The sequence below is a fragment of the Mastacembelus armatus genome, chromosome 23 (genome assembly GCF_900324485.2).
Source record: "Mastacembelus armatus chromosome 23, fMasArm1.2, whole genome shotgun sequence".
Classification (NCBI taxonomy): Eukaryota; Metazoa; Chordata; class Actinopteri; order Synbranchiformes; family Mastacembelidae; genus Mastacembelus; species Mastacembelus armatus.
Window position 1 is genome coordinate 15141191 of NC_046655.1, and position 140735 is coordinate 15281925.

Sequence of the window (140735 nt, forward strand, 5' to 3'; positions counted from 1 at the left end):
TTCGGGAGCGTCTTATTTTCTGACATTTCCAAGCGAATTTATGGACGTTTCTGCTCGATCGACCTAAGAGAGAGACAAACACTGGAAAGTGTAAGTCGCACCGAATCTAAAAATGTGTGTATTATGTGTGTGTTTTCAGATTTGACTGAGTTATGACTCGAAAACAAGTGTAGGCAGATCAGCGGATCTGACCCGGGTAAGGAGCCGGACGTGTTTAACGTCGGGTCTACCTGTGAGACCAATAGTATAAATACTTTCTAAATTTCTAAGTATGAAAACCAGTTTCGTCGCAGTATAACTGCATGTTATTAAGTTAAAGTATTACTCTGCTCAGGTACATATAGTTTCATATTCACCTTTAGAAAACAAAGCTGATTCTGTTGTTTAAAAATGGGTCTAAAGGGTCATGGGAGGGTTAGTGTCTGTTTCACAGGTACAGACATTATCAGGTGAAAACATTAAACTGTTTGTTTATGTTCTGTAAATCCTCAACACATAAACTTGATCTCTTCTCTTTGCAGAAAATCTGGATTTATTACGATGTGAATCTTTTCCTACAAAACTCAAAGTTCAGTGTCTCCTAAATCTGTGTCTGACGCTTTGTTACTTTGCCTGTTAGCCTGAGGTTTGTTTCCAAAATATCTATTATGTTGTTTTCACGTGAGCCCAGAGAAACTTTCCCTTGAATGTCAAACTCTGCACATACATCATTCTGACCTGGAAATACAAGAAAAACATGTTATTTTTAAGTGAGAGGATTTGAAGCATCCTCAGTACATTTACTGTGCTCCAGGCAAAGGCACTAATCAGGTGCTTCATGTGATATTTCATGTCAGGAAAGGCCCAGAGGACGAGACTTTCAAGTGAAGAAAACGTGAAAGGCTTCGGTTTTAGTAAACGCCACAGCAGAGACTTCAAGTCCTGCGTTTTATTCAGAGTCTGCAGATCATTCACAGCCGCCGAAATGTGGAAATCCTTCAGCTTTTAGTTTCATTTGTTCTCAGCGACATATTTCTCTGCAGCCATTCGTCTGTTGGCTCATGTTTCTCACCTTCCTGGGTAAAGCTGCTGTTTAACTCTGTTCAAGGAAGCTGAGTGCCAGAGAAAACCCAGCTCCATTCACAGACAACGTGGAACTTCACAGAAAGACTCCAGTGTGGAGCTTCCTGATGTTACCTATTGATGCCAGGTGCTTTTCAGCCTTTCATCACCTGTGTGTGGTGTTACAAAACACTTTTCATCTCTGAAATGTGAAGCGGACGTGTTGGATGCGACCTGGGAATCAGACTCTTTGACCAGAACAAGTAAACCACCTGTTAAATGGGTCGAACAGCGAGTCACTTTCTGAAAACTGCTGCAAGAAAACAAACCTGCACAGTCACTGTTTCCCGCCGAAGTGTGCAACCTACTTTTATCTGACCGCACATCAAATGCTAAAACCTGTTTGCCAACCTCAGCCTGCTAATACCGGCAGCCAAATCGAATCAGTCATCAAAAATATTCAGCTTCAGCTTTGTTCAGGTGATTAGTTGCATAATCAGCAAATCTGTGAAGGATTTTGAAAAGCTCGATGATTTGATGGATAAAATGTCAGAAAACAGAAGAATTCAGCTTTTTTCCCTAAACATGTTTTAACATAGAAAAATACTTTGCTATGAAAAATATTTTGTCTTAGTTTTTCCATTAAAAAAAAAAAGAATAAACCTCAAGAAAATGCCCAAATCATCTACATTCATTCAGATGCAAATGAGCCCGGGAAGAATTTTTGTTCATTGATTATTGATTAATTTTTCAGTTCATCTAAACTTCATGGTGTTTCTCTTGTCCAGTCAATAGTTAAAAATTATAATATATATTATAATATTATAATATATTATCAACATTATTAAAAAAGGAAAAGCAGCAAATGTTTGATATTTTGAAAATAAAAAATAAAAATATTTCAAATTAATTTTCAATAATCAACTAAATGTCTCAGCTGTGCAGAACTTGTTTTATCATCTGATCAATAAATCACTTTAAAAGTATAAAAACATCTGGTTGTTCTGGGACACACCAATATCAATATATCAATATCAACTAATAATTATTTTCATAATCAGTTAATGTGTCAATGATTTTTCAATTAGCTGATTGGAAACTTGGTCTATAAAAATTTTCAGATGTTTTTTTTTTTTAGAAGAAAGTATAAGAAAAGCAGATTAATTATTCATTGATCAATTCTCTGTTGAGCAGCTAATCGATCAGTGAACAGATGGTTTCCCCTGTTTTCTTTATTTTATATTTATACATTTTAAAAACTTGAATTTTCTGCAGAATCAGTGAGACAAACTGGGTTATTGATTAATCTGCTGCTGTCATTCAGCTGTTTGCTCAATAAAAACATTTCAAATTGTAAAATTCACACCTTTGCTGAGCTGAACATCATGTGTTGTTTGATTCAAAGTCCAAATAGCCAAAATATTTAGTTTATAATGAGATTCAGCAAAGAAAAGCAGGAAGTTGTGTCATTTCAGACGATTTGGCTCATTATGTTTGAAAAATAAGTGAAGTTATTGATCAGTTTGCTGATCCATTGATGATGTCTCTGTCTTTAAACCAGCCTCCTCCCTGTGATGGGCTCAGTCGTGGTGAAACACCTGCCCCCAAGTCTCATCATGGATCGATGCTCACAACATTAAACCACACGACCTTCCCTAGAACAATAACACACACCAGAACCTGGACCCAGCTCCCGGTCTCTCTTGTCACTATCTACTGTTATTTTCGTCTCCTGCTGCTGTCGCCACTGAACGCTGGAACCATTCCCAGCATGCACTGCAGCAACGACAGACATCTGACAGAAATCAGCCTTGTGCACCTGTGAAGTCGGGCAGGCAGTGGGAGTGTTTGCTGAGCTGCACTGTCAGTACGGCGGCTTGACCTGGTTACTGTTCTGACTTCCAGGAAGTACAGCAAACGCACCCTTAAAGGCTCCTTCTTCTTCTATGGTGCCAGGTCCTGACGTCTTCGCTCCATCTCCAATCTGGGTCGGAGCAGGTGAAAGCTGCTGAAGTGGAAAACAAAGCTGCAGACTCACTGTTTCCTTCCAAACCACAACCTACTTTTATCTCACCTCAAGATCTGAACACCAAAACCAGGCTGCACCCAAATAGACCCATTATCAAAGAGAGGAAGTGACATTATCGCTGCGGCGGTGGGATGTGATGACTCTGCAGAGAGGAGGTGAAGGAGGTGAAGGAGCAGAAGGAGGTAAAAGGGGGTGAAGGAGGTGAAGAAAAAGCAAGGAAATTAAGTAGGAAGGAAACAGAAGGAGAAGAAAGTCAATGCCCAATGGAGGAGAAGGAAGGAGAAAGCTGGAGGGAGGGCAGAGGAGGAGAGAAGAAACAAGGAGAAAGAGAGGATGGAGGTGAAGAAGGAACTCACTGGAGGGTTATAAGAAAGAAGGAGAGAAGGAGAAAAGAAAGGAGGCATCAAAAGAGGAGGAGGGTGTAGGAAACATGAGGAAAAGATTAACAAAGATTGGGAAGGAGGTGACGGGAAATGACAGGAGACAGAAAGAAAGGAGGAAGATCTGAAGACTGTAAACAGTGACGGCCATTCTCAGCTACTGGAGCTGGTTTTTGGAAACAGACGGGCCTCCCATTGTTGGTGAGGAAGAGCCATGTGAGCCAGGTCAGCGGTGTGGCTCCCTGCTGGGTTTTTAATAGTGTCTGGACAACAATGGAGGTCTACGGCTCAGACCCATAAGCTGAACCAGGTTCTGGATTCACACTGCTGCTTCAGCTCTGGACAGATTCCCTGACATTATCCTGGAGTCTGAGCTGGAGTTACCCACAGCACCGAACTGGTTTCAGTGACTGGAATCCTCAGTCCAGTTAGGTTCTGTTCATTAGACAGACTGAGCAGTTTTTCCTTCTCACAATGAAGAAATTAGGTCAAAAGGAGACGACGGGAAGAGAAAAAATATGAGATGAAAAGTCAAAAGAAAAGGACGAGCAATGAGAAAATTATTGAAAGGGAAGGAGGAAAGAGTCTCCTTGGAAATTTGCAGCAGTGAGTCAGTGAAGTTTGGAAATTTCTTAAACAGGAGACGAGGAAAAGAACAGAAAAGCAAAGAATAGAGGGGGAGTGGTGACGGGGGAGATGAGGAGGAGGAGGAGGAGGAGGAGGAGGTATAAAGGCAGCTCAGACGAGTGAAGCTGCAGCAGTTGAAGATGTGTCTCCTCCTCGTCAGGACCTCTGTCCTCACTCTGCTGCTCAGCCTCACCTCCGTCCTCGTTACCATGGTGACGACTGAGCCGGGACTCACATGCCAGCAGGAAATCCACACCGAGTTGATCCGGGACCTGTGGAGCCGGACCAGAGTGCTGATCAATAAATTGCCGGTAAGATCATGAACTGCTGATCAATAACTTTGATTATCTGCAAGAATATCATTGATTTTTTTTTAGACTGATGAACAGCTATAGATCAGTAATCAATCCTGTCTATCAATATGTCACTTCACTTCACTATCAGTTTCATGTCATGATTTTTAGTCAGTAATCAATAAATTAGTTTAACTGTCACGGTAAGGTAAATATCACATATCGATTAGTTTGTAATCAATAAATAAATTACAAACTTTAATCACAAATGTTATTTTGTCAATGTGCTATTAAAGATCAATGAGAACACACTTCTTAGACTGCTAACTAATATATGAGTTCATTATTGATTAATGATCAATATCTTTCTGCCAAACTGTCACATTGATTATCAGTAAATAACAATCATACTTTGATTGATTACTCTGCTGACCTTCTGTTTTTAATCAGTATTTTAGTTTGCCATCATGTCATAATTGTAAGAACTGATTACCATTCCAATCAATGCATCATGCAGCTGTTGACAACCTTTAGCCAATATCACTTATTGATTAGTTACTAAATTAATGTCAGCTAAATTATCAATAAAACAAATTAAAATCTATCAATAACTTTACATGCTTATCAACTGAGTATGTCAAAGGCATTTGCACATAAGTCAGTCTGTAGATCAACTGATCAGCAATAGTCAAATACAGAGAATCAGTTCTTTCAAAATAAAAGTCCTTTTGGTTGAGGGTTTACAGTATTTTATCTAATTGTCACAGATTTAGAAAGGATGCGGTTTCACATCAGCTTATAAAAATCCTATTGATGAGTAATACGACCGTGTGTCGTTTCTCAGTTCACAGGAAGTGAAAGTGTGAAAGGCTGCAGTTTTTAAACCAGATCAAAGCTCCCGATCAGATCAAAGACTTTGTGAGTGAGAAAGCACGAAGTCTTTTTTATTTTGCAGCCGACGGAAACTCAACGTGTGACTTCCACCAATTTTACTATCAATGTTAAATATCGATGATACAGAAAGTGAGTTTCTCAAATGTACCGTTTCATTTATGTGTGAAGTGCCTTCAGTGAACAGGTAGCCCCGGACTTGTTTGCCCAGATTTTCCTGTTTTGGACAGAAAATCCTAATCCAGTATCCACTTACAAGCCACACCAGTTACATCTCACTGTCTTTAGCAGGAGCTGGTCAGTTGGAGATAGAAATGGAGAATTTTTGTTTTACTTTTGCCTTTAAAAAAAGAGTGCATCTTAAAGTGATGATGATGATGATGATGATGATGATGATGATGATGATGATGATGAGTTTGATGTTTTCACCTGCAGAAAGAAGAAAACTTCTCCAGGCGAATGAGACTGTTGCCCAAGTTCTGCACAAAATGTCCTGAGGTCAGTAAATGTGTCGGACTCTAATCCTAATCCTCTAATCTCGGTTCGGCCCCGGACACCATCCTATGTTGTGTAATAAAACGCCCAGTGTTGACATCTCCGGTGAAAATGTGTAATTTTTTGAGTGGAGTCTGGTGCCGCAGAGCATATGGGGAAGTAAATCTTTTGCTGAGGTTTGCTGATGGTGTCCGGTTGGTGTACCTCAACCACAACCACACATATAAACTATCTCCAGTGTATAACTTTGCTAAACACAACTCAAAGGCCTTCACACACCTTCCTTTGTTTCTGCAGTTGCTTTCCACAGACCAACCAAGCAATGATTTACAACCATGCCGTAGCTGACGGAGCTGCCCAGTCGAGCGTGATGTTTGAGTTTTAGTATTTAAACTGTTGGTTTCCTCGACTGGACTCTGGCGTTTCATCTTTTCCTGAGCGTGTGTTTGATGCTTGCAGGAGAAACAGTATAATGCCAGTTTATTGGTTGAGATATCAGGATGTAGCTGTTTCTCTAACTGCTGCCAATATTTGGTAACATCTATCATGTCAGTCCATCATTTGGTAATAAAATCTCCTGGATGGATGATGTTCCCCTCAGGATGAACTCTAATGTCCTCATCGTTTTCATGTGTTCAGAACTTTGTGACCAAATATTAATAACAAATGTCAGCATGCTAACATGCTAAGCTAAGAGGGTAAACAAGGTAAACAATGTACCTGCTCAGAGTCAACATCAACTTGTGACTGACGCTGCCCCGTGCACTCACTCACCGTGAACACGCTTCTCTCCTCAGCGTGTGATTGGCTGGCTGGAGATACGGGAAGTGATTGACGTCTACCAGAGGAGTGTGTTCAGCAGAGGGGTCGTTAAGAAGCTCCTCCCCCTCCATTACGACGACCTGCTGCACCGACTGCAACACACCCTGCAGCACTGCGTGAGTACGCACCTGTCACCACGTTACAACACACTGCAGCACTGCTGTACTGCTCAGATACACACATGCAGTACTTGTACACTCTGACTAATCTGTGTTTGTTGTGTTCAGGTCTCTTCCTCTAAACCTTCAAAATGGTTCAAAATCATCAAGAAACTGGAGAGAAAAATTAAAAAGGTAAACACACACAGTTCTCTACTACAACTATGACCACTAATAGTACTAATAGGCACTACTACTACTATTGCTTCTACTAATACTGTCTACTGCTGCTACTGCTGTTGCAAGTGATACCATGACTGCTACTGCAAAAGCTACATCCACTTTAGTATAATACTTTTACTGCTTTAACTACCACTGTTACTTCTATTGCTATTGCAGTTACTGTTTACTACTCCTGCTAGTGGCTGCTGCTATTACATTTACAACTGAAGCTACTACTGCTTGTACTGCTACTGCACCAGCTCCCAGTACTGCATACTGTAAATGTATTAGAGTACTATATATGCCAATTAAACAACAATACAACTTCCAATATTTTACCATGTGCTTCTTATGGCATGCTGTATCCAACACAAAATATATTTATCACTTATAGGTAATGATTTACTTATTGTTAATATATAATGCATGTGTTGTCAGTACTGTTAATATAATAACAGTAATGGTACTTGTGTTTCTGCAGAGGAATCGAGATGAAGGAGCACTGAAGGCCGTCGGAGAGTTCACCTTTGTCCTCAGATGGATCGATGAGCTGGCACAGCACAAAATCCTGTAGCTCATCATCATCATCATCATCATCATCAGTATTGAGGTCAGCAGCATCATTAGAGTTTATTGTTTTCAGTTCCTATTTATTTTTTTGTTAGTCATTACACTGAGAAATAAACGGCAGCTCAAAGACTCTGGACTCACTGACTGAGCTCTGACTTGTTGACTGTATTTTAGCAGCAGGACACATGAGACGTTTCAGGAGCTAAAATCCTCTTTAAAATCTATTGAAACTGCTTTTTTTATTTTGGAGAAAAGTTTGTATTTTATATTAAAATTGGTACAAACAATGATCCTTAATCATGGGCAGCATCATTCTCATCCACAGCTTATTTTTTTAAATATTGATTAGTGTTTTGCATTTTAATCAGTGCAGCTGTATTTGCCTTATTTATTGTATTTCAGTATTCAGTTTCCAGAAATGTTAATATATTGAACAATATGAAGGCTGATATTTTTGTATAAAATAATGTTGCTGTATTTATTTCTTTGTGTCTGATTCTGATCGAAATAAACTATAGTTGCATCTTTATTACTGCGAGCTGCTGTTTCACAGGTAAACTCTGAGTGTTGACTCCCTCTGCTGGTCAAAGTATGACAACACACCAGTATGTGCAGGCATGTGCTTTATTTCTGAGGAGGGAAAGAAGTAAATGATAAACTATAATAAATGAAAAGGGGGTAAATAGAATGAGAAGAAAGAAAAATAAAAAACAAGAATATGTTTTTTAAAAGCACAGTATTTTAGTGGTTAGCACTGTTGCCTCACAGCAAGAAGGTTCCTGGTTTGAAACCCATCAGTGGCCTTTCTGTGTGGAGTCTGCATGTTCTCCCTGTGCTTGTGTGGGTTTTCTCCAGGTACTCTGGTTTCCTCCCACAGTCCAAAAACATGTATGTCAGGTTGATTGGTGACTCTAAATTGCCCATAGGAGTGAGTGTGAGTGTGTGAGGTTGTTTGTCTCTATGTGGCCCTGTGATGGACTGGGGACCTGTCCAGGGTGGACCCCTGCCTTTCACCCAGAGAGAGCTGGGATAGGCTCCAGCAGATCCCTGGGACCCTAAATAGGAATAGGCTGGTATAGATGATGGATGGATGGATGGATGGATGGATGGATGGATGGATGGATGGATGGATGGATGGATGGATGTTTTTAAAAAGAAGCCAAGAAAAAAAAAAAGGAACAAAGAAAACAAAATAAGACGTGAAGGAAGTTTTCTTTTTAATCAGGATTTGGAATTCGGGCAGCCTGAGTTAATGGAAAAATGAAAGGAATGGTTCACTCGAAAACAAAACTGAGTCATGATCCTCTCCCTTACCTGTCAGTGGAAACTCCAGAAGAAGTCTTCAGGACAACCGCCAAAACCGATGGTGAGTTCTCCGCCTCCATGCCTCTACCCACACGCGCTGACACAACACTAAACTAAAATGCATCATCATCATCATCATCATCATCATCATCATCATCATCCTTATCGTCTTCATTGTCTTCACATCTGAACATTACACCTGTTTAGGGTGAAAAACTTGTCCAAACCCAAAGAATACACTACATTAAACATTCAGCCACTTTCTGCCTCTTTTACCACCTGCTTTCTGCAGCACTTTTCTGCATCAGCTCAGTTTCAGAGGTTCCAGCAGCAGCAGGAAGCAGCTGTTTTCAGAATAAAAAACTAAAAAAGCTGCAGTCGACACACTGCAAGACACCAGCTGCACTACCTGCTCAGACAGACACAGTTAGAGTCCAGCTGGTCAACAAGGAGCATTTAGCAGCTAAAGAGCCGGAGGTGATGGAGACCAAACCCAGAGCTAAATCTGAGGGAACACTGGCGTTATGTACCAGGACCACAGACTAGCTTACCACCTTCTGAGACGCATCAGTTTCTGAGACCTAATTTTACCTATTTTATATAACGGTCAATTAAAATTCACCAATTTAACACTTTCTTTTCCCCATGCACTGGTTGACCTCTCTGTTTCAGAGGTTAGGGGTCAGCGAAGCAGATGTTGGTGGGAAATTCAACCCTGCACCACACAGAAGAGGATGTGGTGTGTTTTGTGTGTGTGTGTTTATGTGTGTTTATGTGTGTTTATGTTGACGGTTGGCTCACAGGAAAAAAAAAAACAGCTTAGTTCAGACTTCTAGGAAACAACACACAGATGAGATTGGGGTTAAATGTAAAAAATGACCAGTTAATTCCAGTTAGTTAACATTTACCTAGAAAGCCAACTGACAATGTGTGTGTCAGAAAAAAATGGAAAAAATGATTCCTTTGGTATAAAAAAACTAAACTGATCATTTTAATTTCTCATCATGGATTAATTTAATAGATTTTTGGAGCGTTTTATGGATCTTTGCATGAAATAAGCAGTTAATCAATCAAATCTAAATATCTTTCATCTTTTTACCTCAGGATGGTAAACATCGCATGTTTCTGAATGGTACTGCAGTATGCACAATTACAATGAGACATGTTTCAAATGATTACAATGTGTTTTAAATTAATAGATATTATAGTTAAAAGTGCAACATGAAAACTAAGTCAAATCAAATATGAAATCAAAAATGAAAACTGCTCTTTAGCTTTTCTTGTTTCATTGCCTAATGTTATATTCTACACTGATGACACACAATTTTATATTTCTGTTAAGCTGGATGATCCCAGATTAAGTTTTCCCTGAACAAAGATATTTGGATTCAAAAGTAATTATAAATTTGCATTTTATTTTATTATCGCTTGTGTCTGCACTAGTCTTTTGCTTAAAGTTGAAATTTGAGGCCGACTTGATTTAAAGCTGATTTCTTGGTAGAGACGATGTGTCACACAGTTCAGGGAGCTTTGACACCAGAAAGAGGAATTGAATCGCGCATCTCGATTAATTTCGTAGTATTGTTCCTGTTGTTTCCATGGTCACTCAATAACTTTGGCGAGCTGGATGGGTTTAGGTAGCAGCATATTAGAATTCACATTTACATTTTTTATGTAAATATGCCTGAACCGTGCATTGTGCCACTGTTTTATATACTGTAGACGCATATAAATATTAATACTGCATCTTATTTAGATGAAAGGTCAAAATTCATTTATTGGGGAATCCCTAGAAATGATTTTTCTACTCACAGTAATGGCATTTCTACCCGCAGTGATGATTCAGGTTTCGTTGTACGCCTTGTGGTGGCATTTCCACCTGCAGCAATGGTGAGTCTGTCTGCAACAATGGCTCCTCTTCCTGTTGCAATGACATTTCTACTTTCAGCAGTACCACTTTTACCTCCAGCGATGATATTTCCACCTGTAACATGACATTTCTACCCACAATGATCACAATTCTTCCTGCCGCAGTGATACATTAATCTGCAGAATTGCTTTGCTACATGGCCGAAAGTATATGGACTTAAATTAAACCCATATGTGATAGTGCAACACATTTCCCATATTCTGACGCAATAGCATTAATGAGTCCAGCTGTGATATTAAGTAATACGGTTTGGCCCGCAGTCAGAGTGTTGAGGTTCCAGGTCTGTGCAGCACAGTCAAGATCATTAACAGCCAATTGGGAACCAGTTCTTCATGGAGCTCACATAGACCTGAAATAATCTAATAACTTGGCCTTCCAGTTCCAATTCCAGTTTTGTTACTGCATCATTTGATTTACCTGTAGATGTCTGAAGTAGTGAATCTGTATAATAGTTAAAAGAAGAGAACAAAAATCAAAGTGCTGATTGATGGAAATGATCCTAATTTTGTCTGTAGGCCTTTAGTTTCTTGCGACCTCTTGGGGTGTCCTGAGCCCACGTAAGTTAATACTGGTCTGAAATATTATTCTGAGACACCAAACTCAGAAAAGCATTTCTCTGTTGTCTGTGAAAGTTTTTGTTTTATAAAAAATACAGCTTTTTAGCTTAAAAACTCCAATTCTACACTGAAATCCTGTTATTGTAGTTATGTGTCATTTCAAGTTTGGACCTATTCATCAGTAAAAGTGTACTGCTGTTATTCTACCCAGCCAGTGCTTATTACAGAACATCAAATATGAAACTGGTGATAAAAACAAAACTATATTCCACAATAAACTGTTAAAAGGTGGAATGAGAGACCCAATCAAACAGCGGCGTAAAAGTCACATCGACATTTGAGTCCCATGATGTGATTCATGCCAGTTTCAGTTTTCAGTACGAAGATTAGCCCTTAGCTTAGCACAAAGACTGCCAGCAGAAGGAAAGTGCTAGCTTACTGTATCCTCGCCAAAAGACTAGGCCCGTTACTTCAATGTGCTGTGTGTTGTTTAGTGAACTAGAGCAGAAACACCTTTAGGGGTCCCCAAACCTTCAGACTGAAAGTAAACAGTGGTGTCTCTGACCTTTCCACAGCATCCACAGGGTGGGCTGCGTCTTTCCCCCCGGCTGTGCTAGTTGTATAAAAATGACTGTTATTTAGGACCCACTTCTTAAAAAAATGGTGGGACATGTTATGGACCTGACGAAAGTTTTAGATGGTGTGAAAATACAACATAAATGACATAAATGTAAAAAAAAAAAGAAGCATATCATAAAGCGTGCAGTAAAAACGTTGATAACACCTTCATTGTTGTACATACAATACCATTGGCCTCCCACCCATTGCATGCTGGGATTGGCCCCTGCCTCCCCACCACTCTGGATGTCCCAGGATAAGTGATAGATAATTGACACTAACAAACTGATCACATGCATAATAACATTTGGCTGCTTTCACACTGAAAGTGCATGTTGCTGTTAAAACTCCTGGACTGAAGTTTTGCGTTTTTAAATTCCAAATTCTGGAAGTGCAGCTGCATCAGCATTTCCTCATCGGGACCAAATACAAGTAAGACGTAGTTGTGTGCAGGCGTAGTTGGGCTGGCGTACCAAAATAAAATAATAATTGGTTTCATTTGTTGATGTGTTACTTTTCTACTTGTCTTGTTTATTAATTATTTGCGCAATAAAATGTATTAAAACTTTTTCAAATTTCAAAACGCGGACATTCAGTTTAAAACACACCGATTCTAGAAGCTGTGACTGAAGCATTTCTGCTTGATGGTAAATTCACTAATAATTTCAGCTGTAGAAAATGTAATAAACAATAAAGTTAAAATATAAGATGATGATTTCATCAGATCTTAGACCTCTTTAAAAATATGACACTTTTAGACGTCTGCACATGCAAACCGTTAGAGGCACGTAAGCTTGCATAGAAAATGCACACACACACACACACACACAAAAGACCTGTAAGGTTTCATAAAGCTTACATGAGGTTTTATGCACTCTTTGAACCACTCACACACACACAGACAGCACTGCTGTTACTGGAAAAACTGGTTAACCTTGTCTTGGTTCAGTGTGCACTGCTGCACACACAGATTTCTACGTAAATTTTGTTGAAGTGGTCTTCCTCCAGTCAAACCACTCTGACCAGGGAATCTCATCACCCTGTGCATGTGCAGTGTGTTCAGTGGATGGAAATGAATGGAAACGTAACCAGGGAGTCTCCTGTGTGTGCAGGTTTAGCAGCAGCTGAATGAGTTTTAGAGGAAAACTGTTGTTGATGCTGCTGTTTCTTGGTGCTTTGCTGAAAGCCCACAGACCACAAAAATGCACAGCCGCACATACACACAGACACACAATGAGACAAACTGGGATACAGACAGCAATATATATAGGCCCACAGGTCAACAGAGAGCATCAGTGACTAGACACCGCTTTGTCACAGAGTTAGCTTTCTCAGCCTTTCATTGAGAAGACTCCTCGTTATTCAACTTGCAGTAGTTAGGATTGAAGTTACTAGTCCAATATGACTTCGTGCTATGGTTCAGTGTGCCTGCTGGTTTTACTGGGAGTTGTGCTGGCGTTTGGAAGTCCTGTCCAGCTTGATACCCTGACACGAACCCACACTTCCATCTCAGATCTGCTGGTGAGTTTATCTGTGGCGTCCCACAGGGCTCAGTTTTAGTTTCATTGACATACTTTTAATTGCAGATGTTGACTTTATTGTTTTTAACCGTTTGAATAATTGCAGGGTGATAATGATTTATGGGACATGACAAATTGACAAACTGCACTTATTCCTCAAAATGATAAATGAGGAATAAATAATTTCTACCACATTGTTCTGATTTCTTGTGGTCACGGAATAATCATTTTGTGATCTTAACAACTTCTTGTGTTCTGATAGTGATTTCCATACTTAAAACTATTGATAGTACATGATCTCTGTTGATGTGAGTACATAATATCATTAGGCATTTTAGCGTCCAGCTGCAGTGTACTTTATGTTTTTTCCACATTACAAAACTAGTTTGTACAAGTACTTTAAGTCTGTTTATAGAGCTCCTTCGTAGCGTCTAAAGCAACAACAAAAACAAATCACTGTACAAACAGTACTTAGTGTGAGAATTCATAAAAGCATAGCGTGTTGATGTGATGCTTTTTAAGAAGTGAACTCAGGTGATTTTTTGTGTCTTTTAGCAACTGAAGGAACCAGAGGTCGGCAGCAAGCCTCTCTTCAGTTCTGTCATTGAGAACATTCGCACCTCATGCCAGGTAAAGAAGGCACAGAAACCTGCTCTTTACAGTATTTGTATCTCTACTGTCATTCTCCTGTGCTGCTAATATCACCGCTAACCCATGAAAACCAAGTATTTAGTACAAAACTAATCAGGACCCAGAATTGAGTCTTGAGGAACTCCAAACTCACCAGTGTCAAGAAGCCCCTCAGTTGTCCATAATACAAAAATGTATATATGTGAATGTATTTATATTATAATGCAATATCAGTACAGTTGTATTTAATAATATAATAATATCCAGAAAATGAAATACCTGAGCATTTGAGATACATCACCATATGTATTTTATCTTTATTTTAAACCCTAAACCTTTAGGATCACTTTAACCCAGTGCACTGACTCCCTGACATCCCCTCTCTCCTCCACAGAGAAAGGAACAAATACAACTGATAAATGCCACACTGGACATCTACATGCACATCTTCTCCAGCATCCTAGAGCACCACCAGAACCACGGAAAGACCGGCTCCTCACTGCTGCTGGATCAGCTGACCCAACCGATGAGGTCTCAGGTGGAGTTGGACCTGATGAAGCTACAGCAGGAAATGGAGGAGGTGAGGAGACACCTGGGCCACCTGGACCACCAGAAGCACAACCAGAAGAATGCACTCAATGAGCTGAAGAAAGTAAAGGTAATGGACACCTGCCTTTCTACACAGCCCCACTGGCCTCAGGCTGACAGAGTAGTGGAAACCTCACCCACTCGAAAGTAAAACAAAGCTAGAGTAGTGAGAGGCCACAGAAACAAAAACCATTGTGCTCTCATCAGTCAAAAGTTCACAGACACTGAGTGATGCCTCATTTAAATTTAACTTCTGCTCCAAATAACAGATCCTGTCAAATCGTTCAAAATCTGTCAGGATTTATGAGTCAAGCAAACAACCCAACACAGAAGAAGAATAACAATAAGGTGATAAGTAGTACATAAGAAGATAAAATTAAAATTAGACAGTTAATGAAAAGTTATTTGCTAGAACTCGCAAGTTGTGGCTTTAACAACCTGCTTTATTTGAATGAATAATTTATTGTTGATATATTTGACTTTAGTACATTTTTGTTACAAGAATTTTATTCTTGGCAGTTTTCACTCATTAATAGTTTCATATGTTTGTGAACTTTGAGGAGCAAAGGCCTGAATCTCTGAAATGATCCCAATTTCAGTATTTTTATAGTTTAATTTAAAGACATTAAGTCTAGAAAAACGATAATTTACTATTGTTTACTCAGTTGATCAATTAATTTTATTAAGATTTACATTAGTTAAATCTTGGCTTTGAAACCCCTCCTTAAAAGGTTCCAATATTAAAAAGATTAAAGGACTGTCCCTTTGGTTTTAGACATCCGGATGTGTAGACTGAACAAGGAGTAAGGAATAATTTCACAAATAGAGGCTGAATTCTAAACGAAAGATAAACTATAACAAAGTCACCGTTTCCTCGTCTCTCTCCAGGTGGACGACCCCCTGGATCAGAGGAAGGCGCTGGCTGAGTTCAGAGAAGTTTACCGGGCAGCCTGCGTGGTTGCATCCCGTGACTGTGGCTTCACCCACTAGTCCTGCCCTAACTAGGTGCTGGGAATTGGTTACCATGACAACTAAAACCTCTCTTATTGGAATAATCTAATTTAGCCACTTCGTTTGTTTGTTTCTCTTCAGATTTTTTCTTTTTATTCATAACTGAGTTAAGCGACGTGTGGTTTCCATGACGACATCTTCCATGTTCACTTGTTACAGTTACGCATATTTATTTAAGGGGTTAACTTAGGTCATTTCTCAATGCAATACTCCACTTAACTGAGTTATATTTATTTTTAATTTAAAACATTTTATTTATGATTAATTTATCGTAATTTATTTTTTGTTGACAGTTTAAAATTGTTTCTTGGTTGAATAAAAGCAGAAATCAGCACCAACTGCAAAGCTCATTTTCTCCTTGTTTTCCTTTTCCCACAAACTGAGGAAAATAACAGAAACGGGTTGAGGTTTTCTCAATAGTTTCACACCAAATCAACGTGTTTCACACTGACTAAAAATTTGTGGTTCCAACTGTAACCAAAAAAAACTGCATGATGCTGTTGATGGTGATAGTGAACATCTATGGTGATCTACAGAAAGAAGTGCACAAACTGAAGTGAGACTTTGTCCTTCGACTGTTTGAATCGCAGATAAACCACAATATTAAACCTATATGGTTTGTTATAGGTCTATTATTCTGCAGCCTCCACTCTACTGGTTTCAGTCTTTGCTGTAGAGAGGCCATCAAATAGACTCAGTTATACACACATTACTAGAACAATAAGACAAAAAACCCTCAGACACACAAACCAACAGACAAACAAAAAGATGGAGACTCTAAATACATCAGTTTAGAAAGAAGTGACTCATAAGTTTTTGTTTTAAAATGAGTAGGATGATGTAACAGTGAAGGACACACTGCTCCAGCACTAAATACTGGCAGGTGTGTCCACATACTTTTGGCAATTTGGTGCAGCTTCCGGAGGAGCAGCGCCACAGCAATTCAATGCGGAATTACTGTTGTGTTATTCCTGTGGCGTCGCTGTGACATCATCGTGTTCCCCGCCTCCTGCACCAATCATAGGCAGGGATTTCCCCTCCACCTGATGACGTCATAAGCCCCTATAGGGAAACACTCAGGACGGATCAGTGGTTACGTAACTTTCATAACTTTAGTTCCTTTTCAGAGTTTTTGAGAATAAAAAAAAAAACATCCTTGATTTAACTTTTGCTTTAGACACACATGTCTGTGGTAAACATTTAAACACCCTAGATATTATATTATACCGGAGCTCTCAGAGGTTTCCCATGGCCTTCTTCAGGACGTTGTTAGTTGTAAAGTATATTTATTCCTTTAAACAGTTTGATTATCTGAAGAAGTACAGAAGTTGCATTAGTCTGTAGAAACACTATTAATTCACCACATATGGAACCAGATAAATTAGAAAAAAAAAACCCACTGACAACAGTAAATACACTGGGAAACAAATCATCTGTATATTAAATACTTTTTAGTATGTTTGTATCAGAGACAGTAAAAGCTGAGAAACAAACCAGAAAGTGTTTATTAGTGAAAATCAGAGATTCCTCAGTACTTTGCTGAGGTTTATTTAACTCGTCAAGGTGAAAGAACATTTCACAGTCGCTTTCCTCTTTTCTTGTACTGAGGTGAAGAGATTTAAATGGCAGTTCAGTTTTTGAGGAAGGGGTTTCCCCTCAGACCACGCCAGAGGATGGGACTTTACTCGCTCAGAGGTGAGAAAAGTGACGTCTGCTGCAGAAGAAAAGGTCCAGGTTTCTCCAAAGTTTAGAAAAACTGAATCATCCACCTGCCGGCTGAACGTGGACCCAGTGAGGTTGGGAAGATTCACTTTGCCTTCCTCCTTTGAGTCAGTGGTCTCCTGTGCTGCTCAGCTGGAGCTTCATGTCTGTCTCAAAATAAGGAAAATAAAACAAACACATTCATGTTTTCAGAAGAAAAAACTGATATGTGATTATTTTGTGTCATCACACTATAGTTATGGCTCAGTAGGGCCCTACTCACCTACTGGAACCTACTGAGACATTCAGTAGGTCATTGTCATCCCATAGACCTTCTTTGACGTCATGACGTAAGTTACGTCTTTACTAGGCGTTAAAACCACGTGGGCAGCTTCAGCCACTCAAAGTGCAAATTAAGATTTTAGATTAATAAACTTGTAAGGTTTCTTTAATAAAGACCCCAGGATAAAGCAGGGTCTCTTTGGGGCCTCTGATAGAGGGAACTACTTTGGTCCGTCGCCCACACTGCAGGGGGCGCGTTTGGCTGCAAACGCACCTGAAGAAGAACATCCAATCACGTTGGTTCAGGTGTGAACGGCGGGAATTTCAACCTGCTCACACCGGTTCTTACAGACTTTGTTTAGGGGTAAATGGTGACCGTGCTCTGCGCGGGTTCTGCTGCCCGGTTTTCCGCTGGTTTCTAGCCTCAGGTTCATGATGCCAGGACAGGACAGGACCCGGGTTTGCTTTCGGACGCCGACCACCATCAGCGGCCTTCTTACCGGACTCTGCCGACCACCATCAGCGGCCTTCTTACCGGACTCTGCCGACCACCATCAGCGGCCTTCTTACCGGACTCTGCCGACCACCATCAGCGGCCTTCTTACCGGACTCTACCGACCCTCGGAGCCGGGACGCAGGTAAGTCCGGGTGTTCAGGTTCGGTGTGTGTCTGAGTTTGCGTTAATGCCGCTGTGCATGTGGACACATGTCTGTGTTTTCTTCGGACTTTGGTTTATGTTTGTTTATATTTCCTTCATTTTAACAAACTGTCATATGTGGAGTGATCGATACTCCTCAGGTGCTCAGTGGAAATGACAACATGCTGCTTCATAGAGCGGCACGGTGTGGCAGTGGTTAGTTAGTGCTGCATCACCACGGCAAAAAGTTTCCAGGTCCGGGGCCTTTCTGTGTGGAGTCTGCATGTTGTCCCTGTGTCTGTGTGGGTTTTCTCCTCCCACAGTCCAAACACATGCAGGTCAGGATTAGGGTCTGAACCCAGGTGGACCCGGGGCCTTTCTGTGTGGAGTCTGCATGTTGTCCCTGTGTCTGTGTGGGTTTTCTCCTCCCACAGTCCAAACACATGCAGGTCAGGATTAGGGTCTGAACCCAGGTGGACCCGGGGCCTTTCTGTGTGGAGTCTGCATGTTGTCCCTGTGTCTGTGTGGGTTTTCTCCTCCCACAGTCCAAACACATGCAGGTCAGGATTAGGGTCTGAACCCAGGTGGACCCGGGGCCTTTCTGTGTGGAGTCTGCATGTTGTCCCTGTGTCTGTGTGGGTTTTCTCCTCCCACAGTCCAAACACATGCAGGTCAGGATTAGGGTCTGAACCCAGGTGGACCCGGGGCCTTTCTGTGTGGAGTCTGCATGTTGTCCCTGTGTCTGTGTGGGTTTTCTCCTCCCACAGTCCAAACACATGCAGGTCAGGATTAGGGTCTGAACCCAGGTGGACCCGGGGCCTTTCTGTGTGGAGTCTGCATGTTGTCCCTGTGTCTGTGTGGGTTTTCTCCTCCCACAGTCCAAACACATGCAGGTCAGGATTAGGGTCTGAACCCAGGTGGACCCGGGGCCTTTCTGTGTGGAGTCTGCATGTTGTCCCTGTGTCTGTGTGGGTTTTCTCCTCCCACAGTCCAAACACATGCAGGTCAGGATTAGGGTCTGAACCCAGGTGGACCCGGGGCCTTTCTGTGTGGAGTGTGGACCTTATGGATGGATGTTGCTTCACAAACTGTGTCTTTGGTGTTTCATAGTGTGAAATATTTAATCAGGTTGCTGTTTTTGTTGTTTGGTTCTTGAAGCTTGAAGTTCTTGGTTTTTGTGGACTCCTGGCTGACACTGAGCAGAGCAGAGGTCGACAGATATGGGTTTTTCTATGGCTGATGCCCACACTGATATTTAGAAATCACAGCAGCTGATATATTTCTGTTTTTTATTTTTACTTCACATTTGGGCCAATTTTCTTTTGCCAGGTTTTGGTTCCCTTCCCCACCTGTAGGCGTCAGCTGATTGGAGTCTGGATACAGCTCCAAAGACATTCTCCTTAGCATTTCATATCTAACTAACTAAATATAAGAGTTGAGGCCTTACCTTTTCCTCCCATGGAGTTTTTCTTTTCACTCTTCCAAAAGTCACTAAGCCTCCACTGGTCCACGTCCACTGAGTCTGGCAGGAAGTGACGTGACTGACACCAGAGCCACTACAGCAACAGCAGCACTGAGCTGCCTGTTAATCAGCTCCATGTGCCGACGCTGATGTTTGTTTAAAAAAACCCTCTAAAGCAGAAGAGCAGGTCCACATCCAGCTGCATCGCACAGCTGGATAACAAGTTACTGGAAATGTTTGCTTCCTTGACTGAAGTGAACATGTTCTGTTCCTGCAGTTCTTTACCTCAGGTGGACTGTTTTTTGACCTCAGGGCCTCCTGGGTTCACGTAGAAGAAAGTGAAACTGAGCGTCAGTGAAACTTCAGCAGAAATTCAGTGAAATATTTGATATTTGAAGAGAAACGACTGTAAATTCCTCAAAACAGAAGCAGACTACACCTATGAAACCTCTTCCTGTGTTTGTGTCTGAGTGCACAGGGGATACCCATGCACAGGGTGCTTATCTCTAACACCTGAGCCTCATCTCTACCTGTCTGCCTTCCTGTCTTTGTTTCCTGCTACGCTGAGCTCGACTTTGGATTCCCCCTGCTGTTGTTGTCTCAGCAGCTGTAAGGAGATGAGATGATAAAATACCTTATTGTTCTCACCAGGAAACCAAAGAAGCTGCTCTTGGCTTTAATTACTTTCCTTAGTGTTAGAGTCTGAGGACATAAGGCCTGTAGTGAAACCACTTTGGAGACACAGGTCTGAAGTCGGGCTTGTTCATGATAAACACTGAACTTCAGGGGACTGAAGAAGACCTGTGTGTAGTATCTGTTTGGTCTGTTGTCCACTTGTCCCAGACCAACATTGTGTGTCAGTTTCTGTCCATTGGTCCAGAGATGGAGGATCAGTTTCTGTCCAGTGGTCCAGAGATGGAGGATCAGTTTCTGTCCAGTGGTCCAGAGATGGAGGATCAGTTTCTGTCCATTGGTCCAGAGATGGAGGATCAGTTTCTGTCCATTGGTCCAGAGATGGAGGATCAGTTTCTGTCCATTGGTCCAGAGATGGAGGATCAGTTTCTGTCCATTGGTCCAGAGATGGAGGATCAGTTTCTGTCCATTGGTCCAGAGATGGAGGATCAGTTTCTGTGTCGCAGCCTTTTTGCAGGAACGTTTGTGTGTTTGCAAAGTGACACGTTTCCCAAAATGTCTTTATTTTGGTGAAATACATGGTCGAGGTTTCCAGACCCACATGCTCCACAGCACCTAGTGTTTTAGTGGATTGTCTAGTCTTTATTTCAGGGGTCTGTAACTCCAGTTTATTAAGTTAGAGAGCCCTGGTTTACTTGTGATACAGTTTATTCCTCCTGCATTTACAAGTTGCCGGTTTGGTTGTTTCACTTTGACATTTTTCCATTTCCCTGTAATGTTCCCTGTCGTATGTCTGTTAAACTTCACCGACTCATGATGAAGGTGGTTGTGAAACTATCTGAAGTAATTTAAAGCGTCTTAACAGCAGCACCAGCCCCATGTGAATATTATCGATGTGTTAAAAATGTTAAAGTTTCAAACCATCCAAAGGCCCAAACTGCTTTTTGTCAACTGTCTGACTGAAGTTTGTCCGTGTGTGATTCCCATGAAGCTCCTGAGCGTCACTGCAGCTTCCTCCCTTTTACAATAAAACCTTTTCTGTGAAGCGCAGACCCTCTTCTGCTTTCTCTTTCCTTTTTGTTTCCTTTAGTGCAGCAGGTTTTTCCCACCTGCCTCATGCTGCGCTCACACATTCAGTCTTTCAGCTGCCCAGGGATTCATGTGTGTTTCTTTCCAGACACTTGCCTCCGTCTCTCTGTGGTTACGTGGACGAATTTCCAATTTAAACCATCACTTTGAGTTTAGTGGGATGGTTATGGTTAAGATTGAGGGCTGGGAAATGCTTCTATATGAATGACTGTGCCGACGGCTATAGAAAGACCATGTATGTGTAAAAATGTGTGTGTGTGTGTGTGTGTGTGTGTATAGCTGACAAGAAAAACCCTGAGTTACGTGTGTGTAAGTGTGCTGAATTTCCTTTAAATTAAATGAGGGGACTGTGTGTGTTACTAACACCTCACACCCAGTCAGGGTGGCTGTTTCCTCACAGCGTTTCCTGCACCTGCTCTGCCAGAGAATCAGAAATGATCCCCAGTTATAGTCGGGCTGCTTTGCCGTATCAACAGTATCGGACCCCCCAGGTCACGTCCTCACCACTCGTGTGTTTAATGCACATTAACACTGTTAACTAATGCACAAGCAGATATTTACCCACCCAAAACCATCTATTACTAATGTTGGTTAGAAGTTGATAACTTAGCTGTTTATTGATCACCTATAGCTTCATATCTATTACATGCACAGCTGTTCTTAACCGGCTTCTCTGCTCGTTGATCACTTTTTAGTAATTAATAATGTTTGCCATTTTATTTTGCTCTGTTCAGGGAATTGATCGTAATGTGTGTGTGTGTGTGTGTGTGGAAATTTTGAGTATTTTTAAGATATGAAACTTTATATCACCTGAGAGAAGATACTGTGGGAGATAACTGGAGGCACAAAAGTCAAAACCAGTAGATTCTTTGAATAAGTGGTGGAAAAAAATATATTTGATTTTATTTAGATGAAAAAATGACATGAAAAGTCCTGCAGTCAAATTTTTACTCAGGTGAAAGTAAAAAAAGGTGAAAGGTGTTTTATGCAGAGTGACCCCAGTCTGTCTGTGCTAAACATCCTTTATTATTTAGATTATTATGCAATTAAAGCTTTATGGAGCTGCAGGCCTGGATCGCTCTGTTTGTCACAACCCCACATAGTCTTTTTATCATCATTGATATTAAAACATTGATTAATGCAGCTCTAATTGATCAGCCGATCACCAACAGAGCCTCCCACAGGCGCCTGGCCTGTCCCAGTGGGCTCTGGTCGCTTCAACAGAACCCCAGTATCAAACCTTCGGATTTCACAATAAAACGTCTGATACAGTAGATTCTTTTTTTCCAGAAGCAGCTGTTCTAGTGAATTTTGACTCATTAGAGCACCAAACATATCAGTCCGCTGCTGAAAATAGTCCCTAACAAATGCTTTACATCTTGAGTAGAGCAGATGGTGTTTCAGTGAGTTTTTCTCTGTATGAGTCCCCAGTAAAGGTTTGGTCGTGTTATCAGACTAATTAAAACACACTGTAGATACCGCACTTGCTGCTAATTGCACTTCTGGTTAGATGCTTGCATCAACTGCATTTCGGTGCCTCGTACATGTGTGATGACAATAAAGGTGAACCTAATCTCATTTTTGTTAATTCTGACTTAATCCCACACCATCCTGCTGTCAGCTACTTTCCTCCTTTTGAAAGGTTTTTGTTTTTAGGATTTCTGTTTTTAGAAGCAATGACTGAGCTGACTGTTTGGTCTCTAGTTGGTGTAATATGCTCCAGTTCTAATCCAAACTCTGGTCAGAACCCGTCACGGTTCCCGGCAGAACGAGTGGAGCAATAGATGGCTCAGGGTTTGTAATGGTTTCCATTACAGTTCTACGGGATCGAATGATTTCCGACGCGGGCTGCGACCTAAACGTTTCAGGTGCCGCGCTTTCCACGGGCTTGTGCTTGCACCTCAGTGCACTCCAATGGGTTACATGCAAGTGCAGGCCTCTATCAGAATCCATTAGAATTCCAGTATGACCAGTAAAATCGTTCATTCCCATAAAATTCACTGGGTGATGTAATTATGAGCAGTGAGCTTTGTGTTTAACATGCATGAGTGGAAGACCCCTCACCCACTTCTTCTTCTTCTTCTTCAACTTTGTTGATTTAAAGGAAACTGCACAACCACAATTTCACACCTAGATCATCTCTGCATCACGCTCTCTCTCTCCTCTGTGCATGTCTATGACTCTCTGCCCTTTTACCTCTCTCACTCTCTGAGTTATAAATAAAAGCTTTGGTTAAACAGTCAAACAGTTTGAGCCAACGTCAGGGCAGAAGACACGACAGTCAGAGTCACATCACCGGTCAGACAGGATCTTAGCTCGGCTGGCAGGGATTGAAAACCGGCTCTCGGACAGACTTGGGAATCGAACCGACGGTTTAATAGGACGGCGGTGTGACATTAACAGGTGGTGATATGAAGGTTGCATTTGCAAGGGCAGTGGTGTGTCTGTCCCTCTGGCTGTCTGTGGGCCACGTCAGAGGCTTCAACACCCCGGCAAAGATGAACTGGACCATCCAGAACCTCCTGCAGCACTATGTGAGTCCTGCTGGTACTTCTCCTCTTAGTACTTCTCCTGCTGATGCCTGTACTGTAGCATCAGTCTGTGCAGCTGTACAAATACTGCTACTCGCTCTGTTTCCTCTTCTTGTTGATGTGTGTGTGTGTGTGTGTGTGTGTGTGTGTGTTCCTTACTCACCACACACATGTGCAAACTCAACTTTGTTTTACTTTGCACTTATTCTGTGTTTAAATGACCTTTCTGGTGTTTCTGTGTTAATTCAATGCTAAACATTAGATACTCCACATCCAGACTGATAGTTAGTGAACTTCATGTAAATTGTAGTTTAGTCATGTGGTGATGCAGAGGACAGCTGCATTCAAGGACTCTCCATCCTTTGAGCTGGTTTTTGCAGCAAACACCCACATTAACAGTGGATTTCTTGGAAAGTTTAAATGCAAAAGGAAAAAAAAACCCCCAAAGTTTCTTCAAAGTCTCTTTTAACAGCTTGTTTGATTAGTTGTCTTTTATTGATTATCTAACATTAGAGCTCATAACTAGCAAGATGGCTCTAAAAACTGAGGTGTCCGACTGTCCTTGAATGCACCACCAATAACAACAGTTTGCAGTTTTAAGTGTGAATGAGTTCATATGCTTTTAAAATGTAATTTTATCTTTGCACTTTTTGAACCGTTATTTGCATGAAATGTACATCAACTTCTTTATTCTGACAAATGTGACGTAAAAAACTTTTCTTTTTTTTGTTTTTGCAGAAAATTCAACCTAAATACAGATTTGATGGGAAGCCTGTTTTCCCCAGAGACCTGCTGAAAGGCAGAATGGAGGTAAATGAATGTCCATCTGATCACTCTACACAGAAACTTTATGGCTTTAATCTTAAAACTAAACCACAACTTTCAAGGCGTAGCTCAGCATTTGGGGAACCTGATTTGGAACCCATGTCTGTGTTAGCGTAGCTCAGCTAACCTGAACAGATACACCTGCCAGCACGTCCTAAGCTCAATAATTAGCACCAAGGATGTAAAACTTCACACTTGTAGTTGCTGGATCTCAGGATCTCTGGCCTTATCTCAGTTTGCTCAGTCTGCACAGAGTGTGTTGTGTTGGTAGGGAGGGCTGTGTCTGAGGAGACTGGTTTCCAGCAGCTTATTTCCCAACATGGTTCATTCAGTGCGGCATCCTGGGAGACACAGCTCAGGGAGAAAGGGCCATAATTGATCAGTGGGACAGATCAAGGTGATTTAGGTCATTGTGTGTCTGTGCCAAAGTGTTTCAGGAGTATTAAGTCAGTTGAATGTGGATTATTCAGTGTTGGAGAGTGTATAACAGACAGGAATGTTTTTAAGGTGCTTTCCATGCGTCCTGTCGAGCTCCTCCATCTTTGTCTGAGTCAGCAGGTGGCTGGTGTTTTCCTCTGGTTTCAGTCTGTCACCAAACAGTTTTGTTTTTTTTTTTTTACTGAGCTGGAGTTTGTGTTGAGGTTTCTGTTTTTTCTGCTGGCTCTGCATTGTGAAACCTCTGTGCAAGTTTTCTTGGACTCCAAATGAAACTTTCACTTTTCACCAGCAGTAATGCAACGGCCCTTCATGGTTTGTTTCGAGTAGCGACCATGGAAACAACTGACTTCAACCACTATGACCGACCTGAGGATGTTTGCATGTTACAGCCTGCAGCGTTGCTCCTTGTTTACACCATAATATCTTAGAAAGCGATTAAAGCTTAGACTGTGATGTGCCATGTTGCACTGGATCAGGCTGCAAACTGAACTTGGCCTCATTAAAACAAATGGAATAAGATAGAAATGAGTTCAGGTTCAGAACTAAAGATTTTTAAAGAAACATAGATAACGATTTAAAGATCATCAATATTTAGACTGAGCAACACCATTGAACTTTGAAGTGAACTTTGATATGTCACTAATGTAGAGGAAAGTATCAGCAGCCATTATGGAGAAACTTGTCTATGCTCAGATCCTGGGTCCGCCCCAACTAAACTGTGCAGACTTGGATTATATTAGCCCAGTTGCAGAACTTGGATCAGGTTGGGCTCTTCGTCAGCACGAGGATCTGCCGTGTAGGACTTCAGTTTTCGTTATATTGAAGTATTACAGCGGCGCGCATGGAAAAGGGTGTTTTATAGAAAGTGGCTTTTAGCAGCGGCCGCCCACCACACACACCCCTTTGGGTTTTCCCATTTAGTTTTTTCCTCAGCTGCTAAATTTAATCTTTTTTAAATTTGTTCCCCTCTCGAGCTGTTGAGTGACTCATCTGGGGTGAAATTCCATTTTAGGCGACAATCAATGGTTGTCATTTAAAGAGAAATGCTTATAGAAATTGTTTGTTGCTGCTCAGGGAAAAGGTTTGGTCACTTTCTGTTTCACATATTTACTGGATCACACTAGACATTTTTGTAGCCTTTTGACCAAAACAAAAGAACCCAGATTGGTTAATATTTTCCAAGTGAGTCTTCAGGTGAACTGCGGCTACTTGAATGCAGATGAGTTTAAACCCGTTAGCTGGACTGTGACGTTCATGTCTCACAGGCAGCGAGTGACTTCCCCCTTAGGGCCTCTGTGACACTTAGTTTACGTCCTGTGTGGGAGTTTTTTCCACTGAGAGACGTTTTCAGCATGTTAAGGCTAATACGAGTTTGTCAGGCCACACAATAAATGACTTCGCCTGCTTTATTTACTCATGTCACTGTTTTAGATTCATGTCCTGCCCTTAATGCAGCATTTTTCTTCAGTTCATTTCTTGACAAAAACCTGCATCTTTTCTGTGCAAAGTGCAACGACACATTTAACAAGCTGAAACATACAGTACAAAGCAAATGTGTTTCATTAGTTCTTTGTTTCTCTCTCTCTCTCTCAGGTGAAGATGTTGTTTATGGGTGGGGTTCTGGAGACGTACGAGAAGCTAATTGACCAGATGTTGGACCAGCTGCCCACTCCGGGTCCCCAGACATCCGAGGGCAAAGCTCATCCCGTTGCTGCTGTCAGCGGCGCCCCCAGCAGTGTCACTGTTGCCAGGTCTGACGTGGGCAATGATGTTCGAGCACAGCTGAGCTACATCCGGAAGATGATCCACGACCTGAGAAAACACAATTACCAGGAGCAGGAGAAGTTTCTGCAGGGGATATATTCCCTCAGAAACATCCAGGTAGAGAGACAGAAACACACACACACTGTTGCATAGAGCTGATGGAGGATATACACAAGGAAGATTGAGGATCTTTGGTGCTTTTTGTAGCATTTAAATGAAGTCCTGGGAGAGGACTAGTCTTATGAAAGGTCTATGTCAGGCTGCACTGGACCTATGGTTTATGGGAGATACCTGTAGGAGACAGGATGTATGCAGGGCTGGAACCGATGTTTTTAAGTTTTATAGGTCCTTTGAGTACAGTTATGTAGAGTACAGAGTACAGCTTCTGGAGAGTTGGGCTCATGGAGGGTTTATAGGGCAGCAACTGTAAGTCCTGTAACTACAACTAAGCCTTAGTCGTTTGGACAGCTCATAAAGGGTCATAGAAGTCTGACTCTAGATTTTATGGAAGCTTTTAAACGCAGCTACATGATGTGTTATCATTTATTATTGGGACTTTGTGATGTCCTCTTTTAAAACATGATGTCCCACAATCATTCTTTGACAAATTTCTCACATTCTCGAATGTGTGAATGTAAAATTTCTCTCCGTCGCTCTGTCTCCTGCAGGTAGACAACCTTGTCGTCCAGAGCAAAGCATTGTGGGAGCTGCCGTGGCTGTATGAGGAAGCGAGCTCACTGTCGGACAACCGGATGCAAAAGAGACGTCGACGGCGGCAAGCACGGAGGGCCAAATCTCGTCTGAGAGCCACAAAACAATTCAACTAAAAGGCAAAAACAACAGTAACAGTAAAACACGGATGCAGAATATTTATTTGAAAACATAATATTAACATTTAACAATTTAAAACCAAAAGTGCTCCTAAAGCCAGTGTGCCTATTTTAATATTTTTAAGAGAATATGAAAGAGATATTTATTAACAGTGAACCAGCAGCCTAAGCGTAAAAGATATAGTTTTGTTAAATTCATATTTTTGTTTATGCAGTTTGGTGCAAGATACTTGAAAGCAGCTTAGTGCTTTGACCCTGTGAAATGTTTTTTAGAGAATAAAACTGTGCCAACTCTCCACTGTACTGCCTGAGAGTAACAATGATAATGTTTACAGTACAAAGTACAGCAGTTTAATACTGATGTACTTAAATGTACTCCAAGTCCTCTGAACATGCAGGTCCAGCACTGAAGTACTTCACTGCAGTGGTACAGGTACTCTACAGTAGAGGTAGAAGTACTATAAGCTTCAGGGATTTTTATGTTATACTGACATGTTGTAGTTTTCTGTATTTATTTTATATTTAAGGTGTTTATTTAATGCTGAATCCTGTTGTGATGATTATTTATTATGTATTTATTGATTGGCACATGCGGAGAAATAAGATAAGAAATTAAATTCAATAAAATAAAATGAACTTCACTTATAGTTTGTCTTTTTTTTCTGATTATTGTTTTGGTTTGTAGAAATATTAGGGTGTCACTGATTTGATTAATCTCACCCAAGGTCCATTTAAATAGCAGTTCATGTCACATGATCAACAACAGTTGCAGAAATGTAACTTCTGACCACTTTTAGGGGCCTGTTGTCCTTAAAGCCAACATAGACAGAGTTTTAAAGGATGGTGCTGCGGGTTGTGTGTGTGTCACTGAGTCCAGATCCCATCCAGAAACTGACAGTAACAATGAATGTGGTGTCGTCGGTGTAATGTGTGTGAACCTAGAACCTGGTTCAGGTTATCGATCTGTGCCGTAGACCTCCAGTTATAATACTTATTTGTTATTGTTGTCCAAAAACTATTAAAAACACAGCAGGAAGCCACACCGCTGCACTGGGTGCAGAATTAGACTCTAGTTTATATGGTGAAATGTGTTGTATCTGGTCTTATAGATGTGTCATATCTTTATGTCAAATCCTAAACTGCAAAGTAACTATACCTGTCAAAACATGTAAAGTATAAAGTAGAAGAAAATCAAAAGGTCTTTGATTTGTACATTTGTGCTGAAATTGAGTTTGTGTTTTGAGTTATTTTCAACTGTTGGCAAAGGGTCTGGATCTTGCATTTAACTGACATTTCAATACAAAAACTATAACAAAACATTTGTTGTTGCAGCTCAGATATCACAATTCTCTGCAGCCAGACATGTTGGTCGACGCATTTTTGCAGCTACAAAAACTCAGACCCTAGTCCTCCCACCAACCCACAACTGATACATCATTTCCTGTGACATCACTTCTGGTAAATAGCAAGTACTTCTTTTACTGTAACTGCAGTCCTTACCCACAATGCATCCTGAATGCTCTGTGTGTTTGGTGTGTGAGGCTGTGACTTCTAAGAACCTGAGCTGTGCTTCCCCAAAGCAGCTGGAGATGCAGCATTGTGTGTTTGTGTGTGGTCAGTAAACACGATAGTCCAACAAAGAAAATATTTTCATATTTTTAAAAGATTTAAATATTTGCTGTTTCTGTCAAAGAAGTTAAAATAATGTGGAGACGTTAACAAGACAGGACATCAGTGTAAAGCAGTGCCTGAAAGTAACTCAAAACATAAACTCAAGTTCAGCACAAATGTATAAATCAAGGTCCTTTATTGCCACCTCCAAAATTATCACCAATAATAACATTGTACTTGCAGAGGTCTGGGAACAGTTCACTTGGTTAATCAATAATACTATACTTGTTCTGCAACAGCTAAGTACATTTGTGTTTTGTCTGTATAATTATAAGACATTTTATTGTTTTGTATAGTTAATATATTTTTTTGTTTTGCAAAGATAATGCATGTAAATGTTGAATTGAAAAGGCCCAACAGTTGAGCCTTGGGGAACTCCATGCATTTGCTGGTTGATTTGGACGCGTTCGATGTTATTTTTACTGTCAGATATTAAATAAACTCATTATTTAACACAGTTAGTTGGTACACAATTGTCCAAACATAAAAATAAAGATATAGAGAAACTGGAGGTGGTAAATGAGGAGCAGTTATAAATTAAAACCTAGACGAATAAAGACACTGGCTCACTGTCTGAACTATATCTTCTTTAAACACATGTTTCTGCTGAGGATGAGGGGTGAGGTCAAGTAATTAGTGAGGGGGTGGACTACTGCATTCGTAAAGGGCACTTCGGCGGGATAGCGATGGAAACCATGATAGCACCGAGACACATGCTGGGAGTCGACCTTTGTCCCCCACCTTTTTTTTCTGTGGTTAGCTGTGTCAATGTGCATTATGTGTGTGTGGGTTTCACTGTGAATCAGCATGTTGCAGATGCTGCTGCAGGAGATAGGAAATTACTTTTTTCATGCCTATAAGTGACATATGATAATTTATTCATAGCTCTGCACTGTTGCTTCTGCAAACAGCACAGAGTGGTCATTAGCAAACAAACTACATTTAATTTAGAATAGTTTTTTTAGTCTTATGCTGCCAATAGTGCTTTTTAATTATGACTTTGCATGTTAAAACATTTGGTGTGCAGGAAAACAAGCCAGATGAGCACTTTTGATAATAAGGTCAAAAGTGCTAGCCAATGCTAATTAGTACTAAATACAAAATGCATATGAAACCAGAATATCGGTTTCAACCTTTAAAATTTAAAGGTTGAGGATGAGAGCAGGAAGAAAATCTGAATTACTGAAAATAAATCCAAACAGCTTCACTTGAGCAGTTGTCTTGTTTGTCAGTAGGAAATTACACACACAGATGACTAACCACCGAAACAAGATAAATTGATAAGAGATGTGAGAACAGACATGAAATACTTGAGAAATTACACAGAAAGAAAGTCAGGAGTCCCATAAATATTGATAAAATATTGATCTTTAGCTGCTGTAGTTCGCAAGTTTTACTGCTAATTAGCAGTTTGAGCTACAGTTACTCTGCAGTTTAGGCGCTAACTGATGTATTTTATTATTTCAGTTGAAGTGGAGATGAAATAGCAGTAATATACATTGTATTGCAGTTGTTAAAAAAATGAAAGAACTTTAATTTGTTTTGATAAACCAGAAACTTAACTCCATGTGGCCAATTTACCTATGTGGCTAATTAGCAAGCTACGTTGCAAACTGTTTTTGTGACCTTATCACATATATTTGCTATAAAGTTACACCCTGCTGAATATCACCGACATGTCTATCATATAAACACACTGAAATGCAAACACTTTAATGCAGATTGTGAGCTGACAGTTTTATTCCTGTAGTTAATGATCCAAACTTCTCACAGCACTTTTAAAACCAGATATCCGTCTTACTTCAGTTTAGTTCTTCTGATGTATTTGTCTATTTATTTATTTCTCCAACTGCAGCTTCAGTGAAACTGTCTAACATGATGTAATGTGCTGAAACAGCCTCCTCTCCCTTTAGACCAACTCAAAAACCAGACCCGTCATATTAATTATGGTTTTAATTACAGGTACCTGACATGAATATAGTTTATGTATAAAGTTATATTGTAGTTGGACAACTCTGGTTGTCGTCTGTCTTTGGTCGACAGACTGGTTGTCGTCTGTCTTTGGTCGACAGACTGGTTGCCGTCTCTGTCTTTGGTCGACAGACTGGTTGCCGTCTCTGTCTTTGGTCGACAGACTGGTTGCCGTCTCTGTCTTTGGTCGACAGACTGGTTGTCGTCTCTGTCTTTGGTCGACAGACTGGTTGCTGTCTCTGTCTTTGGTCGACAGACTGGTTGTCGTCTGTCTTTTGGTCGACAGACTGGTTGTCGTCTGTCTTTGGTCGACAGACTGGTTGCTGTCTCTGTCTTTGGTCGACAGACTGGTTGTCGTCTCTGTCTTTGGTCGACAGACTGGTTGCCGTCTCTGTCTTTGGTCGACAGACTGGTTGCCGTCTCTGTCTTTGGTCGACAGACTGGTTGTCGTCTGTCTTTGGTCGACAGACTGGTTGCCGTCTCTGTCTTTGGTCGACAGACTGGTTGTCGCCTCTGTCTTTGGTCGACAGACTGGTTGTCGTCTGTCTTTTGGTCGACAGACTGGTTGTCGTCTGTCTTTGGTCGACAGACTGGTTGTCGTCTGTCTTTTGGTCGACAGACTGGTTGTCGTCTGTCTTTTGGTCGACAGACTGGTTGTCGTCTGTCTTTGGTTGACAGCACAAAGACGCAGAGAGGACAGAGCAGGGTGGAGTCGGCAGAGAGGAACAGCAAGAACCAGGTGAGAGCGTGGACAGGTAGGCAGGACCACACGGTGATGATGCCAAGGTTAAAGGTTAAATTAAGTTAAGTTTTCATTTTTTTAATATAATAATAGAAATGCGTGAGAGCCCAGAATTATTTAGTAGTATTTGAAGTGAAACTGATGTATATTCAAAATCCAGACTGTCCTTATAAAAGTGTATCAGTCACAGTGAGCGGCGCCTGAAAGTGTGTTCACAGCCGGTGGTTAACAGTTTGGTTGAACTGGGACAGAAGTGATTCTGCAGCTGCAGGAGAGACTGTGTGCTGGTCAGGTCTTAAACAGCATCAGGAGCTTAACCCACAGAAGACAAGGTGGCGCTTCAAAGGTAGCTCAGTTTCATGTAAGACAAAAAGAGAGAGTAGATTACTCTAACAGTTTTTAAACTGTACGCAGTGAGGTCTGTGTGGTATCCAGGGTCACAAGGACACTGAAAGAGATGACGTTTTTGTTTTTCTTGTTTAACATTTAATTCCATTTGCTTACACAGATTTGGGTAGAAGCAGAGTTTGCATGGAGCTGAAAACCACTGCATTTCAAATAGAAATAATCTGCATATTTAAATACTGAAGGGAAGATATGGAAAAATGGCAATGTCTTTGTCATGTAGGTGAACGTCAAACAGCCCGAGTTTGTGTGTGTGTGTGTGTGTTTCTGCATAAACTAGTGATTCAGCCATTTTTCCTAAGTTGTTGAGTTGCATTTGTCAATGAGTGTTTCAGAGTTTCAATCAAAATGCTGACTGTTTAGAGAGAAAAAAAAGCATTGACACACACACACACACACACGCACACACACACAGTGGCATTTCCATGAAATTACGTGTTGTTTCCTGTTGCAGAGGAAGCTCTGAGTTGGTTCACACCAGCTCCACACACAGTGTTGTTTCGTATCATAGTATGCAGCAGTAAAAAGCAGATATCACAGATCATGACACACATGACAAGAATTAACGTAAGAGGAATCATGGAATTCATGCAGAAAGTCCAGTTGTACCCACAGTCAAGAATGAGCTTTTAGTCTGCAGTGGTTGGAGGTGAATCACTGATTCTGTAGTGAACTCTGGTTTGTTCGTGCAACAACCCACAGCCTTTGCTGACATCTAGCTGACAACCTTTGCAGCTGCACTCAGAACACAGTTTAATCGACAGGAAAACAGACATGAAATTAACAGACGTGTTGGTCTGTCACTTTCATTCTTCGAAGTGTGACTCAGTGATAATACTAATAATAATCCTGCCCACACAGGCAGTGTAGTGACTAGACAAGCAGAGACGTTGGCAACTGTGATACTGATAGAAAGGCTGTAATATCTGATTGTTTTACCCTGAAAATGCTATAGAGTCCACACAGTACTGAAAACTGTAGATACTGCAATATCTACCCTCGTATTCTCTCATTATTAGCTTTAATACCTTCATACGTTTGAGTTTTTGATTGATGGACAATTTAGTGTCGAGTGGCTGTGACTGATCTGCTGCTGTTTTTGTGTCTGTCAATAACTGAGCAGTTTGTGCAACAACAAACCAGAGTGTCAGCAGAACTACACAAAGCATCGAAGCTGTGTTTGTCTTGTAGTCACAGCTATTTTCAGTCATTTTTACAGAGGAAAACATTTATCAGAAAGTCAGATAGTTAGTGCATTTTGCTTTTACAGCACAGGTTTGTTCCCAGCACATCCACTGCAGCTACTGTTTCCTCTGTCACTGTGTGGACACTGACTGTGTTAGCTGTTACCTCTTGCTGATGACTTCTTCTCTACACATGTATAAACCTAAGCAATAGACGTATTTGTCAGGTTGATGTCTTCCAGTTACTGGGTGGAAGCAGATGCATGTTGTGATGTGTCTCTGCTGATTGCCACAGCGGTGTGGGACGTTTCTGTTCTCTTGGTAAATTGTAAACTCTACTGCAGTGACAGCTGTGACCACTAAGTGGCAGCAGAGAATTCAAGTTGAAATGCTGCACTTGAAACTTTTGCACTTCACCTCCAGCTTTTCATAGTACAGTAAAAGACTAAATACTTTTTTGGCCAATTAATCGCCTGCAGGAGTTGGTGCAGAAAGCTCATTCATTCTGTAAAGGTTTGGCTTCGTCAGATGTCAGTGTTTTTTTTTAAGTAGTTACGTCTCCTACTTTACTACTTTAATACTGCTAATTATTTACAGCTCATTCAGTAATATTCACATCGGGCAGCAAACGACGGGTGGATCAGACTGCATGTGTGAGCGACGGTTGTATGATGAAGAGAGACTCTGGAAATAAACTGACCTCTGGCCTGACAAATCTGACACCGTCTGAACACAGTTTTCCATTTGTCCTGAACTCAGAGACCCTCAGAGCAGATAAGCGAGCGCCTGCTGGAGTTCACTTATACAGGGAGAGAGGGACAGGGAGGCAGGTAGAGACACTTTCCATGACGGCTTTTATATTTAGGGTTTTAAACTGTTGGCAGAAGGTGAAATGTTTGACCGGGACTCAAAAAGCCAAAGGAGTAACTAAGATGACTGTCCAGTAGATGCTGAGATCTTCCAGTCAGAACCAGTGTGGACTCACTGCCAGAGAACTGTGCTGCTAGTACGGCTGACAATAATATAAATACAACACAAGAAATACATCAGCTAACAAATGACATAAGAGGTGAAATACGAAATGTAGAAGTTGCTATGTGAACAGCTGTTACAGTATCCATGTGCAGCCTGTAGAGTGCGTGAATGTGGTTTGACTTAATTTGTACAGTAGGCGGATATTAATCTGGACCCATAATTCCTTGCAGCAGCCACACTGTATCGGGTTTCCAGCGTGTGTGTGATGATCTCCTGCTGAGCCCTGAGCGACATCCAGTTTTAAATAGACGCACTCAGGTCCGTGTGTCTGAGGTGAATCTTATTTGTTTGACCTCAGAGCTGGGCCAGACAGCGTCACATGGAGAAACCTCTGACCTCACGGAAACAGCCCAGAGTCCAGATTACCCTAAATCACCATCTCACTGTTTAGTGAGATGTTCACTGACTCAGCAGCAACTCAGGAAACTTTCACGTTCATGCTGTGTGGTGTCACATGACAAACTTAGAATAAACCCATGTTTAAAAGGGTCAGAACTCTGTTTAATGTTTAATAGGGGTCAGTGGTTAGCTCTCACAGAAAGGACATCCTGGCTTTGAATGTTTATGGTTTCCAGTCTGTGTCAGGTTTGCATGTGGCTTTGGGACTCGTTAGGGTCACTTTGTTTGTACCTCCTCATAGTCACTTTGTGTCTGTTTCTTTAAGTCATTATTTTATTCTACATCATGACGCAGCTATGGTAATTCCTGCTGACTCACCTGTATCTATGAGTCAGCTCCTCTTATAGGCTGACCTGGTTTGGTGGGTGGAGCCAGTATCAGTATCAGTTTATTCTGGAGGATAATCCAACAGCTGAGTCACTAAGGAAACATTTAAACCATCGACTTTTGGAGACAAGCTTTTAGATCGAGTGTTGGTTTGAGCCTCTTACTGGTTGTTTAGTGTCTCTTTGAGTTTGGCAGTTCTCAGGTCCCCTTCAGATCAGAAATCTAATGAAAAAGTCTGCAGTTTGTCGATCAGACTATTGGTTAAAAGTTTGTGTCTCCAAGCTGAAGTTGCGATAACCCTAATAACGTCTCTCTGACACCATCAAGAATATTTGATCAGGCTTTTGAGAACTCACTTTCATGCTGTTTAGTATTAACCATGATTAGTAAGTTTCATCCACAGTGTCTGACACGTTTATTCAGACTCGCCCTGACCAGTCACTCACACACACTTATTCACTGCGTTCTGTTATAATACTGACTCAACACGTCACATGATAATGAGCGGTACATTCAGATTTTGGACATTTACTAACCATCATTTTGCATCATCACAACAGCTGTAGCACGATGATAACTTTTTCATCTCTGAGCATTGCATTGTGGGATTATTTGCAGAAAGCAGAGTAAGTGCTGCCTTCACTACACCATACCCCTTACCCACCTGCCTTTGAGCCAGGCAGCAGCTGCTCTGCTCTGAGCAGTTACCTTGTTAGCTTCTATAATTAGCTGCCATCACTAATCTCCCTGCTGCCTAACATGGAACAGAGCTGCTCCAATCACACGGCTGCTCGTCGTTGCCATGGCGAACTGATTACCTTATCAATTATGGGGGAGAAAGAAAGGGAGTGTGAAAGAGGAAATGTGCACGTTTGAGAACAGATGTGCACAGGCGACGAAGTGTGTGTGTTGATGTCTGTAAAAAAGCCAGTAGGAGCTGACAACAGCACGAGGTGTGTGTGTGTGTGTGTGTGTGTGTGTGTACAAACATCTTTTTATGGTTGTGTGGACACGTTTTACTCTGATAACCATTCTTGTGAGTCCTCACAACTTCAAATGGTTTTTGAGGGTTAGGACTTGGTTTTAGGGTTAGAGTTGGGCATTTAGTTGTGATGATTAATGTTAGAGTCTAGGGAATGCGTTATCTATGAGTGTCCTCACAACTATAGTGAGACATGACTGTGTGTGTTTACACCTCTTCAGACTTCATCAGCTGTCACCTGTTAGCAGATGAACTATTTTAGTGTTGAGTTGGAAATCTTGGCTGTAACAATCTGGCAAAGAGTTAATGATCTAAAAATGATCAGATTTTGATATTAGACTCCAGTGCAAAACATTAGTATATAAAAGTGACTTGTTTTGGTGACTGATCAAGTCAATTTAATGCAAAAATGTGCAGCTTTTCTCTGATTATACGTGTTAACATTGTGTTAACCTCATGAGAGACTACTTGATATTTTAGCTTCTTCCTCTGTGTAAAATAATATATTCTGTTTATTAGTGTTTGATGCAGCACCTTCTGCTGTCTGCGCTAATCTAAAGCTATTTAAAGCGTCTGTGCCGGTTGTCATGACAACTCGCCCCGCTATTTCCTGGCTTGGTGTCACAGAGCTGTGATGTCATATCCTCCTTGACAACGCTGCATTCATTTGCACCTGTGTGTTGTCATGGCAACCATGGTCTAATCCTCCAGCATCCTCAGTTTGACCTTAGATAGCAAACTAAACCCATGTTTGTTTGTTTGTTTTAAACTTTGGCTTTTATATCACACAAACACCTTGTTTTGTTTTTTGTTTTGCACGTTGGTCTTCACAGATATTGTGTGAATGTATATATATGCCTGTGTTCTAACTAGTTAAACCTCAACCTCAAAAGGTTAATTTGCAAGTTTAATGACAATAATGTTACTCTAGCAGCCAACCAGTTATTTTAGCTTGTAACTAATTTAGTCAATATCTGATAGTTTTAAATTATAATTTTATCTCATAAGTATTTTAAAAGATCTTCTCTGTCATTTACTACTGAAATGTAACACTAGCCAACTAACAGACAAACCAGTCACCATGTAATGTGATGACCAATGAGTGATGTGTAAAAACAGGTGTGTGTTACCTCAGTAGGTAAAACCATGACCTCCCTCTATCCTACTCATTCATTTCATTTAAAAAACAATCCAGAAATATGAACAATAAAATTGTTTTATTAATAATAATTTTTCCACCACGATAAAATTTAACAAAGGCTCACTAGAAAAGTGTCGACTTCTGTGTTCTGTACATTAGATACAGTACATTGTAAAACTGGCTGCGGTGTGGCACAGCAGCGCATTCAACCCAAAACGTTTTTATTATCCAAACATTTTTCCACAATATTTACAGATACAGAAAAATCCGACTGGCAAACGTCACAAAAATACAGCGCTGCCTCGCGCCAACAGCGGCTAACCTCTGGCTGCAGAGACTCTCGACAGAAGCTAAATTGCTATCGAGCGCGTAGGCTAACAGGCTAGCAGGCTAGCTAGACCACAGCTGCTTTCACACGTTTTGTTTCTGGATGCTACCAAGAGGTTAGTTAAACTGACTTGTTCCTGTCAATATTAAACTTAAAAAAAAAAACAAAAAAAAAACACCATAACTTTCTTCCTGCTGCTGCTTCTTCTCTGCCTCACTCTTGACTTTCTGTTTGCTTTCTTTCGTACCGTTTACCGTCTGTTTGAGCAGCTAGCTCTCAGCTAGCTTTGTAAAGGAATGCACTTTGGTAGATTCAACCAAATGCCCTGGGTGTTAGTCACAACAAAGACAACAGCAATAACCATGATAATGCTAACTGAGCAATCTGAGGTACTAACATGAAAAAAAGAATGCTTTAAAAACCACGTTAATGCTAATGCTAACATCTTGTGTGAGCACCTCTCACGACTGTAGCTAGCAGGTATAAACTTGCTATATGCTAAAGTAGTCACTTAGCAGGAGGCTAGTGTTAGCTTCACTCTAGCGGGGGAGTCCAACTCGGGGCCTCAAGGGTCACTGTCCTGCTTGTTTTCCAACTATCCCCGTCCAGCCAACTAGCTACTGATTACCTGGACAGGTGTGTTCAGCCAATCAGAAGGTGGGAGGAAGGCAAAATGACTCAGCAAGTTGGAAACAAGCGGGACAGTGGCTCTTGAGGAACATGAGTTGGACACCTGTAGAGAAATCAAACATCAGTGCAGCAGCTAGCGACTGGGTGCTAGCAGTCAATCGGCTAGTGTTAGCTTAGCCCTGTCGTCAGCAGGTGTCCCCTGTTTGACCTGAGACGACAAGTGGCGACATTTGGCTGATATGTGTCTGTACATTGTGCTGCCATGTTATATAACCCCCCCTCACCACGTCACACACACATGTGCGTTGTAGATGTCAGTGCTAATCACTTTAAAGCTAAAATTTGTGGCCACTGAGCTGGTTCTGTAAACAACAGTAGGTTGTATGGAAGCCCATTAATGCCAGAGAAATATAAAATCAAATTAAATACTCACTGTAAGTCAACGTAACCAGATATCAAGTCAACATTTTGAATCGATAATTACAGATTAGATAAATAAGATGATAAGAGTCATGACTTTAGTAAAGCGAATATATGTTGGCCTTTTAAGTCAAAACTATGATAGTTGGTTAAATGATAAGATGGTAATTCATAATTATGGCCTTTCAAGGTCAAAGTAATGACTAAGTCAAAATATCATCCCTACATCAAGATTACGACAATATTTTTATATTAATGACTTAAACAAATTTGTTCTTTTCTTGTCAGGAATGGGCTTAACATACTAAATACCATTTAATGCCAGCTGCTTTCAAGACAATGTGTTAGGTGATTATCCAATATCCTGCTAATGAAAGTGCAATAGAGGGACAAGCCATTGATAGTCCTTCCTTTATTTTATGATATAGTTTTATATTGGGACTGGACTATGAACTAAACTGGATTGTTTATACCATTTCCACTCAATCCCATTAACAGAAACTTGTTGGCACTGTCTTAATCAATCTTAAACATAGCTTTTTATTAATGTTGTTGTCTTTTAATATTAATAACATTAACATCGTTGTCACTTAAACACAATCAGTGTTGGTTTTTTGGTCTTCTGCACTGATTAATACATTAGTCAACAGAAAAATAATCTGGAACAATTCTGATAATGACAATTATTTTATTTTCTTTTTCACATGATTCCTATAGTTTAAGGGTTTTGAACTAAAGATGTCACCTTGTGTTGTAGGAAATGAGATGGATTTTATGCAGTTTAATGCTTTTGAGCATTGTGAGGTAATACTGCCTGACAGACTGTTCAGGACAAAAAAAAGTCCACTATTGTTAATTTGGACTCAATGGTGACAGTTTATGGGTTGGGAGACAAAGGTCACGGGTTTGTGTGATGTTTTTTGGGCTTCACTGAAACAAAACAGCCAGTTAGCATACAAACTTTGGCCACCAAAATTCCCCTGGCACACATCTGACAGCATCGAAAGTTGCACCGAAATTATTAATCGTTGCAGTGACATCGTCAACATAAATGTGTGTGTGTTGTGTGGGTGTGGCATGGCAATGAGATACTGAAGGCACAAAGTTACGACTCTCAGCACTCCATCTCACTAGAAAAACATAAAAAAATTAAAAAACACAATCAACCAACCAATCAAATCTCTAAAAAACAAACAAAAACATCAGAGGACCGCCCCCAGACTTCTTCCTCCTCCTCTTTCAGGAGGGGCGGAGCTTCCCCTGAGATGGGCGGAGCAGGTAGTGTCTGTGTGTTTTATGTTATCAGTTCCTTCTGTTCATCTTTGTTATCCACTTCTTGTGTGCTATATTACAACACATTTTCCAAGCAGATGGTGCACACAACCAACTCTGGGATCGTCCTCATCATCTTTCTCCTCCTCCTCTTCATCCTCCTCCCAGTCGGACTTGGTTTTCAGAGTGTGTTTAGATAAAGTTGTGTGTTTATATAGATATGTGTGTTTGTGTGAGGGAACAAGCTAAACGGAAACCTCTCATAACATTGCACATACACACTGCTACATACACCCAACACATTCAAGTATACGGTATGAACTGCACATCATTGTAAATATGTAGATAAGATTAATAAATATTAATTAAAGTGTAGTAAATAAATAATTATCATCTTCTAACACCCTCTCCTTCCCGCCCCATTCACACAATACTGACCTTTGATCAATATATTACCAGTCAGCTCGACTGATCAGATTTACTGCTCGGCTACACATCATTTTATCTGGTTTTGCGTCAATCTTCTACTGTATCGCTCAAACACTAGGATATTGTGTGACAGCCTATATTTAAATCTGTGTTATTTGACTGTATTTAGGTCCAGTCACCCCAGGTGGAGGCAACACTGATCCATTCACTAGGGATGGGCACAAGTAATTGATTAACGTAACTTTTTTCCTCCATTTCATCAATTTTTCCTTTAGTATGTTATAAATTAGGAATAAGCGGGTATCGATAATGGATGGATGGATATTACAAATTGAGGACAGTGCCACAAGGCCGAGACACCATTTAAAAATACCAAAACTGGCCCCATTAGGATACAATATATTTTTTTCTTTAGAAATAACTTTTGATGACGTGTGAGTTGTACTTTACACTATATTTGATACACATTTGTGTATGACTTTTGAATGATGGCAGATTTCTTTCTCTGCAGGGAGGAGACCATGATGATGTACTGACCAACTCAAAAACCAAAAAAATAACTGTATCAAGGTGATTGCAACCCATCCTGCAGGTATGACTGGACCTATTTATAAATTCTGTATTGATTATACATGTTTTGGTTGAGATCTTTATTGTCTAAATTTTCCATCAAATACTACTAGTCACATGCTACGATTATGTTTCAGACAGAATGAAGTTATCTTCTTTTTACCTCTTTATACCAAGCGTGTTGTTTGGAGCCTAGTTTTTATGAAGCACTTCATCATCGACGTAGAAATTTTACTATTAATTCACTTTGGCTTTGTTCACACCCACATGTTGAATCCAGAAAGATGTACCTCCATATACAGCTGACCTCTTCAGACTGAGGCAGTGTTATAGTCTCTGGTCCTAAAATATGACTGGAGACTCACATTTCTCTGTATGGGGCCTATGTGTAGGGTATGTCCAGGCTGCTGCTGCTCAGGTCAAGTTACTTAGAAGTTTAGAACTGTTATTATTCCAGGCATACAGCCTCTCCTATCCATATACACTCTGAGGGATTTAAATATCACCAACATATAAGTCTAAACAAATACTGTACTGTGCTGTGACGTTATGGACTATATTTTTGGTGTTGTTGCTTCTATTTCCGTTTGAAAATCTTTTCTTGGAATTTTATTGGCCTGCTCAAAATGAATTTATCCCTAATGTTATTCAATAAAATTATGTATTTAAAATGTCTATGCCTACAATGCATAGCCCATAAGTGTTATTAAAAGTCAGTAGTCTGTCAATTCCAAACTAGAAGAAAACATGTTTAGCTTTTTGATCTTTTCATATTGGGTGGTGAAGTATAAAGTTCATGCCAGTCTGCTATATTGATTCTGATGTTAGTTCAATTTTTCTCCATTTATACAGACAAGTCTTTGGTTTCAAACATTCGCATTTTAAATATCAGCCCTTTCATTTGAAAATTATTTTGAACTTGTCTGTAAAATGACTTTGTCTAATTTCTTTTCTCTTCGTAGCTTCTACAACCACTTTGTGTCCTTATGATTAGATTTGGCTGATTCAAACGGGAACAGAATGGTGATACTTAACCAAACATACTTTTTTGGTATTTTTGTCCTTATTTACTGCAGCTGCTAAATTTTGGAGAACTCAGACTGTAAATCTGAGGAATGAAAGGGTTTGTCATTCTTTACTTCATAAGGCTGGGCAGTGGAGAGCAGGCTATGGCTAAAAAGGCTAAGGCTAGCCACCAGACTGCCAAAAAAGGCAAAAGTAAGCCAGCTAGCTGGCTGATTTAAAGTTTGCTAGGCTAACTGCTTTGCTAAAAGGTGTAAATAGGTAGCAATGAACAGCTAAACACAAAATAGCTGCCCAACAACTAACCAGTGATAGTTAACAGTTAACTAGCTGACAGGCACAATGCTAGCATGGAAACACTGTAAAAACAGGTCACTGAGAAAGTTAGCCAGCTAACAGGTACGTACTTCGGTTAGGGCTGCTAGGGTTATTTTTTGAATCATTTTGTAGTTTATAATTACAAATGCCCACCAATGTTCCCAAATCTAAAACATTACGCAAAATGAGTTATGTTGTGATTCTATGCAAAAACGTCCACCAAGCTAATCCTTACATTTATCTTTGTTTTATCAGGACATGTCTGACCAGTGAACTACATGAACGTATTACATGAGGCCCTACATGTGTCTGTAGATATAACCTTGTTAGGTTAAGACTAAGGTCATAGTTGATTTTGGTGTCCAATCGATTACTCGACTATGAGTTCAACTAAATAAATTCAGTGCTAGAAACATAAAAAAGCCTTGTTCCCTCGATCAGCACCATGTGTTTTAATGTGTGTGTGTGTGTGTGTGTGTGTGTCTGGAGCTACAGAGTGGTGTGGTGTCCTATGATTGTCTGAGCAGCCCCACAATCATTTGAAATCTATGTGGTCAGGTTCCGTCTTGCTGCTCACAATATAAAACAACTAGTGTCTTTTTTTTAGACAGGACTGAGAATTCAAAGAAGTCTAAACGCACGCCAATTTATGGATCAGGTTTCCTTGAGCTCATCTTACATCTCAGCCTGGCCATTCTGCACATTTAATGCCAAGTTCCCATGACCGTGTTTTCCCGAATGCACCCCAACACAACTGTGAAAACCAGCATGAAAAAAACAAATGCTCCTCAAAACTGGACAAACCAGTTTTATTCAGTTCCAGCTGGCTGCTCACGGCTGCTTGTGAGCTCAACTTCCATCTCCCACCACAGCGAGTGGGGTGCATTCACTCTCAGCTGACCAGTTTGGGCAGAACTGTCCTAGGCTGGATGTTTCCGTTGGCATCGGTGATTGCTGCTAAATTAGTCCTGGTTTTGGAGGAGGAGGATGTGGTGTTTGAGGAGGTGGTGGCAAGCTTGGAGATGGATGTGATGGCGCTGTCGGTGGTGGTGCCCCGTTTGGATGAGGAGACCTTCTCACCCACGCTGGTTCCTGCTGGGGGCTTGGGAAGTCGTCTCCTTAGCCATGGGTGGCGCAGTGCCTGGCTGGGTGTCATCCTTATCGATGGGTCCCACTCCAGACATTGTTTGAGGAAGTCCAGAAACAGTGGATCATCGCAGCCTTTCAGTGCTGCGCTCCAGTCCTTGCTGCCTGGTGGCCCACGTACCTTCCCCCGCCGAGATCGCCCACCATTCAGAACTGTGGTGCCGTCGGGCAGCGTGGTCACGGTGCAGTACCGCGGGTATCCTTTTGACGACACAAAGTTCTTGGCTCTCTTGGAGGCATCAAGGAGCTTCTGGCTGGGCATGCCCAGTAGTTCAATGATGCAGGCCAGTTGGTCCGCTTCATCTTCACCCGGCAACAGCGGATAACCAGTCAGCAGCTCAGCCAGGATGCAGCCCAGAGACCACATGTCGATAGGCATCCCATACCTGGAGCCTGGAGGCAAAGATTGTCCAGTCAAAATCCAGATGGTTCATTTAGAATAATGATAATGAATACTTCCCATCTCTACTGACCGTTTTCCACATTTCTTGGATGGATTCTGTACCATCAGGGTAGCTGCTGGTTTTAATATATTTAAAAATAACTTGCTAAAGGGGGTGCTCTCACATTCATGATTTCAGAGCTTTCTCTCAGAAAAAGCCTGAGATTTCACAACATGTTATTTCCATTTCTGACTGCTGGATGTCTGACAAGCTGGATAGCATGGTGTGTTAGTAAGACAACCGTGGGCTGTCGTATCTTTAACTGAATATGCTCTCCACTTAACTAACCCCCTGGTGGTAATGAAACCTTGACATAACTGTGAAGTTACTGTATGTGAATGCTGACTGTGGTGGATTATAATCTGCAGCAAGGGCCAGGCCATGAACTGAAAGCAAGAGCAGTTTGTGTTTCTCAGTTACAGCAAACATTTGCTTTCAGTTCCTTTTATGTTGGTTCTTCTTACCTAGAATGACCTCTGGTGCTCGGTAAAACCTGGACTGGATGTAGGTGTAAACTCTCTGATGTTCAAAACAGCTAGAACCAAAATCTATGACCTGGAAACACAGTGACAGAAAGAAAGAAAGACAGTTTTTCAGATAGATTAACAGGAGCTTTGTGGCACTTTGTGTGATAACAGATGTTCTGTTTTGCTGCCCCACCTTGATGCCGCTGCGTCCCTGCTGTTTGAGTAAAATATTCTCAGGCTTGAGGTCGCAGTGGATGATACGATTCTTGTACAGCAAGTCCAGACACTGGAGGATGGAGTGGGCGAACTTCCTGACCAGCGGGAGGCTGAAGCCCTGGAACTTGTTCTTTTTGATGAGCTCATACAGGTTCATGCTGAGCAGCTCGAAGGTCATGCAGATGTGGTTTCGGAAGGTGAAGTTCTCCAGCATGTGGATGACATTCATACTTGAGTCCTTGTCCTGCTTCCTCAGGTGCTCCAGGATGCGGATCTCCTCTGCCGCCTGTCGGTGGAAGCGCTTCTCATTGCGGACCATCTTCAGAGCCACGTGGGACTGTAATTTGTGGTCAAAGGCCTTCACCACCTGTATGAGGAGGAAAAACAAATGCTCTGATTATTTTAGAATAAAAGTCAGTAGTATTTTAGTAGTAGCAGCTCAAAAACCATCTATCACTAGTCAGTGTTGGTGCAATGATATGAGTAGTTCCACCTGTCCAAAGCTGCCCTTGCCGATGACCTTCAGGACTTCGTAGCGGTAGGCGATGTGGTCGTGTGGGACGTGGATGTAGGAGCCCTGATCGTCATCATAGCCGCCATTGTTGGCTCCGCCCATGACCCCTGACCTCTTCTTAGCATTTGGACCAGCAAAAAAAACTGGACAGAAAGGTACACAATTAGTTCTGATCTGTTTGTCACTGAATGATCAAAACATTTGCTTTGGGTATTTTTTATTGTGTCATTTATTGGAATTCATCTCAAAAACTGGAGATTCTTGGTTGATTAGCATCAGTTTTCTCTGTTGAAGCTGTGCACTTTAGAAGGACCTGCTAAACCCGCTCACCTTCAGTGTAGCTGAAGACCTCGTGGTGTTCGAATGATGACATTTTGGACATGAACTGCTTCATGACCTGCTCTGGGGACAAGGGGTTGACCTTTGGCTTGCTGTCTGTCGACTTGTTGGAGGTGGCGCTGCCCTGGCGGCAGTGTTGGGCGGGTTCTGAGGTGTGCCGGTCCGGCAGAGGCAGGCCCGGTCTGGTGGAACTGAGGGGGGCCAGGCCATTGGGCTGGGAGGTCAGGACTGGACGCTTGTTGGTGTTCTCCTCATATAGCTGGGTGACGTGGACTTGTGACTGCGACGAGAGCTGGACAGCGTCCGACATGGCTGGTTTAGAGCCTCCCTGAGAGGACACACAGACACAGAGGTGCCAGATCAGCTGAGGTGGGAGGATGGTCTAGTCATTGTGAGAGGTAGGGCTGCAACGAATGATTTCAAACAGTTTCTTGTGTTGATTCTGCCACTAACGAACTGGGGACACCGCTGTCATTTTACAAGATGAAGAAATATGAAAATTTGGATAATTCGTGCCCTCGATTAAAGAACTCGTGGCGTCTAATAACCTGTGGACAGCTTCCCCCTATTCTCCCTCTTTGTGTCTCGCTCAGTGAGTCACTCCCTGTTGCCGTGGTGACCAGCACACCTGGGCCCTTTCAGATGACAGGTGCATGTGGTTTTAGTTCACAGCAGCGCAGTTCAGTTCAAAGACCTGCTGTTTAATACAGCAGCATAATAGTAATAATAATGTGTGTTCCTGTGATCGGGGACTGTGGCATAAAACATAAGGGAGAGTGAATCAAGAGATGAAACGAACTCAGCAGTCAGGTTTTTGTCTGTTGGCAGCGGTTGCAGTGACTCCTCCCTCACCTGACAACACCTTAACACTTAAACAACAATGGGCCTCATAAAAGAACCAGTCATTCGTCATCGGCACGCCTGGCAGATTTATGAGAATTGCTGGTGTTCGTCTATTTTCTCATAGTTCCAAGTTCCTCAGGAAATTCAGGAGAGGTCCAGACCTGTGGTATGAGTCCTGAACAGATCGACTGTTTCCTCACACTGAGGAACACTGGTTGGACTGTCGTTAATGCACCTGATCACAACCTTTGCACAGTGATACAGATTCTCCGTTTCCCTGAAAGTTAATATTCATAAACATATCAACCATCATAGGCTATAAAAAACCCTGCCAATGCTAATAGTTCAAGTGCAATGTACAAGAAAAAGCAGTATCTCTCTCCTGTGTGTGTGTGTGTGTGTGTGTGTCACCAGTCTCTAAACCAATCAGCTGTTTAAATCGTCCAGAAGGCTATTATTAGCCATGTGACTACAGCCGACTATCCAGGCTCATGGCTTCACCGGGCTAACAGCAAGCTAACACACTAGCTCCAGCTCACTAGTCAAACTACATCCTTAAAATAGCACAGCACAGTGACAGCGTTTGTGCCTAATTTGCAAATTATGCCTTTAGAAAACACAACGATTAGATTGAGTTAAATGACGAATATATCAGGTGATCACAGGAATCTAAACAATCCTGTCAGTTTACCTGCTAATTATTTTACAAAATAAAAGCAGTTGATACACGATACACTGGCAGATGTTTCAGTTTTCTGCTGTTTTCATGTTCCCCTAACACTTAAAAAATGATACGGTTGACTTTTTGGTTTGCAGAGTTTGGTTATTTTGAGTTTTTCTTTGTAAAAGAAACAAAAGTCCTAATTTTCTCTTTGTGTTTCAGTCACGGTTTCTACATCAGTGCCGCTGCAGTGCCAGGGTTTTGGTAAGTTCCTCAAAACAGTATTTTTTTTGTCACCTTTTTTTTGGAGAACACAAAGCTCTTCTCCTCATTTAACAAACTATGCCAAGCCCCTCAAAACAACAGCATTACCTCAAGAAGCACGTTACTGGTTTACTAGTTCGTACCGTCAGGGGGTTGTGGTTGTTGTTCCGAAGCGGCGGCAGGGCGACGGGCGACGTTGTCTGAGAGCCGCTGTGACCAGGAGAGTAGACTGGCTCGCCCACTTTGCCTGGAAACACACAGAGGAAGTTCATGAGTTTCACTATTTCTGTTGTTTTCAGGTCATTATCAGGAAATATTGGATTTTTTTACGTTGTGATTTCTGAATGTTGGTATAAGCATTATTTTTGATTAATTGCATTGCAATGACCAAACTGACTGACACCAATGCACATAAAAAGCCAATGCAGGTCGGGCATATTTATATGAATGAGACAAAGGTACAATTCTCAATATTTATAGTAGGGTTGCCAGGTTTGAGTGCTGTTAAGACATGGTATAAATCTGTCAGTGTACAAGAAGCATAGATAGTTCACATCAACCTGGCAAATATCACATGATGTGACCGCCATCATAACAGCTGCTGGTGGAACGCACGTGTCGGACACATGCTCCTCGACCCACAGGATTTGACAGTGGCCAGGATCCATTTATTGAAGCTCGGCAACAACACTCAAGCCAATCAGTCTTCGATTAGATATGTGTAAACAGGACATAACCACAGACAAACAATATAGATTGAACAGTCAGAGTAATGTCTTGTAGCTTGTAAACAAATATGGCTCAAGCTTCACAGGACAATGCAGCTTTTGCCGTTTTCCCCTAAACACACACCGACGTAACAAACAAACACGTTCATCATCCTCTTCAACTGAACATCCAGTTTTACCTAAAGCTCTCTTTGTTTCTTCTTCTGCAAATTAATATTGAACTTGTCTTTATCAAGGAGCTGTGAACCAAACTTCTTCTCCTTGAGTCAATGACAGACTAAGATTTTCTTCTTTAGCGTTTCAGACATAGCTACAGAACAGCGAATGCTATTTACAGCAGCGAGGGAATTTGTAGTTTCAGGCTAAATCCTGAAGTCCTGTTTTCAAAGCCGACCAGAAAAACAACAGTCTACACGTCTACAAGTTTGATAATTAGTCATTTAGGATTTTGTCCAGCATAAACACCAGCCAAGGATGTGTTTCTGTAGTGGGAGATAGGGTAACTGTTGTTTCTGATGTGTCACAATATGACGTCAAGCAGCTTCAGAGCTACAGGAAACTCTGCTTTTCCCACTTCTGTCAGTTTTCGGCCTGTGAGCTAAAATAAATATGTGAGGGCGGGAGAATGTGATGATTCTGCAGGTTGGTTCAGTCCGAGGAGGATGAAGGTTTTAATATAACCTGATAATCCCCAACACACTGTCTCCACCTCTCTCTGCACCGTCGCCTGCTTTATAGGCACAGCACCAGAGGTCAGAGGTCACGCTGGTCCAGTATCCTACTAAAGAGTTAAGGGCTCAGTGTAAACTTCCCAATATTCAGCAAAAGTCATGCCATATTTAATGTTTTTGCTTGAATAATAACACATTTGATTGGTGCAGTTGGTTCTTCTTATTGATTAATCTGTTGATAATTTTTATAATCAATTGATTAGTTTCTGGTCTGTAAATTATCAGAAAACATTGGCTGATGTGACAAATACGATGTAAAAGTGGGAAAAGCAGCAGAATCTTCACATACAAGACGCTGGATCATCATGTTTGGTGATTTTGCTTTAAAAATTAGTTAATTGATTATCAAAAAGTTCCTGATGAATCTTCTGTAGATTGATTATTGCATCAAACCAACTTATTGTTTAAACTGTGGCCGAATGAAACACTGAGCTCAAACTCGCCAATACACTTTCTGATTTAGGAAATGCTGGAAAAATTAGGACTGGAGTTAAACCAATTAGTTGATTAACTGATCAGTGGATTGACAGAAAAATGAATTTGAGTCACCTCTGATGTCACCTGCACCTCTGAGATTCAGAAAATCACTGGCAGATTAATCAATATCAGGACCAGCTGTCTGTCATGGAATCAATCAGTACATATCAACACAGTGGTACTGGCCACAGAGACAAGTTCTGACCCTCACAGGCCACTGTCCGGCGGCTCTCGGCAGCTTCCAGTGTTGGTTTCACAGCAGACAGATGGTCCCTGTTTCTAATCTGAACGCTCAGAGTAATCTGCTAATCAGAGGCCGCAACCTGCTGCAGAACAGCTCCAACACAAAGCACACGGCCTGTAACACGCTCCTCACTGCAGAGCTGCACAGGCCTGGAGTCAAACCTCTAATGTGGCTTCACTGGAATCCTGCTGATCAATACAGCTGGGACAAACCATCAATTCCACAGTATACACTGATAGTGTTGTCAGTACACAGGCACTCAGATGTTGATTAAACTCTAGTAGAGCCGAGATGATTTGTTGTTTAATTGATTAGAAGGTGAGTTAATCAACAGAAAATATCTGATAATCGATTGTTTAAAACGGAGAAACTGATTCTTTGCTCCTCAGATGTGAAGAGTGGAAGTTCAGTCATTTGGGATATGAAAACAAGTCTGACTGTTGTTAAATGTTTTCAACTTTTAAAACTCAGTTAACCAGAAATATTATACTTATCAGATTGTTACTAAAAATTGTTAATAAATAGTCAAATGATTTAACACAATGTTACAGCTGTGATCAATGACTTTTTATTATTGATTAAGCTGTTACTTTGTCTCTAAAATGTAAACAGCAGAAATTGCTGAGAGATTCAGTCTACAGGGCTGTAAAAAGTCTGAGAACTGGAACCTGTTTGGTAATTTTATTACCAAAGTTCATTGAATCTGTCATCAAAACAATTTTTCTGTCTGTGAATTTGGATTCAGCTCGAAATGCACAGCAGTGAATTATAAATCTAGTTTAACTTTACAGTTTCCTAATTCAAGTTGAACATATTTTTGTTTAATTTGTATTTTTATGCATATTTACACAAATACAATCATTTAAGTTTATTGTTCTGAGTCAGAGGAAGACAAACCTTCTGATCATTGTAAGAAAAAGTTATCAGCCAATAAAACCCTGTTGTTCTGTTATTCAGGTAAAATCTTAACCTCAGAACGGCTCAGGCTCTCGTTGAACCTCCACGGCTCAGATAAAGTAACAGGGATCTGTACTGGAGAGCACATACAGTTGCACTGCTGCCAGCCTGACAGATGCACGGGAACAGAGGGCAACAGCAGCGCGCTAAATGTGAACTTGACACTGAGCTGCAAATACCAGAGCGCTGGCGAGCACGCTCGGCATGCTGCTCGACAGGACGGGCGGGGAATTGTGCGGCAATGTGACCGCATGTATGCGGTACCAGCAGCACGCTCACAATCCAATAGAGGTGCAGACGTTTCAGGAGGTTTGTCTTAAAGTTCAGCCTGACATCTTGCTGCACCTCTGACCTATCAATAAAATAAGCTAATCAATAAAAATGGCAGAGGACACTAATGACAAAAAAACTGCTGATTTGGAAAATCATGACAAGCATCCGAGAGGAATTTTCTGTGGAGGTAGTTTAGGTTCTACACTGTAAAAGGCAAAATTACCAAGAAATATTATATTGGTTGCATTGGAGTTTGGGCTGCAGCTAATGATTATTATCTATAATTCATTTTCTCTTCACAGGTCCTGTTCTGTCCAACCTACAGTCCAAACCTCACAGATAGCGCTGAAGCCACAACCAGAGGATCAATTAAAAAACTAATTGTGGATCAGTAAAGTGTTACCTAATCACATATCAGACTTGGGTTTGTGAAAATGAGAAGCTGCTACTTGATGCTTTGACAGGAGATGCAGTGAAGAATGAGTGTGAACTCTAGAAACCCTGATTTGCCAAAAAAACAAAAAAATAAAAACAAAAACAACTCACACAAACTAAGAAAACAAAAGTTAAAATTCACTGGAGTCCAAATAAATCTCACATTGGCTGGTGTTTTGCTGCTCGTCACGGTACAGTGGTACATGAAGTGCTGCTGTGTGAAACCAGGACACAAAATGAAACAAAGCTGAAAACACAGCCTGCAGCAGCACAAACTGTCACCACTCAGCCTGCAGGAGAAAACACTGGCTATGCATCCAAACCACTAATGAACTGGTTATTAATTAAAACCACTGATATGGTAAATCCATGTGGCCGAACGTCAGGAGGCCTGCGGTCCTGCTGCTGCTCTTGGACAGTTTCATCTGCCTGTAAAAAGGCTGCTGACAGAAAGCTGATGCCATCAAAACCAGCTCCAGACGCTGAGAACAGCCATCACTTTTTACAGTCCCCGAAGGAAGAAAGAGTCTCTGGTCCCCGTTTCCACTGCTCCACCAGCTTCTCTTTGCTCACAACAATGTCTGGAGCTGGTTTTTGCAAAAAGACGGGCCTCCCATTGTTGGTGAGGAAGAACCATGTGAGCCAGTGCTGCCGTGTGGCTCCCTGCTGGGTTTTTAATAGTTTTTGGACAACAATCATTGTTGCTGTCAGTGTCTGGATGGGATCTGGGCTGAACAACAAACTTCTCCTCTTTTTTTGAGGATCCTGTTTACATTATGGACCAGTTTCCAAACTACAGTAACACTGATGTTAAAGAACAGTGGCCTGGTTCTAAGTCCAGACTATATAAAAATTAACATTAAAGCTAGAAACAGCTATATATGTGTAATATCACCTACTTAAAGGTGAGGAATAGTAACTTGTCCTATTACATATGAAAACACTAAGAACAGCCATTTAATGTTATTATACATGATTGTTCTAATAATAAATCCATAGTTTTGACTGTTGACCAGGAAAATATGTTTTCAAAACAAAACAAGTCTTTTTACAAAAGAAATAAACATTAATTCCTGCAGAAAAGAGATTCAGATGCATCAGGATCTGCGTGTCTTTCCAATTTAACTAAACATAATAAACATTTTATTGTTTTCTAAATGATCTGAAACAAATGTGCCGATACCAAATAACTAAAAGCGACCAGGCTCAGTGTGTAACCAGATAAACATGATATATTTACACTTAAATAATGGTAAATCACTACAACATGCTAGTTTACAGCAAAGTAAATGACTTATAATGGTTTTAAACGCAGGGCATTAGCATTTGAGGCTAACACAAAGCTACAGCAGCCGCTTCCACCGCGCTATAACCGTGTAATAACAGCTGGAAATGCGGAAACACTGGTATTTATTTAGTATTTGGTATTTTTTGGATCTAAAGAGAAACCAACTGACCTCGGCCTGAACTGACCCGCAGCTTGAATCACCCAGCAACGAAAACACAAACACCCAGCACCGACTCCCGTTAACCGCAAAAAGCTGAAGAAATAGAAGAAACACCGAGCACCGACCCGCCGGGTTGTTATAAAGGATTAACAACCATCGAACTTAACTAGCTGTTATTAACAAGCCGACTGACTAGTCGTTGGTAACCCGCTAACTAACTAGTTGTTAATAACCAGCTAACTCGGAAATAAACAGACCCTGTTTCTGCTGCTGTCACTTCTCGTCTGCTAGTTAGCTAAAAATAAACCTGACGGACAGGAAGTAAAACGCTTTTATTTTACTTTTATTATTATATTCTGGCTTCTATAATTAACCCACTGCTCCTCCTGTGTCTGCTTTTTAGGAGATTTTTGTGAATTTAGTGAGGAAAGGCTGAAGAAGGCTATTGCCTGCAGTTAGTTAGTTAGCTTAGCACAGCTAACTGAGTTACACTGGGTTAGACGCTGCTAATCGGAGGCGGAGAATCAGCGGTGTGTCTCCGTCACAGTGGCCGGACCCAAGCGCCCCACGGTCGGCTACAGAGGCTGTGCTCACCCGTCGGAAGGACCGAGGCTCCGGGCTTCTTGGTTAACATGGCGGCCGCTCCTCTCCTCTGGACACAGACCGACAAGACGCCTCCTCTTCCTCCATCCGCCGCTCCTCCTCTTCCTCCTCCCTCTGTTCACGCCTTCAGACGGAATTAACCACAAAATAAGTTTTTTTTTGTTTTGTTCAGAAGTTCAGTGTTTTACATTACAAAGCTTATTTTGCCTCATATACTTACATTATTAATATTACTATTATTGTAGCTTGGTACTATTATAAAGTAGTATTAGTACTATTTACCTTTTACACCGTTTAACGTTATTACAAACTTTCTCAGATGAATCCCTACTATGAATAAAAATGTCTTAATAATATGATAATAATCAATTATCAATCATTATTATTGTTGTTTCTAGTAGTAACATGATGTCCTGTCCTATTTTGTGTTATAATATAAAATAAAAATATAAACACTTATTATACAGATATTATATTGTAATATATATAATTTTACATTATTGCACTCCATCCATCATCTAGACCCCCTTAGTCCTAACCAGGGTCCCAGGGACCAGCTGGAGCCTATCCCAGCTCTCTCTGGGTGAAAGGCAGGGGTCCACCCTGGACAGGTCCCCAGTCCATCACAGGGCCACATAGAGACAAACAACCTCACACACTCACACTCACTCCTATGGGCAATTTAGAGTCACCAATCAACCTGACATACATGTTTTTGGACTGTGGGAGGAAACCAGAGTACCTGGAGAAAACCCACACAAGCACAGGGAGAACATGCAGACTCCACACAGAAAGGCCCCTGATGGGTTTCAGACCAGGAACCTTCTTGCTGTGAGGCAGCAGTTTATTGCACTCTGTAATATTTTTTATTTATTATTCATATACACTTTTATGCACACCTCCTTTTTTGGTTTCAATTAATATTTTGGCTATCTGTAGAGAGAAGTGTAATGTACAGATTAAACTAAATACTGAAATTCAGGTGCAGTTTAACTCACAAGCAGAACTGTTTATGCAAAATGCTGCTAATACTATAAAATGTCCATGTACATTATTGCATCTGGACACGTTTGATTGAACAACAGGGACATTGCAATTTTAAAAAGACGTGTTATTTTAAACAAATACTAAAAGAAACTTGTTTAGAGAAAACTCCACTGCCATCTGGCGGCGCGGCTGCGCTTTTGAAAACCAACTGCAACTTCTAATTGTAAAAAATTACAGTTGACCGGAAGTCACTTAAAAATTCGCTTTAGAGGGTTAACTACTTTAATATTTAACTTAACAGAAAGTTTACAAAGGCGTTCAGGGCGTGTAAGACAACTTTCTTAATAAGTAATAGCTTAGTTAGATAATATGATTCAGTAAGTATAATGAGGTATGTAGTATTAATGTAAGTAGTATTGTTAGCATTAAAAAATAATGTTGCATTATAAAATAAAATAAAATAAAATACCGTAGTTACCAATCTATCCACAGTCCAATACAGAAGGTGGCGCTAATGCACCTAAAGCTGTTTGCCAACCGCCTTTAAACACCAGAAGAAGAAGACCGGAAGTTTTCACAATTGCTAGCGGGAAAATCAACAACACCCTAATGGCGGCTGGATGAAAACAATTACTTCGGACTTTCTTGGACGATTTTTGACTGACAACATGTCCAACCTGCTCCGAGTCGAGACAGCCGGGTCGTGGTGGAGGAACACCGGGTTTGGACAGTGGACAGGTGGCGGGCAGGGGTTGGAAACACCCCCCCGAGTACCGAGCGCTGGCGGCGTGGCAGTGAGTTCGACATGGCCGACAGCACCGAGCAGCGTTTTCAGCGATTTCAAGGTTTTAAACTTTACCTTGGAATATTATTTGTATTTGTTTGTCAGCTGGACACAAACAAGAACCGAGGAAAAGAAGACTGGATTCTCAAACTGGAGGAAAACCCAGTGAAGGGGTAAGCTAACTTCAGCTGTTTGCTCAGAGCAGATTGTTACCGCGGTGAAGACAGTTTGAAGCTCGATAGTCAACAGATTTTATTATTTAACATTTTTGCTCAATAACTTCCAGGTTATATGACCCGATGACTCAAGATTAGGCATAATTTATAGATCTGGTCCGGCCGCACAATGCACACCTTTCACAGTTGAGTTTTTAAACTGAACATTAGTCTTATTAACTAAATACACTTACTCAAGTACAGTTTTGAGGTATTTGTACTTTACTTGTGTATTTCCATGTTGTGCTACCTCATCATTGGACTTCACTACACGTCAGAGCCAAATCTTGTACTTTTTACTGCACTACATTTTTCAGATAACTTCAAAATCAGATCAATAATTCGAAAATCAGTATAATCACCAAACATTATTGATCCACTGTGGGGAAATTAACAACTACCAACAGCATGTAAAGCTTAGTCATGTGTAAACCAGCAGAGCTTCACTCCTGACAGCCTGGGTCAAGACAAGACTCAGTCAATAATTGATTGATATATTGATCTTTGTTGTCAGTCTCTACCTTCTTATTTCTGTGTATAAGATTTTTTTTAATTGGCTTCTCAATTCTCTAATAAACCAGAAACTCTTGATTGCAGTATCTGGATTTTTGATCTTTAATTTTGAGAAAGTACATATGATTTGGTAATTAAGTGGTTTTTCTCTATGTTCAGGTCGGATCCAGCATGAACTGAAGGTCATGGGCAGGTCCAGCTCGACCCAGCACAGGTCGCTGTCTGGAAACACGCTGCTGTGAAGGAGGGAAGGAGCTGGGCGGCTCAGTGGAGGTAAATCTTTTCAAAATACACTCGTCATGCAAATGAGCTCGATGAAATAACAACAGCAGTACTGATGAGATCTTGCACAGTATTTATGTATTTTTCTATATTAAAATTGTAACTTAAATAAATAGTTTGATACAGAAACAGTAAAATGAGAAGATTTCTTATGTATGTACCACAGTAGCAGATAGTTTTATTTTGGATATTTCTTAGGGATGGCAACAGTCAACAGTCCATTTTGAGTGGGTTATTGATCTAGTCAGTGTAATTGATGGGAGTGATGATCAGAGGGTTGGGATTTTCATCATTATGAAGACCAGGACTGAAGAATGGGTAGAGTTTCTCAGTGAAGCAGCAGTCAGTGAAGCGGTGGATAATGTCTGCAGAATCAACATTAAAAAAAGAGACTTCCCTCTTTATATAATCCACAAACACACCCACTGTCTTAGGTGGAGGTCTCACACTGAGAATGACCCCCGAGGCTTTGTACCTGTCTCTGTTTCTTAAACATATTGTCCAGTAGCCATTCTGGGGCTTTGCTTCAATCCGCCCCTTTCTGTTGACCGACTCTGTGACGACACCTAAATCCCAGGAGATCTTCCCTTCAACTTGAACCTCGAAGTAAAATCTTCCTGAAGAGAAACTCTGCTTTCCCAGGACATTGATAGCAGGATCAAATCTTTCTGGGTTGTCGGGAAGATTTTGCTTTTTGTCACCACAGTAAACCTGTTTCCCATCGTCAGACAAAATGAGATAGGGATTTGCTGTGTGAGGATCTAAGGTCACATCTGCTGCAAACTGCTGGACCCTGTACAGCTTGGCTTGAGCGACCAGTTTCTCCATGTCTTTGTTGAGTTTGTCTTTTAGCTGGTTCACAGCACTGCCCACTTTTTGCCCATATGATGGCGGAGGGATGCTGACTGCTGTCCAGGTCTTCGTTGGTGGAGCAGTTTTCAGGGAGGAGAAGCTTTTGAGAAAGTCAAGCTGGTCTTCAGTGCATGAGAGCCGTTCCACCTCAGCACTTCTCTTCATCAGCTCAGAGATTTCCTGCTCCAGCTCTTTGATGAATCCTTCAGCCTGTTCCTGTGTCACTTTTTGTTTTTCTTCAATTGCTTCACAAAGTTTCTCCAGACTGCTTTTGACAGACTGCAGCAACAACGTGAAGACACACACACTGTCTTTTGTCTGTCGCTCGGCCGATTTCCTGCTGAGCTCTGCTGAATGTTGGATTTCACAGATCTTGATCTGTCTTTCCTGGATCATCAGCTGTATCTCAGCCTTCGTCCTCTCCAGCTCAGCCTTCTTTGCTTCATATTCACATTTGAGAAGAGCAGAGTTGTGGTTCCTGAGGTCTAAAACAAGACAGAGTCAGTCTTAAAGGACAGCAGTCAGTTGTTTTTGTGCATAAATGACTACTTTATGTTTTTTAGGTTTGTATTTTTACTTTCTTTCAACATACCCTTCACTTGTAAGCTGTTGCTGGACAAACGCTCTGCCAGATCATTTCTACTGATCTTCTCTAAAATCCTGATGCTCATCTGCAGAGCTGCCGTGCAGCCATATTTTTCCACCATCCGATCAACAGTGTCCTGCCTGTCAGCCCTCTCGAGCCGGGCCTCTGGGATGGCAGAGAAACCTTCCAGGATGTTCTCTTGCTTCAGGAACCACTGGAACTGCTTCAGCTGTTCATGTGTCAAGTCTTCCAGCGTGTTCCAAAGGTCTTCTTTAATTTTTGTCATTGTTTCCCTGATTTAAAAAAAAAAAAAAAAAAAAACAATTAATGTAATTAATCTAGTTAAATTATCAACATTCCCTCTTCTGCAAAATAGTTCTTCAAACTGTGGAAGCACCAGAACAAAACAAGAAACCACACTCTGGTTTGAGTTTCACTGTTTGATAAGGGATGGGTTCTACATATGGAGAAATGAAAATGAAATCAAAGTGTGGATAGAGTGTGATTGTGACTCTTTTCCCCTCTTTCTGAAGTACACCTGAAACGATCACAGGTAAATTATGTACCAAAACAAGACTGTCAAGAACAGGAATGGTAGGAACACCTTCACCACACCAGAATCTTCTCTGCCAGCTGGCGAGGGAGAAAAGGAACTGACATGTTTTTCCAGCCTGTCTTACATATTTATGGAGTTACACCTTTGCCTGGTGCAGTCAGCTCTCTTCTTCATACTGTCCATAGATCTGAGCATCTTACAGCTGTTAGTGTGACGATCCCTCCACCACACCTCAGTTTACAGTGTCAGAACAAAATGAGTCAGTGTCACATTAAACAGACTGAAAGTCAGGAGGGTAACCACCTGATTGGTGTAATTCAGACTGTGGACATTACACCTGAAGCAATGTAGATAAGATCTCTACAGGACCAGAATAAACAAAACCTGTTTCCCCGTACACATGGTTTCATTTTTTTGTTAGAAATATTTACTGAATGAATTTTATTTTGAAAAGTCTCAGTAAAGCACAGAGCTGGACCCTTGTTTTAACATCAGTCCTGACTGTGAGGAGAGAGGAAAGAAACGCTGGGACTCACCTGTGTCAGCTGTAACCTCAGGTGTTACCTGTGGAGGACTGTGTGTGTGTGTGTGTTACCTGACAGGTGCAGGGGAGGAACAGTCATTACAAAAGGGAGAGAACTGTGGAGGGTGGAGAAGTGTGTGTGTTTACAGCTGTAGTTCTGTACAGCTGCAAGTAGATGGCGGTAAAAAGCCACATTTCACAGACTGCACCTTTAATGTAAATGCTGCTGTTTTATCGCTTCATATTTACAGATGCAGAATGTGTTTGTTTCTATGACGAAGCTTTTCCTGGGCCTTGATTAGTAAGATTAATATGAACACATGATGAAGTAAAGGAGGAACAAACAAAATGTATAAATTACAGAAATGCTAAAGTCAGATGAATGAAATGTAGACGTTTATATTCCTGTAACGTCACTTCGGTGCTGGCAGATTAGTTACAGGGCTTGAACTCCAGTGTGAAAGTCTTGCTTTAACTTTTAGGTGACACAGGGCAGTAATGCTGATGGTCAGATCTCATGATCGTGCAGCTCGGAGGTTTCCTGACTCTGCACTTAGCCCAACAAATCTCTGGGGAAAAGCTAGTAGAGCTGATTTTCATGTTTGTAAGTGATTTGAATGATTGTGTTCAGCGCTCTGTGCTCACAGAAGCTCCACAGCACCAGCTTAAAGGTCAAACACAAAGCACTGTCCAGTAAAACAAGTTTTTAAAGATGGAAGGATCTGCCATCTCTTTGCTTTTGCCTCTGCAAGAGAAGGGAGACGAAGAACTGAGGATGTTGGGAAAGGGAAGGTCCAAGACGCAGGGTGGATGAACGGCAGGTGGCAGGAAGGAAAGAAATGCAGGGGAGGAAAAACCTAAAGAGGGTGGAGGGAGTGAGAGCGAACAGGTAGGGCAGGCTGGTCTGTTTTCTCGTCTCAGGAATCCTCTCTCTGCCTTCATTTGGTAGGAAGCTTGTGTCTCTCGAGGGCAGTGACTGTGAGCGAGAAGCCGCTGGGGAATAAAGAAGAAGAAGAAGAAGAAAAGCCATGGCTGTGAATAAATGTGTGAAATTCCTGCTCTTCTTCTTCAACTTTCTATTTTGGGTGAGTGTGAAAAACCAAACATAATTAGTTTTAACTCTTTATAGCTGACGACTGTTAATATTAGACAAATGTCTGAATCACGTCAGTTTTACAGGTTTTAGCTCTAAAAATGTGCAAATCACGTTAATCTGTCTGTTCGTCTCACTAATGTTGAGTCTGTGGATGTGTTGGACACTGACTTATGGCACATACCTACGAAAATGCACAACAAATCTTTTACAGCTTTCATTGTTTGTGCTCTGGTTAAACAGTTTTCTTGATGTTATTGTGGTCTGTGACATTAGAGCTTCATATTTAACATATATTAAATACACGTCTCTCTGTTAATCATCTGTCCATCCATCGCTTTGTGATTTAGCTGAGCTTCTGATCTTATTTTGATCTGTGTTTGTTTATTTCTAGCACTTAAATGTGTCACTTGTCCTGTGCTGGTCTGCACAGCAGTGACCTGTCTGGCTCTCGTGTCTCTGTGTTTTGCCAGTAGTGCAGAACAGGTTGTGTCGGCTCTTTATCTCTCTGCCTCACCCTCCACAAACAAACATTTGCTTAGTTTCAGGGCGTGGCCCTCAGCATCTTAGGTTTCTCATTTTTCTTTGTAAAGGAGCAGGTAGGATCCCCCTTTGGTCAGCACACTCATCCTTAAGGGACCCCAGGCCTGGACGGCATCAGCAGCCTCCACCCGGGTTTAGACTTTAAACGTCAAATGTTGCACCAGAGCATGTTGGCCAGAATCAACAAAGGTGTCTTAGTCAAAGAGCTGGGAGCATTCCTGCTGGCTTGTCAGCAGCCGCTGTTCCGTGGAAAATTTGATTCAGCGCCCACGCCTGTTTCTTCTCGTGTTCTCGGTTAATGTGCAACTTCACTGAGGCTTTTTGGATCGAGTTGTTGCTCAACACACACGATGGTCTATGTTGTTGACAGCTTGTTTGCTGTAGAGATGAATGTTATCGTTCATATAAAGGGACCGAAGGTGTTTTATTGATATAGTGCATTTAGCCACAGCTGAACTGGTTTCAACAGGTGTGTGTGTGTGTGTGTGTGTGTGTGTGTGTGTGTGTGTGTGTGTGTGTGTGTGTGTGTGTGTTAAATGTGACCTGGTGCTTTTATCACAAGTTGGAGTTAGAACTTTTCCTTGAGCACTAATTGTTTTCGAGATCATCAATCGGTCACCTCTAACAGTAATTACTAAAATATGAACAGTGGCAGCAGCGATTCTCTAGTTTTCAACACCTTTTAAGTTTCTGCCTTTCCCTGACGTCTCGTTCTTCATCTTGTGGGTTTCACAAACAGACTGAAGGTTAAAATCACTTTTTAATCAATTACAGACTTAATAAATAAAATAACCTCAGTTTCAGCAGGAGCTTTTGGATGGACGGGCATCACCGGTGGCCAAAAGCTAACATGAGTTAGGTAGATATATAACATGTAAAGTGACACTAGAGCATCTTGGGAAATGTAGGAGCAAATAAAAAGTGTTTTTACATGGACATTAGTTCATTAGAATGAGACAGTTTTTGAGTAAATGGAAGAAGTTGGCTGCAGCTCACTGTTGTGTGTCAGAGTCCAGTGCCCCCATCGCTGAGACTCCACTCAGATTTATGGATTTATTCATTTATCGATTTCACTGTGAAGTTTCTCTGCTGGACGTGTTGGAGCGATGGGGCCTCTAGAGGAAGGTTTAGGGCGGTGTCTTCATTGATTGACAGGTCTGTCGGCCCTTCGAACTTCGACCTCTGGGGTTGAGGCTAAATTCATTATCCTGCATCAAACCATAAAAAATAGTCCTGAAAGTCTGAAATGGCGAATAACGTCCGAGCTGCTGCTGCTGCTGCTGCTGAGGTTATTTCCATCCTCCTCTCCTGTTCCCAGAAACATCAAATCGATGTTAACATGATTGTAACCACTCAGCGGACATGCAGGACTTAATGCGTTTACCTAATGATGATGATGATGATGGTGGGGATGTTCTGGTAGGGCTGTTGTTTACTGTAAAGCCTGTTTACTGGGTTTTGAACTTGTGGCTTTTTGTTGCTGATTGATTCTTCCCATCTGCTGCAGAGTGAAGTTGTAATGGACAACGTGGAAGAGACCATGTGTCTATTTCTGTCGACTAATGAAAGTACATCACTGTGATGAGGCCGAGAGGGTTCGGGTTCGGGTTTGGGATTTTGTGATTTGACGGTTTGTTTGTCTTGGTGTCTTTTACCGTTAATCTGCTGTGGTTTCTACAGACAAACTACAACATCTTGTCAAACAACAGTGGCCTCATGGCCTGAGAGTGAAGAGTAAACATTAGTGTGCAGCCATTTTTCTGTGTTTGTTGTTCGTCTTGGACAAATCAAAGATGAACAACAATAAGTTTTGCACCTTTGACCTCTTGACTCCTTGAGTGTTGTGTTTTTAGAATCTATAGAGAGAGAACGAGGTGTAGGGAGGGTTTCTATCAGGGTCCAGGTAACAATACCAGTTGAACCAGAAAGACCACAACAAGGGCCCAGAACTGTGGGTGGGGTTTCTGTGGGATCAGTACAGTGCACGCCTGACTTGTTATCAGCTGCATGACGACTGGTGTGTGTGTGTGTCTGAGTGAGTGTGTGTGTCTGAGTGTGTGTGTGTGTGTGTGTGTGTGTGGTTATTGTTGTCTCTGCCCACTGGACTGGTGCATTTACAATGAATCCTTCAGTTTCTACAGTGACTCACTGTTTCTGTGACTCGCCGCTCAGGAACAACCCCCTGACAAATAATGATCCAAATCAACTAAAATCCTGATAAACTCTAACACAGATCTAATCCAACCCTAATGGTTTGTAAATCTGGTTGACTGTTGTCCTGGAAAATCCTAATCCTGGTCTCTTGTTCAAATAAAATCCTGATCCACCAGCAGATAAACCAGTCCATAGTCTTGATGAATTGCAGTAGTAACTTGTTTTAATCCTGGTGGAATAGTTTTTAAATGTGATCGTCTTTAGTTGTTGGAGGTAATTTAGTGCCGGTTAATGTTAATCCTAATCTCTAATCCTGATTTGCAGCCGTTTCAGAGCCGACATAAAGGGTGTGTTTGTTTCTCAGACCTGGAGAGCTGTGATTGCTATGCTGTTCTTCAGGTTTTCTCAGTGTGTTTGTGTTGCTGTACATGAGGTGACGCAGGTTCGAACCTTAGATTTAACTTTGTGATAACAAAGATCCACAACTCCGTACAGATGCTTTCCACCGAGTGTTTGGTTTTCCATTTATGAATGTCCCCGTCTTCACACATATTTCCCAGCATGCCTTGTGTTGGTGGGTGATTGAAGGCCGCTGTGACATGCGGCTCCAGGAGTGAACTGCAGGAGGAAGAATCAGGATCGAAGCTTGAATGTTGATTTTGAGTTAGTTTGTCGTGGTTTAGTGACTGTCAGGGTTTTTTGTGCGTCTGTGGTTGTCAGAACATTTTTTCAGTGGGTGAACAAACAGCTGAACTACTGAAGTTGCCAAACTGATTCAGTCCAAAGTATTCAAACAATCTGGTGACTGGTCTTTGAGTATCAACACCTGAGCTCTCGCCTGAGGTGTTTGCTGGTTTGTGGTTTCTGGTCTCGCTGGTCAGGTGTGTGCAGGTGTGACTCAGAAAGAGGAATCAAACCCTGGTCATGCTGTTAGTTATTCAGTCGTCCCACACGTGGACGCAGTATCGACAGGCTCAGGGTGTGGGTGTCACCGTTGTCAGGACGGAGGTCACGTCCTTTTTGTTGGTCCCTGTTGTTTCTTTTAAATCATGATCCTTTGTTTTTCCTCAGTGTAAAATTAATCCTGAAGTGTTTGTTTACAGTGGAAACATTTTCTTTGTCAGTGTCAAGGAAATGGAAAATATGGACGCCAGTTTAAATGTCACAGAGCAGGGCTGCTTCGAAATAATTTCATTGAGGGATCTGCTGATTATCCATTAACTCGTTATGGAGCTACAGGGAGGTTTCAGTCTGAGTGTGTGTGTGTGTTAATGTTTGTTTCCTGCCTGTGGTTATTAGTAATTCATTCATGTCGATAGAATATCAGAAAATAATGAGCTAAGTAAATGAGCATCGGCTGAACCATTGTCCATTATATCCCTGGCGTCTCCTCATCCTCAAATATTGATGACAGATAATTAGTCACAGCAGCCTGTTTGTGGCGCTGAATAAAACATGTCGCTCATCAGCGGAGAACCTGCCCACAGAGGAGGCTGGAGTCCTGGCCCCGAGGGCCCAGGCCCAGAGGATCCTGGCCCCGAGGATCCTGGTCCCACTTTGATTTTCACCCTGTTAATTTGTTGTTTGATTGTTTTATGAGCAAACTAAAGAAACAGAGAATTGAAACATAAAAGCAGCAGTACACGGATGTTAGTTGAGTAAAAGTACATGAATATTATCAGTAAAATGTATTTAAAGTTGTTGTGCAGTAAAAAGTCCTTGTGGGATTTTAGTCCATCGTTAAAACTAAAAAAGCTTCAGCTGCTTTAACTATTTTATTCATATTGTGATGTATTTACGGTGTAAATGAAAGACCTAAGACGTGTAGAGCAGAGGTTGATCTTCAAGGATTTGTGTTTGTATGTTCAGATGTTTTTGACATTGTCTGTGAAGTTAAGAGCAGCTCCACGTTTCCTCCACCAGAGGGCGCCAGAGTTGGATTTTGTTTGGTTGTTACACATTTTTGCTTGATATTGAACGTTTGTGTGTTTGTACAGCTCAGTGGTTGCATCATCCTGGGAGTGTCCATCTACCTGAAGGTCAACAAGGACGGAAACCAGGTGAGTTTTCTCTTTTAGGAATGGATACATCTCCCGTTACTGAGAACTGCACATCTAAACCCGAGCTCTTCCCTAACTCGCTCGTCCCGTCTCCAGATCACCAATGAATCTCTTCCTGGCATCGACCTGATGATCGCCATCGGTGTGATCATCATGGCGCTGGGATTCCTGGGCTGCTGTGGAGCCATCAGGGAGAACCGCTGCATGCTGCTGCTGGTGGGAACCTTCACTTTTACTTTTTGTGTCACCAGGTAGAAAAATGTGGCTGGTTCTGATCAGACTGGGTTTTGTAAATAGACGGCTGAGCTAAAGCCTGAACACTCATTTATTAAAGTGTCTGTAAGGATCATTTTAATTGTGCTAAAAACTCATTTGCTTCATTAAATGCTTCCTTCTCTGTTCCCTCAGTTTTTCATCAGCCTCCTCATCATCTTCATCCTCCTGCTGGCGGCCGGCATCCTGGGAGCTGTGGGCGAGAACAAGGTAGAACAGGAAGTGACGTGTGCTGACCCGTGACCCTGTTCGGTTCGTTGGGAGGAGCTTCATGTTTGTTGTCGTCTGTGTTTGTAGGTGAATGGCTGGGTGAAGGATCGGCTGAACAAATTCGTCCCACTGTCGAGTCAGCCAGAAAACGTGAAGGCCGACCTGCAGAAGCTGCAGCAGGAGGTGAGAACTTGCAGTGTCACTTTTTCTTGAGTTCGACTTTTTAAAAGTACTAACTGTAGTAATTTTAAGGCAGAAACCAAAACACTGAGCACAAGGTCAGAATTCATTTCAGTGACTTTTTATTTAAAGGAACAGAGCAGACATTTTTTTTAATAACCATGTATTTAAAACAAACCTGCTCAGTCACTTTTCCATTTCAAACGGTTGGTTTCAGTGGCTGAAACTACAGGAGCCAAAACAATCAATTAGTAGAAAAACTGAACATGGATAATTTTTAAAAATCTGATCTGAGCTCAGCTGCAGCGTAGATGTGTCGCACAATTAAAACAAATATGGTCATTTCCAGAAATGTTGAACTGTTCCTTTAAAACCAATTTCATCTTATTTTCTACCACACTGGTGTATTTTATTACTTTATTTAGTTTAGTTTGTAAGGTACACCTCAATCTGTCCTGTAGTCATTTCCCAGGGCTCAGTTTTATTTACAGTCAAATATGACTAAGGCGAGAACTGCGATGAATCAAACCAGACATTTGTCAGTTTTGATAGAAAGAAAAATTAAACTTGAACCACAGAAGAACCAGGAAGTGATTACTGAACAGCTGATGAGTTGCTGCTAACATCTTTGTCTTCCAGCTCAAGTGTTGTGGTCTTGTGAACGGACCAGCAGACTGGGGCACAGATCAATCCTCCTGTCGCTGCAACTCCACCATATCGGACTGTACGACCACCCCCCAGTTCACCACGGTGAGTGACTCAAGTATCACTTCACTGTCGATTTTATAGAACATAAGTCGTAGACTCCAAAGTGACTGCAGAGAAAACACTTTTAATCCGTGAAATAAAACGCAGACAAATCTCGTACAACATGATGATGTGTGGTGTCTTCTTGCAGCCCTGCTCCACCCAAATCATCGATCTGCTGCAGAAACACATGGAGGTGGTGCTGGGAATCGCCTTTGCCATCGCCATCCTGCTGGTGAGTACATGCACTTCACTTCCTGAGGTAGAACAAGAGAGAAGGGACGACTCCTCTGTTTCTCATTCAGAGCTAGAGGCAAGAAGGTTGTTCATGCTGGTCTCTCCTTCAAAACTCTGACTGAAAAGGAAAGTCACAGGACAGGAAGAAGTAGAGAGTCCTCTCTCCTTCTTGTCTTGGAGTCAGAGAAGGAAGAGAGTCTTTTCATTCTCACTGCTCTGAGTCACAGGCAGATTGAGAGGCTCAGAGAATGAAAAGACTCTCTCTTCCTTCTCTGACTCCAAGACAAGAAGGAGAGAGGACTCTCTTCTTCCTGTTCTGTGACTTTCCTTTTCAGTCAGAGTCAGAGACCAGCATGAACAACCTTCTTGCCTCTAGCTCTGACTCAGAAAGAGTCTTCTTTCCTTCTCTCTGCTGAAGAAGGTGAAGGACAGAGAGAAGGAAATTAGCCTCAGTACAGTTTAATTTACTATATTACAGTAAAATAAAATTTGTCACATTTTCTAATATACAATTTCAAACATTTGCTTCTAAACAATATATGGTCAGTTTACTGTATAACATACTCTTGACATTAGTTTGCTGTAAAACTTTGCCTTCATGTAATAGAGGAAAATGTTCCTTCACTGTAATGTAGTAAAACTGACCACAATTTCAAATATTATATAGTACAGTACAATTTTAAACATTTGCCTTGGGAGTGTATGTGTGTTCATTTTATCATTACATACTAAAATAAGGTCAAATTTCACAAATTTGCTTCAATACAGTATATGGTCAATTTACTATATCACATACTTTTGAAATTTGCCTTACTTGACTAATGTAGTAAATCCAACACATACTATGCTAAATAATTTTACTATACTTTACTATGCAAAAATGTCTTTTGCCATATTATATATAACATTAACACATGTTACAACTTTTCCTCTATTAAATCAAGGCAGAACTTTGCATCAGTGTCTGGTCAATTTGCTGTCACACACTTTAGCCTCAGTACATTAGGTGGTGAATTCACTATATTACAAACCACTACGAATGTTCACCACATAGTTTAGTGAGACGCTCTGACTCTTCTTCTTCCTCCCCATCTCCTGCCACACACATTTCTCTGCCTCAGGGAAGGAAAATAGTCTGGCTTTATCTTTTCCATCCTCTGACTCACAGAGAAGAACTTTTCTGTCCCTGCTCTCAGAAAAGAGTCAGAGCAGCTAGAAGGGAAAAAGGTTGGCAGAGTGAGAGAAGGAAAAGAGTAAAGACCCTTTGTCTTGTCTGACTCTGCCCCTGACTCGTAAGGAAAGAGTCAGAACAGTGGAATTAAACTCACCCAGGTCTGGTCTCAGTTCTCAGGTTTCTAGTGAAAGAAAAGAAACATAATGTGAATAAAACGGTTTATTTTCTTAAGTACAGTTTCTAACTTTCCTGTGGGCTTCTCTAATGTGTTGCAGATTTTTGGCATGGTGTTCTCCATGATTCTCTACTGTCAGATCGGCAGGAAGGGAGGCGTCACCACCACCGCCGCCAACGCCTGAGTGCAACATCCACCTCACCTCCTCAGTCCTACTGTAACTTAACCTGTGCTTTTATTGTGTAGGAACATGAAATATATACTGTAAACACATCCTGGGCCACTGAAGGAGGTTCAGGTCATTTGCTGAGTAATACAAAGAATTAAGAGTTGAATTAAGACTGGGCCTGTATTTGTACTGACAGCTGTGGTCACATCTTCATGTTGTTAAAAAATAAAAAAGCTCTGTTCATGTTACGCCTCAATGAACAACACTAAAGAAAAACTTCAACACTGAATCCATATTGTTTTACTACATGTGGAAGACCTTTACTGCCAGAACAAATAAATACACCTGTGCATAATGAATATAACAAATATTCTCATAATTCCTTTTTTTCCTGTTGTTTTTAAAGTGAGAATCAATCAGTTGTCTCAGATTTGATGGGAACTGGTGTTTGTGTCCTGCCTGTTTTTAACCTACAACATTGTAGAGGCAGCAACAGGTTTCATGTCTGAACTAAACTGCTGTGACTGTCTGCTGTTCCTCAGGAACTCTGTGCTAACATATAACCACAATAATAACATTGTCATTATAAAGATAATAAGCTTCCAATTCAACTGCTGCATCATGTCAGACCATGTTACTATATTAATGACTTGACTGTTTCAAATCTTGTGCAGAGAAACTTGACTTGTTTCTTTGAATCTCGTTGCTGATTCAGTAGGAAATAAGCTCTTCATTATGTTTTACTGGCATTAACACTGAACTTTAAGGATTGTTCATATTTCTGATGTTCTATCTGTTCTGTCATAGAACAACAAGTTTCCACTTAGTTTTTTTCTACTTTGTGGTCTAAACCTACCAGGAAAATAAAATACAATAAACTACAACTGAATGAAGTAAAGTCTCATGTCTCTCTGACTGTTATTACCACCTGCATTTGAAGTAATTATATACAATAACTAATAATAACTTATTAATCATAATCATGGAACTAAACAATTCGTCTTTCAGACAAGCAGAGTTTGACCAGATCAAATAGAAGAATTAAAATAAATACCTTTAGATGTTTTCTGTGGACCCGCTCGTCTCCCCTGGTCCTCCTGAGAGTCCCTGGACCACGATCTGATCTGGATGGACCAACAACAACAGGACGTCATATAATTGTTGACAAGATGAAGCTTTACAAGCATCGACTGTGCAGTTCACTGTGTGAATAATGTATTCACCAAATACTACACCAAGACATATTTCTACCACATACTATAATAAGGCAGGATTTTCACCAAATACTACACCAAGACATATTTCTACCACATAGTATAATAAGGCAGGATTTTCACCAAATACTACACCAAGACATATTTCTACCAAATACTACACCAACACATATTTCTACCACATAGTATAATAAGGCAGGATTTTCACCAAATACTACACCAAGACATATTTCTACCACATAGTATAATAAGGCAGGATTTCCACCAAATACTACACCAAGACATATTTCTACCACATACTATAATAAGGCAGGATTTTCACCAAATACTACACCAAGACATATTTCTACCACATAGTATAATAAGGCAGGATTTTCACCAAATACTACACCAAGACATATTTCTACCACATAGTATAATAAGGCAGGATTTCCACCAAATACTACACCAAGACATATTTCTACCACATAGTATAATAAGGCAGGATTTTCACCAAATACTACACCAAGACATATTTCTACCACATAGTATAATAAGGCAGGATTTCCACCAAATACTACACCAAGACATATTTCTACCACATACTATAATAAGGCAGGATTTTCACCAAATACTACACCAAGACATATTTCTACCACATAGTATAATAAGGCAGGATTTCCACCAAATACTACACCAACACATATTTCTACCACATAGTATAATAAGGCAGGATTTTCACCAAATACTACACCAAGACATATTTCTACCACATACTATAATAAGGCAGGATTTTCACCAAATACTACACCAACACATATTTCTACCACATAGTATAATAAGGCAGGATTTCCACCAAATACTACACCAAGACATATTTCTACCACATAGTATAATAAGGCAGGATTTTCACCAAATACTACACCAACACATATTTCTACCACATAGTATAATAAGGCAGGATTTTCACCAAATACTACACCAAGACATATTTCTACCAAATACTACACCAAGACATATTTCTACCAAATACTACACCAAGACATATTTCTACCACATAGTATAATAAGGCAGGATTTTCACCAAATACTACACCAAGACATATTTCTACCACATAGTATAATAAGGCAGGATTTTCACCAAATACTACACCAAGACATATTTCTACCACATAGTATAATAAGGCAGGATTTTCACCAAATACTACACCAAGACATATTTCTACCACATAGTATAATAAGGCAGGATTTCCACCAAATACTACACCAAGACATATTTCTACCACATAGTATAATAAGGCAGGATTTTCACCAAATACTACACCAAGACATATTTCTACCACATACTATAATAAGGCAGGATTTTCACCAAATACTACACCAAGACATATTTCTACCAAATACTACACAAAGACATATTTCTACCACATAGTATAATAAGGCAGGATTTTCACCAAATACTACACCAACACATATTTCTACCACATAGTATAATAAGGCAGGATTTTCACCAAATACTACACCAAGACATATTTCTACCACATACTACACCAAGACATATTTCTACCACATACTATAATAAGGCAGGATTTTCACCAAATACTACACCAAGACATATTTCTACCAAATACTACACCAAGACATATTTCTACCACATACTATAATAAGGCAGGATTTTCACCAAATACTACACCAAGACATATTTCTACCACATAGTATAATAAGGCAGGATTTTCACCAAATACTACACCAAGACATATTTCTACCACATAGTATAATAAGGCAGGATTTCCACCAAATACTACACCAACACATATTTCTACCACATAGTATAATAAGGCAGGATTTTCACCAAATACTACACCAAGACATATTTCTACCACATACTATAATAAGGCAGGATTTTCACCAAATACTACACCAAGACATATTTCTACCACATAGTATAATAAGGCAGGATTTTCACCAAATACTACACCAAGACATATTTCTACCACATAATATAATAAGGCAGGATTTCCACCAAATACTACACCAACACATATTTCTACCACATACTATAATAAGGCAGGATTTTCACCAAATACTACACCAAGACATATTTCTACCACATACTATAATAAGGCAGGATTTCCACCAAATACTACACCAAGACATATTTCTACCACATAGTATAATAAGGCAGGATTTTCACCAAATACTACACCAAGACATATTTCTACCAAATACTACACCAACACATATTTCTACCACATAGTATAATAAGGCAGGATTTTCACCAAATACTACACCAAGACATATTTCTACCACATAGTATAATAAAGCAGGATTTTCACCAAATACTACACCAAGACATATTTCTACCACATACTATAATAAGGCAGGATTTTCACCAAATACTACACCAAGACATATTTCTACCACATAGTATAATAAGGCAGGATTTCCACCAAATAGTACACCAAGACATATTTCTACCACATAGTATAATAAGGCAGGATTTTCACCAAATACTACACCAAGACATATTTCTACCACATACTATAATAAGGCAGGATTTTCACCAAATACTACACCAAGACATATTTCTACCAAATACTACACCAAGACATATTTCTACCACATACTATAATAAGGCAGGATTTTCACCAAATACTACACCAACACATATTTCTACCACATAGTATAATAAGGCAGGATTTTCACCAAATACTACACCAAGACATATTTCTACCACATAGTATAATAAGGCAGGATTTCCACCAAATAGTACACCAAGACATATTTCTACCACATACTATAATAAGGCAGGATTTTCACCAAATACTACACCAAGACATATTTCTACCACATAGTATAATAAGGCAGGATTTTCACCAAATACTACACCAAGACATATTTCTACCACATAGTATAATAAGGCAGGATTTTCACCAAATACTACACCAACACATATTTCTACCACATAGTATAATAAGGCAGGATTTTCACCAAATACTACACCAACACATATTTCTACCACATACTATAATAAGGCAGGATTTTCACCAAATACTACACCAAGACATATTTCTACCACATAGTATAATAAGGCAGGATTTTCACCAAATACTACACCAAGACATATTTCTACCACATAGTATAATAAGGCAGGATTTTCACCAAATACTACACCAACACATATTTCTACCACATAGTATAATAAGGCAGGATTTTCACCAAATACTACACCAAGACATATTTCTACCAAATACTACACCAAGACATATTTCTACCACATAGTATAATAAGGCAGGATTTTCACCAAATACTACACCAACACATATTTCTACCACATAGTATAATAAGGCAGGATTTTCACCAAATACTACACCAAGACATATTTCTACCACATAGTATAATAAGGCAGGATTTTCACCAAATACTACACCAAGACATATTTCTACCACATAGTATAATAAGGCAGGATTTCCACCAAATACTACACCAAGACATATTTCTACCACATAGTATAATAAGGCAGGATTTTCACCAAATACTACACCAAGACATATTTCTACCAAATACTACACCAAGACATATTTCTACCACATACTATAATAAGGCACGATTTTCACCAAATACTACACCAACACATATTTCTACCACATAGTATAATAAGGCAGGATTTTCACCAAATACTACACCAAGACATATTTCTACCACATAGTATAATAAGGCAGGATTTCCAACAAATACTACACCAAGACATATTTCTACCACATAGTATAATAAGGCAGGATTTTCACCAAATACTACACCAAGACATATTTCTACCAAATACTACACCAAGACATATTTCTACCACATAGTATAATAAGGCAGGATTTTAACCAAATACTACACTAAAACATAAACTAATAAGAGAGGTCATATTTCTCTTGTACCAGCTTCCCTTCATTGACTCTGTACCTGATACACTGAGGCAAAACTTTCACCACATATTATACTAAGGCGAAAAGTACACCATGTGTTGTACTATTAGACGCAGTAATCAATCCATTGCCAAAACTGCTCAGACCCACATCCATAGTGATAAAAAATAAGCTGCTTCATTTCTAAATGATCAAACTGATACAGGACAATGAACATTTTAAAAATGACTGATTACCTGTGTTTTAAAAAAAAAAAAAACTCCTGCTATTTGCATAAATAAAATCTTAGAAATATTATTATGCATGTTTTCCAGTTTACTTTGTATCCATGGGTATATTGTAAAAAAAAAATGAATTTAGTATCATTTCAATTATGGCAATTTCAAAAATAAGGACTGATGCAAGGCCCTAAAGAGAATCGGTGGTGATCCTCAGCGTTTACTGTAAATGTCTATTTCAGAAAAAACATGGTGCCGTAACAGCGCCCTGTGGAGCCTCCAATAGTAATTACACACTTCAGAACAACCATACTGAGTGCTGCATCAATCACAGAGACTCTCCCAGAACAAGAGAACAGCAGGTATGTAACGGCTTTAATAGATGTTCCCCCTGCACACAACAGGCGCTGATGGATGAAAATGTTCCACTTGGCTGCCACAGCTGCAGCGCCTCTTGTTGTTTATCATCATTATTGCAGTGTGGCCTCATACAGCTTGGAAACCAGCACACACTTTAGATGTAAAACACACACAGACACACACACACACACACACACACACACAGTCGGTCCATCCCCTCCAGTTATTTTTAGACTAAAGTCAACACAGGGCTGAGCCTAATGACTGAATTCCACTCCACTGGCTGGAACATCTCAGATGATGATATGAAATTAACTTTATTTTCAAATATACTTTATAGAGAAAATATTACAAAGTTTTATATTGATCTTTCTAACCAAATCCCTTCTTTGACTTAAAACTTAAAAGGTTGGACTTTAAACTTTCCTTTTTTCTGAACCATCCCTTAGTTATGCCGCTGTAGGCCTAGACTACCTGAGGACTTCCCATCATGCACTGAGCTACCCTCCCCTCTCCCCTCCTCCTCTATTGTGGTTTGATTATTGAAAACATACAGTTGTAAACAGTGATTAGTTGCTGCTATCGCTCACAGTAGTACAGATGATGTGGGCGTCTGATCCAAGTTCTCCGGGCTCCTGGGAGGAAAATGGGAAACCTGCAGGAAGCTGTTTGGGAGGAAGGCGTCGGTGCTGCTCTGATGAGGCTCTGGGCGTCTGTTTCAGCTTGTTTTGGTTCTGCGATGGAGAAATAACCATGTTGTTATGTTGAAGTGATTGCTCTTCCCCACGTTTATGAGCTTTTTTTACATAATCATTACATAATCACTTTCAGTTTCATCCCTTCCAGTTTTTCTGGCTTCACCTTTTATCTCCTTTTATCTGGTGTAACCTTGCTTTCCTCCTGTCACCTCCTTGTTTCCTCCTCTCCTCACATTTCATCCTTCTCATTTATTTGCTCCACTCCTCTTGTTTCCTTTCCTCTCCATTTATTTCCTTCCTTTTTCTTTCCTCATTTCCATCTTTCTCTCCTCTTGTTTCCTCCTCTCCTTGTTTCCTTTCCTCCTCTCCTCGTTTCCTTTTCTCCTCTCCACTTGTTTCCTCCTCTTCTCCTCTCCATCTTCCAAACTTGGTCATGTTCTTCGTTCTGCAGCCAAACAATCTTGAGCTTTAAACAACATCCATCTCTCTCACACTCATACACTCACATGGGGTCGGCTCTGGACTTTACTCCGTTTCTATTTTAACTCCACTCAGACGGCGTCATGGCTCGCTGCAGGAGCTACTTGCGAGGACTTGCGATCTGTGTCACTGTGCTGCTAATGGTAAGCTAACCAATAAGAGCTTGTTGTGGTGGATGTGATGATGATGATCAACACCTGGGATCTTCAGCAGCAGAGAGAAAGATGTTTCCACAGGGAAACTAAAGATAAGAAAATAAAACCAAGTCAAAATGCATGTTACTGCACTTTATGATTTGTGACAATCTGCATGGGGCAGCCAAAAATACACCTGTATCGCTGCAAATAAATCAATAATCAAACATTTATTAATATACACTAAAGTAATGAGGTTTGTTTAAGGTTTTCATAAACTGCTTTGACATATCAACACAACTCCTTTACAAAGCGAGGCTTGGTATTTATTGTGGATCAGCAGTAGAGATTACCCAGGTATTCATTTCATTTTATAGATGTTTAGATTTAAAAAGTATTTTTCTGTCAGCATCCTGATATCTTGAAATATTTCCTGTTAAGAGTATTTATTTATAATATTTATATACAGTACTGCGTTTGACATCTACACAGGAGTTTCTGTGTAAACATTTGCATACCAACCATACCGATGATCCCATCACCCTCTGCTGTTTATTATATTTCTTCTTTTTAAAAATGCATCATGTGAATTTCTTCTATCAGCTCGTCAGTCGTCTGGACTGAGCTTAAGTTGCAACACGGACAAAAACTGACTGATCAGTTGGCTGATATATGAGCTGATTGTAATAAAGTTAATCTGCTCCAGTTAAACCCAAACAACAGGAGCCTTTTTCCTCTTTGTTATAGTCAGGACACCTGTGTTTTATGTTCTATTGTTTTATGCATGAGTTTGACATTTAATGTTAGAATATCTGTTCTGAAGCAGCAGCTACAGAACCTGATACGATCACTGAGGATTTTTGCTACCAGGGGCTGGAAAGTTCAACCCGGAGGAAACGATGAGCATTTTTTTAATGTTTTTGTCAAAGTTTAAACTCCGCCTGAGACAAACGCGTCTGTGGCAGCTGATGGTCTGATGAGTGTCTCTCTGGGGAAGCAGGACAGTTTGGAAAGAATGTTGCTGCTGCCGGTTAATATTTCCTCCTCTGTAAAACCTAAAGAAAACAAAGGGCCTCGCTCATCTGCAACTCTGCCTTTAACGTTTCCTGCATTTCCTTCACAGGTGTCTGGCGTGGTGATGGTCGGCGTCGGATTCTCCTCCATCGACGGCAACATACCGGTTGCTGAGGTGTGTATTTACCCACCACATTAAACGTCTTTCACTTTTATCTTAATCTAAAATAAATATCAAATCAAACTCAACTGTCTAATACACAACACCCTTTAAACTAAACCTACTTGCCTGAGTTTGTGAAGTGTTTTTTTATACTCTCAGATGATTTTGGTCCCACTCTTTAGTGTAAAATCTTTCTTCTATTAACTTAACACACCTAAATCGCCAACTGAATCATCTGTAGACAAGTTGCATTGTGGGAAATGTAAGCAGCAGGTTTTGACAAGGAATTAAAATATGTGGAGGGACTATGACTCCCAGGGTGCATTTCCACATGAAACATCCAATCACATGCTCTGAATTGTTTTTCATTTGCTAAAAGCTGTTTGGAGAAATAAATCTGACTCTGGGTAAAGTTTTAAAGAATTTACCGGCCTCTGTTTTTTCCCCTCTATCTCCCAGTTGTTTGACCAGTTGTCCAGTAGCGATGGTTTACTGGTGCTGCAGGTGTTTGGTCCAATCACAGTGGTTTTGTCTGTTCTAGGCATCTGTGCTGCGTCTTTGGACCTTAAGCCTATTCTCCTGGTGGTGAGATAACACATAATCCATTCCTAGGCCCCTTGACCTCAACCATCACAACTAAATATCTAAGCCTGACCAAAATCTGGTTCTAACACTAAAACCAGGTCTGGACCCTCAAACAGGCCTCTGAAGGTTTCAGGCCCAAACATATCCTCACAAAGACCATTTGAAACTAAAATTTAAAGAAAGATACACACACACATACAAACGACATAGCTGACCTGTGATTATCTTCTCCAGTTTTCTGCTTTGATTTTCGTGGAGTTTGTGGCTCTGATGGTTGTTGCTTCACCACTGGTTCAGGTCCAGGCTCAGGTAACTCCACCTGTCTGCGACTCCACCACCTACAGACGGGTGACAAATGAAAGGCCAAACCAAGAGAGAGTGCATCAGTACCAGAACAGCTTCACTTCACCTTGACTCTACTGGAGGAAATGAACTGTTCTTCCAAAATATTTCCCCTCATTTGATGATTTGATGAAGGGGTGAAGAACACCGTCTAAGATGTCACCCCCCAGTGTTAATTTTCCAGACTGCGGTGGCAAAATGCCCCCTGGAATATAACAGAGCCATCGAACCCTCACTGCTGCAGCCCAGCATCAGGTTTTTCCTTTAATTTGTCACCTGTCTGTATATAAATGTAAAATCCACTGTCACAGGTAACTAACGCCTTCTACAGGCTGCCAAGACCTACAGAAATAACCAGGGCCTCACCTGCTGAATCTGTGAGGGGGGGTGATGTGGGGTCCTGATCTTAAAACTGTGTTAAAGCAGTAAAGGGATTTAATACTATTAATACAGTAACTTAGAGCTGAACCTCAAGTACTTGTGTCAAATTTAAAAACCCAAATAAAAATAAAGCATCACAGGCCAAAATGATTTCTGCTCTGTTTGTTCTAAAACTGCGTTTATTGTTTCTCTGAAGTAACTTCCATCATTGTTTTCTGTTCTGCAGCTCGACAGCACGGTGAACGAGGTGTTTCTGAACGTGACTCCCCTCCACAGAGTGGAGCTTAACATCCAGCGTGAACTGAACAAACTGCAGGCCTCAGTAAGTGACAGGACAACAACCCACTGGATCTGAATTAGTCCAGAAAGATTAAGCAGAAAAACACGACTGTTGGTCCAGTGGAGGAAAAGATGATTTAACTTCTTGATATTACTCCTGCACTTAGCTCTCCAATATATTTAAAGGGGGCGAACTGGACAGTTTCAGATACTGGAAATGTAAAATATTTGCTGAATTAAACATTTTTATATTTGACTACTCAATAATACTGCACATAATCTTCTGGTTGTGGAATCTGGTTTTCAGGATTCTTGTTGTGGTTTGAGGAGTTTTGAGGACTGGGACAATCACCTCCCTGTCTCCTGTACCTGTTCACCTCCCATTCCCACCTCAGACCTGCAGCCCAGGTAAGATGTAAGACAAACCTAAAGATCTTTTTAGAGGTGTGAAGAATGTTTAGATTTCTAGAAGACAGTTCTGTTTTAGGATTTTTTGAGGGATGTTTCTAAAGAGCTTCTAAAATAATTTCTGAAGAGTTTAACTTCAGAGTTTGAGTTTTATGAGAAGCTCTTGAGCTTCTGAGCATTCTTAGAGGTTTTGAGTCCAGCAAGAGTTTGAAACATCTCCAAAAATGGACAAATTTCCATAAAAACCTCTCAGCATCCAAGAGTTTCTAGAATTCCAGTAAAATTTCTTCTTGAAGCGGTTGAGCTACAGCAGAAATTTGTTAGTGAGCTCCTAAAAGGTTTCCGTACAGAAACTCGATATTAAAGACTCGAGATTCAAGGCTCGACTTTTTGATTTAATAGATAATGATTCCAATCCAGAGTTTGATCAGAAGCTCAGGTATCTCTTCAGGATGGGACCACAGGGCGTAACAGAAGGACAAATACTGACAGAGATTTCAGCTCTTGAGTGACAAAAATAGTGCAACCCCCCTAAAGCAGGACTCCAGTCTCAGTTGTGGTTTAGAAATGTGTCTTAAGTTCTTCGTCGTGTTGTTGTGTCACAGCTCTTGGCCTGGTAACTCCAGCTCAGAGGGGTCCTGTGTGTTGGTGAGCAGTGACCTTTACCCTCCAACCCGACAGTTTACAGACAAATTATGGGTTCACTCCGAGGTAAGTACCTGGTCTCATTACTGTCCTTATGTCTTCGTAGTCCTTTTTCTAAGACTAAGTTTGTTTTCATGGTGACAGAAATAAAGTTCTTATTATCATTGATTATTGATTGATTAACATCTTGATGTGTACGGCAGCCCTGTGGTCCCATCCTGAAGAGTTACCTGAGCTTCCCCATCAAACTCCGGATTGGAATCATTTCTGCCTTCGCCACTATTGCGGTAAAATATTTAGACATCTAGAGCTATAAATCAAGGAAGGTTACAAGTTCCTTCTGAGCTCCTGGAAGTGTTAAAAGTCTTCACGAGGAGTTTCTAGAAGTCATGTGGATTAAACAACAGACAACAAATATTCTGATTAGTCCCTTTGCGTTACAGATGGCGGCCATTGCTCTCTGTTTGACATTGGGTCTGGAGGAATACTGGAAGAAGCCTGCAGTAGAAACTACAGTGGACGACTACAGCCGAGTGAAATACGAACCCCAACCCAGCTTCACCTGACCTCTGACCCAAAGATGAGACATTGCTTCATACTGCCTGTGACAATCGCATGACGGATAACAACAAAATCACATCATCAGGGCTTCTAAAACTGATTTCAAACATTAGATATAAAAATATTTGAGTACTCAGTTACATCTGATTGTTTGTGATCATTTTTAAAGATTGACAACAAAACCTCACATTAAGAAGCAGCGTCTGACTCCAGCTGTAGAGGCAAATTCATCAGTTATCAGGTTTTAGGCTGATATTTCAAACTTGGAATGGGTCAAAGCTTAGACAGTTCTTGCATCTGCTTTTTGCAAGTCAGAATCAGAAAGCCTTTATTGTCCGTGCACAAAAAAAATTTTGGTTTGCTGGGACTTACGTGATTTTTGTTTTTGAAAAAAAATCACTGCAGCTAAAGACTCTCAGCTGACAGCTGTGGGACAAGAACCTAAAGAAGGAGGAATGGTTCAAATGTTTGGCCTTTGTTTTGAAAACTGCTTTAGAAATAAAGTTTCCTCCTGTTACCTAACCAGTGATCAGTGATATCTCTGGCCTTTAGCTGCAGTTTCTTCTTGCAGCCAGAAGATGGAAGCGATGTGGTAACCGAACTCTGCTGCAGGTTAGTACAGGCCTTATTTAATTAAAACCATCTATGGACTTTAAAGGGGAACTGTCTCTTTAGAGCAAACCTGACCAGAAACTTAACGAGTGAGTTTAATGAGTTTGGGAGGTATTGGTCTATAAATAGAGGATGTTGAATCATTGCAATAAGACTTCCTGTTGCAGCTCTGGATGTTGTAATTGGACAACAGAACCACAATTCAGACCAATTCCCCTTTTCTCATCCAGAGGTTTTGCAATTGTGACAAAGCTGGTTGGCTGAGAGTCTTAGCTCAGGCAGGTTTCATAGATTTATGTAACTTCAACAGATACAAGTGAGTCATTTAAACACTTTGATTACTTTCTAGTTTTTCAGCAATCATAAACTGACCAATCTAAGCTGCTGGAACAGGCCACTATTTTCTAGAGTTCTCACTTCAACTGTAGGAGTGTAACAATATAAATTGAGCTGAAAAATCACAATACACAACCCACAATATGCATCGCAGAACTCTCGGGGCATATCGCGGTACTCTCACGAGGTTGATGTCGCTTATCTCTGAGTAATTTTAACAAATTTTTCTTTGCTCACATTTTATTAATCAGTATTAGTAACGACTATTACGAGCTTTTGTTGTAAATTTTACAGAAATAATTATACTCTAACGTTACTGTTTTGCTACACGTCATGTGACTTGGGAGTGAGCGATCACACTCGGCTGTTATTGTACGCAGGATGGCTGCTGTGCGTATATTGAGACTGCAGAACCCGCGGACACATTTAAGTCTCTTGTGTGGGAACATTTTGGTTTTCCAGTGGAGTACACTAATGGAATTCGTGTCATAGACAAAGCGCAGACCATCTGTCAAACCTGTGTCACAAAACTTACTTATACGACAGGAAACTCTTCTAATATGCAAGTGCATCTCCGAAGACGTCACCCCAACATTGATGTCAGCGGAACCAGAAGAAAAGTCCAACACAGGACAGTTTTCCCACTGCCTTCAGAATGAAACTACAAGCTAACGCCGACCGTGCTCAAACAATTACCAAGGCAATAGGTGTTTTCATGGCTCTAGATATGAGCCTGTTTTCAATTGTTGAGAACGATGGATTCACGCTAAGTGTGTTGAAGCCCAGATACCAAATACAGAGCCGACCACATTTCAGTCCGAATGTGCTGCCTCAACTTTACAGCGAAGTAAAAGCGAAACTGGTGGAGGACCTGAGCGATGCAAAATTCATTGCCTTAACTACGGATGGGTGGACCTCCTGTGCAGCTCAGTCCTTCATTACGATTACGGTGCACCACATTACGGACAACTGGGTCATTGCACATCCTGTCTATGAAAGCCACACAAGTGATGATCTGCGGGAAATACTACAGGGAGCTGCAGCAGATGGAAAATCCACTATTCCTGTGACAACAGATAACACTAAAAATATTGTTAATGCAATTGAAGCAGCCGGATTTTCACCAAATATTCAGTGTTTTACACACACAGTTAATCTGGCATCACAGAAGGGAATGGGCGTTAACCAAATGTCGCGGCAGAACTTAAGGACCAACAAGAGATGCTCCGACTGCCTCCACACAAGCTGATTCAGGATGTTCCACCAGATGGAACTCAAGCTATGAAAATGCTTGAGCGCTACCTTGAACAACAGGCTGCTGCTTTCTCAGCACTTCCAGACAGGAGTGTTAAGAGGAACATAAAGGACATTGTTCCTCTGTCTGATGAAGATGGAAAAGTAGCTGAGGACATCATTCAGGTTCTTAGACCACTGAACATGGTCCCAACTCTGTTGAGCACAGAACAGCTGCCAACAGTTTCAATGATAATGCCACTGAAACACACCATCCTGGAGTCTATGAAAGTTAGTGACACAGATCCAACAGTTGTTAAAGATGTCAAATCTGCCATTTTGTCTGACTTCATGAAAAGAAACCCAGAATCTGACTCAATACTTGTGCAATTTCTTCATAACACCCACGTTTTAAGAGTCCTGCAATGCACATTACTAGTACAAATACAATATATATGTATATTTTTTCGTTAAATTTCAGCATTTAACTCTAAACAGAAACTTAGATAATCACAAATGAGCATCACTACGTCTGTTTTGCAATATTAACTTGAAACTATTTTGTGGCTTTGTCCTTGTTGGGCTCGGGCCTCACAGGAGCAGTCAGATGTGGCATCCAGCAGCCGTGATCCTCCAGCACCAATCTCTGAACTGTTTGGAAAGTTATTTCCAGTGGAGCCTAGCACTCCTGTACTCAAGTGTCCATCTCAAATGGTGAAAGAAGAGGTTGAGTGTTACTCTTCCAGTGGAGTCAAATCCACTTGCATGGTGGAAGGACAAAGAGAGCCAGTTTCCTCATGTAGCCAGGTTGGCTAAATGCTACCTTGGAGTCCCAGCAACATCTGTCCCCAGCACAGAGAGCTGCCTCTCACCTGAGAATGTGGACATGATGGTCTTTCTGAAGAAGAACCTAAAGCTTAATTGAACATTCCTAAAGTAGACAAACCAGTATTCATGTTTGACTAGTCTACTTTGGATTTATTTATTTATTTTTAGTTTACTCAGGTATGCTGAAAAAAGTGAAGCCAATGTATAAAGTTAAAGTTATTATGTTACATTAATCTGGTGTTCCTTAAAATTCCTGGTACCATGACATGAACTCTACCACGACAGCGAACTGAACCATGGCTCCAAAACCATGAACTGAACAGAACCGTGGCACTGGTATATCGTTACACGCCTATTCATCCGTGTCGGGTTCCTGCAGGTGTCGACAAGGTAAATTAACAATCAACAAAATCAAGAGCTCAGACACTGATAAGGCACGGTTCATAAAGGATTAGCACAGTGCAATCACAGCCTCTATTACTGGGTAATCAATTACTGGTCAACACTGCTGGGAGAAAAGCTAACTATTTCTGTTTGGGCTTTGGGAATGGGAACATTGTCACGCAGAGGCAGAAAAGGGTTCTCCCAAACAGTTAACACAAACATGCAGTTGTGTAAAATATCCCTGGAAACTTTCCCCAAACCAGGACAAGCAGCTACACAATAAAAGAGATAATGGCTGAGTAAAGACTTGTATAGTCCAGAAAATACAGTACTGCAGTTTTTATGTTGTGGTATTAGTAATTTAACTATAAGTACAGTGATGCTGCATTTTGATCCCAGGTCAAACTTCATTAGAAGCAGCTGGAAATGAGACAATCTGATCCATGTTTAAAAGAAAACCCAGAGCATTGTCTGTTTCTCACACTACTCTAAACAGGAAGTACTTTCACCTACTCCTGTGAAAAATGAAAGCACTCCATTGTTTTATTTTTGGAGGTTTTGGTTTGGTTTGTTTTTGTTCTGATCTTCTGCTGTGACAAAGGTCAAACCCATTCACTACTCCTGACAATTTGGACCCCTTTTTCAATCCACAGATAAAAACTCAAACATGGTGGATATTTTATTATTCAAGCCAAAATAATCAACATCTGAATTTTTCTTCCTTTCTACCGACCTATCAATTAGACCTGCATTCTGGGAAACAGCAGCAAATTTAAGTGAAATAGTCTGAAACAGCCAGACATGGGCAGAGAGGCAGGATGAAAAGGGGAGTTAACTGATTTGTACAAAAACACAGAAAATCACGGGACTTTCCTTTTAAGTAAAAGAAAATAATCTAAAAACAAGCAAAGTCAGAAGGGTAGGTAGGAAGGGGAGATAAAGGGGAACTGACCGGTGACCAGGTGAGTCCAACCTGCCAGATCCAAATCCTCGCAACAGACTCCTGCGGAAAAAAACAACAAAACAAAAACACGACTTACTTGGTTTTTAATCCCATTTAATAAGATGCAGTACCTGCACTTTTTAAAATTTTGCCTTCATGTGGGTGGATTCTGACCTTTTAGAGTAAATCCAATAACTCGCTAGATGTCGGAAAAATGAAGGAGCATTTTCAAACTGACAAACCTGCTGATTCAGGGACTCTACAACTCTTCATCACCAATAAAACAAAACTTGCTTTTTTGTGCTGCTAAACATGAACACTTGGGTCATACACTGAGGCAAAACTGTAATAATACATATCAGTCACTGCATCAAAAATACTTTTACTTTTCATACTTAAGGAACATTATACTACATATGAACTTTGACATGCATTTTAAATGCAGAAGTATTTTAATTGGTAGTTTACTCAAGTACAAGTTAGCACTTGCTCCAGCCAAAGTGTTTTGCTTGTGGCAAACGCTGTGATCTGTGATCCGTGAGACATGAATCTCATCTTATCTGACATTTGAACGAAGAGACTAAAATCAGATGAAGGAAGGAATACGGAAGGGTCGTATTGTGCTTTCCAAAAAAGCCCTGGACTACCTTCCTTTTCAGTTAAAATAAAAAACATAATCTTCCCTATTGATGGACCTGACATACAGGTACGTACGAGACCTGTTTCAACATGTTTTAACATAACTGGTGTTTGCTTTAATTTCACAGACAGAATTGACAATTTCTTACTGAATAAATAAAGTTTACAATCATTTGCAGAGAAACCAGGTGATCGCTCTGCAGAAGGACAAACTGTTTTGAGGGTTTATTTTCAAAATAAACGTCGTCTTTCTGTGGTTAACAGACAAGGTTTCATCTTTGAAGAAGTGCAGTCACAGCCCTAAAATGAAAGGTTGTTTTCTGAAAACATCTTGTTTTCCAGCCGCAGGCGTAATGGTCTTGGGTAACTGCCACTTAACAATGCTGTGACTGGTTTAATGGGGTGGGGAATCAAGGAGTGATGGGAAATTCTCCCTGCATGGGTCCCTGTATCAAATCTCACCTTTCACCTCAGCGCCTAGTCTAGACATGTCAGATTAGATTACACGCTTGTTTTACATTGACATTCAGGCAGCATCATGCACAAACTGCGTAAGAAACACACACTGAAGGAAAAGTGAAGAAAGCGCAGCCCAAAATCTATGAAGACAAAACTGGCTTTTCAAGAACTTTTGTGCTGCACAGATACACTGTAGATTTTAGGTCCTATATAAAAAATAAAAAACCTGCACAAAGCTCAACAAGGAAAAAAGTGACCACAAGGACATGCAAAATAAGGAGACTTTAAATGAGAACATAAAATAAAAAGTGATGCATAGTGACCCAAAACAGATGCAAATCGACCACAACAAGGTTGACAAATAACACAAAGATGAAAAATGATCTCAAAGAGAACACAGGGTGTTCAAAATGGTCAAAAAATAGATGCAAAAATAAACACAGTGAACGCAACACCCCCAGAAAGAGATGGAATAGAATCAGAGATGGAAAATGACTATAAAGAGACGCAGAAACGAACACAAGGCGTGAGAACAATGACCAAAAACTTATGCAAAATGACCCCAAAGAATCATAAAAGAAAGTGAAAGCAAAATGGTGCAATGAAGAGGTGGATGCAAAACAACCACAAATGCAAAATGCTAAATGGTTGCAAAGGGACACAACAACAAAGAGACATTTCAAGCACTTACTGTCTGTTTGCTTGCTCATAGTGCAGCTATGAACAAAAGTAGTTTATAAGTGAGTTTACTGGATCCTGTTCTAAACAGTTTGTTTGGATACTATATTTTGGCCACAAATAGCCATGTAAGTGGAGTCAAGAGTCCCATGACTCTGCTAGTTTATCAGCTTTAAGTGGTTTCATTAACTGAACCAAAGCAGCAGCTGATTTTCCAAGAGTTGAATTTTCATCTCTGTCTGCTGCTCGCCTGGTTCCAGACCGGTGGAGCACAACATCTCAGATGTTTAAGCCTGATACATACTCCACGAGAAGCGAGAAATTTGTTTGTTTTCTCAAGTCAGACATTTCATACTCCGCGAGAAACTCAACTGCCAAACTCCTAAGAGATGCCTCCCAATGCAGCTTACGTCACGTGCACTAAGCATTGTGGGAATCTGACAGACTACAATACAGCAAATAAGATATGGGATATCGCCATGTTTTACGTCAGATGCGCCCCTCCGTACACAACGTATCCTCTATCCACAAATTATTTGCCATTTGTGTGTCTTCATATGCCTTACAAGATGTGTTATAAAGATTTTCACACTTCCTCATAACCTTCAGCAGAAAAAAAAACACACCCACTAAAAATTTCTGACCAGTCACACAATAACTGTTGGAAACCACACGACAAAAAAAGTTTTGCCCAGATGATGTGTCGTGAACAAGCTGCGAGAGCTCTCAAACCTGGGCTGCCCCTGGAGAGAACAGTTTCTCACTGAGTATGTATAGGCCTTTATGCTGTGGCTCAGTTAGGTCTGGTGCTTGTTAGTGCTCTTTGCTAGTGAGACTAAGAATAAGGACTTTGAATAAACCCATTCCTTATTTACTGTGCTGTGCGTCTGAAACATGGAGCTCAGCCTCTCAGAGGATTTTGACAAACAATATTTATTTAGGTTACAAGCTATAAGATCCCTGCATCATATCTATTACTAGTACTTGTTAATGTTACTTATATCTTATCCAGATTTTACATCATCAGCCTGTTGATTGTGTAGGAGGGTCTGAGACTTTCATAGTCAAGAGCCTGTGTTATTTCTGTGCGGAGCAGCAGGAACGATTAGTATGTGCCTTCTACTTTGGGCTGTCCTGACCATGTTTCATGATGCAATACTTATTTACCTTATATAATTTTTTTCCTCCATTACACAATGAACACCTGCAGGCCTGCATTAAAATTAGTCATATAGATATGATTTGAAGATTATATCTGTTCACAAAGAAAGCACACCATAGTGTTTTCTTTTGTGCTTCGTGAACAGCCATTTCTCAACCTCAGCCATTAACTCTGGTTTAATACATCATCTTTTAACAGAGAGCACCACTGACTGAAAACTAATGCTCTGCATGGATCATACACTGCTGCTCAGTATCAGATGAGTCATATGCTTTAATAAATATCTGCAGCTCTGCAGCTTCCTTATTCTGCTCGCCCACAATGCTGTGTTGTTGACAGATGTAATTCATCTGTATTTCAAACATCTGGATCCAAAGCTGATAACAAAATTAAAAAATGCCAGGAGTGAGAATTAGTTTTGGACATCCTTACTTTCATTTTTACATTGTCTGTTAAACCTACTGACCTAAATGACTTGAGCTGAAGGCACAATTTGGCACATGTACACAGGATCTGTATCATGATTAGCATTTATTCTGGATACTGACAGATTATTCCAGGGCCAATAAACCAAAGATTAATGCTACAGGAGTGAACTTACTACCCAGTAGTCTCCTCCTGCTCTTTGGCAACCACCTACAACCCCAACAGATAATAGTCACTACAAATCATCTGAGAAGTAAAAAAGCCTTTTGGATTCAACAACATACAAATGAATGTGGTGTACTCAGCAAAGTGTGTGAATCCTGAAACTAGAAACCAGCACCTGAGAACAGGCATCACTTCTACAGTCGACTGATCTCTGCTCCGTTTCTACTGCTCCACCAGCTTCTCTCGCTCACAGCAACATCTGGAGCTGGTTTTTGGAAACAGACGGGCTCCCATTGTTGGTGAGAACCATGTGAGCCAGGTCAGCGGTGTGGCTCCCTGCTGTGTTTTTAATAGTTTTTGGACAACAATGGAGGTCTACGGCACAGACCAATAAGCTGAACCAGGTTCTGGTTTTACCCAAATCACTCCGAGTACACCACATTCATTGTTGCCGCCTGTCTCCGGATGGGATTTGGACTCAATAACACACAAAAAAAAAGCTACGCAGGATAATGAAGGTATCTTGACACTACTCTCCTGAGGTAGGACTCTACAAAGCCATTGGCTATCAGGTCAGGCTGAGAGAGGATATTTCACAGTCTTACAACTTATTCCAAACAACAAAAGGAAGCTTACACTCCCTGAGCCACAGACTGTGAAAATCTAGTAAGTTTGTTTCAACTTCAATGCACTTTTATAACTGGAAACAATGCTTTGTTACAAAAAAGAAAAGAAAAGATTTGTAAGATGTGACATACATTAGCCCAGAGAGGAATCAGCAGCTCATCATGAAATGAAGTGAAAATAAAGTGCAGGCTGCAGAACTGTGGTGTTTCTTTGGTGACACATAAGCAGCAACGGTTATTTCCTGTTCCAGTTTTGGTTAACAACTCTAACTTTCAAGCCAGTAAATACAGAATAAGTGTGAAAACAACACCCACACAAGTCCAGAGAACTATCTGTGGTGAAAGTGTATGTGCCACAGATGTTACTAAAATCCACGAGGCTACGAATCACAAAACACCACAAACAGCTGTGAGGGCAGACAAGAATAGATGCTAACAAGCTAACCTGTCGCTAACAAGCTAACCTGCCGCTAACGGGCTAGCCTGTTGTTGACCAACGAGCCCGGTGCTAACACTGCTAACTAAAACTGTCGACGACAAACGTTGCTCTGCGACTCTGAGTCGCGTTTCACATCAGACACACACATGAACAACACCTCTGTATGAAAACGATAAAGTGTGACCGTATGTTTGTGGGACAAACAAGACAAAGCACAGTTAGCTTACCTGTGTGTGTTCGTGCTAGGACCCAGCTAACGTCCCAAAGTAACAGCCAACGGTTCAGGACACGGCGACTTTGGCGTCTCTGGTGTGAACTAATAAAAATACACTATAATTGTTTTGTTTTTGTGTACGTGGAACACTTTTCCATTTCTGAAAATATCAGGTGCGCGTGTGTTACAGGTACAATCACGCGACTAACGCGTGAGCCGCCGTTGGTCATGTCCGCCATATTGTCACCGGAAATAGATCTCCCGCAACTAAACTCATCAAACTCATCGGTTTCCTGTTTGTTTGGTTTTTTTTTATTGATCCTAGAAATGTATTCCTGATACACAACACTTGGTTAATTAAAGACACTTAGTACTTTATAACACTAACTTTCATAAATTAATAGGTTGTTAAACACATTGAAATGAACAAGTGAATGAATGAATACATAAATACTTCTTCATTTCCTTTGGCTGCTCCCTTCAGGAAGTCGCCACAGCAAATCATCTCCCTCCATTTAACCCCATCCTCTGTATCCTCCTCACCCACACCAACTATCCTCATGACCAGACAACATTGCTGGTCTCACCACTGTCTTGTCCACCTTTCCTTTCATTCTTGCTGACACTCTTTTGTCACACATCACATCTGACACTTTCCTCCACCCGTTCCAACCTGCTTGCACACGTCTCTTCACTTCTTTTCCACACACTCCGTTGCTCTAGGACTGTTGACCCTAGGTCCTTAAAATCCTCCACCTTCTTCACCTCTGCTCCCTGTAACCTCACCGTTCTACTTGAGTCCCTCTCATTTACACACATGTTCTCTGTCTTACTGCGGCTAACCTTCATTCCTCTCCTTTCCAGAGCAAACCTCCACCTCTCTAGATTTTCCTCCACCTGCTCCCTGCTCTCACTACAGATGACAATGTCATCTGCAAACATCATGGTCCACAGAGATTCCTGTCTAACCTCATCTGTCAGCCTGTCCATCACCACAGCAAACAAGAAGGGGCTCAAAGATTTTTTCCAAATCTACAAAGACCCAATGCAGCTCCTTCTGGCCTTCTCTATACTTCTCCATCAGCATTCTCAAAGCAAATATTGCATCTGTGGTTCTCTTTCTTGGCATGAAACCATACTGCTGCTCACAAATGCTCACTTCTGACCTCAGCCTAGCCTCCACTACTCTTTCCCATCACTTCATTGTGGGACTCATCAGCTTTATTCCTCTGTAGTTTCCACAACTCTGCACGTCTCCCTTGTTCTTAAAGATGGGCACCAGTACACTTCTCCTCCATTCCTCAGGCAGCCTCTCACTCTCCAAGATCTTGTTAAGTAGACCAGTCAAAAACTCTACTGCCACCTCTCCTAAACACCTCCATACCTCCACAGGTATGTCGTCAGGACCAACTGCCTTTCCACTCTTCATCCTCTTCAACACCTTCCTCACTTCATCCTTACTGATCTTTGCTACTTCCTGTTCCACAACAGTCACCTCTACCTTCACCTTACGCTGCATCTCTCTGTCTGTTCTCTTCTGTCCTCTCAGTGTCCCCACTTCTTCTTAGCTAACTTTTTCCTCTTAACACACTCCTGAACGTCCTCATTGCACCACCAAGTTTCTTATCTGCTTTCCTCTTTCCAATGGATACAAACACTAAAATTAAACTTTTTGCAATGTGTCACGTCTTTACATTTCCAGTATATTAGTCCTTTTTTAATTTTTGCTTGTTTGTTTTCATCCTCATCTGAAAATGTGTTATGGAGGCTGTAGATCACAATGCGGTTTCTTTTACATGAACTAGGTTGTAATCTCTTGTCATTATGGGATTTATCAATCAATCAATATGCTTTGTATCTATAATAAAAAATAACAATTTTATATGTATCATTAAGTTAAATTTGCAAAGTATTAAGTGAATCTAGTGAGGTACACTGAGGTACTAGCACCCATGTGTTGTAGACTTTCTTCTTGAGCTGTTTTTTCCCAGTAACATCTGTATTTGTTCAGGACACCTCACATACGAGGTCCCTCTGCTCTGTCCACACTCATTCCCTCCATTTTATACATAACTTTGAACACAACCTTCAGGTTTTAAGCTGGACACCGTTTAAGACCATAGGTTGTTGGTAAAATCAGCTCACAAAAGCACATATAGCCAGTGCTGGATGGTCCTGTTTCGAGAGGGGTGTAGTGGGGCCACAAGCAGCATATATTTCCCTTTTTTACTTCGATTTATGATGCGTGTTTTGTCCAGGAAACCAGGGGCAAGAATAGAGCCATTTAACATACAGAGAGGTGGGAGTAACAGTGAGCAGTGGCAGACTTCCCGTAAACACTTCATAGATCTGAAGCAGTTAGAGAGGACACAAAGACCCCTCATACAGGAGCAGCACCAGGAATTTAAAGCACAAGGAAGCTGATTTTTATGTTTTTACTCTCAAAGCAAATGGTAACTCCTGCACCTTTGTGATTTTCTTTCCATAATTTTGAAAATCTCAGCTGAAACAGTGAAATCTTTTCTGTCACTGAACTGAAACACTCCTGCTCTAGAAATTTCATAAGTTTCTTTCTAAGAAACTTCCCTTCTAAGGGAACATCCTGCAGCAACTCAGCTCGATGATTTTTCTTTTACATTCGTTTACTGTAAATCTCAATGAGCCCCCCTCCCAACCCCAACCGCCCGGGGCACTTCCTCGTTGTTCACTAACTGGAAATTGAGACATGTCATTGTAACGCCACCTGTGTCTCTTCTGCCCACACTATAACACCACAGACTTCCCAAAGTAAAGTTTCTGGTTATTATTCATTTTCCCACAACAGATACTTGATGGCCATAAACTCAACTCTCTCAATATTTCAGTTCTCACAAATGTTTGAGCTTCTTTCTGAGCTTTTGACCGAGTTGATGTTAACTCACTCGTCATGGAACCTTTTCTGTTTAGTTCATCTCAAACGTGACGGTTTAAATGTAAATCCTGAAGGTTCCTTTGTGGACATTTAATTAAACAGCAGATTGAAAAAATGACAAAATGTAAACGTCAGATCTGCTGATAAGCTGTTGTCCATTTAGATAATTGAGTCTTTTAAGTTTACCTTGCAGTTTCTTGGTTTATACCTTAAATCGAACATTTTTATTTATTTTGCACAAATGGGACTGGGACCACAATCCTTCTCTGACGTTAATCAGGTTGTTTCAGCTTCCTGAACTACATCTCATCTGTTTTTTAAAGCCATTGTTAATCTTTCTGCCCAAATCTCTCTCTCCTACTTTCTGCTGTTTTTGTTAAAATTCACACTGGATCAACTGGACAGATAATGTTCAGTGTTTGTTCTGAAAGGACACGGAATAATGTGTTGGCAAACGTTATTTAAATCAGATATTCAAAACATGTTAAATGTTTTAAATCTTCAAACTTGTCTTTAATGCCTCTGCAGCCTCACGTCTTTGTGTTATAAGTGAACATAACCACAGTATTTTTATTTGTGTTTTTTCGGGCAGGTCTGAAGTGCAGAACTTAAACCTTTAAAAGCCAATAAAGAAAATAAAAATACACCCATTTTATGCCGTGATTCTTTCTCTTTCTGTGTTCACTGGTTTTGTACATCTTTATCTGATGTGACCGGGTGTCCCCCTTGGTTGGGTGTGTGCTTTGCCATCTTACGTAGATTCCAGTATTTGGCTGCAGGTCAGATCTATGTGTTTCGGCTCTGTATTCAGTCTCTACACATTCCTGTTGCAGCTTATCACAACACACACTGCTGAACATCGTCTCACGCACACCGGACTGCGTTTACACTGCTTCACTTCTGCTGAGAGCCAGCCACTCACGTCTGAAAATGGGGAAAATTAATGGATGTCTCAAGTGCCTCTTTATTTTCTTCAATATGGTGTTTCTGGTAAGTAAAACACAGTTTCTCCTGTATTTCTAATTTGATTTTCATTCCTTTTTAAGTTTTATTACTTTAATGTCTGAGGCAAAAGCTAAGAAAAAGAAGAAAAATGTTGTTCTGGTACTTTTACATTTTTTTGCCACGGTCTAAAGTTTGATCTTGTGTTTAACATATGAGTTTTGATTTTATTTGTTCTGAAACAAAGCAGGATGTATGATGCAACTGAAAAAAAAAAAAACAACCTAAGAGAGTTAAAAGGTTTTTTTAATTGATTTCCTAAAAGTAGACGTGTTGGGAAACGGTGTGGATGCTGAAAATGATTCACTTAGAAAAATGAAAAACTGATTCTTTCAAAACTGTCATATTAATTCTAGTCCTCCCTCTAACTCATTAAACATCATGATTTTTAAGAGTAAAGTAAAAAAAAAAGGCAGTTTTTTGTTTAACGTGCTAATGTTTGAAGGTTTTATCCAACCTCATGCTCAGGACTTCAAAAGCTCCTTTTGCCTCCATTTGAACATGCCTGCCCATAACATGGAGACCAAAAGGAGCAAAAACAGGAGACTTGTCTGTGCAGCATCAGATTTCAGGCCTCCCATCAACGGCCTCAACGTCCTCTAGGTTTCATTCCTTTCTGCTGCAGTAACATGTTTCAGCCCCTGCACAAAAGAAAAGAAGGGGGAGGGTCTGAAGACCAGGTCTTCACTTTGAGGGACATTGAAGATGCACTTTTCAGGGCAAACATCTTCACTTTATTCCAATAAAACACATGATGCTTTTAGGTCTGTGCAAGAGGAAACGACTGAATCTGGTCCAAGAGTAAAACAAAGTGGGATAACCACTTTGCAATTTTTAAAAAAGTTTTTTCCAAATGGAATATTTGTCCTTTTTTATGCTTATCTCACTCTATTGTTTCCTCTTATTCATTTCTACTTTCATTTCCAGGCTTGTTAGTTAAGAGTTTTATTGATTGGGTGATTGAATTGTGAAGGTTGTCAAGCTCACATGTTCAGTTTGTAGATCTTGGGCTCCCTCTGGTGGCCCAACACAGAAATGAAGGTTGAAAGTCAGGTTGAAATCAGGTGGGGAGACATGACCGCAATAGCAAATACAGTTTTAATGTGGAAACCACATGTATTGATTCAAATAACATGAGTTTGTACTGTTGGGGTGTTTTTCAGGTCTTCCAAGTTCAAAATATTTAGGTTTTTGTTATTAAAATGTTTTAAAACACTTTTCATTCCCTGTTAATACTGGTTCCCCCATCTTCAGCCTCTGTACTAACTGACGTGATGTGTCCTCAGATCATTGGATGCCTGCTGATCTTTGCGGCGGTGAAGTCCACTGTGTACAGTGCACAGGTAAACAACAACCGCGTTTGTGTTTTTGTCACTTCATTTTTTACAGCGTGACAATAAAAATGCAGGAAACATAGAAATAATCATGTGTTTATTGTATTTTATGCCACAGCAATGAAAGATTGGTAATGATATGTAAGTGATTTAAGGACCAGTTACACATTTTTGGAAAGTATTCTGGTGTCAGAGAAGCATCAGTTGCAAACGCAGGGGGAGATTGATGTGATTCGTCCATATGAATCAAGTTAAAGCTGATCTGGTTTGTTTAACCTGTAACGTTAATGAACATGGATTGTTCCAGCTTCACATTAGTCCTCAGGTTTATGGGCTGCTGGTTTGTGTTTGTTCAAATCAAGGCCAGCTTTGTCAGTATAATCCTGTATTCAACGGAAAATAAAAAATACCTGTTTAGAAATGTTCAATTGAAGTGGAGGTGAAGGTTCCTGAGGGTTTATAAGGAGGCGAGCAGCTGCCCAGATGCAGTGGGGGCTCCGATTTCTTTTCCTAACGCAGAACAGCTGCAGCTCAGGGGACTTTTCCATTCTCATGGTCGCAGAAAAGCAGGAAGGCTGTGAGATTATTATCAGATCAGAAATACACAACAGCACATCTCTGTTTATTGAAGACAGTATTTTAACTCTTTGTTTTCAGCTAATCAAACCCAGTTCCATTCCTGCTAAACTTCTTAATCATGGGGTTTGAGATTTGCTGCATTCCAGGGCCCATTTTATAGGAGGCAGGATTGAAACTTGTTAGTGGGCTGAAACTGGAAACCCTGTCTGGTTCTTTACACAGCACTGCCCCAGATGTTTTGTCTGCAAATTCCTTTAGAAAACGATGTTAAAACAACGTCTATCTAAAAGGAACAACAATTAAATATAATTACCGCTAATTTAGCCTGACTAGCTAGTTTTTCCAGATGTTGCTGTAATTGAACACCAGCTACAGATCTCGTTCTCTTCTGTGGCAGCAAACTAAAAGGTGCTAAGTGTTAGTTCTACATGTGACTAAGTCTACAGGATCTGCAGGGTCAGGAAGTGTGAGAGTCCCATATTTTGATTTCTTATCTAGAATGACAGAAGACTATTGTGGCTCTGCAGTAACTCACTTTGTGTTGTGTTGGGCAGCTGTCGGCAGCAGGGGGCCCCAGCCTGACGTGGATTTGGGTGTTTGCCATCGGCTTCTTGGTAGTTTCATCTCTGGGAATCTACGCGGGCTTTTCTGAGAATCCCCTCGCCCTCAAAGTTGTATGTACAAACACAAGAAGCAGAACTTATAAGAATCAACATCAGGCTCAAAAAAGTCAATAAACAAACCATAAGACGTCTCTGAATGTTGTCCCACGTTCAGTTTGCAGGTTTCATGGGGTTTGGGATGGTCATCATGATGATCATTGGCATCGTGATCGTTGTCATGCGGAATAAGGTCTGTTCTATCTCCACGCCAGTTTTCATGTCCTTGTCTTGGTCTTTTTGTTTCTCCTTCACTGTTATTGTGCCAAAGTCCTCTCTAGTCCTGGTTTACCTTTACTGTTGTCTTGATGCCAGCGTCATTGTGTCTGCTCATGGATTATTGCTCTCTGTCTGGATGGATGTCTTTGTTAAAGGTTCTCTCTTTGCACCATGAACTTGTGTTTAAAATCAGCTTCTCATTTTATTTAGTTTCCTGATTCTCTGTGAGCCAAATATTTTATATTTTACTTTCTCCATCTTCATTTTCTGTCTCAGCAGTTACACTTCTTGTTTTCTCTCTCTGCAGATTAAAGAAGCCTTCGACAGTTCCTTAGCTCAAACTGCCAAGTCTTACATTGAAGACAAGGACCTTAGAGGGATACTCGAAGGACTACAAGAATCTGTAATGTGCCCTGTGTACTTTATCCCTTATGGGTGTAGTCGTGTTGAGTCAGGCTGCTTCCTGTACTTATTTCTTTCCAGTGGATTGTGACAGATTCTACCATGAGAATAACAGTGAGCTCACACTATTTAAAGCTAAATGTGGGACATTTCTCCATATTGTTTTAAAACAAAGGAGATTATTAAGTGACAAATGACGTCTGCAGAACAACTGAGCTAAATAAAACCCTCACACACAACAACCATTGTTCATTGCAACCATGACACTTGAGCCTTGGACTAGCACAAAAAAAAAAGACTTGCGAACATTTCTGCTACAACAGCCCAGGTTCCTGTTAAAGACTGTTTCCCTCTGTTGAAACTCTCTTCCATGTGGTTCCAGGCAGGGTGCTGTGGAGTGGTGAATGCTAAAGACTGGGGTGATACAATCCCCGACTCCTGTCAGTGCCAGTCTCCAAGCAGCCCAGTTGGATGTAAACCAAGACCTGAGGTTGGTTTTGTAAACTAAAAGTGGAATATCATGTTTAATGTAATAGAGTAAATTCAGAGTGACTGCTTGTGCTCATGCAAAAGACCTTGTGTCCTCGGCTGTGTTGATGAGGTTTATAGGCAGCTGTAGTGCAAATGGTAGAAATGGGCTGTAAATTGTGGGTTTGTGTCTCTGTTCCAGTCTGTTTTTATTCACATGGGGGGAAGTGTAATTCCTTAAAATCCATGAAGCTTTGCTGCAGTTTCTGGGTGTGTATAGTTAAATGTGAGGATCTGTAAAGCAAAACAAGTGTGAGAGCAGAAAAATAAGCCTCATTCCATCTGATTTCATTTTAAATCAGTAGAGGGAAACATTGTGGTTGCTGACATCTGTATTAAGATACAGTGGCACAGAAAACTCCTGACGTTCATGTTAATAATCAGCTTTTAAAAGCGGAGCAGAAAGGCAGTGACACACCCTTTCGCTTTCGTTGCATGTGGAAAATGAAGGAGGCAACTGTGCAAAGGTGAAAACATAAAATTGTGAAGTTTAAAACCCTTTTTACCTGTTTTTGTTTTTGGGAAACTCTGTGCAGCTAAAGACTCTGAGTAAATAAGGACCAATGGCTCAAATATGTGGCCTTTGTTTTGAAAGCTGCTTTAGAAATAAAGTTTCCTCCTGTTTGCAGCCTCTGGCCTTTAGCTGCAGTTTCTTCTTACAGCCACAAGATGGCAGCAAGTTTGTCCCAACTGTCAGTTCTTGAAAGTTGATCTGAGAGTTCACGTGTTTGAGTTCGTCTTTAATATTCCCAGGATGTCCCGTAGAGCTTATTGTGGTATTTGACAGGAGATAAGCACTGTCTTGCTCATTATGGTGACCATATGTTGCTCTTGTTTACCTGCAGGGCACCAGAGGCCCAGAGCGAATCTACCAAGAGGTATTTAATCAACCAACCAATAAAACAGCTGTCAGTCCACCTGTCAGTGGTGTGTCCAGCTGATGAGTCTTTCTCCTTCTCTCCTGCAGAGCTGTGGTGACGTGATCTTTGACATCATCAACTTACTTTTCAAGGTCTTCATGGCCTTCTTCTTTGCATTTGCTGTCATTGCAGTAAGTTCAGCTGTCACTCTCCTCTGTTGTTGTCCTGTCCATTATGTTCTCTGATTTGATAGCTGAGCTCGGTTGGAGCAATAACAAGAACTGATTTTAAAATGATCAAATGTAAACATCAGCATTTCCTGTCTGTTTAGCTGCTGGGCCTCCTGATCTCCCTCCTGATGCTCCATCAGGTCAAGACTCGTGACGCCACAGGAGGAGCGTTCGTTGCCATGAAGGGCTACTAAAGGGAGCCCTCCACCACTGGCCCCTGACCTATAACCTCAGCACTGTAACAGGAAGACTCAGTGGTCAATATATGACTTCTCATTTTTTATATTTTTAGGAGATTTTTGTCTTTTAAGTGAGCGACAGAGCGAGCAGGAGATGCAGGGACAATGTGTTGTGTTGTAGGAAACGTTGTTCCCTGCAGCATTTCTTTCTTCCACTTTCTATTTTAGAACATATTTCTTGAAAAGCAAACATTTATTTTTTTGTGATTTACATATCTTTTTTATAGTCGCTATATAGTGGATGATATGCATTACTCTAGTGTTCTTATGTAACAAGACCTTTTGTTAAAAAGAAAATGCTCAAACTGCAGCTCAGCACTCTAATTATTTGGAAAATAAAAAATTGTGCATCTTTGAGCAATCTCAGTTTTCCAGTTAATCGACTTTAGTGCGAAATGTTGATATTTTAAATACCAAAAACAAGATGTAGCTGCTCAACATTGGAAATTGCTTTGCCTGCCCAGAAATAGTTCCAGGACTGGATTGGCTGAGCACAAACACTTGCATTAGATGGAAACTGCTAGCCTAGCATTGAAGCTAACAGCAGCAGAAGGATTTACCACCAGAAAGTGAAGGCAACTGTGAGAAACGCTTTGGGATAAAATAGCTTGATCAGAAGTTTCTGTGTGTTTGTAAAACGTATGACAATAAAGTTGCATGGTTTGTGTCTATGTAAAGACTAAATGTAACCTGTGTTCGTACAGTTGTTATTGTAAAGTTTCACTAAGGATAAAGCCAATAAAATGACAAAGTCAAACAACTCAGGATTAGTTATGTCTTCAGATCTCCCACAGGCAGTGAACACACCATCATCAATACAACAGTCAAATACAGAGAGTTTTTTTTTTCCTTTTCTAAAATTTGCATTTCAGAATAAACTCCCCACATCTTCACATCTTCTTGTTTTCTAATTCCCTCACGTTTGCCTGGGCTTGATCTGCCTGTTACGTAAAAAGCTGTAAAGGCTGACGAAGGGAATGTGGGAGTTTAAAGGGAATGTGGGAGTTTAAAGGGAATGTGGGAGTTTAAAGGGAATGTGGGGGTTTTAAGGGAATGTGGGGGTTTAAAGGGAATGTGGGGGTTTAAAGGGAATGTGGGGGTTTTAAGGGAATGTGGGGGTTTTAAGGGAATGTGGGGGTTTTCAGGGAATGTGGGGGTTTAAAGGGAATGTGGGGGTTTAAAGGGAATGTGGGGGTTTTAAGGGAATGTGGGGGTTTTAAGGGAATGTGGGGGTTTTCAGGGAATGTGGGGGTTTTAAGGGAATGTGGGGGTTTTCAGGGAATGTGGCGGTTTAAAGGGCTCACAGACTGGGATGAGAAATGAGAAACTGGTTTGGAGGGTTGCTGGGAAACATATATGCTCCTGATGTGATGATGGCACAGCGGGATGTGATGAAAGTGAGGTAAACGTTAGAGGACAAATTTCATGACTTGAGCAGATGGTGGTGAGGGGTTAAAGCTGCATTAGACGAGCTGATGGGGGGTCGAGGAGCCTGGTACGGGGCTGCTGTTTAGATAAAGAGGCTTCCAGAGCGGTGAAGAGCAGGTAGAAATTGGTAGCTATCATGAGTGCTACCATCACGGGTATAGGCTGTCTTTATGGGTTGGAAACAGCATCTCCAGCCTGGATTTAACAGCAGGGTCAAACAGTGAAGGCAGTTATCATTCAGCGTGGTGTTAATGGGAATCACTCTGCTGCTTGTTGTCTGCATTAGCGCTTTGAAAAAAGCTGTGCAGTTCGCTTCTTGTTTCTTTCTTCAGGAGCTTTCAGAGGTCACTGATAATCAACCTCATCACTGTTACACCATGTGTTTTCAAATGAGACCATCAACAAACAGCAGCATGGTCCTTTTTTATGATCAGCATATTTAACAGAGATTTTGAAGCCTCGCCCGCTCGTGGTTTTCCATCATGTAACTCACTGCAGCAAAGCACCTCAGGACTGGACCCAAATCCTTTTTGTAGCTGTTTGAGCAGAAACACATGAGCTTCATTTCATTTCGGAGCTTTTGACTCCGACAGGTGGCAATAAAAATGATCACATAATGATTATGATTCACATAATCATTAAAAGGACATAAATTTAACATGTTGTTGAGTTTCTTCATTGTGCAGCAGCAGATTTATGCCAAAGTCTTTATGGTTCACATGTTTAACTCAGGGAATACGCGGGTATAGACAATGGATGGATGTTTTAATGATCAGCAGCAGCCACTAGGTGGCAGCAAACACCACAGCTGCATGTGCTAAAGAACATGCCACACTTTGTTCACCTGCACAGGTCAGAGCTTTTCACCTGAGCGACAGTTTCACACAGACACAGAAAAATCATGTGTAGTGAAAAACCTGATGCAGAGTCAGTTTTAAGTATCACAGTCACTTATCGTTTTCAGACCCACTGCTGTGTCACTGAACGCACCACGGTTCAATCAGTGCTGGGTCATTAATGGAAGCTAATCAAACACAGCCACAACAAAAGCTTGAGACATGGTTTCAGTTAGAAACAGCTTCTCTCTCTACAAGCTGAGGGAAAAACAGGAAGGGAATATCTGCATTCAAAAGTACAGAAGCATTTTCAACAAAAGGAAAAGTAATTTAGCGGAATGACAATATTTTCTTGCACCGGCTGAGATCATGTGAAATACTTTATCTTCTGCTGAGGAAAAATCGAATCTTATTAAGCTTATTTATTTAACTACAACTGTCAGATTCATGTAGTCCAGGTAAAAAGTGCACGAGCTGCCTGAGCATCATCCACATGGTTGTAATAAAAAACATCCACAGGAAACAGCAGCAGGTAAAGGCTGATTCTGATTCTCTGGGGCCACAAAAACAGGAAAACTGCTCATGTGAATGTGTCTTTCTCAGTTTGACCTCATGTCTGATGCGTTTCCCCCAGAGCCAGTGAGGACATGAGTTTCTCCACATGTGAGGCTCCTGCAGGCGGTTTCACTACAGGCCCTTTGCCAGACATTACTGTACATAAAGTACACAGCTGCCACCGCTCACTGCGAGGATTCATTGGGCTGCTGTAAGAGGTGAAGACAACAGACTAATAGAAGTTTATGAATGGAGACAATAAAGATCCAGTTGGCCCTATTATCCTTTATTTATGGCTGCAAAACACAAGTTAAATACAAACAATGACATAATGTCTTCCACTCATAATCTGCATTTGTGTTTGCACCTTGCAGCCTCTGCTCATGGGAGCAAATGCTTCTTAAACGGCGATTACAAGTGATTTAAAGCATTTTTTAATACAAGTAAATTCACTAAGGGTCCTGAGCAGACCAGCCTTTCTTCACACTTATCGGACTGAGCAAAACAATGCACCCAAAACAAACAGGTTACTGCTCTTACCCCTGGTCTCTTCTTTAAACTCCAAGGAAACAAGTCAGACTGAGAGCGAGACGTGCTGAGCTGAGGTTACAGATGTGGGAGAAATTAGTTTAGTTTTTTTACCTTGTTTGACATAAATAAAGAGAATATTAGGCCTTTTGTGTGGAAAACAATGTGCAGCCACAGGTCTGAACCAGTTCTGTCAAAGTGGTGACGGTGGCATTAAAATGAGGTGTTTGAATTGTTTAGAAGAGAAAACAGAATCAGGAGACCTGCCGCTTTTAAACAAGGCACAATTTGTCAGGGTTGTGTGAAGGCGGAGTCCAGTCCAGACCAAAACACACCTGAAACCGCCAAAACAACACGCTTTGCCCAGTATTAATGTGATAAACAAAGTATAACTGTTACAGTGTGAGCACAGGGGCTTCACACACACCTGAGTCCATCCATCACACACACAGACTCGTGAGTGTGTGTGTGTGTGTGTTGCCCCACATTTCCTAACGACGTCTCTAACATGTTGTTAGGACCCTAATACATTCTTAATGACCTTCTGTAATGTGTCTTGTGTGTGAGGGTCCCTGTGTGTGTCCCAGGTTTGAAATGGACGAGCTCCTTCACACTGAACTTGTACCAGCTGCTTCTGGCCATCAAAGAGCTACACACATCCTGTCGCTAACGACAGGCTGAGAAAAGTCTCAATATTGAGTCTGTCTGACTGTTGGGGTTTGTTTTGGCTTCTTCTGCTGTAGCTTCTCATTAGCACTTTTACTACTACACACTATTACACATCTCACCCAGTGTGCACGGCGTCCAGGGAGATAACACTGACTAATACAGCCGAAGGAGGCTACGATAACAAACAGGAGCAAGTTAGCTTAGCACGAAGAGTGTGAATGGGGAAACAGCTGCTCCACATCAGTGCAGAGGCAACCTGCCACGTCACTGGGACCTTTCAAACCTTTCTGAGGTGTCACAGTTTCATAATTCAAAAACATAAACCTTTCAAATTCATTTACACGCAGTCATAATTTATGTATCCGTGATGCATTTGGGGACAGTTTTACAAATCAGTAAAAACTGATTACTAAAACAATCAATGCTTTTTCAATTTGGATACCAGGTATTAAAACTGCATATACGAAATGAACACAGTGAAAGGGACTACCATTCCCATCAGCCCCTTTGTGACAAGGAGGCGGAGCTTGGAGAAGCAGAGGGGCATTTGTTGCACTTGGTTAAATTTAGGGTTGTTGTGTGATCAGACGTGTCAGAAATGTCGTGGGCCTCATTTCCCACAATCCTCAGTGAACATGCACAGATTATAAGACCTGAACACAGACGTGTAAAAGGCTTCGGTTTGTGTATTTCAGTAGTTTTTACTGTCTTTGCTGTAGTTTTGTGTCTCTCGTTGGTTGCATCACGTGTCATTTTGTAGGTATTTGATTGATTTGCAGTAAAAGGTTTAACCGTCTGTTCCTGGACGTCAAGTCCTGACGTTTTGTCAGTTACGTTTGGCGTCTCAGACACAGTCGGAGTGACCTTTGACCTCCGTGTGAGACGCAGAGGGTTTTTAATATTCAGTGATTTCAGTCATGCACACAGCAGCTGTGTGTGTTTCTCACTGGGACGTGACTGAAGTCTTTCTGCTGCTCCCACTGTTTGTGTTCGATGCTCATGTTTACTCCGAATATGTAAAAGAGATTCTAGAATTTCATGTGACTTGTTTTCCATATGAATGAAGTGTCCTCTGAGCTCATGTTCACTTAAACACTACAGCGTGAACAGCTACAGACTCAAAAGACTGAGTGGATTTCACAGTTGAGGAACAAGCACTGAAAGAGGGATGGGAGGTGAAAGAAAGGAGAGAGAGGAGGGAGGGCTGTGTAATGAGGCCTGACTCGGTTGATACCCAAAGGCGAGGTTTGCTTCTGATACCAAAACTCAGACGCACACGCTGAAGCCGAGGGGATTTTTTTTCAAACGGTGCCAGTGAAATACAATTACAGAGATGAATGAAGAGTGTCAATCAGCCACAGATGGGCTTTGTTTACTGCACAACAGCAGCAAGCGTCACATGAAAACAACAACTTTTATAGAAACAAGTGTTTGTGGGAGAGCTAATAATCCGCCTGGTTTCCTCTGTCTGTGCGACAGCAGAGCCGCTGAATATCAATGCCTGATGAAATATAAGTAGAGGAAGTCAACAGCTACAGAGAAGCATCGGCATGTTGTTCGCTCTATGCAGCAGCTTTTTATTGCAAATAAAGTCCTCAGTGAAGTCCAAGTTAATGAAGTCCTACAGATCCTCAGGACTGAGAGAACTTTGTGAAGCTGCTGCAGAAGTTTGAAGAAACAGCCAGAAAACAGATGGAAACTTCAACTGAACCGATGAGGGTTTCGTTGGGAAGACGCTCTTAATGAATCACTATTGATAAGATCTGATGAATTCCTGATTGGATGAATTTTTCCCTCAGGGATCAATGAAAGAGTTAGTTTCTCTGTCTTGCTCCCATTAATCACACTTTGTTTGGGGAGACTTTGACAAAGGTGCTCCAACTTTGAGCCACAGGTTAATGAATAACACGTTGTTTACTCTGCTGGCTCTTATAGTGACAGGGCTGGTGGAAGGTTTCCCTTATTAATCGTGTGTGTGTGTGTGAGACCGCACACACACACACACACACACACACACACACACACACACAAAGATTCTCTGTTTACTCCAAAGCAGAAAACATTGTTGCTGCTGTATTTAAAAAGCCCTGGAAAACAACAGGAACAGAAGTTAGACATAATGAATGTTGTACTTAACTCCGGCCAGGTGCTGTGGGTTTATCATTACTGTGTTGTGTGCATTATGTATAATCAGGGCTGTGTGGAGGAGCTGACGGACATCTGTGGTCTGAACCTGCTGCACGTTTTATCCGGATCTGGCCGAGCAGCAGGGAAGATAGAAGGGATAGATAGAAGAGCGAAGCTAAGCTAAGGTGCTGGAGCGGAGCCGCCCTCACAATTACACATATTCATTAAAACTGTCTCGGGACACAGCTCCTAACAGCAGGACTGTGGCTCTGCTCACACCCACCTGCAGCGACATGTTTCACACCTGCTACTGCTGTGTCTCAAAACGAGGAAGGAAGGACGGTTAGTGAGAACATTTCTAACCTTGGAACAGTATGTTTAGATGTTATTTAGATGTTATTGGTGGCAAATTGGTGCATTTATTTTTGACTTGTTTTGAGTTGCATGATTTAATTTAAGAAACTTTTATTACAAACCTGTTTAATCTGTATTAAAACGAGGAGAAACAACAACAACAACAATAAAATCAACACAAATGGAGAGAGATTCAATTATACATGACCTCTTGTCTCTGACGGTTGCCACGGTAACAGGGACACCTGGTCATGGAGCTTGCAGGCTCAACATACTCGGCCTACATGTACACACACACACACCTACACACACCTACACACACACACACACTCGTGTCTGGCTCAGGCTCATGTCAACAAAAGCCCAGAGTGAAGCCGCTGAGATGAAGCTTTCATGATTCCTGTGGGGGAAATAAATAGTCTTTTTGTGTGTGAGGCCCCGACTGCACAGAAAGATAAAAACACAACAAGTACACACAGACAGAAACACACGGAGTCCTGTGAGTTTCATTAGCAGGAGTTTGAGGCTGAAACACCTCTGGAGTGAAGGCTGTGTGTGTTTTACTTCAGTGTGTGCTGCGGGGACAGGTCCAGGGCAGCTTGTAAACAATCAATCAATAATAACAAACAAACATCATCAATATTATTGGTTAATTATAGCTACAGATCAATATGTGACCTGTTTATTTTCCATCTGACAAACAGACTCCAGAGCCAGAACACAGACCACAGAACCCAAAGACTTATAGACTTTCTAAAAAAAGACAAGATGAAGATCTGCAGCCTGTGATGGAAAGTACATTTACTCAAGTACTGCACTAAAATACAAGTATGAGGTACTTGATCAATGCATGATGCTTACTTACTTCATACTCCTAAGTATTTGTACTTCATTCCCCGCAGCCTGGAGCCACTTTAGGTCGACGTTATCACACAGGTTGGTCGACCCTCTGGTCAGTTTGTGTTAATAGGTCACAGGTTCTATCTGTTTTCTGATGCTGCAGAATCAAACTGCATCGTAACGCTAACGCTTCCCACTGAGCACAGAATCACACACAGTCTGATCAATATGATGAGATCAGGTCTCTTCTCCCCGTGCAAGTGGTGATGATGGCAGCGGTGTGTTTCCTAATAACTGAGATGAACAAGTAAAGCTCAGCATCAGTAGCTGTAGGAGTGTTAACAGTAGTGGCTCAGTAAAATTAGTGCTGGTCTCCTCCATCACTTTCCCTCATGACCACCTCCCTCCTGCCTCCATCTGTCTCTCTCCCGCTAAATGCCAGCTGAAATGAATATGTTAATTCAACGGGCTGCTGGCTCGTAGCTCCGTGATCAATGGAGCTCCTGGCTGCTGGTTCGCTTCCAGCTCAGGATCTATAGGGAGCCGGATCATTAAAACACCAGGGGAACAGGGCTCGAGCTGATCGGTGAAAAATTATATCACTCATTACACATCACAAAGATAATACTATCATATTTATCTTAATTTAAATCTCTTTTCCATTTTTCTTTGCTGCAGCTATCTAAAATCAAAACCCTGCCCAGGAAACAAAACTATGTCAATAAGATAAAGAAGTGGATAGAAAGAGAGAGAGACAGGATCAATATTTACTGTTTGTGTTGTCATTTTTATCGAAAACACTTCTACACAAACAACATCACATTTTTTCAGTGTTTCATCCAACTGGAAAGAAAAGCTAAAGCTGGAAAAGGAGGCTCCACTGGTTTCATTTTGCTGTGAAATGGTTCAGGGATGGATTATCAGAGATTAGTGTTTACAGGGACAGAGCTAACTCACTGCTTTCTTTGCATATTCAGACTCATTGATGCTACTCAGAAATGTGATTATTTGATCAATAACTGGTGCTGCACGTATTTTTTTTTGTTTTTGTCCATAAATCTTTTCCAGTTTCTGTTTTCGTTTCTGAGTCACGTGAGTTTTTGGTCTAAAGTTGAACAAAAAAACTTTTTGAAGGCTAAACTGAGACCCAATGTTCAGTTTAAAGGTGCACTTCATAGGAAAGTTTCCCCTGCACTGGACACACAGGAGAGGCTGGATGGGTTTAGGTCAGACTCTCCACCAACTGTCTCTGAACGACGCCTTTGTCTGGTCCAAAAAGTGTCACCTAAACGCACCACACTGCAGCCGACCAACCAGCACATAAAGTAAGTTCTGAGCCGCTCACAGGAAGTACCCCTCCACACCAGCAGGGGGCAGTAGTCTGTATTGGTCAGTCAAAAAGGGACAGGGGAAGACCTATAGTGCAGATATACAACCTGACCATATTCACACCATATAGCTGCTTCTGATCCAGAACATGTCGAGAAGAAGCTGCTGTTGGTTGGTCTTTGGTTGTAGAAGAAGAAAGATACAAGTGGAGGAGAAACACTAAACGGGTGAAACGATGGAGACTGCACTGATCCACTGAGCTGAACAATCTCAGCGATCTGTCACTGGCACACAGATATAATTAACACATTTTTAGATTGAGTGCAGCTTCACTATTTTTGTTCGATTACTCTCATCATTAAATGAAATCAGCACAGCAACATGGAAATAGACACTTCTTCAACCCCAGAACTTGGCTGAGAAGTGTTTTCTTTGGTGCCACAGTGAAAACAGGAGGTGCTAACAGCTAATTTGGCTTCTTTTAATGGTGCAAGTTTAATATAGGAGGACGAGCCTGTTTGTCTGTTTGATATAAAGACTCTGATGGAGGCGGAACCTAAAACGGGACACAGCTGTTTCATATCAGAGCCTGTTACTGTTTTTCTTCTTGCAGCTTTGAGTAATTTACTAATATTTAAAGGTGCTTATTAGTCTTATTAGTTTTTATGAGAAATACACCTTTTATATTGGGTATTTTGTTGTGATGCCACACAATTATTTAAACACTTACATTTCCAAACCAGAAAGAAAGAAGGGCAACGTGGAGAAAAAGGCAAAGAGGGAAGAATGAGGTCGGTTCATAATGTTTCCTCAGGACAGACAGGAAGTTAGTGTGAGACAGACAAACCCAGACTGAGACAAAGGTCCCTGGATCAACAGCCCGTCTGCAGCTCCGGTCACAGGCTCTAAATCAGGCCACGGTGTGTGTGACTGCAGGACGTGATTTATGGAGGCGTAGTTTATTGTCATTACGCTGAAGGATGAATATTCACTAAACTCTCCTCCATCTCTTCCTCCCTGTCCCTCCATCATCACGCAGGTGCAGGTTGTTTAACTGCAGCTGAAGGATTGAACCTCCCCTCTGCTGGAGAAAACAACAACAAAAAAACAGTCAATAGCACATTAATGGAAACGTAATTTATGACTTTAATTTGACCAAACGGGGTCGAGCTCACTCTGTGTGTGTGTGTGTGTGTGTGTGTGTGTGTGTTCGGCTGTTTTAAGGTTACTGATATTAAAGGTCAGTCAATAATCATAAATTAACAAGCACACATTCAAACACTTTGGTCTTAAACTGTAGCTGTGAGGAGACTCGTTGATGTAATGCAAACCCCAAAACCAAACCACCACAACCAAACACAAACCCTGATCCCTAACGCCAACCTTAACCTTAACCTTAACCCACTACCTGCCAGCCTGAACCAAACCAACAACCAGACCCTGATATTCAACAGAGACCCCCCAACGTTAATCCCCCATGACCTTATTTAACCAGGTAAGTATGAACATGCACAACAGCACAAGGGAGAGAATAAAACAAAGACACATTCATCCAGGATCATTCACTTCACAGCAAAAACACAACATGTAGAGTTGTCCAGAGAATACAGGCTGCAGTGCTGAGTATGACGGGGAGCTCCAGTCGGACAGTGTGGTGAACGACACATCCAGTGTTTACCATCAACTTGGCTCAGTGTGTTAGCATGTCAACATTTGCTAATTGGCATCTAATACAGGGCTGATGGGAACGTTAGTTAGAACTGGGTCATAACATAAATTGCAAGTTTGACCCAATGAGGAGGAAAAGTCAAAGGATCACCACAATTATTACAGTCAATCCAGAAGGAGACAAATAAATTCCACGTCAACCAGCTAATACTTGTTAAGGTACTAGACCACAGATACAACCAGGTATGAGTCTGGATCAGGACACCGCAGAGACTCTGTGACTGTCCTGTTTTCACTGGATTTGATAAGTGGACTGTGTTGCTTTATTTATTGATGATCTGAAATTATTAAAAAAACTGGACTAAGTGCATTTTTTAATTTGTTTTCGTGGGTTTGTTTTCCAAACTGATCTGTTTGGTTTTATATAAAAGTATACTGATTAGAGATTCATGCTGGAAATTGTGCTCCAAACATGAGATGTGACAATGGCCCCACTCAGACGGTAAAGTGCTGCAGAAATGATCCACTAAAAGCAGACAAGCTGCCACCCCAAGTGCATCATGTGACACGCCAAGCACCTTTGGGAGAATCCTAATGAAGCATCGCTATCATCCCACAGTGAGCGTGGACAGCTGTTCCGCATTCACGAAGCTGTTGTGTTTAATTCCAGTGGGTTCATCCCCTGAAGAGCCCAAATCTGTCCAGGACGCGTCTTTTTAAATCTCCTCTTCATGCCCCTCAGACTGTGGCTCGTTGAGGAGCTCAAGGTGTGGGAGCCTGGAAAATGCTGCTGTGATGCAGACGTGTGCAGGAGATTATTCTGTCAGAGCGGTGGTTCCACCTGTGCTGCTGCTCTGTAGGGTGACACAGGAAATAACAGGGTTGGCTGTTTTCATTTGCTTCATGTGATGCTTCTGGGAATGTCGGTCGCTCCACCACTTGGGTCCGGACTGAAATATCTCAGCTACCTGATGAATCACTGTGAGGACGTTCGTGGTCCCAAGATGATGAATCCTGACTTTTCCTCCGGTGCCACCGTGATGACATTTGTTTGTGAATGAACATGTAAACAGACAACATGTTAGCATCGTGAGGACATGCTATCTTAGTTTGAACGTCTCATGGTGAGGATCCTCTGCAGATCTGGTGAAGCCAAGAGAAATTTAAAAGCCAACTCAACACTTTTGTCTCTTTAACTACCTCACAGGATCTGCTGTTGGTTTTATTCATGATTTGTTTTTGCTCTTTTATCATCTATGTAATGTTTTTTTGCAGCTCTGCACAATGTCTTAATGCTTTAATGCTTGTTTTTTTTTAATTTTATTTCCTCCATGAGTCTTCTTGGTGCTTGTTTTAATGCAGAAATGCAAAGTTTTCCTTCATCAGATCTGACAAAAATAGATGAATAAACATGATTATTTCTTCTTCTTTTTGCTTTGTCTTTTTTATTTTCTCTTCTGCCTGAGAGGAGCACACACACTTAGGAGAAATAAAAGAGATAACTCTGTTATTCCATCTCTAAGTCTCTCTCTGACTCAGTAAATCTGTTTTAAGAGGAGTGATAAAACCACCCAACTGCATCTCTTATTAACATTACACTGTGTGTGTGTGTGTGTGTGAGTGTGTGTGTGTTTGTGTGTGTGTGTGTGTGTGTGTTTGTGTGTGTGTGTAGAATTAAGGATTAGGACTAGGGTCAAGTCCAGGGTTAGAGGTTAGGGTTCTGCCTCCTTAGTCACACCTTCCAACACTGACACGAGAAGCTGCTGGAGTAAACTTTAAAATCATAACTGATCTTATAATTTGTTATAATGTTGGTTAATTAATCCATTAATGCACGAAGAACCATTCACCCATTCATTTACAATAATACACACACACACACACACACATATATTCTCATTAGAGAAGGTGTGTGTGTAAAGTCTTGCAGTGTGTTTTGCGTTTGTGTGTATTAGTGTGACGACAACATGCAGCAAACAAACAGCCAGAGCAGCAGGTGGCAGCTGCAGGACACAATCATTTCTGGGAACGTTTGAGACTTTCCACAAAGAAAAGTGGGGCGACGCCTCACCGCTGGGTGCTACAGGAGGTGTGTTGTCGAGTCAGCAGTTTGATGATGATATAAAAGACGCACACGGACAAGAATAAATCGGTTCATGAATGTGACACAGATTCTTTCACAGCTAAAATGAACTTTTTGGGTGACACTGCCTGAAGCTCCTGCTCCAGTTTCAGAGAAGTTATTCTGTTTTCTGAGTTTATAGTGAAGTGATACATGTGTCGAGTCTCTGACCATCACCGGGTCCATCAGGGGCCCAAACTCAACAAAGCACAAAAACACATCAGCGGAACGACACAAAGAAGTCCAGGTATGGAGCGTTGCCTGTTTGGCCACCTGCTGACATCTGATCGTGACTGTAATTATCACCTGACGCTTCTCACTGTCACTGCTCATACGCTCACACACCAGCCCCTGTACAACTACACAAACAGACATGTACACACTCTGTCACACACACATGCACAAGGAAACATGAATAAAACATGAGTCTCACATTGTGTCCAGGTGGGACTGAGGACAAACGGAGGCCACTGGGAGCTTCAGTGCCACAAGAGCAAACTCACACACACACACACACACACACACCAGGAATCTGAAGAAGTGTGTGTGTGCAGCTGCTGTGCTCATGTTTTTCTTTGTGTTGCATGTTGTATTTTGGTAATATTGTGTATGTGCAGCCTCATGGGGCTTGTTGCCATGGGGACAGTGATAAGGGCTCTAAATGACATTCAATAATTCATGAGCTCTCGACGCAAAACACACTGGTTATACACACACACACACACACACAAACACACACATCCTGACACCACACGCAACCATGAGAAAAGCACACAGCAAACACACACACACACAAACTGATGTGATGCAGTTCATGAGAAAATACTTTGTCTTTTGTGTAAATTTTTATATTTTTAAAAAGTTCAACATATGTATAGAACAGAATGAATTCTTAACAACAGTACTTTACCTGAGTATTTCCATGCTGTACTACTTCATCCTTGGACTTCACTACATGTCAGAGTCAAACCAGCTACCCAGCAGTATATAAAGTACTTCAAATTAGAAGTATATGAGGTAGTTAACGTCAGCTACCCGGCGGTATATAAAGTACTTCAAATTAGAAGTATATGAGGTAGTTAACGTCAGCTACCCGGCGGTATATAAAGTACTTCAAATTAGAAGTATATGAGGTAGTCAACGTCAGCTACCCGGCGGTATATAAAGTACTTCAAATTAGAAGTATATAAGGTAGTTAACGTCAGCTACCCAGCGGTATATAAAGTACTTCAAATTAGAAGTATATAAGGTAGTTAACGTCAGCTACCCGGCGGTATATAAAGTACTTCAAATTAGAAGTATATAAGGTAGTTAACGTCAGCTACCCGGCGGTATATAAAGTACTTCAAAGTAGAAGTATATAAGGTAGTTAACGTCAGCTACCCGGCGGTATATAAAGTACTTCAAAGTAGAAGTATATAAGGTAGTTAACGTCAACTACCCAGCAGTATATAAAGTACTTCAAATTAGAAGTATACACTTCAAGTACAATTGGATGATGATACTTTTGGACTTTTACTTCAGTAACACTTTGAATTACTTGGAGTATTTTTCCACTGTAGTATTTCTACTCTTACTGCAGTAAAGCGCCTCAGTAAAGAAGTAAATTCAGATTTAGTCCCTTTAGTCTTTTCTCTCTGACCCTCTGGTCTGATCAATAACTTGCTGTTTCTCTCTCTCTGATCTTCAGCTCTGTCCATTGATCTGATCACACCGATCGATCTGAGAGACCCGTCTAACTGATCAATTGCCAATCCGGCTGTCAGCTGACCGGCACACATCCCCTGACGTGACCGATCGATCGGTCGACCAATGAGGTCGTCTGGCTCACAGAGAAGGACGGCTAACCAATGAGCAGGCTCAGTGAGGTCAAGGGCTCCGATCACAGCGATTGATCACATGACTGATCACATCCTGAGAGGCCGATCAGCTGAGGAACTGAAACTATTGCTCTTTGTTTCTCTTCTTCATCCTCCTCATCTTCCTCTTCTGTCGCCTCTTTCTTCTTCTTGTTTCCGTTAATCCTTCCTCCATTTTCCTCTCTTCCTCTCCTCTTCCTCCTGTTTTTCTCCTCTTCCTCCTGTTTTTCTCCTCTTCCTCCTGTTTTTCTCCTCTTCCTCCTGTTTTTCTCCTCTTCCTCCTGTTTTTCTCCTCTTCCTCCTGTTTTTCTACTCTTCCTCTTCCCATCCTCGTTTTTCCTCCTCATCCTCCTGTTTTTCTCCTCATCCTCTGTTCTCATCCTCCTGTTTTTCTCCTCATCCTCCTGGTTTTTCTCCTCTCCTCCTCTGTTTTTCTCCTCTTCTCCTGTTTTTCTCCCTCATCCTCCTGTTTTTCCTCCTCATTCCTCCTGTTTTTTCTCTCGCGTCCTCCTGTTTTTTTCTCCCTTCCTCCTGTTTTTCTCTCATCCTCCGTTTTCTCCTCATCCTCCTGTTTTTCTCCTCATCCTCCTGTTTTTCTCCTCTTCCTCCTGTTTTTCTCCTCTTCCTCCTGTTTTTCTCCTCTTCCTCCTGTTTTTCTCCTCATCCTCCTGTTTTTTCTCCTCTTCCTCCTGTTTTTCTCCTCTTCCTCCTGTTTTTCTCCTCTTCCTCCTGTTTTTCTCCTCATCGTCCTGTTTTTCTCCTCATCCTCCTGTTTTTCTCCTCTTCCTCCTGTTTTTCTCCTCATCCTCCTGTTTTTCTCCTCTTCCTCCTGTTTTTCTCCTCTTCCTCCTGTTTTCTCCTCATCCTCCTGTTTTTCTCCTCTTCCTCCTGTTTTTCTCCTCATCCTCCTGTTTTTCTCCTCATCCTCCTGTTTTTCTCCTCTTCCTCCTGTTTTTCTCCTCATCCTCCTGTTTTTCTCCTCTTCCTCCTGTTTTTCTCCTCTTCCTCCTGTTTTTCTCCTCATCCTCCTGTTTTTCTCCTCTTCCTCCTGTTTTTCTCCTCATCCTCCTGTTTTTCTCCTCTTCCTCCTGTTTTTCTCCTCATCCTCCTGTTTTTCTCCTCTTCCTCCTGTTTTTCTCCTCTTCCTCCTGTTTTTCTCCTCATCGTCCTGTTTTTCTCCTCATCCTCCTGTTTTTTCTCCTCTTCCTCCTGTTTTTCTCCTCTTCCTCCTGTTTTTCTCCTCATCCTCCTGTTTTTCTCCTCTTCTCCTGTTTTTCTCCTCTTCCTCCTGTTTTTCTCTCATCCTCTGTTTTCTCCTCTTCCTCCTGTTTTTCTCCTCTTCCTCCTGTTTTTCTCTCCTTCCTCCTGTTTTTCTCCTCTTCCTCCTGTTTTTTCTCCTCATCCTCTGTTTTTCTCCTCATCCTCCTGTTTTTCTCCTCATCCTCCTGTTTTTCTCCTCATCCTCCTGTTTTTCTCCTCTTCCTCCTGTTTTTCTCCTCTTCCTCCTGTTTTTCTCCTCTTCCTCCTGTTTTTCTCCTCTTCCTCCTGTTTTTCTCCTCATCCTCCTGTTTTTCTCCTCTTCCTCCTGTTTTTCTCCTCTTCCTCCTGTTTTTCTCCTCTTCCTCCTGTTTTTCTCCTCTTCCTCCTGTTTTTCTCCTCCTCTTCTCTCCTTGTCGTCTTTTGTCATCACTCTCTTCCTCTTTGAGTTTCTCTCTGACATCATAAAATAATCGCTGTTACTCTCCTGCGTCTCCTCCTCTTTGCTCCTAACCCTCCCTCAGCGTTTGTATTTCTCCTCCATCTCTTCTTCTTCACTCGCTAATAAAACCTCCTGCGTTTGATCCCTTCTCCTCATTTCTTGCTTCACTTTCTTTAGAAAATAAACTTCTCTCTGTCACCTCCTAACCCGTTTCCTCCCCTGGCCGACCGGCAGTGATAAAACCAGCCTTGCTCCTTCATCTCCTCCTGCTCCTCTCCTGACACTGATGAAGAGTGTTTTTCCTCCTCAGACAGTTATTTCTCTCAGAGCAGCAAACTCTTTCAGCTCCGTTTAATTACTTTTTCACAGCTGTTTGTCGTTTAGATCAGGAAAGAAGCAGCAGCCCTGATATGGACTCACTCACACACACACACACACACACACACACACACACACATTCAAACTGATCTATTTTATAGCTCTGAGACGAGACTTAATTTATTCACAGGGCTGCATCTACTGAGAAAACTGAAGCTATCGCTGCTCCCGTACCAATAACCATTAATTGTGAGCATTTTATGACTGACCTGTGCGTGCAGCAGAGCGGCTGAAGGTGTGTTTCCATTTAGACGTGATAGTCCTTCATGGATCTTATTGTAAAGTTTATTTCAGTGGCTCTTTGGCAGCAAAGTCAGGTGACCGGGGGGACCACAAAGCAGAGTCCGGGGTCGTCTACGAACCAAAGGGAGGAAAACACGACGCCTTAAAAACATCCAGGTAGAGAAAACCCACAAGAGAAGACCACGAGTGGCACCGTGACAACAACAGCTTCACAATACTGGCACCAAGCGTGTTCAAATCAAACAAACCCTCAGAAACACATTAGTGAGTCATTTTCAGTATGTTAATGAGCTTCTTCATCCTCTTTCCTTCCTGGATCTCTACGTGACAGCTTACCAGGCTCTGAGGACGTGTTGATGGCGTCTTGTCATTACCATGTGCAGCCTGGGAACAGCGTCTCAGGTAATTGACTCACCAGTGTCCCAGTTTCCATTCAATCAGTGACTTAATCAGGGCAAGAAAACCAATTGAGGTACTGAACTATGGAGCAATTATGAGACAGTAGGAGAAATCGATCCCAGGCTGAAAAAATGTGTGTTTGTTTTTTTTAAATATCTGAAGCCAGACCAAGACGCAGGCCAGTCCCGAGACCAAACGGGGCATCTGGTTTCCATGTGGTCAAGGTCAAGTCTCCAGGAAGTCCATGGATGTGAATGCAGAGTCATCACAAGCGTCATAAACCAGTGCGTGTGCTGCTGGGTGTCGTGCTGGGTCAAACAGGGAGGCTCTGTAGCATAAATGAAGCACACCGCCCTCGGCTGCTGTGGGCTCAGATGGTGCGTTGGCTTTGTCCGTCTGCTGCCGCCTTCAGGGCACCGAGACCGGGGTGGAGACATGCAGGGAGCACTCAGCAGCTGGGGCTCCTCTGCTTCTCTCTCTCTTTTACATTTTTTAATTGTTTCGTGTCAGAATCATCTTCTCTCTGTTTCACACGACAAACCAACAACTGCGACACAGTCGGCCTCCTACACGTGCAGTGAAAGCTGCTCTACCTAAACAAACTCCCACCATAACCTCACTTTGTCCCAGCTACAGATGCCTGGTGGGGACAATCTGCACAAAGACGCCTCCAGGTTTCTAATCCAGACCATGTCTGAGGAGAAGCTGCAGATGGCGCTGGTGTTGTCAGCCCTCGGACTTGTGGAAGAAGAACAGCACTAAATGGGAAAAATCAGGGAGACGACACTGATCCGCTGAGCTGATTGAACATGTGGGCAGCCAGACCAGTACAGGAAAAACTGATGCTTTTTCTGTAGAACCAGTAAAAAGACCAAAACTAACAGTGAGGAAGACTCTGGCTTCCCTCCTCGGTCTGTGGCTCCAGCTCAGTATTTCCTAAAATAGCTGCTCGCTGTAGATTTTATCAAACCGGAGGAGACCGTGTGTTTTTTAGGAACTATTTTCAGCGGCAGGACATTGTATGTGGGACTGAGTGAGAATAAACTCCAGTGTGTGTTCATGGTGATGAAGGAACATGTCACCCAGGGCAGCAGTGTGGATGCTGATGGTTTTTATAGTTTCTGAAGAACAGTGGTGCTCTGAGGCTCAGAGGAAGGAGATAAATCAGCCTTTGGATTCAGAGAAACACACAGAAAAGCCACATGGGACAATAAGACTCTTCTCCGGTTTCTCTTTTCTGTCCTGTTTCGGCCTCTGATGCTCAGTAGTTTTTATATTTCGCTCCTGTCTCTCTCTGGTGATACATTCAGGTTGCAGTTTGCAGCTTTGTGCGGAAACGTGAATCCATCCTGTTAATGTGACACTTTTAAACATACGTCTGACAGGTCGGTATGAATGAGCTGCAAATTCAGAGCGACAGCTGAGATAAACGTTTCATCGACGACGGCGACAGATTCATCTCCAACAGGCGATGAAGCCCCTGAATCACCGCAGGGTTATTTTAATCACCCTTAATATGTGTGTGTTTGTGTGGCTGTGCTGTGGGCTGCTACACTGTCCATTGATCTGGGGAATTGATTACACATTGATCAGTGTAGGTGAAAGGAAGTAGTTGACCTTTACCAGATTAGTACACTGTTGCATGATGGGAAGGTTCATCCACATCAGGACTGAATCGGTGTTTAAACTTAATCCTGCAGTGAACTACATGGCTGGTTTTATCTCATTAGGATACTATAAATGAGTCCTGTTGAAGAGTAATCCTCTTAAAGTTCCATTAAAATGAAACAGAAGCTTTAAAATGATTCATTATTTCAAGCTTTGGTTTGGGATTTTCCAAACTGGTCTTAAAATGTTACCGATGCTCGCTACACTAGCAAGAGATTTTCACCTGGAGTACAACTATGCTGTAAAAATGAAGCTCAGAACACAGCATCTTTAAAAATTAAAGTTTATTTAAGGACAGTTTTCCTCCCTTAGTTTCCCATGATCCCATTCACCAGCCTGATCGCACTGCACAGCATCGGAAATGTTGTTCAAGATGCTCATTTCGCGTCCAGTGGGTCCACATTGTGGTGAAGGGTTTCATTTGCCGTAACACCTGCCGTGAAGTCTTACACTAATTATAACCGCCTCACATTGGAGCATCACTGGAACGAGTCTGAGCACCTTGTTATTTGCACAGGTTGGGTTGTGGTTTCACTCCTGCTGGTTTGGTGTTTTAGGTCAAAGGGCTTTTGGTTTGGTCAGTGTGAGACAGATCCTGGAAGTGGGTCCAGAAAACCACAGGCTGACAGAACAACATGTCCGTCATCTAGTTCTGCTGCTCAGGCACAGAAGTTTCAGATCTGCCTCTTTGGATCTGGACACTTAGGCATGTGTTCTGTCTGTTCGGGGGCTCAGAGGTCTGTGGTTAAATCTGAATCCTAACACACACACATGCATTACGAGAAAGTGATGACGTTCCTGCTCGGCCGCCATCATCTCTGAAAGGACCAAATGTAGCTAGAATTTACCTTTAAACTGGGTTGTCTTTCCTTTTCCAGAGCACCTGCTCCTGAGAAATATAAAGAAACCACAGGCTGCTGCTTTTAAGACGCTTACTGACTTTGTTGCAGCACCTAAAAAGTGCCCCAAATTTCCTGGCAGCTTTTCAAAGACCCATAACAGCGCACTTAGCAGCAAATTTGGGCGATTTGTTGGGTCTCTGCTGGTTACAAAAACAAAATGAGACAGTCTCTAAGATTTACAGTTCATACTGTGGAAATGTACATGAGAGAACGATGGAGGACGAGTTCTGAGGAGAGAAAAGAAAGAGGGAGTCTGTGTCTCAACAGAGCAGAACTGACACCAATCTGTCAAACACCCCCCCCACACACACACACAATAATGAAGACAAAACGAAGACGAGGGGGAGGAGGAGGAAGAAAAGCACAGAGGGGAGGAAGATGAGACGAACGGAGCCGGTCTGTCATTCACATGACAAATTCTGTGTTTGCTGTGTGTGATGTTACTGCAGTTTTCTCCCTGTGTCTCCCTCCTTCAGGCTATTCGGTGTTCAGTGTTCACTCTGTCTTGTTTGTCTCGTTGCTGACAGTGACAGCCTCCACCCTGCCTGCGTTCACTCCTCAACTCTGTATCTGAGCGTTGGACGTGTAGGTGAGCCTCAGTGACAGCGCTCAGATCTAATAAGGCGACTCACTGCACATATAAATATTTATTAAGAAACTCTGTGTGTGTGTGTGTGTGTGAAGACTGCAGTGGTTGGTGCAAAGAAAACTGTGAGTCCTGCGATTACAGAGGAACAGCAGGGGTGTCGTCATGTGGTTAAAAGTAGTAGAACCAAATTTAGATGCAAATCCAACACGATCCACACGTAAATATGCACATATACAAGAAACCAAGAACGTTCTCCAATAGTCTAAATAAAACAAGAAAAAAATGAATAATGAATCGATCCACCGAAACAAGCTGAACTTCAGATGTTTTCCAGTAAAGGCCTCCAGGGAAGACAATGGAAGGCTTTTAATGTGAAACAGGAAGTGTCTATAAATAGCGTCTCTGTTCAGGTAAGGTAAATAAAAGGAGCCACCTGATATTAAAGTGAATACACTCATGCTGTAAACTAGGTGTGAATGTGTGGATGTGCAGCTGCGGAAATAAACGTTTGTCCCGGACACATTCACACAGAAGCATTAAGGTTATGAGACGGTGATCCCGGGACTAAAGTGCAATCTGTCAGCAACGCACCTGCAATGAAAGAGCTTTGCTGCAGCGGGGATGTGATGATGAAGTGCTCGTGTTCCTCTTGAACACATGCTGTAATCAGACGTAAGGCAGAGCACAGAGACGACTGAAAGGAGTCGAAGTGGAGCCTCCTGCTGATGTGACGCTTCAGCAGGAGGTGAGACACATTTACTCCGCTCCTTTATTTCAGACTGAGCCACTAACAATAAACAACACAAACCAGTGAACAGCAGCAATGAGCCGTCAAAGATCAGACTCATATTTCTGAAAACAGGCACAAGAACCTTCCACAAATTCTTTCTTTTTTCTTAAAGTCCACGGAGAAATCCTCATTTTTTGTGAGTCATCCACATTTTTGGAAGCAGCTCTTCGCTCTGCTCTTCTGGGGTTATGGTTTCTCATGTGTCCCGTCTTCTCAGCGGTGATTGAAATATTCTTTTGAACCAGCAAAGCAGATGTCTGTGTCTGTGTGACTGCAGCAAAGAAAATAGGATGGTTTCCTCCATAGAGTGGTTTGAACCTGACATTCAGCTGCAGCATGTTCAGGATTTTCTGGTTTCAACTAAACACGACTCACATTTTTTGTACCAACCAGCATCCTGAGCAGGAAAGGTCAGTATAGGAAATTACATGTCTTAGCCTGGCAGACAATACTGAGGGCTGAGAAAATGCTAGGACTGTCCCTGAGCCGTCACCTCCAGCGCTGACAGACAGACAGACAGACAGACAGACAGACAGACGTAGAAATGGGTCCTTTCATGGATTCAAAGTGTCCGTCAGACCTCCGTGTGCTGGAGGAATGATGCAACAGGCAGAAACACCTCCAGTCCTCACACTTTGATAGGAACACACGAGGTGCAGAAACAGATTGTGCATTTTCCAGGAGAAGATGTTAAAAACATGGAGGTGGAGCCGTGTGTTCGACCCGGCAGAGTTTCTGACTGATGTGCTGAGGGCTGACGTGCGTGTGAGAGAATGAAACAGCAATGAAACACACACACACACAGAGCATGTGTGTGTTCCCGTCGCTGCTCCGAAAAGGTGTGAGCTCTTTGGATTTTTTATGTTTGCTGACAAACCTCGAGAGAACTGCAGAAGTGAGCAAGTCTCATTGAAGGCCTGTTCACATTACTGTGCTCGAGCTGCTGTATCACATGAGGGCAAAGATAATGAGAAGAGCATTGATCAGCTGCACCCACACATGGGTCATGTGACTGGCGTAAACGTCGTCCACAAACGGGTCCGTCAGGGATCAGAAAGGTCTAGGTGCGTGTGGTGAGGACGCCCTCTGGGCCTGATTCATCGTTTCTAAAGAGAGTGAGTGACGATGCTGCAGTCATCTGCATCGCTTCACATCTGCAGGCGACAGGGAAATAAAACGCTTGTCAGCCTCAGACGACCTTGTGGGAGGACTGCGGCTGATATGTGTGTCCTTACAGGCGAACGGCTGCAGGGGCAGCGGATTTCAATTTATTATCAATAAATACTGAGGAGACCAGATCGGAGCAGATCCAGGTGCTGGAAAAGTGACTTTCATGTCAGTGCAGGAGGAGACACACAAGAGCTGAACAATAATCTTAATGAGGTGATTTGAAGATGTGATCCGACTGGAAAAAAAACAATCATCTCTGACATTTCCATTCACTTTGTGTTTTTACCTGTGACCCTTTACTGCACTGGACCTGGACTGGACCTGGACTGTTCATATATCAACTGGCAAAAGACCTGCAGTGCATTTTTAAAATCTCTTTAGCAGCTAACAATGAATAAGTGTGGTTTTATTTTAGTTTAAATGAATCTTTTATTATTTGACCAGATGTTGCACATACACTTTATAAAACAGTTTTTCCTCTCATCCATCTGATCTCTAGCCTTTGGCATTTTGAGGTATCACTGACGCAACTACCGACAATGATAACCTGCGTTTTCTAATAGATAATTAACTGTTTAGTATTGGTTTCTGTATACATTAGGAGTGAATGTGGTATTTAGAAACAGAGCCAAACATTTGGTGAATAAAACATCGTCTGCAACAGGGAGGGCTGTGCTTTCATTTTGATGGATCACTCAGAAATTCATTGATTTCCCCCCAAACCCTTCTAGGAATCCACAGAAATGTTCCAAACATGATTTTGGTGCAGAAACATAAAGATATTTGCTGGTGATGCAAAAGAAAAAAAAAGAGAGGAAAACTGACATTTTGGAGCTATTTCTAATATTTAAACAGCAGCTGCTGAACAGTTTGTCCGTGGAAAATCTCTAATTATGTTGACAAGAAGGTGTTTTAGCTGAAAAATGATCAATGCAACATACGTTTGCATGTCTTCACTAACAGTTTACACTCTTCATCTGAGCACAGCTTCAGACCTTCCTCACTGTAGTGCATGAAAACCATAAACACATTGTCTCCATTGTGTTTTCCATATGTTTTTCCATGGCTTCAGGTTTGACTGCAGCTCTTTAACGACGTCAAATCAGAATATCTGGTTACAGCCACAGTGGTGTATAAATAAATAAAACACAACTTGTCCAGTAAAATACGACTGATCTCAGAGAAATACTCGTAGCCATGAAAAATACATCAGGTGTATGACGTATGGACGAATGTTTCTGATGGAGAAACATACGTCACGTCCACAAACATACGTCCATACGTCAGTGACGGAGTCTGATAGACAGACAGGACTTTCTGCAGGCTCTTCTCACATTTAACCATGTTGAACCCACAACATTCATCCAACATGAATTATTCATCACATCCACATGCTCACATTCACGCTGCATATGTGTGGGTTCATACTGAGCTAATAACTTAGTTGTACTGCTGACCGTTAGCACAGCTTTCAGTCCTTTTGTGCAGTGATTTAAAAAGAGCAGTGAAGCCAAAGTGACAATAAACCTCATTGACTAAAGGTGAGAATCATGTGTGTGTCAGGATCAATATTTAGTTAATGCCTTCACCGTCCACCGGCTGCAGGAGCCGGGCTGCACCCACCTCATGTCATTAAAGCCCTGAATGGACTTTTGTGAGCTGTGATAAACTACAGAAATATATTAGTTAGGATGATGAACCGTAGTGTGGCAGAAACAATCCAGTCACAAAAGTGTTTATTCCTTGAATGTCTGAAGCCTTAACAGCCCAATCCCAACAGCAGAGAACGTCCTGTGCTCATCACCTGAGGCTGCAGAGTTAAAGTGGCTGATACTTTGGTGACTGGAAGAAAAACACACTCGCCCAAACTGTTATTTTTCATCAAGTGACAACAAGATGAAGAAGGGTGGTGTCTGCTGACGTGTTGGCTGGTACAACTTCAACTGGCCAGAAATATCAAGCGGTGCATCTTTAAATAATCAGTTCAATAATGCATCGCTCAGTCGTCAGTCACAAACATTCACTGGAAGTTTCCACAGTCCTTCTCGTGTTTGTGAAGTTTTAATGAGGACGCCTGAAGGAGTGATGCTCCCACACAGACTGGGTGCCAGGGGCTGAATTAATGTGCTGGCTGGTCATGTAGCTGGGTTGTTCAGCGCCCACTGTCCGGTCCCTGCTGTTGGAGAGGAAACCCAGTCGGTTCATTCTGAGGTGACCCACATCTGTGCCCAGGTACGAGACAAAAGCAAAGACTGAGGGAACATTTGTGCTGATAAATATGAGCAGGAGCTTTTGGTGAAACATTGAAGCTGCTCTGATTCATATTTCCTTCCTGTAAACCTCTTTTACAGGGTGTTTCAATCTGAGCGGAGCCAGCACTTTTGTCATGCACTGGGTTTTGGACTTCCTGTGTGTGGGCTTTTACTTTGGCTATGTTTCCTGTGTCGTGGGCTTATGCCGGATAGTTTTATGTTTAGATAAGTTGATGGGTTTCACCTGTGTCTTGTTATCGCCACCTGTTTGTACAGATTCTCCCTGTGTTACTCTGTTTGTCTGACACCTTGTGTTCAGCCAACTAGTGTCTCTCCCTGTGTTTTTGGATCGATCTCTAGTGTGTTTACTCTCCGCTCGGGCTTTGACCTGAACCATACGCTTACACCTTTGGGTACCTTCGCCTGCCTGTTGTAATAAAAGACTTTCTACTCTCATCTCGACTCCGCTGTGTTTCTCCAAATAAAACTCTGCTGTCGTCAGATCATCAACCCAAGAATCACACACCCCATTTTGTCACAAACAAATCTGCAGTGAGGTGGTTTGCTCTGTGGTTGTTACTGAAGGATGTCAGGTGGGGACATATTATGGGATTAGTTGCAATGATTTTGACGTCTGTGTGTTTATTTAATAAAAAAAAACAACACGTGTCGTCGCCCCACAGGTTCCCCACAGGTGTCAGGTTCATCTAAAGCCATAATGTTTGTACACAGAGCAGCCATGTGTGAATATTCCCACACACTCACCTGCGCACAAACACACCTGCTGTGGTCAACAAACGATTAGTGACAGAGACACAAAACCACCACAGAGACTTTTATGTTTGGCTTCATTTTCATCAGAAAATAACTTTAGGATTTTCAGCGTGTTCAGTTTTAGCCGCAGAGCGAGTGACATTTCCCATCAGCCCCAGCTCTGCTCTGAGTTCAGTGCCCTGTTTCTGACGGTAATAACAGAAACAGTTGTTCAGATGGAAACAAGCTGGTTGCAGGAAGTGACAGAGCTGTTTGTTCTGAGGATACAGACCACATCCATTTTAAACTGCACTATTTAATTACACTTTCTCACCCAGCTGTTTTTAACCGCAGGCCTCCACTGAGACATCTGTCCTTCCTTTACTGGTCAGCTGAAGAAAATCCAGTGTTTGTCAGGTTCGGCTGCTGTGACCTCTGACCTCATGCCTCATCCTGTTTTCTGTGCGAGAGCTCTGTGATTTCAGGCTCTGAAGCTCGACGGGGAGAGAAAAACAAAGTCAGAGTTGGTTTCCAGGGAAACTGAATTATTTTTCACTGGGTCCCCACACATTCGCTGCTGCTCCACATTTTCTGTCGTTTCTCAAACAGGTGGAGAAACAAAGATGCTGCAGTTTGTGGTGATTGACTCATTATTTCCATCCATTATTTAGTTTGTTTTTCATTTGCATTTAGTCCTAACTTTCAATCTTTTTGTTGTCCAGTGCCATATGATTGCTGTGTCCTTTCAGTATCTCTCTTCTGCCTTTTCTCAGTCACGTGTCACCTGGGGCATCATTGTGGGGTGCACTGGGGGCCGACTGGTGCTTGAGGACTTTGCAGGACGGTGCAGGTCAAACCCTTTTTAACCTCCAAATGAAAGAAGATGTGTTGTTGACCAGGCAGCTGCAGAGTAAATGTAAACCTGAAATCAAGCAGAATAATAATAATGTCTGTAAAATCCAGACCCTCCTTGTTCTCCGAAGTGCTTGTGTCCTCTCCAAATTGCTTAAAGGATGGGAACCTCTGCGGCGGCTCTGAGGCAGAGCAGTGTCTGTTTTTGTGCCACGGCTGCAGTTTGTGTGTTTTTATGAAGCCGCTCGGAGACTTGACCACAGCTGTCACACTGCTGAGACTGTAATCGTGTGTGAGGGGATGTGCGTGCGCTCCACTGGCTTTCTGAAGGTGTAACTTAGTCTCGTATTGCTGCCGACACTGAAACCTTTTTAAGCTGTCAGCCTCAATATCTGGTCTCTGCAGCAGCGGCTAAAAGGTGTGTGTGTGTGTGTGTGTGTGTGTGTGTGTGTTTACTGATCGTATTCTCTGTGACAGCACAACAGCGCTGTAAATGGAGTTTAAATTTTGAACGACCTTAGTGACACACACCCCCCCGCCACACGCACTCACGCACGCACGCACACACGCACACAGGCACGCACGCACGTACACACACACAGTGCTCGTCTCAGCAGTGTGACAGCCGAGGTCGTGACCTCAGATACACAGAGCTGTTTCCGCAAAACTACTAAAACTGCTGCATGAAAAACAGCAGACGGCATAAAAAATAAAAAATGAATAACTTCTGTCATGGACCAGATTTAAACCCGCCCACAGCAAAAACTAGAGATCAGGATTGGACGGTCTTGTCAATCTTGAGTTGATTGACAGGTCTGATATTACAGCAGCTACTATTGAAATGAGTGTTAAAGTCACCTGAGCTTCATCAGCAGGTGAGCACTTTAAAGGATCAGTCCGGTCATTTTCTACATTAACATTTCCAACACTCTCTTAATATAAATAAAGATTGATTTGAATATATAAAATCACCAGACTGATCCTTTAAGGACCTTTCAACCATGTTAGCAGGGACTGTTTTCAGTTTGGAGACTTTGAACGTCACATTCTGGTTTCTAGCTACGTGGATCAGCACTACAGGCCCGTTTCTGGATTTGGATCAGATTCAGGTACGAGGATCCATCTGGATTGTCAGCCTGGATGTTACTTTAGTGCATTTTGTTCAAGTGAGTGAGAAGCTTGAAGTGTGTTAATGAAGGTTTTCTTTAGGCGAGATGAGCAGTGGAGTCACGTGTCCTCACAGACCATTAGAGCGTCCTTCACTAACAAACACCACAGTGCATGTTGTTTATTTCTCTTTCCCAGCAGCTCGCACTCACACACAGCAGGAAGTAAACATATTTCAAACAGCCGCACTCAAGTACCGAAGGCGTTCTTTGGAGTCAAGAGGTGCACGAAGAGTCCTGAGTGCTGGATCCTGACGCCTACATGAAGCGTGTAGGTGTTAGCCATGAAATGTTAAAGGCTTTTTATCACAGTTGGGACTCTGAGGACCCTGGAACAGGTCAGAGTAGACAGTCTTTGTGTGTGCAGATTATTTTTGTCTTTGGTTTCAATCTATCAGACTAATCTTTATGAGATTATTACATCTGAGTCTGAGCATCTGTTTCTATTTTTAACAACAGCCCCTGCTGTTTGGAAGGACTTTCCAAAATTCCAAAACATTCCCAGCAGCTTTTCTTATTTACTCACAGAACATCCAGTGAGCGTTAACTTGAGCTTAACGGTCAGTTCTGGGATGTTTTGCAGCCACATGTTCTCCGTTCTCCATCAGATCAGTGAGAAGAGATGTGATTTTAGGGAGGCAGAGAAGTTTCAGTGATGACCTATGGGAGGATGAGCCAGATGTTATGCTGCAGATGTGCAGGGAAATAAATGGATCCCATCAGAAAGTTTAAATTCAGCCAATAATCCAGTGAACTGTATGTTCGTCCTTCTCATCCCTCATTTATTTGATTCATCCTCCCCCTGTTCTCTCTCTGTTCCTCTTTGTGTTTCATGCTGCCGCTTCCCTTCTCTCTCTGAAGTCCATGTAGAGATAAACCTGTGGCATCACAACTGTCAGCACTCCTCTCCTTCTTCTTCTTCTCCTTCTTCTTCTTCCTCTTCTTCTGTGTGTGTGTGTGTGTGTGTGTGTGTGCAGATGCCACGGTTCAGCTTCAAAGCTGCTTTGAGTCAATGGGTGTGTCATGATGGATTTTTGTCAGCCCCCTGCAGAGACACGAGCACCTCTCACTGTTTTCTGTGTGTGTGTGTGTGTGTGTGTGTGTGTGTGTGTGGTAGCTGACTCACTTCCTCAGGGTGGATCCCTGAAGCTCTGCTGTCAAACTCTGCTTTTGTTTTCTGCTCTTTAGTCTCTGTTCTCTGTTCACACCTTTGTCTCCTCCACATTATCACAGTGTTTTAGCTAAATCCAGAAAATCTAACCACAGCAGCACATCACGCCCATTTTAGGATCTTTGCACTGGTTAGTTTTCATGTGGATTTTAAAAGTTTTTTTTTTCCCCCCTGAGATTCACGAATGTGGACGAACAGACAAAGGAGATGGAGCATCTGGAGTTAGAGCTGCCACTTTTCCACAGACTGGTCTTCCTGTCACTTTCCCTAAACCTGTGCGAGTTTATTTATCTTTGCCTGTGATGTGTGTTGTTTTATTGTGCTGCTGTATTTCTCTGTCCATCAGATCACACATTAACTCTTTAGGTGAGAGGCAGTAACAGCTCCACAGCAGTGTAGTCATCAATCATGTGTAGGAGAAAAAGAAAAGCAGTAAATATTTCTGTCTCCGTCTCCTGGTCAGAATGAGAAGTGAAAAAACCCCAGGGAAAGATTTGACTTTTTTTCAAATCAAAATGCTAAATGAGAGAGAAAAGCAGCAGTACAGGAAGTGATACTCCTGAGCCTGAACTCTATAAAAGTAAAAGTGGAAATTCTACAATCCAGAATGAAGGTATAAGAATCAAAACCTACTTAAAGTAAAAGTGACTCACTTTCAGAATATTGTGGATGATATTTGCTACAGTTTCATAAGATTTCCTGTAGGACTCTTATTTTGGTACACTTCCTGTTTCGCCCTTATTCTGGTTTGTGGCTTTTCCTTGGTCATGATTGTGTTGATCACCTGTGTCCCTGCTCTGGTCCACCAGGCACCTTGTGCTGAAGCTGCTCCAGGTTTGTCAGTTGTCAAGTCTTCCATCAGTTTCATTTGTGTGTTTCCGTCTGTTTTAGTTAATTACTTCATCGGTGGATTATAATTATTGGTACATTGTCATTTTAATGCTGAAGTAGCACAACATGGAAATACTCAAGTAAAGTACAAATACCTGTGTGACATTAGCGCCCCCTTCAGGCTGGTCAGGCGGTGCAGGGTGAAGGTAGAAAGTTCTTATTAAAAGTTGTGCTGCATAATGTGTGTGTGTGTGTGTGTATGAGTGTGTATGAGTGTGTATGAGTGTGTGTGTGTGTTCACTTGAAAACTCAGCATTAAATCTCATTAGTGAGGATCAGAGAGCTGGTCCACCGCCTGAGGACGCAGGCTTCTCCTTCTATCTTTGTGAGGACAATCATTAACGCAGCCCTCAGCCCCACCAGGACCGCAGCATCACAACCAAACTCCAAAGCCAAACCTGAACCCTGAAACCAGCCCTGAACCCTGGTGCAGATGCTGAAAATGTCCTCACAAGCATGGTTTCATGCTACAGTTTGTCCACACAAACATTTAAGGGCACACACACACTTAATTTACTGATCCACCGCAGCTAAAAACTTAACCACACACACATGCTGTCGTCCAGATGCTGCTTGGTCCATTTGGAGTGGAACATCCCATAATGAGGGTCTGCCCGTTTCCATGGCGATGAATAATATAGGGCTTTTGGAGAGAAATCAATTCAGTATATTAGTTTTCAGCCTGGACCAGCTGCAGGGCCAGAGGTGAGGTTCTTCCTGTTCCTGTTTCATTTCTTCTTCTCCATCCTGTTCTTCCTCACGATTTTTATCTCTTCTGAAAACAATTCGTCCGTAATTATCTGCGTGTCTGCTGCACTTAATTAACAACACACGATAAGTTGTCCAGCATCATTCAGGTTTTTACTACTTGTGCTGGTTTGACGCCAGGACGTAATTAAACTCACATTCTCTGCCAAGACGAAGTAGTTTCCTCTGGTCGGACTCCAGTGAAAACAGAAGATGACACTGTGAACATACTGGTGTCTCTGTGGAGCATCCGGGCCCCGGTGACGCAGACTGAGACTGTAGCTGAACTCAAGGTGAACTTTGAAAGTGCCAGCTCCTATTTAACTATTGATGCACATATTCCTGCACATATCTAATCTGTGGCTGTATCTTATTCCTGACAGTCCATGCAAAAGTCCATACAAAGCTGAATTTCATCTCTAGGCTGCACAGAAAAAGGTGCAGAGATTTGTTAGAAGTGAAGTTTTGAAAAAAAAAAGTGTGACGTTGTCTAATAAAAGTGTTTGTGTGTCTGGGCAGGAAGATTAACAGGATTATTTTAATTATGTGACAGTGGTGATATTTTATTTGACCTTTCAAAGGCCTTAAAGTTGTTTTCCTGCCAGTGAACAGGATGAGCAGCAATATGAGAAATGAGGATCTATTTAAAGCTGAGGCCTAATGAAGGTCTGATGTGCACAGTATCCACCATCTATCTGAACCCAGAAACTGGTTCTGTATTCTCTAATCATCCACAATCCCACTTTTTGTGCAAAACTGCATAAGAGTTCTTCTTCTTCTGTTATCGTAATGCAGGTGGTAGATCTCCAGCACCTATTTGAACCCTATTAGACTCCTAGAGATGCAACTCAGGCCATCCTTTACTTCTTTCTTTGCAGGTGGACTGAAGAGGCTGCACACTCTCTGGACGCAGCATGAAACTTCATGCCAGTGACATTGACCTTTGACCTGCGACCTCCACAGTGCTCAGGGCTTCTGTCAGGGTGTGACAGGTGAGATTTTGAGACACATTAAAAAAGAAAAGAAACAACATGTGGACACCTCGACTTCTGTGTCTGGCTGCTCGTTGTTAATAAACATTGTTAGAATAATTATTCTTAATTATTAAATTGTTACTGCAAAGTAACACACATTCAGCCACTAGATGTTCTGCTCCACTTAATGCGTTCTGCATGACTGAAGTGCTTTAATAATATTTTTTATTATTCTTCATATTTTAGACTGACACTTCTATTTTGTTGTTTTATGAGCACTTTCTCTGTTCTTATAAGTAATAAATTGAACAGATAGTAAATAACTTTAGTCCACACAGCCTCACATCCAGTTTTAATAGGAAGGCATCGATCAGTATTTTATATGCCAATAAACCAGAAGTACAACTTCTGTTTCTGTCTTCCTGTTTAATAAACTGCAAGACTGAAGAAGTAAAATACAGAAATACACAAAAAAATCAAGGTATAATAATAGTAAAGCTACAGAGTAATACTGCACTCTACTGCGACTGTTGCTGTCAAACTTTTTAATGGAACTAATTGTAAGTTAGTTACGTATTTAAAGAGGATGCACATGCTCATGCTCACAGTTAACTATTAACTTTAGTTGAAGGTCATGGTCCAGGCGACATACAGACATGAAAGTTAAATCCTAATTAACAGTAAATAACAAAACACAGGAGATAAACTCACTGAAACCCATTGAGAGCTGCATCATAACTGCTAGTAAACTCTCCACTAAGTGTTTGTTTATTGGTGATCGACACCAAAACAAACAAAACAAAGACAGCACCAGGTGCAAAGGCAGTTCGCACGAGAACCAGAGGTAGAAAATCACCCAAAACAGATTAACACTCCATAGTCACACACAGGTAAGATGAGATAAGTCAAACTGGCTGCAGCCGATAGAAACAAACGCTGCGTTGACGTGAGCAGCTGTGATCTGAGCCTCAGGAACGTTTGTTAATATTGACCGGACAGGAACACGAGGGACCAGCTGTTTTTCATCTTCATTACAGTCCCACTCTGGGGAACAGCCCGGGCTGTAAAACGCTTCCACGCTTCAGCTAAACTCACCTGCTCATCTGTGACCCCACGCTGTTCGTCACGTGGCAATGATCCATTTCGCCCAAATGATGTTCAGCATTTCCTGCGGCTGCTTCACAATAAAGGCCCAAATTAAAAAGCGTTTATTGTGAAAGCCATGAGAAATGTGCAGACACTACGGAGTTCAGTTTCCTCAAAATAAACATTAGAAAAAGGTTCGTTTGCAGGTGTCATAGTCTACATGACTGTATAGGGGTTTGTTCTGGGTCAGACTCCACACTCCTCAATTTAACCTTCACCATCTGTAACGTGGCTATCTTCAGTCTGTAGACCTGCACGCTGTCTGCAGAAGGTTTCCATGTTATCTTCAGTTTACTGCAGCAAACGACTCGTACAGAACAGGTGGCAGGTATCACAGCTGGAGCCTGAGGCCAAAATATCCCTTTTAATGGACTCCAATTCAATAAGCAGGTCAGTAATGTTTTCCAGCTAATCTGAGCCCAGTGCTGCTGGTAATTGTGGACGTCATTGCTCCATTAACGAGGTTTTAGGACTTATAGAAGGCTTTGATTGGCAGGTGTGATTGGCGTGTGGCTGCCTTCTGTCTCTCCGCCCCCATGGACTCACAGGACTCCAGCTGGATTTTCAGAGTTGGTGTTTCTATAATAAACCTCATTTCTTCCAGACAGACAGTTCTGCTGTGGCTGAGGTTCAGGATTTGCACTAATAAAAGCCTCAAAGGATTGAGGCCTCACGCTGTTTGCTAAGTTTAAACAGACTCGATCACAACACCTGGTCTGTGTAGTTCAGCTAATGTCTGAGGTAGCGGGACAAAGATGGCGCCGACTCGAAGCTGTAACTGTTCTGGCTTCAAACCAAACTAACAGGTGACGTCACAGCTCGGTGCACAGCGATCACACACACTGGTCTCCTGTTGTTGATGTTAGTCATCAGTAAGGTGATGCTGTGCGTATTGTAGATGTATGTGTGAGCCACGAAATGTTTAGAAACATCAAGTCAAGCCAGAGGATGTTAACGACGTACTGTCGTCAGAGCTGTCACTCCAAACACACACACTCTTTTCTTTGCAGCGTTGGTGGGTTGATATCGATCGGCTCTCTCCTCTGTGTTTGATGAAGGATTTATAGCGGCGCCGAGCAGACAGGCAGGATGGAGTTATTTTAGATGAAGCTTTATTTAACAAGGTTAGTCCCGCAGGAGGGAAAGTCACAGCGAGCAGGAGGAGGAGACGAGAGCGGTGGAGAGAGGTCGGCTGTCAGGAGGTCAGGGGTCGTCGCACAGCTCTGAACATCTTGACATGAAAGCAGCAGAACAGAGCGGCCGCAGATGATCCGACTTTGTTCATCTCGGATCAGTTCAACTGGTTTCTGTTCGTGCCGAGTCCTGACTTCGTATGAAACAGCCTGTGATAAAGTTTTAAAATGTGGTGCTTCGATTAAACCAGTGGCCCCAGTCTGTTTAGCTTGTGACCCCCTGTACAAGTAAAATATGAATATAGAGTGGTACTTCTTTAACTTGTGGCAGCCTTCACAGAGCCACAACCCCCAAACTGGGACTAGAATATCAAATATTAAACATACAGGAGTGTAAGTTTGTTTATTCTGCATTAAGGAGTGTTTGGGCTCCTTTTTTATCACGCCTGCTGTGAGTGTAGTTTTTATGTTTCATTTCATAATGAATATGAACTTTACTTTACATGCTGCTTCCTCACGTTGATTAAACCAGGTGAAGACCTGCGAACATGTATTTTGTCAAACTGACTAAACCTCACACGTCCAGTCCATATGTTCATTTCCTCTTATCGGACTGCATGGAAACATAAATCTACGGGTGCATGTGTCTACCTGCTGGTTTTCTGTGTGTGTACATTTAAAATATCTGCAGGTGTCTAGTTCTTGAGTTGTGTTGTAGAAGGTCTGGTTCCTAAAGTATAATTTCATCCTGCAGCTCCAGCATTTGTTGATATTTGTGTTTGTGTTGAAGAGGGAGCGACACCAGAATAAATAATGTGTGTTTCAATATTCTGTGTGTGTGTGTGTGTGTGTGTGTGTGTGTGTGTGTGGGTGTGTGTCTCCAGGGAGGAAGCGTCACCTTTAGCACTTGTGGAAGCTGACAAGTCATTAGCAGGACAAACACACACACATAAACACACTTTCACCGCCAGCGGGGTCAAAGGGGGTCACATAAAGTGACACCATAATAAGTCTAAGTCAGTCTGATCAATGAGTACACACACACACAAACATAGAACGAAAACAAACACACACACACACACACACACACACACAGTGAATACCAACAAATGGATGCACACAGTGAATGCTAATTAGGCATCGGGCTAAATGAGGCACTGATCCCATTTACTGCTCACAATGCAAAGAGTTTAACTTCTCCTCTCAGTCGCTCTGTCTCTCTTCTCATGTTAACAACTTTGTTTTTTTTCATGTGGCGACTCATTTATCAGAGCGAGAGCGGCGCAAACATGAATTAATCAACTTCTGTTTGTTTCAGCACAATTAGTGATCAAATCAATGTCTGCCTTCAGAGGATGGAGAGAGTGCGAAGAGGAGAGAGGGGCAAAGAACGGGAGAGATGAAGATGAAAAGTCGCAGAGTGATGGAGGGATGAATGGAAGTGGAAGGGTCAGATCTGATACTGTTTGAATGAAGCAGCAACAAAGCAAAATGCAAAAAGTAAAGAAAGGAGCAAACAGGAGAGGAGAGGAGAGAGAGACGGGATGAAAAGGACGGGGATTACAGGGATGTGGGAGCAAGAGTAAAAGGATGCAAAGATGAAAGGAGCAGAAAACCAGGAGGGAAGGACAAGAGGACGCAAGGACGGCGGGAAGGAGGGAGGACGCGAAACAAGGTCGGAGAAGATCAGAAGAAAAGAAGAAATGAGAGAACGTAGGAGGTCAAGGAGTGAAGGATAAAAAGACGAAGGGAAGGAAAAGCACAAGAAGAAGCAGATACACTAATGTGAATAACAGCCAATCAGAATCAAACTGCATCATGTGACCACCTCAGTGGGAACAGACTGGCCTGATCAGAAGAACTTTCAGGGGGAACCTTTAATAATCAGATCAATAGGAAAGTATTGGCCATGGAAACAAGTCGATTCTTTCTGCTCATGTCTGACCCATGTGGGGGGAACATTAGGTGACGGGACGAGTTTCTGGGAGGGACAGAAACATGGAGGCACCAAAACCAAACTGGTCTGTGGCTGATACGACTTTTTTATTGGAGCCTTTCAAAGATTTAAGGATCGTTGAACGTCTTGATGGTCGAAAGGCTCCAAACAACCAGTCGTTCAGACAAGAGATTGAGAAGATGAACGAAGCCAGAATCCACAGAACCATGGACCCAATCAGACTGACTCAGTTTCTATGACTGTTTCCCTGTACCACCGAAAAAAGGTGGACATTTGTTTCCAAAGACCATTTAAATAAAGTGTCTTGTCTTGTGCTTTATATCCAAGAACAATGATGATGTGTCTCCCGGCAGCAGGGGTCTGGGTGAGCAGGCCACACGTCGTGTTCACTGGAACAACAGCCGCCACACTGGTCATTTGTTCACACGCCTCAAATGAGCGATGTTCGTGTTCTCCTAACAAAGATCGGCTGTGACCTTTCTGTGCGGCTGTCACAAAAGGCCGTAGCATGATGTGTTACAGGAGCACAAGCCCTTACAGGGAGGAGGTCGGCTCAGCCAAGTCTGCGAGTTTCACCGGTTTGTTTCTTTCCACCTGTGCCGGTCGTCTCCTGAAACCTGAGCCAACACATGAGGGATTCTGTTGTGGGTAAGAACCCTGGTTGTGTCTGATAAATCCTGAACACTGGCCTGTTTTCACACAATTTCATATGCACTTGATTCAGTTTTGCATCTGTACAATATAAAGTAAATACAGTTACTCAGATACTTCTTCTTATATCTCAGATATTTACAGCTGGAGACGTGATCAGCTTCTGACATGAGGCCGTGAGGGCTGTGTGTTGCTGTGAGACAATAACACACAGAAATATCTTTCAGGAAACAACATTTTGCTGGTCATACTTTTGTACTTTTGCTCCTGCCGGCTGAGTACAGGACTAAATAATGCAGACTGAATAAAGGAGCTAAATGCTTCCTGCACCTTTGGATGTGCAGCATGATTTCATCTTGAATGAGAAGTTACTGCTCCCAGCTGGTCGGCCGCTCGCTGTTGAATTATATTTAATGGACAGGTGTGTAAGTGTCTTTTCAGTCCCTTTACAAAAATGGACTCAACACTGTGTGTCATTATCCTGTAAGTACTAACTGTGAGGACGGCGGATTCTTCACATCACAGCTTCAATATTCTCACTATGAATTTTACCTGTTGCCAGTGGAGTCAAAAAACTTTAAATGACCAATTTTCCTTTTGTGATATTCATCATTGCTCCAAGACATTTTTGTCCCGCTCTGTTTCAGTTTTATTTCATTTAACCAATCTTCTAGCTTTTTTTTCAATCTGTCCATTTTCATTTTATATAAAAAGAAAAACTCACATAATGGTGCTAAATATTCAGCTAACCTGATGCACTGGTTGTTTATGCTGTTTATTGTCTTTCATATCCTTCTATATAATGACCCCTGCAGTCCCCAGGGGCCCCACAGGGCTCCAGCCTCTGTAATCATTTTTCAGTCTTATTCCAACAGGTTTCCTCTCACAGCCTGACGCTCGCTGGAACTGCAAGAAATATGATTTTCACTCAGCAGGTTTAACTCCCCTCACTTCTCCACCCAGCTGTGATCACATCATGCTGCTCTGCATCTGCTGCATCCTATGTGTTTTTATTGTTTTTATTGTGTTTTCATCCTAAACTATTTCTGCAAACTAAATCTTCCTCATGGGACGATGAAGTTTTGAATTGAATCAAAGGTTTTTATGCAGCACAAGCCACAGAAACGCATCACTGAACAATAACTTCTAATGGGTTTATGTGCAGGAGCTGGGCAGCCTGTGTGTGTTGTACTGTAGCAGTGAGTATCTGTGAACTGCTGCTGAATATAAAAGACTTAAAATCCAATACCGATCTGTCTCTCTCACTCTCTCTCTCTCTGAAACACACACACTCTGCAGTAGTGACCAGTCCTTCAGTAAAGCTGTTCATTTGCTGCATTAACAGTTGGCACGGCCTCAGACTGCTGGAGGACTCGTTTCCAACATAAACCCTCTACTTCATCCCCAGATCTGACAGGGTGACTGACGTGTGGCAAAGTTCACCTGATCGCTCAGGAATAGATATTATCGACATGTTTTCACCCCAGCTTGTCAAATGTTGATACAAGTACTTTGATGTATTGTGCAGAGGGCAGAGGAGTGTGTGTCTGCTTTTGAGTTTCCACGATAAAACTGAAAGTCTAATGTTTTATGAACCAACCGTCCTCCCCAACTAGCTAATGCAGACTTTCTCACTCTACATACCGAGTACATTTACTCACTTTCGGAGTACTTATACATTACTTGAGTGTTTCTCTCTACTGTTCCAGTGTCTGTCCTTTTTGTTTCTAAATGGGCTGCAGAGATGGGTTTTATATCCTGCATCCATCATCTTTGCAGAGATGTAACCTGAAGAAACAGCCCACGCCTTCAGCACTGCACTCAGAGTGAGGGCGTGTGTGTGTCTAAGCGTACAGCATGTGCGTGCACACACAGGGATATAATAGAGGTTAAGCAAAAAGCCAACAGGACTTTGGCTGCCTGAATAAAGGAGAGAAGAAGTGTGTTTGAGAGAGTGTGAATTCGCTGAATACCTACATTTTCACCTCTGTGTTAAAAACAACCCTGAACATTAATGTATTCCTCGCTCTCTTTTTGCTGGATATAGCCAAGGCTGCTCTATTATTTGTGAGATGACTGCTGTATAAACATAAAAATGTTAGTCTCCTGCAGCATTCAGCTGTTTCAGTCCAGACTGAGCTGCTGAGTTGTTGCTTCGTTGAAATTGAGAGCTAATGAGATGACAAACGGTCTAAAACACAGAGAAGGTTTATATAATAAACTGTGATAAGATCATGAGATAAAAGTTATTTTGACAAAACAATTGGTGCAATTGATCTAATTCCAATCTTCGCAAAAATAGATAATTAAACTGAAATCATGCGACGCCACATAAAAACAGTGATAACAGGGAGGAAGAAAAATAGAAGAAACTGTCCTAATACTTTTGTAAACGAAACATTGTGGTAATTGATTTTTAATAAATGTGAAAAATAAAATGACATGTTGAGTTACTGAGGTAAAAATAGCAGTTTTAATAATTTCAAATTAAATCTGCAGAAAACGACAGGGTTTAAATACCACTGTAGGCTAAGTGTGTGATAATATGATGACTTCCTAGATGAGAAAATAAAAACAAGTCATTAGTGATTTAGCATCTTGGGATAATCAGATAAGGGTGTAAGAACTAAAGAGCAGTAGTTTGAAGTTTTTAATCAGAAATGTGTTTAAAGCTTGTAGATGAAGGGTTGCACACTTTGCTCTTTGTTTTTCTAATGCTGCTTTTTGCACCTTGTACTGTTTTTGTGAGCTGCTTTAACTAGCGAACTTCTCCGCCGTGAGACGAACAAGGTTTGCTCTTATCTTAATAAATAATCAGCAGGTGTTCGGGCTCTCAGAGGTGACTCTGATGTGTGGTAGCTTCACTACCTGCTGTCGAAATGTCCACACCTGTGTTGAAAGTCACCATCTGACTGTGATCGCCAACAGCCTCAAGTTTACACATCGCCCGGGCCCGCGGGTTGCCGTGGAAACGCAGGAGTCGCAGTGAAGCAGCTGTGTGTTAAACTGAGGCGTCGAGAGGTATAAACACACAGACAGCCACTCAGACACTCCTGCCAGCTCCAGATGCATTGTGGGTACCAGGAGAGCAATTTAGTTCAAGTACCTTCATTTGAGCTTGATACTGACACACACACACACACACACACACACACATTTGACATGATTCAGTGTGTTCAGGTACAATCCAATTTGCAGAGGAAGAGTTTCACTGATGACCTGGCAACCCGGCAGTTTCTATTATTTACTATCTGGCAACCCAACATCACATTTACTTTCAACTGAGCTGCTGGTCGTGCTGACCGTGTACTGTTTGTTTCAAAGCATCCATCCTTTGAGGTAAACTGCTTGTAAGGACAAACACTTGAGTCGTTTCCACGGCGACCAAGAGATAATTATCGCCAACGAGCCAGTTTACCCATCATGCTTTGCTTTGGATTCATGTGAAACAAACTGGAGTCTCATTACGACAAGCGGCGCGTTGTCATTAGATTCAGTGGCTGCATTATCACAGCGGTGTGTGTGTGTGTGTGTGTGTGTGTGTGTGTGTGTGTACCAGATGGTGATGCATCAACCATGCAGTCATTAGGAGAAAATTACAATAATGAACAAACTGTTTGTTTGTTTCCTTTAGGTTCCTCTAACCACTTTCCAATTCTATAAATACAGGAATATAAACAGTATATACACTGAATAAAAGCCTGCTTATTTTTAGTCGGTTTCGAACTGTAGCACCCTCCGTCTGAAGAAATTGCAAACTAATGTTAAAAAACTGAGCGTTAATGGGACCACATGGCTAAAGTGACAATTAATGCCCATCTGGAAGTTTCTAATTCTGCTTTTCTTGTAGTTTTGGAATATGTTCAGTCTAATTTTCCCAAAATAACTGAATGTCATGACGCTTGGTTGTTATCTATGAAGGATAGGGGCCACAAAAGCCATATTTCCTGCGTATTTCTCAGGTCTGGTTAATTTGATCAATTGAAAATTGCATCATTGAACATCAGGTTCTCTGTCCCTGCACTTGTACAGGAAAAATGTTGTTTTAGGACCTTTGTATTGTTTCAGTTTATATTCAACTCGTGTGTTATAAGGTTATGTTTCATCAAATTGCTTCCATTTCTTCAGTGTCTGCATCACAGAGGAATTGAAAGGCTGCAACCCACAAATTTTTTTTTTTATTACCTATACATCTGAAACTGATTGATTCTTCAGTGCAGAAATTGTCATATTAGATTGTATATTATATTCAAATTGCTTTTTTTCGTACGATATTGAGTTTATGACAATATAAAATCAGTGAAACAAGTCAGTATGTCCATTTAACAGGCAGGTACCAGTGAGGTTTTTGCATTTTTAGTTAAAAAATGAACCAAACAATATTCTTTGGACTCCTCAGTCTGCGTTTACCCAGGCTAGAGTTTCCCCTGCGCGGCTCAACGTTTCTGTTTTGTTGAAGCTACCCCTCAAACATCTTGTTTGTAAAATCTTGTATTTTCATTTAATATTGGCTCAGGTCGGTTGAGGCTAAAGCCTGTTAGCAGGTGATAAGGGCTAGCCTAGCCTAGCCTAGCCTAGCCTAGCCAAGGTCAAAGTGTAGTCTCAACAAATACTCCTAAAACTATGAACAGTCATTTTTACCTGGTGAGTAAACAAAATGCAGTGCGTGAAACACTAAAAGTTATTGTATTAAGTATTTTTTACTTTCATTGGAAACTATTGAGCTAACGTTAGCCTCTCCACTCTGACGCTAGTCTTAGCCAAGCTAGGCTACTCATATGTATTTTTGTGGTTTTAGGAACTGCTGTGACATTTCACAAAACAGTATTATTTTATTTTATCTCATTTATACTTGAGGAAATACTCTCATGCAACGTTTAATCATTTTCAGCGTGTTTCAAGGACAGAAAATGGTCCCAGATTTATTTAGCTTAGCAGGGTGAACTGCTAGCCTAGCTTTCTCTCAACCTGAAGCATCAACGTTTTTCATTTCTAATTTTACTCCTGTTCAGTACAAAAATACACTACATCAAAATAACGAAGCTTTCGAGTTGTAAGTCGTATTTTTTGATATGCTAACATGTTGTTTTTGTAGTATTTGAAGAGCCATATCTTGAGCTAGGCTAGCAGTTCCCATCACTTCCGGTTTTTGTGCTAAGCTAAGCTAAAAGATGAGCTGAGGTATTATTTATTTTTTTAGCCACTGTTCATCAAACAAACTACACAACGTCCATATTAGTGGATTTTAGTGTTAAACTTCTGTCTATTTATAATCCAGGATACTTTATTCCAGGATAATGTTTTATTTCTTATAAGACAAACTGAGGAGAAGTATTTTCTAGACTATAAGTCGCACTTTTTTCACTGGTCTGGCTTGTCCTGTGACTTATGGAGCGAAGTGACTTATATGTGTATATTTACAGTCAATTTGTTGAGTGGTCACTAATGTTAGATGGCACTTTTGGCACTCTGGACTCAATTGAAGTAAAAACATTCATGTTCACACTAAACTACAACAAGAAGTGAAAAGTCTGCCCTAACACGATGAGCTTACTGCAGATTTCTGGCTGCAGGTAATAAAGTCTGCAGCTGAAACAAAGTTTGGACTGAGTGTCGACATTCAGACAACCTGAGAGATGAGGAGACGCAGTTTCATCTCCTGGATGCTTGAATTGGCCCTTTACTCACTAGTATGGTAAGTATGGATGTTATTTTTAAGTACTGGGGTGCAGAAATAATTTTCTCCCTTCCTAAACAAACCTTGACAAAGTCTGTGATGGACAATGAGCTATTCAGTTGTGTCAGACAGCTGCTGGATTAAAGCTCAGCCTTTTTCTGTCTGTGTGTAAATGTCCTGCCATTGGATCACAGCACTGATGTGGAGGCAGCTGACAGGTCCAGTCAGCGGAGGATGTGGACCGGCCAACTCTCTTTATGGTCCTTTTCATGGATGAGTCCCCCTCCATTCAGTGATGAATTGGAAAGTAAAACCATTCAAACTCACTTTACTTGACTTTTGAAGCTGCCCAGTAAATATTTTGTGACTAGAAATGATCAGATGGTACAAATATGAATCCACCAGTCATACATCTAACTGATGAAATGAGAAATAGTACCCATTTCCCCTCCTGCCATAATAGCTGCTGGCACCCTTTAGTTTGAACCAGGTTTAGCTGGGAGGCGACAGTGAGCTTGACACTGGCCTCCAAACACAAACAAGCTCATTCATCTTTTACTTCATCTCATCTGCATAAATTTAAATAGCGAGAGTAAACAGTGAAGTGTTAGTTTGTTAGTGTGGCTTCGAGCTCCTGGATTGGATCCTGTTACATGTAATGTAGAAGAGAAATGCTCAATTACATACGCACATGTGTGTGTGTGTGTGTGTGTGTGTGTGTGTGTGTGCTATGGTAATAATTCCATGGAGGGCAGAAGCAATCAGAAACCTCTCACTTTTAATCAGCGTCACACAGAGAAATACACACACACACACACACACACACACACACGTATTGTAAACCAGTTTGACAACTCCAGTATTGTAAGAGAATATGACACACACACACACACACAACTGACAAATTAGAAGAATTAATGGATATAGAAGGCTGCATATGAATGAGTAACACAGCATGACAAACACACTGCATGTTTAGCACATACATTGCTGTGGAGCTAAATGTGGCAATAAAAGACTGTAGAGACAGACACACAGAGGAGGGGAGCGGTTGGTTTTACATCGCTATAGTAAGCTGTCTCTCACACACACATATACACTTTGCAGCCCTCAGGTTGTCTGTGACAGGCAGAGAAAAACAAGAAATGGAAGAGAGAGAAGGAAAACAGGGCTAGAAGAACTGACAAGAAAAGACAAAACAAAGGTCCTGACTTTAAGCTGCCATTTCTTTCCTCAGAATCAATATCTGCCATTCACCCAGCGTCCACAGAAGCCAGCCTCTGTTGTCCTGTGACATCAACCACATGACATCGATCCAAGCAAGAGGCTCTGAGGACGACCCGCCACCAGCCGAGGCTGCCAAATAGTGAGGAGGTAGACTTTATTCAGATATTTTGTCACAGAGCTGTGGGGGAACAGGGGGATTAGGGTCTGACCTGCTGTCTGCAGTGGTGACAAAATGAGGTCTTCATCCTGAGGGGGAGCAGCCGTGCAGAATCTGCCAAATCGGCCTCACACTCTGTTGAAATCAGGAAAACTAGACTGAAACTAATGAGTTTCCTGCCATTCTGATTTATACATCTGCCACTAATACAAACCCTGGGACCTGACCTGTATTTCTCTTTAAGGACTAAAAAGCTGTCATATAAAACTTCTTGTTGTTCGTACCGATAAAGTGTTTATGGTTAGTGTTTCCTTCAGTAACAGCCATCACATTGCTTATTTATTTCTCTGTGTTGTAGTTGTCATAGTCAGTGGCAGCGTCCTCCAGTCCCATAGGTGTGATTTATTTATGGGTTGTAGGCACTGAAACATGTTACTTCTTTATTTTGTCAGGCGATATTCAAGTACTAATAATAAAACAGTGATTTTATCTGCAGTGCACCGCATGAGGTCCTCTATTTTACATTACTACTGGTATCTAACAACTGAAAGAGAAAAATATGTAAATGAAAACAATTAT

General features: G+C 41.5%; 6 protein-coding genes and 1 long non-coding RNA gene across 8 annotated transcripts; 4 read left to right on the forward strand and 3 right to left on the reverse strand.

Moving 5' to 3' along the window:
- The first annotated feature begins 23625 nt into the window (after positions 1 to 23625).
- LOC113142061 (interferon gamma-like) lies at positions 23626 to 28466 on the forward strand. The gene is made up of 4 exons (XM_026326819.2): positions 23626 to 23965; positions 24701 to 24772; positions 26819 to 27106; positions 27658 to 28466. Exons 1-4 carry the CDS (start codon positions 23843 to 23845, stop codon positions 27814 to 27816), a joined length of 642 nt encoding a protein of 213 aa, XP_026182604.1. The 5' UTR covers positions 23626 to 23842; the 3' UTR covers positions 27817 to 28466.
- Positions 28467 to 37737: 9271 nt separating this feature from the next.
- Positions 37738 to 53555, reverse strand: dyrk2 (dual-specificity tyrosine-(Y)-phosphorylation regulated kinase 2). Its single transcript, XM_026326503.1, has 7 exons — positions 53447 to 53555; positions 47703 to 47806; positions 45783 to 46119; positions 45432 to 45595; positions 44916 to 45305; positions 44720 to 44810; positions 37738 to 44205 (listed from the first exon to the last, which is right to left on the reverse strand). Exons 1-7 carry the CDS (start codon positions 53484 to 53486, stop codon positions 43559 to 43561), a joined length of 1773 nt encoding a protein of 590 aa, XP_026182288.1. The 5' UTR covers positions 53487 to 53555; the 3' UTR covers positions 37738 to 43558.
- A 1460-nt stretch (positions 53556 to 55015) lies between these two features.
- Positions 55016 to 68666, forward strand: tspan9b (tetraspanin 9b). Its single transcript, XM_026327423.1, has 11 exons — positions 55016 to 55236; positions 55332 to 55399; positions 56114 to 56227; positions 59703 to 59838; positions 64541 to 64603; positions 64700 to 64819; positions 65012 to 65086; positions 65174 to 65269; positions 65906 to 66016; positions 66165 to 66248; positions 67700 to 68666. Exons 4-11 carry the CDS (start codon positions 59782 to 59784, stop codon positions 67781 to 67783), a joined length of 690 nt encoding a protein of 229 aa, XP_026183208.1. The 5' UTR covers positions 55016 to 55236; positions 55332 to 55399; positions 56114 to 56227; positions 59703 to 59781; the 3' UTR covers positions 67784 to 68666.
- Positions 56402 to 58805, reverse strand: LOC113142408 (nuclear factor 7, ovary-like). Its single transcript, XM_026327421.2, has 3 exons — positions 58767 to 58805; positions 57681 to 57967; positions 56402 to 57573 (listed from the first exon to the last, which is right to left on the reverse strand). Exons 2-3 carry the CDS (start codon positions 57958 to 57960, stop codon positions 56477 to 56479), a joined length of 1377 nt encoding a protein of 458 aa, XP_026183206.1. The 5' UTR covers positions 57961 to 57967; positions 58767 to 58805; the 3' UTR covers positions 56402 to 56476.
- A 169-nt stretch (positions 68667 to 68835) lies between the features above and the next one.
- On the reverse strand, positions 68836 to 88355 carry LOC113142411 (uncharacterized). 2 transcript variants are annotated; one of them, XR_003296951.1, is made up of 6 exons: positions 88300 to 88355; positions 83488 to 83538; positions 76742 to 76864; positions 74657 to 74871; positions 74043 to 74186; positions 68836 to 68892 (listed from the first exon to the last, which is right to left on the reverse strand). It is a non-coding gene; the product is annotated as an uncharacterized LOC113142411 (long non-coding RNA). The 2 variants fall into 2 exon arrangements; XR_003296952.1 differs by lacking the exon at positions 88300 to 88355 and adding an exon at positions 83653 to 83748.
- Positions 74516 to 79395, forward strand: LOC113142409 (23 kDa integral membrane protein-like). The gene is made up of 9 exons (XM_026327422.2): positions 74516 to 74773; positions 75888 to 75953; positions 76401 to 76526; positions 76761 to 76835; positions 77476 to 77571; positions 77836 to 77936; positions 78542 to 78647; positions 78785 to 78868; positions 79025 to 79395. Exons 1-9 carry the CDS (start codon positions 74714 to 74716, stop codon positions 79145 to 79147), a joined length of 837 nt encoding a protein of 278 aa, XP_026183207.1. The 5' UTR covers positions 74516 to 74713; the 3' UTR covers positions 79148 to 79395.
- Positions 88356 to 92015: 3660 nt separating the features above from the next.
- LOC113142284 (tetraspanin-8-like) lies at positions 92016 to 98010 on the forward strand. The gene is made up of 9 exons (XM_026327239.1): positions 92016 to 92187; positions 93486 to 93542; positions 94667 to 94786; positions 94890 to 94964; positions 95298 to 95393; positions 95775 to 95882; positions 96766 to 96798; positions 96888 to 96971; positions 97112 to 98010. The coding sequence occupies exons 1-9, from the start codon at positions 92128 to 92130 to the stop codon at positions 97202 to 97204; spliced, it is 726 nt and encodes a 241-aa protein (XP_026183024.1). The 5' UTR covers positions 92016 to 92127; the 3' UTR covers positions 97205 to 98010.
- Positions 98011 to 140735: the final 42725 nt, after the last annotated feature.

What these genes read in the sequence shown, in the direction of transcription:
- dyrk2 (XM_026326503.1), bottom strand. Translation starts at nt 53,486, where the DNA reads ATGTTAACCAAGAAGCCCGGAGCCTCGGTCCTTCCGACGG. An exon ending in ACAACCACAACCCCCTGACG is followed by an intron (nt 46,120 to 47,702) that starts GTACGAACTAGT and finishes GTGTCCTCTCAG; the next exon opens with GGAGGCTCTAAACCAGCCAT. An exon ending in AGCACCAGAGGTCATTCTAG is followed by an intron (nt 44,206 to 44,719) that starts GTAAGAAGAACC and finishes CTTTGCCTCCAG; the next exon opens with GCTCCAGGTATGGGATGCCT.
- LOC113142284 (XM_026327239.1), top strand. Translation starts at nt 92,128, where the DNA reads ATGGGGAAAATTAATGGATGTCTCAAGTGCCTCTTTATTTTCTTCAAT. An exon ending in ATCCCCTCGCCCTCAAAGTT is followed by an intron (nt 94,787 to 94,889) that starts GTATGTACAAAC and finishes TCCCACGTTCAG; the next exon opens with TTTGCAGGTTTCATGGGGTT. An exon ending in TTGCATTTGCTGTCATTGCA is followed by an intron (nt 96,972 to 97,111) that starts GTAAGTTCAGCT and finishes CTGTCTGTTTAG; the next exon opens with CTGCTGGGCCTCCTGATCTC.
- LOC113142061 (XM_026326819.2), top strand. Translation starts at nt 23,843, where the DNA reads ATGAAGGTTGCATTTGCAAGGGCAGTGGTGTGTCTGTCCCTCTGGCTG. An exon ending in TGCTGAAAGGCAGAATGGAG is followed by an intron (nt 24,773 to 26,818) that starts GTAAATGAATGT and finishes TCTCTCTCTCAG; the next exon opens with GTGAAGATGTTGTTTATGGG. An exon ending in ATTCCCTCAGAAACATCCAG is followed by an intron (nt 27,107 to 27,657) that starts GTAGAGAGACAG and finishes TGTCTCCTGCAG; the next exon opens with GTAGACAACCTTGTCGTCCA.
- LOC113142409 (XM_026327422.2), top strand. Translation starts at nt 74,714, where the DNA reads ATGGCTCGCTGCAGGAGCTACTTGCGAGGACTTGCGATCTGTGTCACT. An exon ending in TGGTTCAGGTCCAGGCTCAG is followed by an intron (nt 76,836 to 77,475) that starts GTAACTCCACCT and finishes TCTGTTCTGCAG; the next exon opens with CTCGACAGCACGGTGAACGA. An exon ending in CTGCCTTCGCCACTATTGCG is followed by an intron (nt 78,869 to 79,024) that starts GTAAAATATTTA and finishes TTTGCGTTACAG; the next exon opens with ATGGCGGCCATTGCTCTCTG.
- tspan9b (XM_026327423.1), top strand. Translation starts at nt 59,782, where the DNA reads ATGGCTGTGAATAAATGTGTGAAATTCCTGCTCTTCTTCTTCAACTTT. An exon ending in TCTTCAACTTTCTATTTTGG is followed by an intron (nt 59,839 to 64,540) that starts GTGAGTGTGAAA and finishes GTGTTTGTACAG; the next exon opens with CTCAGTGGTTGCATCATCCT. An exon ending in TTGCCATCGCCATCCTGCTG is followed by an intron (nt 66,249 to 67,699) that starts GTGAGTACATGC and finishes AATGTGTTGCAG; the next exon opens with ATTTTTGGCATGGTGTTCTC.
- LOC113142408 (XM_026327421.2), bottom strand. Translation starts at nt 57,960, where the DNA reads ATGACAAAAATTAAAGAAGACCTTTGGAACACGCTGGAAGACTTGACA. An exon ending in CAACAGCTTACAAGTGAAGG is followed by an intron (nt 57,574 to 57,680) that starts GTATGTTGAAAG and finishes GTCTTGTTTTAG; the next exon opens with ACCTCAGGAACCACAACTCT.